This window comes from Bactrocera oleae, chromosome 5, assembly GCF_042242935.1.
Source record: "Bactrocera oleae isolate idBacOlea1 chromosome 5, idBacOlea1, whole genome shotgun sequence".
Lineage (NCBI taxonomy): Eukaryota > Metazoa > Arthropoda > Insecta > Diptera > Tephritidae > Bactrocera > Bactrocera oleae.
Window position 1 is genome coordinate 49,527,113 of NC_091539.1, and position 144,179 is coordinate 49,671,291.

Consider the following 144,179-nt stretch of genomic DNA (forward strand, 5'->3'; position numbering starts at 1 on the left):
ATAATGTTCGGCTACATCCGAACTCAGCCCTTCCTTACTTGTTATTGTTAGATTTAATACTAATGTAACTGAAGGGGTTACATGGATTTCACGGTTTGAAAAAATCAACTTTTTTATTGTCTTATTTAATTCTACAACATCTCTAGAATATTGTTCTTTTGTTGTCCAAGTTGATTCGGGCAATAGTTTTAAAGATACAGCCGTAAAAAGTTGTCAAGATTTCTCGCGAACTACTCGACCGATCTTAATGCAGTTATACACAATTTCTCAAGATAAAATTTACAAAGTTTTTGGTTTTGTTCAATTACAACTATTAACACAAAAAACACATATAAAAAAAACGTCTAGAAGTTTTCACCAAAATTTGCATTTTTTTGTAAAAACGTCTGCTAAATATACAACTTTCGATTTTTTGTTTTTCCTTCGTCCAATACCTCTTAAATAACCTTTGATGATCCTGTAATAAGTTCTGCTGTCAACGCGGGGCACCTTTCCAAGGGGCAGCCAGAAATGTAGTCGTATATACAGAGTTTTGAATATTTTCCTATGAAAATTTCTCAAAACTTTGTCAAATATGTATCTTTCAAAGAATAAAAAGTTTGATTAAAATATTTCATTTTTATATAAAAAAAACTGATTGAAAATATATTTATATATGCTCGAGGGAAAATCAAAAATGTTAGCAGCTTGTCATATATCGCTGTTTAAATATTTAAGTGTTAGAAGAAAAATGCCGATGACATTATCACTTCAATGAAATGTTTTGTTGAGCTCTTAATTTGTTTCAATGTCTTATTCCTTCTTGGCTGTTGCTACCATATATTTAATTGAAATAATTAACTACTGTAAATGCCATTTATACTCATTTACGCTTATTCATATGCTTGTATGGACCTATAATGTCTGCTCTAAAAGGATTCATACCAACATGCGAGTATATTGATTGCCCTCAACTACTGAAAAGCATATTTTCATTAGTTTGTTGCTCTCATGAATAGAAAAGTGAATTTCCACTTATCTTGACATCACCGCCATTTATCTCACTTCTCTGCAGACACATTTAGACTTCCCAACAACAACACACATGCACACACAACGTCCATTCGTAAGCATACGTTTTACAAAGAACAGCAAAGCAAAGACACGCTGCCTCTCCTAGAGCCAACGCCTGTAGCATTTCCACTTAAAAGCACAAACACAAATGTATTACTTATATATAATAGGAATTGCAAGTGTTGGTGTGTCTGCATATTGGTAATGTGTATCTTTTACACCTGGCTGCTTTCTTGTTTGCCAACTAACGGTTACCGTCCACATGCCGCCAAGCTGTGCGCCATTTCGCCATGTCGTTGCACACCACAAAAATTAATGTTCACTTTATAGCTGCGCTCTATCTTGGCGGCACACAGCAAATATACTCTAATGTATGTGTGTGGGTGTGTGTGTGTTTCTTCACATCAATTTTAAGTACATTGCGATACGCCTCTGTACTTTGGCATGCCTTGAATGGGCGGTTGTGTGAGGCAAAGTAGCCGAGTGTGTCTCATGCAGGAGCAAAAGTGATTTCCAGCTTCAATTCCTGAGCTTTTACATACACATACACATACAAATACATATAAATGTAGAGGTTGTCACATATCAGAGTGCAGCTTTCATCGCCTTTTGACTTGTTGAGTTGCGCGCTGATTGATTTTAATCAGAAGTTGAAATGGCAGCTTACAGTTATTGCTGTTGTTGTTGGCGTAGGACACGCTTGTCAAGTTATGACAGCGAATAGACTACGTACAAAAAATCATTATTTTATTTTATTTTCAAAACATGCCTTCATGGAATTTATTTATAGAATTCATTACGTAAATGTCTAGAGCGTTAAATTATCAATAGGTCTACGCCCATTCTTATAAAAACCCTCGTCCTACTTGGTAAAAAAATTGGGACAGTCGATAATCACAAGCCTGCTAACGAGCTTCTTCTCAAACGAGCTCCCGCTAGTTACTATGTCCAAAGCCAATAATTCCTTACAAATCCTACGAAACACACAACAAAACCTCCCTGAACGTCAAACTTGCCTTGGCCGCCGTTTGTGCAAGCTCACCGCTATTCGACCGTAAGTGTTTTCACTTGATCATCACCAGTAACCATCCGCTTCAGAACTGGATCGATTTTGTTGTGTTTCTGCGGTGATTCGCAGATGGAAATTCGGTCTATGTGGCTAAGTTTGCGCGATATTAAATGTTACAGTATCAGGACCATGAATACTATTCACATAGTTCTGCCGCCCAGCGTGCGTTTTCGCTATTATTGAAGAAAATCTGTATGATTTAGTGTATTTTCTCTTTGCTGGTGTCCATCATTGACATTTGCTCAACCAAATGATTGTCTCTCGTGCGGATGCTTTAATATAAGACAAAGTACCTAGGGGCCACACACAAAGACTCCTCGCGGCTTGTGAAAGATCTTTGGCCGCGTCCGCGTGAGCGATGAGTATTGAAGAAGATGGAACCACCCACCAAGTTCATGGTTGAGCGCATAATCCAACGAGTGCCAAGTACGACGCATCGATGACGATACTCCAGCGAAAATTTTCTTCGATTCGAGACTCATGGGTGGACAACGAAAGCAATGGCGACCAGTTTATATAAGAGCTTATACTCCCCGGTCCTATCCAGATGCCTTCATGAAACACTGGAAGAAAACTTGTTTCTTGGGCCTGTAAGATTCGCTAAACATGCCGACAGTAGACACTAAGAAGATGAAAATTCGTCATATTAAAATAGCGAGCTCCTGTGATGACGGTCTAACTTAGTCACCTCTCAACTTAGCTTAATATAAAATTGAAATCGCTTTAATACAGTCGCTGCACTTTCAACAATTGCATCAACGATTTCACTCAGCACGCAGACAAAATAATAAAACACGGAGAAAGAGAAAATAAAGTCAGATGAAAATCTGAATGCGGGAAAAGTAAGCAAATGCAACGACTAAGTAAAATAATTGCATCACTTAAAAGTAAATCAACAAGATATGAGAGTTGTTAGCCACGCTAGCAAATAGCAGGTGAGAGAAGACAAATGCGAGACGACAGACGGCAGTCCGCAGACATGCTGGGGCTGTAGCAAGCGACTGAAGGCCTTTGAAATATCGCAAGTGCCACAAGGAATCTCCTCGGATGAGTGTAAGACGTTGCCTACAAAGCCACCGCAAACCAAAGTCACTTAAAACGAAGCAGAAATTGCTTTTTACCCACACTTATGCACACACACACACAAATATGTACTTTGGCAAATGCACAGAAACGCCGCGACATTTTATTCACCTGCCACATAGCTTTCAACGCGTTCGTGCGCTGATAAACACCAACAACTATTTGCATAGAAATACGCCGAGAAAACACCGGCGGAAAAGTGAAACCAAATTCTTGGCAAATAACTACAAGTGCCTGAGCACGGGTATCTACATAACGGTTTCCACATACACATACATTTAGCAGTTGTTCGTTTGTATGCGAAAACGTAAACATGCAACAGCATTGCTGAATATTGTGACTGGCGCTTTGGCAGTACTTTCAATATCATACCCGCTATGAAGCAAGCAGTTGGCAGTGTCAAAGTGTTATGCGGCATGCTACCTATCCATGTGCAGGCGCCTCGCTAAGAAGGTGCCAAGAAGCAGCCATTTACTGTTACATGCAACAAATAGCTAAACATGTAAAGTGTTCGTGTGGCACATTCCTCTCATGACGCATATTATATAGAATGCAACAAATACGTGTTAACATACCAACGTACATGTGTACATTCTGATATGCTTGCAAATATTCACACCATTATGTATATGTGGTAGTTTCGCAGACATAAAGGATGTTTCGTGGAAGACGGTACTAACATAAAATTAATTAATATATTTTTTTCGATTTCGTTGGCTAAATAACTAAAAATCCGGTAAAAGCTTCTAGCTGATCCACTTCCCAATGACTCTGTTCTACGGACCCATAAAACATATCTGGTATATGCTCTTTCTTGCAATAGAACTGTGACTTCAAAAAATGCCTCTCCCGTTTCAAGTCTCTGTTGGTAAGATCTTCAAGAAAAAACATCGTTACACATCAATTATAATCATTTGGACTTGGTTTGCTACTTTAGAATCATGCTCTCCGCGGCTTGTAAGGATTGAGGTGAAAAACTTGACTTGAAGGCTATAATACACTACCAATGTCATTGTAAATAGAACTTTATGTAGGAATATCATCTGATAAAGTGTTATCCGGACTGACAAAAAACTTTTTATTATCGTTTTCAAAATAGGCTCCTTTGATCCAATACAAGCATGCTAACGCTATATAAAATTATCCATACACTTGTTATAAGCCTCCCCTGGAACGGCCTTCAGTGCCTTTAGCGAATAACTTTTAATGGGTGCATGACACGTTTCCCAAGTGGATTTCGTCCTCATCTTCGAAAACCGATAAATGTCAAAACGATGACTCTCGTTTGTTGTTTGGCCAAAAAGTTAGTTACAATCTTACTATATACCAATATCTATGACTGTTTTCCAGTTTGATTTTCATTACATCGAAATCATTCTCTACCATTAGAACTCCAATTTTCCAATAAGTCTGCTATTATGTTCAGTACACTCTCGTAGCATTTTTTCTGGGTCGAAGTGCAAAATTTCCTTGACCAAACCGCAAGTATTTGGATAGCAATTTCAGTATCATGTTTTACTACTAAAAGTCGTAGTCACTATATTAGTTAGCTAACATCGATTTATGCCATTTGGGTAAACCCTTTAACGACTGCCTGAATGCCAACAAACAGTTATCCTTGGCGTAATGCAGTGACGCGATAAAAAGTATTTTGTAATGTGTTACAAGTTGGTTACATGTGTTTCGACTGCTTGTCTGCACTTGCAGCTAAGCATATGTTTGCTTTACGGTGTCTTGTAATTTGTCCGCATATTTGCTAGCAAATTGTCACTTTCAAATGGCAAAGCCACGAGGTAGAAATGAAGGAAACACGAGCAGTAAGCTTAGCGTGCTGTGCAAATTGTGTGTTGTTTTTTGCTTTAGTATTATTTTGGTCGCTTATGTACGAGCGTACATCAAACGTGAAGTATTTCTAAGATCCTGATTCATAATAAAGCGAAAAAGACTGACTCCGGAATCTTGATCTACTCGAAATTCAGCTGCATCTATCTAACAGTCCCAAATACAGGCACAAGGTATGTTTACAGATCGCATTTCTCTCTCTTCTTAGTCTTCTGCAGTTCGCCTTGGTCTGAACTAACAATGGCCGGGCAATCTAGTATGATTTTGTGTTATTGTTTTTGTTATTCACCTCTTGGAAAAGCAAACCAGAGGCGTTGCGGGTTCTCACTAATAGAAATGAAACAAGAAAAAACTTCGACTACACCGAAGCTATCATACCCTTCACAAATACCAAAAATTTCTGGCAAAAACTTTGATCAATCAGTTTGTATTGCAGCTAACATATATGCATAACTACCTTAGCCAATAACCAATTTGTCATGGGTTATTTAAATTGTTCAGATCGAGTCACTGTAACATATAGCTGCCATACAAACTGATTGAGCAAAGTTCTTGTAAAGAATTTTTATATATGTAAAGAGTATTTTAGCTTCGGTGCAGTCGAAGTTAACGTTTTTTCTTGATTTCGTTATCACACCTTTGTTTTTTAGCAACACCATTGTTTTGTTCAATGCTTGAAATGATTTTTAAGGTTTAATTTTTTTATGGACATTTGGCATTTTACTCTTTTTATTTTTTGAACTTTGAATACATCTTAATGTTTAGAAATATATAAAAAAATTGTAACTTTTAATATAATTGAGATAAACTGTTCTATCTTTTAAGTTAGCCACAGTGTGCTAAATTTGATTAAAATCGGTTCAGTAGCTTAGAAGTTAACTACGGACAAAACGTGATACGTAAACTTTTATATACAATATATTGGTAAGAGCTTCAAATAATCGATAAAAGTATTGAAGTTCAATCCAATAAATTATACAGAATTAATCGAAAAACTTGACTTGGCCTTGTACCAAACCAGCACATTCATCTTATGACAACCACAGCAAATCCCGTTTAGTTGATAAATCGCTGCCACCTACACGTTTCGCATTAAAAGCTTTCAAGATTTAAAAGTTTATTTTAAATTATTTTTCATTGTTTAGGTAAAATACTTTCAAGCGCTTTATACTTTCCACAGATGTTTTTAGCTTTATTTAAATTTTAATGAACATAGTATTAATAGACACTGTTTGTTTACATATGTAACTACTTAAATATTTAGGTAAACATTTAATTTAACTTGCAACTTAGTGGGATTATAAATACTCAGTTTAATTGCGAAAGTTTTGCCTTTTAATGAATAAATAAGATATGAAACGTAATCCTCGATTATTAAATTAGAACACAAATCAGCAATCACACATACTGATATACATAATGCATGTATTTAAGCTCTGCTATTCATTGCATTTATCTAAAGTTCATCAGATATTTATTTGATTGGCACTTTGTGTTTGTTGGAAATTTATTATTAAAAGTAAGTGTAAATAAATTTGAAATATAATATATGCAGACACCGACATATTCATATACTTGTATATTAAGGATATTCACATTTGTATATTTTAATGTATTTGTATGTCGAAAACTTCGAAGTATTGAATAAGTGATTTTGATTGCAATTCTATAAGGAAAAGCTAAGTCGTGAGTGATATGGATTGTTATATCTTTCATCATTTGAGGCTTAATTTCACTTATAACAGAAATACCTAGTGTGACAGTCGATTTCGAGAATTAAAAAAAAAACTACTGTAACAATTGTTTTAAAATTTTGAGGTTATATGTATGTATTTGTATATGTTTTAAGAATATCACGTAAAATTTTTTAAGAAAGAATTTAAATATTCGACTTACACGGGATCTCCACGGCGCTAAACAATAATCGTCCACTGCTGCAGCGATTCCGGCTTTGTCCGTAGGTAAAACATAAGAAACAAAATTATTTGTATAACATTGACTTACGGTCGAAAAAATCCAAAATTTTGACAAAATGGCGGCATTTAAAAAAAGTTGAATTTTACCCAAAATTTGTTTCGCTTTGTTCAGAGCAAAAACTGGTAAATTATTGCATGGAGAGCTATATACAGAATATGCCCAATAGATATGATAGTGATCTGTTAATTTCTATCCGAGTAATCACTCAAGTAAATTCGAAAAATTTTGAGAAAAACTCGTTTAAATAAAAACTGATGGGGCTGATTAAACAGAGCGTATACATATTAGAAGGCTATAAAAATATTTTGAATTTTAATTTGCAATTTAAAATTTATCGATATATGGAAAAATTAAAAAGTAATATATTTACACAAAATTGCATGGCTTAACGCACTGAGTGGTACTGGTCGTTATCAGTTGGAGAGATGAAGGTTCGAATCTAGATCATGATATAAAAATTAAAGAACTTATTTTTTCTTATTGTAGAATATGTTTTACTAAAGCTATGCCGAACCTCCTAAAGGATGGGGAAGCAGAAAAACATATTCTTTGACATAATTTGATTTTACTGACAAAATTGGTGCCATCGAGGACATAGGCATATAAAGATAAGATATAGAATGATACGATCTTCCAACCTTCCCATAACAAGATTAATTTTCGATTAACAATAAACTTCAGTCTCTGCGATTTCTTTTTTAGCGATCATTCTCTTATCTTCTGAGTATAGGAAAAAGTCACTGAGGTCCAGATTCGGACAATATAATACTTGCGGACGTAATTTAGTTCAGTTCCGCATACTCAGTTTGTTCTTTCGTATACCAAAATTTTAAATAATATTATATAATTATTTAATATCTTTATAGTAGCACTTATCTCAATTAGCTTCATTTTTCAGTCGTTTAAAATCATATTGTGAACTTATTTGATGTATTCATATGTAAGTTCCTCTTTCGGAATGTGTGCTTGGCCTGGCGCAAAACCCCTATAATACTCGGGAAGCCATTAGCAAGAGTGTTGCAGCAAAATTGTTCTCATTGGAAAATTTTTGAGTTTTTCTTGCGTAGTGTCTATTGAATGAAGTGAATGCATTACTTACTTGGCATTTATTAATAATTCTGCCAAGATTTTCCACAATTTCGCAGTACTATTACTGCAAGCAATTTAAAACATTGTCTCTCCACTGTAAAAAATCGTGAATATAATAATAACAACAAAACGTACAAGAATTTGAATAAGCTTTCCACTCGATAACGCGCAAATCCGCAACGCTTAACCCGCACAAAATTTTGTTTACTTTAGCTGCGAGAAATTCCCAAAATGCATTTTGGCAGCCCAGTAGCTGGCTTAACGTTGCTCTAAGCGGGTTGTTGACGTTTGCTGACGGTCTTGACGATTATTGCTCCTTTTCGCAAGATTCGCTATAAGTTTTACTTTTTTCCACCCATTTCCGCTGGTGGCTGCAACTCAGCATGCAACCATGTCGCTCTGTAATGGAAAATTCGTTGGAGAAAATTGGAAAGGGTGGCTACAGCTAAAAGAATGTTTGCGAAGGGTAAATGCAGTTAAATAAAATGGAGAAGCACTGAGAGTTATCCAAAAAATAGGAATTGGTATTTTCTCCAAAAATGTTTCAAAGTATTTATTTCTTTGAGATTCAGTTTATGATAAAACTGATCCAAAAACATATTGTAATACAATTAAAAAGAAATTCATATTTTGCCTTTAGTAATCTTTTGCGTTGTATAGTTGCGATCGGGTACGTTATATAGCTTTAGAAAGATAAGATTTCGCATCAATATAACTTCTTACACAGTTTTATCATTCCTGGACACAAGATTGTTTGAGAGTGTGGAATATAAAATAAAGCTGAACTATTCCTGTAGTTATGTAGTCGATAATATATTGAATAACAACCAGCGTCGGACAACATTATTTACAGTTGACGATTTTCTTTAATAAGTTAAGTGTAAGCCTACAAGTTTTATTAATTTATATGTTCAAAAACAGAAAATTTGACAGTACGAGAGTTATTTCCATTTGACTGAGTTATTTTCAATTCCATAACTGAGTGTTTTTTTTTCGTATTGTGACACTTACAAAAATCAAAAAATCAATCATATATGGTACATACAAGTATTTTGAAAACATCACATTTTTTCTTAGAATTTTTGTAAGATCGATTGATTTAATTTCCGCTTATTCATTGTGAAAGTCAAAACACAATGTCGCGCAAAACCGTATGAAATACGTACGAATCTACAAAACATATTTTCATATTTTCTACTTTTAGTTCGGCGAAAAGAAAAAAAGCCACATATCGCGAGTCACTTATAACTTCGCGCTGAGCAAAGAAATCGAAAATGCAATGCTTTGGCGCCAATCGTTAGAACTTAGGGATAATGTACGTGGTAGAATTATAGATGTCACACCCAAGCTCATTGATACGGATACGAGATCAACGCTCCGTTTTCGCAGCATAGCGACCTATGCCGAAGATCTTATAAAACAAATGACGAAAAGTTCCAGCGTACAAAGTTTCAATAGTCGAAGAATAAGCATGAGTTCAGTGAAAGCGAAGTCCAGTACACGTCTGGGTCTGAAGCTTTCACTGGATGAAATCATACAAGCAATTGGGTCGAGCGGTTCGCTTCACGAAAATCATCATTATTACCATGATTATCATGAAATTACTTTTGCCAAGAGAGAACTGTTACCTTTTATAAAAGTGGTTTTGCGTAAATCGCCAGAATTCGTGTTATACAATCAAAACAGTTTTACAGCACCGAAAGGCAGTGAAGAAGCCGAAGCTGTCGAATATGACAATCGCATTTATGATTACCTAACAATAGGTAAGGGCAAAGTACGTCGGCGTTCCGATGCCGAAACGCAGACAGTTGGTGTGCTGTTGAAACCGCGCACTGTCAGTACAATTGCTAAGAAGTTCAGTGAAAAAGCGGCCTATGTATCATTTTTCGAAATGTTCGATACCTATCAACAATTACTCCAAACGACGACCGTACTCGGCGAACGCCACTCACTTAGTCCGGGCGTTTTAGATTTAATTGCAAAAAATCCAAAATTTTCCTATGCGGCCATGGTACTGGAACGTATATTGGCTAGCAATTGTTATCATCAGGGACAACGCCGTTATCGCAACATGAATATACCCACTAAAATGGACGCATATGCTGATTATAAATATTCGCTGAATCTTCTCTATCGCTTGATACAGCCTAAATTTCAAGGTGGTTTGGATAAGCGGCGTAAAGCTATTGCTGCTCTAAGTTTTTGTCATGGTAATGGTGATCTAATAGCCGTCGCATATGGTTTCTATTCCGACGCCTCAAAAGTAACCGTACCGAATGGTAACGTGTGCGTTTGGAGTATGAAGAATCCACAAAACCCGGAACGCATCTACAACTATCCAGTGCCGGTGTCAACAGTTGAGTTTTCACCATTTTTACCTTTTCTCATTGCCATTGGCCTATACGATGGCACAGTGCAAGTGCGGAACATAACAAAACCAGACTATCCGCCGGTTGCGATTTCGCAGCGTAGCGTTCTATTGAGCTGTGAACCTGTTACAGCTATTCAATGGATCCGTCAAACACAAGAGAACGCTGCCGAAGCAGATCCATTTTTAGCACTTACTCGTGATGGCAAAGTAGCGAAATTTCGCATTATACCGAGCCCGTATCTGTTGGGTATGCGTCAGATGGAGCTACTTCGTATCGAAGGCACTCCTGAGGGTTTACAAACCAAAAATATTATTATGAATGAAGAAAAGTCGCTCAATTCGGGTCGTAGCGCTAGTGGTTTGCATCTAGTTATGCACCCCGTGCAAAGCGATATCTATTACATACTCACCGACGAAGGTTGCATACAGAAGTGCTCGTTGAATCACACACATAATTATTTGGAAATGTTGAAGGTACATGAGGGATCAGTTAACCATATGGATTTCTCGCCTTGGTCACCAAAACTGTTTTTAACCTGTGGTAATGATTGGTGAGTGTAGAGGAAGTTTGAAATAGATTAGGTGTGGTTTTCGAACAAACGAGTATATTTTGCAAATATTTAACTTTACTTCATCGCTTGTTATTGAATTCAGCTCTTGAGGGGTTAGGGGTAGTCAGAGGCACGAAAGAATGAGAATTTTCAGTAATTTTTTTTTGCTATTAAATCATGTTATTTTACAAAAGTAGTAATACAGCATAATGATACAATGTTTTGACTTGAAATCAAGAGAATTTAAAAAACAGAAAAATTAAACTTCCAAAGTTATAGCTGTCTGTGTTGACCCAGTTCCGAAAAAAGGTCCTTGCGGTGAGAATCATAAGTCCTTGGGGATTCATCTAAAATCAATCGGATGAAAAACATTTTATAAATACATAATCAAAAATTAACAAAAGGCGGCCTTAGGAAATTTTTTTCTAGATTTTTGGGGAAAAATCAACAGTTAATTGGTCTTAAAAAATCGAAATTGTTGAAAAAAAAAATCTTTCGATCAGGCACGAGTTTGTTATGTATTCTAAAAGCTGTATAAATTTCATTAAATGTGCTGAGCAGTTTTCGAGTTACAGTTGTCACTAGTTCGAAAAGTCTAGTTTAGAGAAAAATGCATTTAAAGTTTCTTGCAGCTGCCGCTAGCTACATGCTCCCGAGCGCTTTGAAGTGCCCAAACGCTCTTTGTTATTTGTCGAATAACTCAAAAAGTAATTATCGGATCAAATTGAAATTTTTAGATAATATTTTCAAGATATTACACTTTCAGGCCGTGTTCAAAGCAAAGACATTGAGATATATAATCATGTTCATCTACTTCGCCCTTATAAACAGTCTTTCTTCATGAATTCTTTCAGGTATATTTCTCTTTGAATTTTTGGGCGATTTTATAACTCTGATTCGGAATTTTTTGTAAATTAAATCAGGGCCTAGGGGACTAGGAACCTAGGGGACTTAATTTTCAGTTCATAGACTATATACGAAAGCACTAAAGATAAAGCGAAAATTGAGTATTTTTATGCTTTTTGTAAACATAGCTAACTAAAAAGGGATGCTTATAGTTTTTATAATTTTTTATTTATTTTTTTTTTTTTATAAATTTTTATATTCTTTTTATAGTTTTGAATTTTTTGTTTATTTCCAGGACCATTCGCATTTGGCTTGAGGGTATTTTTCAGCCTCTAATAACACTTTGCGACCGATATATGCCAGTTCATTGTGCCATGTGGAGTCGCACTCATTCAACGGTTGTAATTGCTGTCAATCGCGAAACTATTGACATATGGGACTTACGACGAAATTTATTGAGCCCCATATCAACCACAAATATTGACTCTTCATTTCATACATTAGCAAAGTGAGTAATATTTTAATTAACAAAAGAATATAGATATATTACAATACCTTCAACACCCGATGGTTACACTATTCTAAGATAGTATAGCCACGAAGTTTGTAACTTCCAGAAGGAATCGTCGGAGACCCTATAATATGTATAAATATATATGTGTATATATAAATGATCAGCGAGCTGAGTACAGTCTGTACATACGCCAACTAGTCCCTTAGTTTTTAGGATATCAATCAGAAGTTATGCACACGTCATTTTCTTCCCAAGAAGTTACTTATACGTCGGAACCATCGATATAGGACCACTAGAGCTGTCATACAAACATCGACCCTAAATCCAGTTCTTGTATCGAAAACTTTGATTAGATACATATTTCGAACATATAGTTCAGATCGGACCAATATAGGATATATCTGCCATATAAACTGATCGATCTAAATAAAGATAAAGATCTTCATATAATATCGATTTTTTATTAAGTAGCCTTTATTCGACTTGAAGGGTGCTAATAACAAACAACATGGCTAAGAAGAACTTACAAAACGTTTTCCGTTGGATGCAAGCCGTTAAACGGTTAGGTTTTCAGATTAAGTTATACGAGTATTACATATTATTAGAGCTGTAGCAAATGCGCCGAAGATAAGGTTTTTTTCTTATTAAATCTCATCTTCAATTGTGGGTGTGTCTCACATGTTCTAACCCTCCTGTTGGCTAATATATTCTGTGACTAACACTAAGTTTACCATTGATAGCCAATTATCACTAACTAGTATAAAAATATATTTGTCTAATCTTTGCTGGGATCAAACCCACTTAGAGCTCAGTTATTTTTAATATAGCCTTTTTCGATGAAATTTCGGTCGCTTATGCTTCAATTTACGAGCTTCCTAATAAGTTCATACCATAGATTTTCCTTTTGTTTATATAAAGTTCAATAAAATTAGAGAGGGTTTGAGTTTTGTTATAAGCTCTTTATGTACAAATACATACATACATATATAAATGGCAATTCAAAACAATTTCTTTTGTCAGAAATCGCTCTTAGAAACACAAATAGAATTTAATTTGTCAAATCGAGAATAATAGCTCTATTGATTTAAATACTACATTTTCTTAAAACATTCTTATCAAGTTTAAAAATTTAGTTTTTGCTTACATCTGTAGTTCATACCTAAAACATCTTCTAAACGTAGATTGAGCTTATGCGGCCGATCGCTTGCTCTCGGCAATGAACGTGGCAACGTGCTGATGTGCAGCTTTGAACATATGCCCTTCGAATCCCATAATCAATACGCTGAGTTGGAGAAAGCGATCTACAACGCCATCAAATTATCACCGATTCTAATGCAAGATCTGAAGAACATTGGCTACTTTGGCTACAAAGCGGAGGATCCTCATTCCAAATCTACTTACTGCAAATATAAATGATTTCAACTCAAGCTCATATTTTGAATACTATTATTATCACATAATAATTTATCTTCTTGTATTTTTGTACGTACCTACTTGTAACGCGATGTTGAAAACACGAAATATAATATTAATATTTTGTGTGGAGCAAAAGTGTTTAATGTGATCTTGAGTCGGTTGAATTTGGTTGACTTCGATGGTAGTAGAAAAGAACGAATATCGGCTATCTCCGTAGTAAATATAAATAGCCTCAATTGAGGTAATATTCTGAGAGCTTTTACTTCACCAAAAACGGAACTGTCTCACAGTCAAATCAAAATCGTAAAACTTATATTCAGCATAGCACAACAGATGCCAAGTAGAACGAAAAGCAGAAACAGTTTATTCGAGTAAAGTCGTAATACGTAAATAATAAAGTATAGCGAGTGAAATTTATCTATTGGGTCCATAACTATATTCGCGCGTTACGCCAAGAGATGGTGTACCTTAAATATTATTCCACTGTTACAATATTTCAAAAGTGATTATTTTGACTTGGAAGACGGTAAACGTTAATTTCAAAACATTTCAATGCTGCCGGATACATTCAAAAATGAGAAAATTGGGTCAGATATATATTGAAGCCAAGATAAGCTGAAAGACGATTTTGCACGCCAAAAATATTGCTTGAACGTTACAAATAAAAGTTGTTTTTGCATCGGATTGTGACTAGTTATGAAAAATAGATCCAATACGATAACCTAAAATGAAAAAAATCATATGCGAAATCTGACCAACCAGCCAAATCTGTATTTGGTATGATCCGAAAAGCGCGTTATATTTTGGGCTTCTATGAAGACATTAATGGAGAATGCGACTGACAACAGCAACCGAAAAACTACCGGATCAATCAGAAGCTTTGCCTCACGCGCATGTAATACGTTTCACATCCGAACAGTACATCAAAAATTTCTTCTGCTCGAGAAAGCCGACTACGCATCTTGATATTCTCTTGAGCTAAATCTTCTCCGAGCTGTACTAAAAATAAGCGCCTTTGTACAGTTTATTTTTCTGCCATTCAGAATTTGCTTCAGTACATATTATAAAAGCATTGGTAGCAGCAATATTTAGTAAATCAGAGAACAGGGCAACTGACCACCGATTGGTTTTTCGTTTACACGAATATGTACGCGCTATTTGGTCCATTGTGTGGACTCCGCCTTTTGTCGAGTTGTAGTATTCAATTATTTTCGGGAATTTTGTTTTGATGATCTTGCAAAATATTACTGTCATGGTGAAAAGTGCTAAGCAAATAAACCATTCTGTATTTTTTTGACACATACATTACAGCCGTTTCTTTTTCGTGAAAAAAAATTTACTTGGGTAAAAAGAAAGCATCCGCAATTGGTTTGTTATAGCATGAATCGGTAAAAAACGTTTATAGTAAAGAAATAAGTTGTATGTCAATTGTTATATTAGCATTTGGAACGTAAAGTAGTTGCATGTTTTGAATCCATTGCTCATAAAATTTGCGAATAGGATCAATTTTATTTCCCCTCTCTTCTGATCTTCTGCTTTGCCTATCATCAAATGCTAAATCACTCCGAAGACGTGATTGCTCTCAAAAAACGACGTCCATGAAATTTGTCCCATAGAGCATTTGGACTTTGACCGTAACGTATGTGGTAAACTCCTAAAAGCACAATATGTTCATTATACCATATGTAATTATAACAGATAATAGAACACAATAATAATAATGTAAATAATTGCCAATAAGTATAAGAAGCCCCAGGGAGGCATCGAACTCCATTTCAACTATTGCTTGAAAACATTCGAAGACGCGTTTCCTTGCAAATTGCTTGCAAATTATATGTCTTTTCATGGCTTCGGCAAGGCATAAATCAAAAGTATCATGAATTTGCGATATACGATGAATAGCATAAGAAGTAACTCGAGTTTTTGTTCGAATTAAATTTTTTTCTTCCTGCACGACTATGAGATTGTAGAGGTGCTGTTGTTATCCTCCTTATCAGACGGTCTTTATCAAGAAATGCCGTGACGTTAGTTAAAGTCATTGCACTTACGTCCTCTACGCCACTGGAAATTAATTGTTCTGAGGATATACCTTCGTCGTCCTCCAGTTCAAAGTTACCATCACGATTTCGTTTCATTGTTACTGAACACAATCGTTATTACGGTAAACGCTTGCCAAGGCATTGGCAACAAAATCAAAATTATGACGTACACTTTGTTAACTTTTTCAATCATAACAGTATAATAATTACGAGTCATATGTTGCAAAAAACACTGACACTTGATTCTCACTTGTAGTTTATAATATCTTACCTCATACGTAGATGAATAATTTCAAAAAAATATACATATAATTATATACTTATTATCAGTTTTGCAAAAATGATAAAGCGTCATAATATGACCCCAACAGAATATGTGTACACTTGTAATAAAAAATTACCCTTTCAAATTACTTGAATTCAATTTATATCAACAATTTATGCACTGAGTAGTAAGAACTTTCGAATACTTTCCAACACAAAAAGAAATTAGATAATGTTAAACACATGTCATCAAATGACCCCTACATAGTAGCAGGGTTAAAAATATTTATATAAAAATTTTCAGAGGCAGCAATTGGTTGTCAATGACTAATTTTACAGAATTCTGTTACCTCGTATTTTACCTCTCAACTTTTCATAAGCCTTTAAACTCACAAAAATCAGATTCAATCTGGAAATATTTAATAAAAATTGGATATTTTCATCACATGTCTAACAGCAATTGTATCGCCTAGTCATCTCTTTGCTTGACGTTTGTCACTTCTTAATGTTGCCTTGTCATGTCATGTCATGTCGTTCGATGTCTGGCACGCCTACGCAGTCAAATGCTTCAATTCGATGAAAGCTGGAGTTGCTTGTCAGCTCGCCCGGCTTAACTGTCTCACGAGAATTACTACATACGAGTGAACACTAACATACACATAGCGTCTACATATACATATACATAAACATATATATATATCTACACATAGGCATTTAAATACCAGCAAAATCAGTTAGTGCTAACCCTGGGAACCATTACGCGAAACTGACAATGACTTTGATTTTCTTAAAAACCCCAAAAAGCGGTAAGAGTACAGCGCAGCGAAGAGTTCAAATAAGCAAATCAAATGCACGCAATCACATAAGGGAAACCCTCCCACACCACACCACACGGTTGATGTTTAATCCGGCCCTATCGCTCTTTTTTCATGTCGTCTAGTTTTTCCCCACAGTTTGCGGGTGTCAAGTGACATTGCTGACACCAACAATCAGCAGGAGAATGCAATAAAACTGTTGCCAACATGGGCAGCAGAATAAAGCTAGCAAGGAAGCTTGCTGTGGAAGACGTAATAAAAACAAAACCACTGTACAATAACAAGAAATTCCATTGACACTTGCCGGAGTGTTGCTTTTTGTTATTCATTCGCTTTTTTTTCTCCACTTTTTCTTTGTACAAGTATCTTTGATTTTCCACTTCTTCCACTGGTAATGCAATGCTAGCTGTCAAATGTGTCAAAGATATGTTGCTTGGCAACGGATGTGGTGACGATTTCTTGCTTGGATAAACACACAAGGCTATAAAAGTCAATCACTGGAATTGAACTTTATTCGTGTTGGTTTTAAGTTAATTGAATGTTTCAATCTTGAACCTTTAAAGCGGTTAAGTGATTAAAGGAAGCTGTTTGTATATATATGAACGAACTTTTTAATTCTAAAATACAAGTTTCGTATCAAAATATATAGAAATTAAATATGAAGTAGATAGATATTAAATGATAACATACACTTGATTTCTTTATGGGAATAATTTTAATCTTTTCCGAACGAAAATGCGTTAAAAAACCTCGTGCCACGAAATTTTTTTACTTCAGAGCAATAGATAATTATTTTCTAATTTTAAGGACTTATAGTTACCATTTATTTTTTTAGTGACCTAAGCCGATTGATTTCTAGTTGAACATGCTGTATGTTTAAGTTAGATAGGTATAGTAAGTCTCCAAATCCTTTACTTTCTATGAGAACTGGGTATTCCTTTCACATATCAACAAGTATTTGTTATTTTATTGAGTGCATTCATTAGGATCCTTTCAACACATTTATTATTCTGGGTTACCTCAAAATTTCGATTTTACCTATATGAACATATCTGATAAACAAATTCATCAGTTGTTTTAAATTTGACTTGTAAGTTTGCAAGAGAAGCTTATCAATACAAAACAAACCCTCCAAGACTATGCTACTTTAACTTTTTCATTACAGTTTTTTCATACGATCTAAACATTTTTTTTTGTATTTTATACATCCATACATACAATGTACACTTTTTTGTGGTATTCGCCTGGTGTAGTTCAAATGTATTTTCCGCTATAAATTTCAAATTGCTTAAACTTATTACAGCGAATATTTGTTTTTGTACCGGAAATGTTGGTGATTCCCAAAACGGAAGTCGAAATTTCCGATTACGTTACTGGAACACGCGAACTTCTGTATCTCACTCGCTATTTAAAATTCGCTTTATACAAATGAATACTGAAATTAAGGGGTAATGAATTAAAGTGCTTGTTGTGGAAATTTTTCTGCAGAATTCGAGGTAGTATTGAAGCGGCGAATAGGTAAGTACTTACAAACATGACATTAATTCTACCTATGTAGTATATTGATCTTGTATACAAGGTTAGTGATTAAAGACTAACCGTTGAAATTATATATATATACAATATATATGTGAGAGGTTTCGTCTCTCTTCATTATCTATTTAGCGAATATTGAACGCTTTGCTTGACGACAGGTTGTTGTGGTACTTCTGGATAGCACGTAATCTCGGTCTCCTTGCTTGCGAATATTTCCTGTTTTCAAACTTGACGAGTTAGCAAGCGGAAAGAGATTAATATGGGATGAAAACCGAAGATATACATATGTATAACTATTACTTGCAAGTCCAATTCTGTCCAAATTTTTCGGTAAGCGCCCTACCATTTCAACTTTCATAACTAAAAACACCAATACCAAAAAATGGCGGTAAATATAATATTTTACAGCAGTAGCCGTCAGCCAAGCCAAACAACATTTTCATACTCCAATAACTTTTTCTAGCGACTCAACGCCTGTCAGTTGACTGTGAAACGTTCATGGAGTGTGACATTTGTGATATTCATGCTAAAATTTTCCAAATCACTTTGAGGGCAAGAACGATAGAGACGATGCGCGAATGTGGACAGAATCCGAAAATGAAGAAAAACAAAGCAATAGGCACAGCAAACGCGGCAATAGTGAGGTAGTACTGATGTGGCTTAGAGGTGTGCCATATATTTGTAGGCAACGCTGTTGTGCCTATGCATAGGAGGCACAGCACGCTGTTTTGATTTGCGAGTAAAAATGGAAATAGAAGTTTGAGTTAAATAATATTTGTGTGTCGTTGGATAGAAATATCATTCCTCACAGCTTTTGCAATCAATGTTGTTATTGTCTTTGCAATTGCAATTCCGGTTGGTTCTATTGTTTTCAACTCAACAGCGTAGGTTTGATTGTTGTTGACAATCTTTTATTGTCAACTTTTTGTTTTAGCTTTGTTAGTGTTACTCGCTTTTGTTTTTTCTTTTATTTATTCTTTTATGTTTTCTCTTTTGCCTGTCAACGGGCATTCATCTGTCAACCCAAAATATGAGTTCATATAACGGTTTCTGGTTGATGCCCACAAGCCTTTCCAGGTTAAATAAGAAAAAGCTGAACAGTTGAGAGTTATTTCTACAAAGTAAATATTACTACAGCTAAAAGAGAGTATTTTAATTATAGTGGAATAGTTTTTGGAGTTGTGTAGAAATGTTTGTACTAATTTGTTAAAAAAATTATTAAAAATGAAAGTAATTTTCGTTTAAAATATCCAATTATATTAAATTTTGTGCTAAACTTTTCAATCCTAAGGCGAGATATACGTTTCTTACCATTAGAAAAGAACACCCCTTTAAGTGGATTTTTTAACCAACTTCTGCAACAAATTTTAGAGCGTTGTCATTTGAATCACTGTAGTTGAAAGATGACAACTTGCATGTGTCATGTAATGAGGGCACAATAGACCCTAGGTCACAGTACAAACCTCATCTTATTTCAGTTGATGTAACGAAGTGGCTCTTGATACCATTTCACGGTCCCAAAGATGAGTTTCTTTGCGAAAATCATGAAAATATTAGCTATAAGCATTTAGTCCTTCCATATTGAGAACTTTTGAAGCGACTAGAACCCACAATGTCATTCCTAAGACTAAGTTAAATGTATGTGAAAAAAATTGTGACGCTGGGATTTTATATCAAAATATATAATTTATTTTGATTCGAAATACCGTAAAGCAAGTGACAAGTGAGTTATATATTTTGTTCAAAGTTAATAATCTTTTGTCTATTTTAAAGTCTACTTTTTTGTACTTCACCAGCTAACTTGTTGGTTCATCAGTTCTTAGGGCTAATCAGATTTCTAAAGTTCTATGAATATTATATAGGGAGTTTTTTAGAGCTGTGTTTGCAAGAAGAAATGAAACTCATATAGTTTAATGTAATAGACACGAATTAACCTTTATTCTATACATAAGGATTTGCCGTTATACTTTAAAAAGGGTTTCAGGCAATTGACCGTCATGGCTGCTTCAAATAAATTACAGCTGAGAAGCCCAATTTTCGACCTCGTTTAGCAGCAATTGATGACGTATGTCAGCGCCGAATATTCTCTTCCAAGGCGTCATTTTTAGCGGTTAATGCGCTCACCAAAAGTTTTTTCAATAAATTGATTGTTTCGTTGACTGTATGGCATGTAGCGCCGTCTTGTTGGAACCAAACCATGGCTCTATAGCCTTCATCATTGACGGTAACAGTATGGTCTGCTTAATTTTTGAAGAAATATAAACCAATGATTTCCTCAATCCACAAAGCATATCAAACAATGATTGGCTTGTGGATTATAATCAGACCAAATTCGACCATTTTGTTTATTAACATACTCATTCAAGTATAGGGTGAGAAAAAAAAATAATATGACAGCTTGAGACTACTCACCTGTGATCTGTCAAAACGAGGCTATTAAGTTAAGTACCTCTACTTGGATCACCCTTTATAATTGATTTGTTTGTTTCCTAACCATTAATCCACTAACTGTCACTATTCAATGGAAATAATGTTAACAATTTATATTTTTTTACTACATATGTAACCAACCAATTACGAAACGTGCAATAAAAATACTTTTTTAATTCATACCACATTAAGTGATAATGTCAATATTTTATGTTTATATAAACACAATGCATGACAATCTGTTTATTGTTTGTCAAAGAATGACAAGCATTAAAGCGGTTCATTAACAAAGCAAAATGTTCAGAGAGCTTCTTTTATTCTGAATTTCCAACAATATGTGTATAAAAAATCTATTATGGACTTATGAAATTTGATTATGTGTGTTTACTGAGGTCATCAGAAAACCATTAACCTTGAATCAAAAAACAATATAAAAGCAAAAAATATTCTAACTGCGAAAAGACACACACATATGCATTAATGTATGTCGCATGTGTCAATAGTATATTATATCCGATAAATATTTGATTTAATTATAATATTCCTATGGACTTAAGCAAAAAAAAATAATGTCAATATTATATAATTAATTTGTAATAATATGTTAGGTGTAAAAAATTATATTTGTAGTCAATTTTTAAAAAAATAAAAAATGAAATAAGCCGCTAAATATTTTATTTTTTATTTTTTAAAGAAACGTTTTTATTTTCATAATAGCAATTTTCGGTTCGCTAAGGGTAAAAGAGTAGAGAATCAAACAAACTATACCAGCAATAGACTGCTAGTGGTGCTAACATGTTCGCTGATGCATATACGAAACTTTTCTGTATGTCTGTCGGTTTTAATTAAAATTTTTCATTCAACAATTCAATGACAAACTTGTATTGTCTTATCGGTGAATATGTGATTCAGCCGAAACATCTATACATGCACTGGTTGGTCACACCAAATGCTAGATTGACTGTAATGTAACCTATTTTAAATAAATAATAACTTTCACAGTGCGATTAAATTGTTAAACTGTCGATACGAAAGCATTTTTATGTTCTCGCAATGACTAGAACAATTAATATCAGAATTATTTAAAGGTTTTCTCAATAGGGAGATACGATTAAGATCAAATTAAAGTAGGTGTGGTCTCTTCATCTTATAACTTTTCTAGCCTCCATATGCCGAATATGGACATGTTATATGTAAATAGTCAAAGCATCAGGTAGATTTCTTTAGCTATAGTCGAAATTTAAACTTTATTGCAAATCTAAAGATAATTTTCTTTCTCTATATTCTTGTTGCTTTCAATTGTCAGCCACTCGTTCCGTAAGCAAATTTAAACAGTCGCCTAATTTATGATTACCAATAGCTGAGCCTTATATAGTGGATTACGGTATAAATATTTGTGCTCATACATCCTTTATACTCTTCTAGGCACATGCCACTCAAAATGGCCCATTTAAACGCCGTTTTAGTAAACGTTTTCTAACAAGCCACTGCTAAATAATTTAAACGCACACATGTGAATGGAAATAATGAGCTACAACAACAAAAAAACTAAATTAGTGGTGCGTTTCGGCACAAGAGCTGTATGTAAGCGGAATCGATGTAGAGTTGCCAGCGCAGGATGATTGAAATAATATGAAAGGTAGGCTCAAAATTAAGTCAAATTTTTTTCCAAATTAAAAATTTTTTACAAAATATATCTCAGATTATATTGATATTGAAAGTTTTTAGTTTACTAATAATTCTATCCAGTTTTTTTTTTTTAATATTTCGAATCCATTTTTGAACTTAAAATTTAGCATTTTAAAATTAAAAACATATTTGTCTGAATAGGATGTACCATATATCTCGTTATTAGTTCTAAATTCAACAGTTTTGTAATTTTTATTGTTGTGGTTGAAAGATTACCTCCAACTTAGCTATGAAGCCAGTCCCAAAGATGAGTTTCTCTACGAAAAATGCGCAAACAACAGCCAGGGACCATATTAATATGTTTTTGTTCTCAAGACAGACTTTTAAGATAAGAGTGATTATGTAAACTCGTAGGGTCCGAGCTCTTATCCTTAAAATAAATCAAATCATTATTGGAAAATTTTTTTAAACGCCTTTTGTTGCACCAGTGCTAGAACACTAGGTTTATATTAACTAGTATTTGATTAAACTAAATTAAAATACAATTTACACCAACAATAACAGAGTCCAAAAAAGGTTTTTAGCATGGATCAAGTCTTTGAAAAAATAAAAACATAAACATATAAAGCGTTGCCTAGATTGGCGCGATATTTTCTCTGTTTCTGTTCTCTGTTTGTAAAATAAATATACACTTTGGATATGGCTTTAATTTAAAAAACCTGAAAATATGCAAGAAACGAAATGTGCCTCCATAAAATAGAAACTGTAGCCTACATTGTGGCGCAAGCAGTTGAAAATTTGGTAATCCGGCTGTCATGCAACGCTCTTCATTGAAATTAACTATTGTTTTCATTCGAGCAGTTAACTATATTTTGAAATGCCTCTTTTCAAATTAAATCTTCACTTGATATTCTGCAACATACAAGAAGAAGGCAAATAAGAACCCTTTCTATTTATATTTGTGCATACGAAAGATTTCATTTGCTCAATACTTTTAACTGTCGATCCTTATGTTTTTCCGACTCTTTTTTCTAAAATATTTATTAAATAATTCTCAACGAATTGGCAACCCCTTCTTGCAGCGCGCATTGTTCTGCAGCGAAAAGCGATTATCAAACACTTTGTAAACACACAAGCACCAACGCATAAAATATCCGGCCTAAGAGCCGCCAACAGACACAATGTCAGCAGCGCACTTATACACATGTATATCTATTTTTTTGTTGTATGTATGTAGGTGTGCATGCTCATTTATTACGATATTGAAATGACAATGTCGCCGTAACTTGTTCCGCGTGTTTTTAGTCTGCTTTCCGGCGCATAAACACATGCACGTGAAAATGTGTAGAGAAAAACGAAAAAGCGAACAACAGCGCACCAACGGAAGGAAAGCGGATGTTGGCGATAAGATTGCGCGCGTACACTCATTCATTCGAAATTCACATGCATACACACACACACTCATACATGCTGAATTTTTTTTTTGCATATAAATGAGCAGTCAACAGCTTTGCAAGTTTTCCATATATTTGAAGTAATTTTTCAATGAAAATTGTGTCTGGCTGCAAGTTATCTGCGCAAATATACATTGTGTGCACACACAAACGACATACATTTTCATGTATGTGTGTGTGCGTATTCATGTATGTGTAAGTATGCGCGGTATGTGTGCCAATAAACTTTACAATACCCACACCAACACACCTTTATTACCACATTCACATGCGTTTACTTTCTTTCGCACAGTTCCGCTCGCCTTAGCATTCTCCCCCTCGCCAGTTTCCGTTCAACTTTCACGCATTCAAGATTACGCTATAAACTGAGGTAAATTTATTCTCTAAATTGTCGCTTGCCATATAAGTTACACACATATGTGTGTGTTTGTCGGTAATGTGTGTGAAATTGAAAGCGAAGCGCTTAAACATTGTCCTTATTTGTGGCTTGTTTGCCCTTTTGACTGCCGTGAGCGTCACGTTGACTGCCTGCCGAAGTTTGTCAATTAATCGAGTGAATGAGCTGCGTTTAATTGAAATTTTATGGTTCCGGCGTAAGTGCAGCTGCGGCATTTTCTTTTGAATTCCCTACAAAATTGAAAAAGGTGCTATGACGCAGACATACATATATATATTCATACGAATATTTAAATCTTTATTATAAACATACCTACATGTGTCCCCGCATGCCAGTGGGGTTTGCAAAGTTAAAAGAATTTGGAAACGGAAAGGAAAATTTGACATGAAGTCGTATTCATTAGTTTTTTTATACCCTGAAAAAGGGACATTAAGTTTGCGTCGAAGTTTGTAACACCCAGAAGGAAACGTCGGAAACCCTATAAAATATATACATAAATGAGCATGATGATCTGAGTTGATTTAGCCATGTCCATCTGTCTGTGTATACGCGAACTAGTCCCTCAGTTTTCAAGATTGATCTTAAATTTTACACATGCTTGTATGTATAACTCTTTCATTTGTATCTTCGTGAAATTAGGTAGGAATCAAGTTATGGTAAGGAACATTGGTGTTTGTGAGGGGTATTATAGCGTCGGTTTTAACGTTGATTAAAAAAAAAACATGTACAATCGTATTATTTAGAGAATCGTTCATCTGAGGCTACACTGTTTTTCCATCATTTTCTGATATTTTTGGACCAATTTTTGAGAACCTCTTCTGATGTGAACCATATTCCATTGCGGAGGTTCTGTATCGACTGGAACAAATATCAGTTAGAAGAGGCAAGGTCTGGGCTATATTGTGGCTGAGAAAAAACTTCCCAACCGCCGTTTTTTAAATAATTTTTAACCGATCCGGCAGCATATGGTCGAGCGTTGTTGTAATTGAAAATTATTGCCTAGTGTCTAGTCGCAAATTTCGGGTGTTTTTCTGTAATCGCTCGTTTCAGTTTGATGAGTTGTTGTCCGTGGCGTTCCTCGTAAATGGCCAGTTTCATAAGCTCATCATACGGCACACGTTGGCGTTATGAATATTCGGCTTTGCCTTTGATTTGGCGGGTTGACCAGGTTTCATATAAATTTTTTTGTATTTTAGGTTATCATATGGATCCTTCACCAGTCACAATTCGATGCAAAAGCGTCTTCTTTTTTTAGCGTTTCAGCAACATTTCTTGCAAAATCGTCTTATAACGTCTTTTGGTTTCAATTCATGAGACCAAATTTCCTTGCTTTTGAATGTATCCTGCTGCGGCTGCTTTTAAATGTTTTGAAATGGCTGTTGAGTGACTTCCAAATATTCTGCGAGCTTTTCTTATATTTGGAAACAATCCTCATAGAGTAATGCGTTCAATTTCTCATTTTCAAACCTCCCAGAACGTTCTTTGTTTTCCAATTAAAAATTAGCTTTTTTTAAACGTGCAAACCATTTTTGTCACATTCGCTCCGCTAATTCATGTTCCAAATAAGCTTCCACCAAGACGACGACTTTCGGATGAGGTTTTCTTCGTATTAAAGTAAAGTGCAAAAACACTTTTTCAGGCACAAAGCTGGACATATTTGAGTGAAAAAAAAATATTATTGTTTGTGCTTCAAATGAGTGGCGTATACTGAAAAAGACGCATAATAACAGTAGCTCTCTAACGCATCATCAGAATATGATCGAAATCAATGGAAGTTTTATCATCTCTAGACAAATCACACGAATATATTTCTGTAATGATCCTTGAACTCTGATATTGAAATATTTTTAGTTATTATTATTTTTAATTTAAAGGTGATTTGTTGAAAGTTTTTATTTATTAAGATGATGATTGTAAATCTTAACCTCGTTAATGAAACAAATAGCTAAGTAGTTATGTAATTCTCTTGGGAATATGATCTGAGATCGGCTAATATCAGGTGGATAATAACCTTATCCTTAAGTACTGCGATCGTTTGCTTTATCCGCCATTTTTGTGAAAGATATACATATTTCCATTTGTCAACTTAATATTGCCCTTTTACATCAATTAATAACCACAATTAAGATACCAATGTAGTATATTGTTATATCCGCTTACCACTTCCATTAGTTTGGTGAAAAATTAATAGCTCGAAAAAACTCGCAAGAGTGTCAAGTCTAGATGAAGTTGAACTAATGAATTATCAACGGAGGTGTATTAAAAGGTGTATTTTTCAGACATGTGGTTTTTAGGTAACCATTTAACTACCAAATGTGGCTTCATCGCTGAACGTAATTTGTCTTTCGAACCGAACCATTATTTTGGTAATAATTTTGCACGATTTGCAAACGTTATTCCGAAGCAAGTCTGTTCATAAGAACTAACTCCTTCGCCTTATTGAAAACCACACGTATAATCGAATAATTTTTCTAAAAAGTCTGGTTTTTAAACCAATATCACCTAATCCGTTGAGGATATACATAATCTATAAAGTGATTGCTATGTTAATTTCTTTTAAAAACGGAACGCTGCTTTGGCGTAGCTGAGCCATAGTGAACCAATATTAAAGTCCTTTCAATTTCTTTCGTATCGATCTTCTAAGTCACAGAAAATCATTATCCTCCCATGCTGCTAAACCTAAAACTACCTTTTTGAACGCTTTCTGAAAATGTGCCCACATATACGCTGGCTTTTAATTTACTAATCGAAATTCATATTGACTCTCCTCGATAAGCCAAGCGTTAGAGAGTGGGGAATCGAACAAACTTAACCAGCTGTTTAAACTTACAACATGTTTTCAGACATATGCGTTTCGTTTCTTTCTTTACTGCGGAAATTTCTCTTGTCGCGTCAATTGGCATTTTACAAACCCCTATTTTTTACATTTTTAAAATCAATATTTTAAAGTTAAATAGACAAAATGTTTTGACAATTATTTTAAATTGGAGCCATTCACAATACTAAACCTAATATAAATTGTGTAAAACTAAACTAGGTAGCATTGAAGAAAGATTTTTTATCACCTTAACATGCTATACATTTTTGACAAGAGACATAACATCAGTGTAAGATGCAATAGGCGCCCTTACCGAATGCTATGTTTAGCATTTAATCACATTTATTTGCAAGCCGCTTACTTTAAGACAAACAATTGCAGTAGTCACACACATTGCTGGCTGTGGCTCTACTATACTCTACCTCTCACTTTTTCTTTGTCCAAATTGCATCAATTCTTAAAAATTTTGAAGTCAGCTGAGACCAAGCTTACAACCATGTGCAGCTAAATAAGAACAGATTTTTTACTTTCACTTAGCATTGTACAAAAATAAAAATTTTAGAAGAAAATTAACTATAATTAATTATTTTATATAATTCTTTTTAACTTTTTCAAAACTACTAATAAAATTGATGGTCCTTTCTTACCACAACTATATGGAAGCGAATGCTAGTATGCGTCTGTGTGTATTTGGTGTACAGATATAATTGTTACATGCTCGCATGAGTTCTGCTTTAATGTGTGGTTAGTTGTGGTTATTTTGCTGCAACACCAGCACGACCATGACTGCTGCCGCAAACAACAACAACACAACAGCAATTCCAAGCGAGCAATAAAAGTCATTTTACCTACATATGCATCATACATACCTACATGCCATACATACAAACCACATAATTTCCAGCTCGGTAAGCAACAATACAATTTCCAAGCAAGAATTCTCTTTTAGCGAGGAGATAGTTGTCGTTTTGTATTTGCGTATATGTGTGTCTGTCTGTGTAATAGTGGTTCAAGTATTCTGCGGAAACTAAAGAAATTTGTTGAAAATTTTGGAAAATTGGCTACCGAAAACTATGCTACTCATCACAAAAGGAAATGTGCTTGCCTTCCTTTACACATACATACATACATGGCTATGTACTCTGGTATGTTTTTTTGTAAGTGTGTGGATATATGTGTACGCCTTGACCGCTTGCGAAATTTTGCTCTCCAGACCACAGACATTTTAATAAGCAGAAATATCCCTAGAGAATTTGAACAACATATTAATATAGCTTCTTAGAATAATGCCACAGGGTATTTTGCCATTTTTAGGCAAAATTTTTTGGATATACCCCGCAGTGATATGAACTAGTTACTAGTCACTTATGAACCACTAGTGCAACTAGTCAGCCAACGAATTTTATTCCATACAATCAGCTGATATTCTTTTAAGTATCGAAGCCCAGGCGGTCTGATGTCATATCTATGTATTATTCCAGTTTCATACTAGGCAAAATAGCCAAAATTATATTTAGCCCAATTACAAAGCAATATCACTGATCAAATGAAATAGTCCATCCGAAAATCGTTATAGAACTTTTATAAGATTGATATCTTTGTGACAAATTGTATCTCAAATAGAAATTTTTTGTTCAAAATTGGTATATTCCACTGTAGAGTATTCAAATTGCGATATAAAAGTAAGCTATCAATTTTAATTGATAATTTCAAGCTACAAAGTTAATGATTATCACAGAGCTGTTACAAAATGTGTGCAGAGTGAGTTGAGACTCGATTGTGTGACAGGGCTTCTGCGATCTATTTTGGTAGTTCTAATGAGAATTAATAAATTTATATGAAAAATTACTACCTCCACAACTAAAAAAGAGTTATTGTGTAGAGTTAGACCAGTTTCACTCTTTAAAGAGCTACCCCTGCGCTAGTTTTAAACCAACTATATTTCCTGCTAGGTAGCAACTATCAACTGGTTTTCTTGTGTGCTTAATTCTTATTCTAATATGCTCCTTTTTGCGTCCACAATTTGAGATTAGCACTTTGTTGTTTTTAAATAGTTGTTGTAAGCAATGAGCACTGGCTATTTTACTTTAATTTGATTTTATGCTTCGCTAGCTTAAGCCACAAATGTGGTTACTCACAAGCAAATATGAAACTATTGGTTGAAATTGAGTACATACGAGTATTATTTCGAGGATTTATTCTTTTATTGTGATTTATTTGCAAGCAAGGTGGTAGCAGAAATGTTAAATTATAACACTTTGTTTATATTTTATTTATTTGTTTTTGATATTTTTATGGTAACTTGTTGTATATACAAATATATATAACACAAAATTCCGTTTATTTAAAACCTATAAAGTGTTATAACTTACTCTCCAATTAAGACACAAAACTGTAATTTAATATAGTATATAAAAGTATGGTTAAAAAAAAGGTATTTTTTATTTTTTTGTTTTCTAATATATATAATTATATATGGTGTAGTAAAAAGAAATTCATTAATTTTGTATGAAATAGAATGCCTTAATTATTACTTTTCGTATCCAACCTCATTCAAATAGTTTCAAGCGGTTTTTATGCAATGTTTAGGTTCTGGACAATCGTTATCGAGGAAAAACTGTAAAATATAGCTATTTTCTTTTGCTAGTGTCCATCTTTGAAGCGCGCTCAAACAAAACTGAATCAACCAATAACAAATACTGTCAAAAAAGCTTTTTTAGTACGAAATGTCATCTTTTTAACGCTATTTAGCCGAACCCGACTGGACATATACAACGCAAGGTACAGATTAATAACGCCACCTATTAAAAAAATAATGGATTTCTTTTTACTACACCTAATATTTTATGTAAACTATTCAGCATATCAAAGATATATATTCAAACAGTATTTTGTAAAATTTTTAATCAGAAAAAAAACTCAGCCGTTAGTCATCATCTTCATCTTTCTTGCCGTCTCATAAAAAAAATTTGCTCTTGTTGGGGACATCATAACTCACTATTGGTTCATCTTAATTCAAAAATCCAAAAATATTTCGTTAACACTTGGACAAATCGCGTTATTAGACGAAGGAAAAAATTTAAGTATACATTTTTGACAAGCTTTGCACAAAAATCACTTTTTTTCGCCATGTATTGGCTCAAAGCAATTAGTTGTAATAAAAGGAAACCGTTTCATTTATTGACCAGATGATGGGCGAAACTTCCGAAGAGGCTATCTCGCATCGAGGTTTATCTCGGATAAAACAAAAAAAAAACGATATTTTGAAATTTTCAAACCCGCCGACCCCTATAAATGTTAGTAAAATGTGGGCGTGGCCCCACCCTTTAAAAGTTTAAAGTACATATCTCTCAAACCACTAAAGCTGAATCGACATACCATAACTTGCTGAGAATAATTCTTGTAAACTACCCATGTAACGGTTATGTTAAAAACTACTAAAACTTCGATAAGTCACTAAATACAATAAATACGTCAAAACCATATCACACACAGAAAGGATAAATAAGACTCATTCTAAAAGTTAAACAATAGGCGTGGCATTGCCCCTTTCTACGTGAAATCTCATATCTCACAGGCTCCTTGACATATAATATACTTGTATTAACATTATTTTCTCCTTTATATTAAGGTGTGAAAAAGTACTAAATTCGACTACTTCTCATATAACACAATTTTAAGTTTCATTGTGGTATGCAATATCTTACGGTAACTGATTGATATTAAGCTATATATTGGGTTTTCAAATAGGGATGATATCATTTTTAAGTGTCGTTTCGGCAGTTTTTAATATGTCATGCTCTGTATTTTTTCTTTTTCATTGTATTCAGTAATGTTTACAATTTCATCATGACAAGATATACGCATCAACAACGTTTAGAAATTATTAAATTTTATTATCAAAATAATCGTTCTCCAATTGCTACTTTTCGTGCGCTTTTGCCATTTTTTGGTCGTTATGGTTATGGTGAGTGGTGCGGTAAATAAACAAACCTGTCGATTCTGAGGCAAAGAAAATCCACAAATTATTCGTGAACAACCATTACGTTCACCTAAATTGACATTTGGTGTGGTTTTTGGTCTGGTGGAATCACCGGTCGGTGTTTCTTTCGAAATGAAACTTTGAAAATGTCTGAAGGTACTATCCCGACTTTGGTTCTTAAAAATTCCGAAAGTATAGAATGTTTGATTACAGCCGAAATTAGCCATTCTTTTCGTATTTAATTTAATAGTTTTTATAATAAAAAGTGGCTTAAAATTTATAATCTGTTTTAGAGTATTTAATTAATTTCTGCTTATAGGAATCCTTTGTTTTTTTTTTTTTGTTTTTGTTTAAATATTTGTGAGAGTTTTTTTAATTATTTATTTCACTTTATAAAGCTACTCAATTTTTATGTAAATTTTTTGTTTATCCTTTATTTTTGCCAAAATTTTAAATATTATACTAAATTAAAATATAAATTCTTTAATGGCATTTTATTATTATTTTTATATTTAATATATTATTTATTTTAGTTTATTTTTTTAAATCTCTTATCCAGTTTTATCCATCCAACATTGAATATACACTTCTACATACACGCTTTATGGCCCTCATCCCACTCTTTATATCCGTTTTTCTCCGCCGGATAATTGGCGATACTGCGCATGTGTGAAATCAAATACCCACACACATGAAAACGGCCTACATTGCACAGTGCGATTTCCCCTGCGATATTGTAGATGAGCTTCTAAGGATGAGCGTACATTTCTACATAAATATGTAGGTAGTTGTAGATGGGTATGTGGTCCTGTAGAACTGTAAAAAAGGAATATAAATTTACAATTTTGTTTTTGTCATTTTTACACCAATAGTAATGCGTCATAGCAAAGCTTTTGTTGATATTTTTTTTTATAAGAGAGCTGCTTGCAAGCACTTATGGGCACTGTGAGGGTGGCGCTTAAATATTTATTTATTTCGGTCAAATGGGCTGCAGGATGGAAGGTAAATGTAAAATGTTGCACGTGTGTGTAGGTGGCGCATGCATCTAATATAACAAACGAGTCACCTGTTGCTAAAAATAATCATACAATGTGTAAGTAATTTAATAAATTGAATGACATACACTTTTTCTTATTAAATGGGCATTGGTGGTAGTGGGCATAAGTTTTGAAGTTCCCCAGTTGATCTAGTTCATTTTTATAACCTACACAGGATATATAAAGTTTGCCACAAAGTTTGTAACACCCAAAAGGAAACGTCGGAGACCTTATAAAGCATAAACATATAATATAATATATAAATAATCAGTCTGTCTGTTTGTTCATCTGTATATACGCAAAATCCTCGTGAGATATCGGTCTGAAAAATTTTAGACACGCTTTTCTCGCCAAGAAGCTGCTCATTGTCGGATCCATCGATTTCGGGACACTACCATCTGACCGAACAAACTAAAGTCCTTTTATAGGAAACTTTATTTTGAGGAGATAGCTTTACGAAATTTGTTTGTATCTTCACCTATGAAATATATTATTGCACGTGTTCAAAGAATGACTTTTATCTTGCTACTTTTACTTATTTCCAAAAAGTCTGCTTACACAGCATCCAAGCTCTCTTTGATTTTAACGCTATATGGCTTCCAAAAATAAGAATCTAATCTCCGACCGATATCGCTTTATTTCCATATTTCTAAAATCCGCAAATACACCCACTTCCAACCGCAGTTAAAACAATATTATAAGTCCTGATCATCGGGCGGCGATGCAAAATACTTACATGTAATACTGGCGCAACTTATTAACAGCCAGCTTTAATTTTCCCCCCTTACTTCTTTAGCTTTCTGTTCTTAGAACAATTACAACCCAGCATGTTCACTTTTCGTTCTTCTCACTTTTCGTGAATTGATGATTTTCTCCGTCTCTAGGGAAATATATTCAATTATATTATATATGTATAAGGAGTGTTTTTTAGACGTATGGTTTGCAATGCGGCCATACTTTTTTCGGAGTAGGTCGTTCTAACAGCTGTTACTTGATTTATACTCCGTTTGATTTGCCATTTTATAATGATTTAATGGATAATGATAAATCTATTCCTGCTGTTCGGCACCGAAGAAGACCCGAATGAGTCCTTCCATTGTACGCGGCCATAATGTTACAGTCAATGGGGAACGCTATAGAGCCATGTGGATGACCTTTGGTTCTAACAAGACGGCGCTACTTGCCATACAGCCAACGAAACAATCAATTTATTAAAGGAAACTTCTGGTGTTTCTGGATTTAACACCGTTGTATTATTTTTTGTGGGATTATGTGAAATCGCTTGTCTACGCAGATAAACTCCAAACCCAAACGCTGCAAAAAATGGTCGAAATTCGTCTGTTCGGCTGAAATTTATTCGAGCCAATTATGGCAGTCATTTTTAAAACAAAATCATTTGAATAAAGTTAAATTCTCAGGAAGGTTTTGCTTTGTATTAAGTAGAACTGGCGGTAAATCTCTATCATGATCCCCCCGTACACTTGGACCGTCTGACGGAAGCAATCGCCTAGAAGTGGCCAGATTTGATCAATAGGGAGAAATTGTGTTTAATCAGGGCAACGCCAGGAAAAACAAATCGACAATGGCCTGACAGAAAATCCGGAAATCCAGACTCAGCATCAAGGGATTACTACCTGATCATTTGTATGGCAAATAATTTGTTGGTTTCTATGAGAGTGGCCTTCGTGGCCTTCGAGTGGTCGAACAAAACGGTGCATACTTGACCTACTTTGAATCATTTTGCCTATGCTAAATAAAACTTTCAATTTATTGCAAAAAAAATGAAATTCTTTCACTTGGTCTCATATATTTCCGCTCTCCATTTCTTTCGGATGACTAACATCTCTCTATCTCCCACTTACCTTTGTAGTACATTGATTTTACTCTCACTTGTCTAAAATTACTTCTACTTAGTTTCTCTATAGATATCTAACAAGTTTTCTCTATTAAATGTTTTAACTTCAACATTTAGTTTTTTTTACCCTTCTGCCTTTCATTTCATAAAATTGTGAAAAATCTCCAGCGATTAATAAATTAGCAAGCCGTGTTATAGATAATGTTCATTTATTACTTTTTATTTTACAGACAGCAACAGAACAACGCAATGAATCAACTTTTTACCGATATTCAACGACCGACCATGTGACCCGACGCACAGAGATTGCTTTGCGCTTTAAAACAATACCGAACGTCCCAACGCAATCAAGCAACGAGCGGAGCGGTAACACCAACAGCAGGCAAATCTAAGGCAAAAGCTTTAACCACAAACGACAGGAGGAGAAAATAACAGTGAGTCCAAAAACCAATACATATCAAACTACTGTATATGAAAAACTGGTGCGATAATTATTTGTATTAATTTTTTTTTAATATTGTTTTATTCTACATATCTATGTATGTGTGTAAAAATGTTTGTGGTCTGCTTAGTTTTAAAGATTTCATTACTCGTTTGTGATGACACTTGTGCCGTACCAGCCTCGGTGCTCGACTTATTACACTCCACAAACAAACACACATACTCTTGTTCACTAATGTATGCTTGGTTGTGTGTCAAATTTTTTAAATGCCTTTGTTCTCCTGTTATTGGTTGTGATTTCTTTCGTTTTGTGTTTGTTGCCACACCTTATCCCATCGGGCGCTTCATATGAAGACGAAAACTTTTACAAGCACGTAATCGAAAAAGTTTTCACATTTATTGGAAAGCAACTCTGCGACAGCGCGTTCACTTTGCCCTAAAAGTGTGCTCTGAGGTACTTTGCTTTGGCATACATACATATATACTGGCATGTTTGTGATTCAGTTTTTACATACGAACACGCATTTTTTTTTTGAGTCTCTGTATCTAGCACTTGCTTGAATTCTGAAATGGTTATGACTGCTTAAGATTTATTCAAGTAAACGTTAAGTGAAGTTGCCTTTCAATTTTGACTACGATTTATTAATTATACGTTTTATTTCACTGGCGTTGACTCTTCATTTCACATTAAGTTAATAATTATAAAATCTAATGTGAGATACCTTCTCTTTAACTTGTGATTATTTTAATTTTTGATAACCAATTTGCAGGTAAACGTAACTACATTTCACCCTAAAAATTCGTTATTATATTGCTAAGATAAAAGTTCAGATATCATATTAAAGCTCCTCTTTAACTAATCTGCCTACATACTGGTTCTATAACCTAATTATGTACTCGCATAATATTTGCCTATCCAACTGCCTTTTGCTGTTTACAGAATTATTCCGTTTTTTGGGAATAACCCATATACTAATTTTTTGAGTACACCTTACTCTTAAAAAATATTCTGAAAATGCGTGAGCTCTTCTTAAAAAAAAAACATTATCTCGTGCATATTTTGTATAATTTTCAAATTATTAAATTATATGGCTGATCAGAGACGTTGACTTACACACACAAAGTCGAAATTTTTACTTATTAATAGAAGCAGACGTTCCTAAGACAGCTGACTGCCAGACATTGCACTTAAGTCAACAGTATCTCATAAAATCCAAGCTGAACAATCCACTCGCATCAAAAATGCATAATCAAACTCATACCCCCTCGATTTTTACATAGCCACGATTTAGATGTACATCTTGAGGGTATATACCCTGTGGTAGCTCCTAGCCGCATATGTTTTATAAAAATACTAACATTATATATATATTCGTATTGCTATTTATAAAACTTTACAGTGTAGTACTTATGATTAAGATCCTTAAGTTAAGTTAAGTTAGTTTCATAGGTTTTCTCACGACTCGTTGACGCTCAAATCCAAATAAAGCGGTCTTGAATATAAGAAACTAAGTTTCATATAGTAGTGACTTCGGTCGTATTAACGGGTAATATTTCTGGAACAAAAACAGTTGGCACAAGAAACTTAGAAATAGACTTTAGGCCAGCACCGACTACGCTTAGCAAAAATATGAGAATAATATAAAAGTTATATAAAATTACTTACAATAAAATAAAATCAAAGTTTTATTCACAACTAGTATTTGGAAAGTGTTACCACAGTTTTGGGAGGAAATATATATTGTTTATAGTTAATAAAATTTATTTTAAACATTTCAAAAGCAAAAATAACTTAATACAAATTCAAGTATTATCAGCAGACAACTTTTAAAGGAATTGTCAAGCACTTCAATTGAAAATGAAATAGAATCATAGAATCATGAAACCCAAACTCGTAAATAGTGGATTTTTTAAAATAAAAAATGCATATAAGTTAGAATTTTGTTTCAAAACATTTATTTGCGAGTACGGCAGCGCACCTTTTCGACATAGATTCCACTAGAGCTTGTAAAGCTGTATTCGGTTTTGAATACCACGCCTCTTGGACTATTTCCCGAAATTACCCTTTATTTCGTGGTTTAATGGGTTCCAACTTTTTTTTTTTACAATATTCTACAGATTTTCTATAGGATTTGAATTCGGAGATTGCACTGTCGAAATCATAACATCGATTCTTTGATCTTGTAGCCAAATTTTGACCACACCCGAGGTATGGTTCGGGTTATTGTCGTACTGAAACTGCCAAACTAAAGGCATGTTCCCTTTAGCACAAGGAAGCATTACATCTTCTAAGATACCGCGGTCCAACTCCGTACCACGAAAAACATCGCCATGTTATGATATTACCACCTCCGTGTTTGAAAGTTTTTGTTGTGTATTGGGAATTCATTTCAGCATTCTTCGGACGTCGAAATCAATCTTTTGCATCTCTATCCACCATTTTTATTCTAGATTCATCGTACCAAAGGATCTAAAACCACTTTTTTATATTTTCTTCACCGGTCCAATTGATATGCGTTTAAGCAAAAGAAATCCGATTGTTGCGCTATCTTTTTGTCAACACCTAATTATCTTTGGATAGCTAGAGAGGACTTGAAAGGGTCGGTTTTTGATAAAATCTCTATGTAATTGTCATTCTGAGTCGTCGTTTTTCGAGACCTTTATTAACATTTTTTTTGGAGGTTTCAAAGCAGTAGACACAAATCTTTGGGATCTTTTTTTTATAATTCTTGAAATTTCCCGTTGGGGATAGCAGTTGTTTTGCACATTTTTTATAAGCTTAAACTCTGCCACTGTGTAGTGCTTTCCTCGGCCCATTTCTTCTACAAATAATAGTTAATTGTAACAAAATGTCAAGTATAACAAATATTGTAAAGATTATATAGTTTTTTACTAAAAAAAGCCTATAATTGATATTTTTATATTCCTTGATTCTATTTTTTTTGTCATGACAACACACTTATGTTTAATTTGAACACAAAGATATCAGAAAACAGAGCTAAAACTACAGCCGAGTCGTATTCGAAATTTGTCGGACAAATAATACAGATTGTTAATTATTTCGAAACCATCGATGCTATTCTATTTTATTGTCAGTAAATGTATATACATATATATGTTATATATATATATCGAAGACAACTATACAATATAGGTATAGGTATACATGCTGAGCGGTGTATAATGCCTGAGTTCTTAACTACTACCAAAAGATGATGGAAAATTTTAGACAACTTTTTCAGAACTTAACAATATGGAATGTCAAAAACTATATTTTGTTATCTTAGGTATATATGTATATGTTGAGAAATAGTGAAAGTGATATTACCACAATTTCTGAGTAAATTGACAGTCTACTCCTACTTCAACACTTATTTTCAACAAAAGTTAAACGTCAAAGTTCATTAATGAGTTAAGCCACAATTTAATTGCTCTCACTTAGTCACGAGTTTATTGATATTAATGACATTTACCATATATATATACATATATTTAATATTTTCGCTACAAACCTTTTATATCAATGAACATACAATAATAAATATAAAGTATAAATCCATTTAAGCACCTAGGCCACAGCCCCCACAAAAGTGAGCAATTGCAATATTGATGGTGCAATTATAAATTTATTGTCGTATTAATTAAATTTATCATGCTGTGGTTTTAAGCCATTCACTGTTAGTGCAAACTGTAAAATCACACCGAGTGCCAGCAGAAATATGAAAAAGTGAAAAAGCTATTAAGTACACACATATAGATAGAGTATATGCATTCATATAGTTATGTATGTGAAATTCTAAAATATAGTGCAATACACAATACTTTGTTTAGAAAATACACCCACGTTGCCACCTTGCTCTTCCGAACTTGATTGGCTTTTTGGTTTTGGTTGTTTTAGTTCCCACTATTGAAAAAAGAACAGTGATTTTAATGAAGTTGCGGCGGAACTCCATCATTACACTAATAAAAGGCGCCTACAGTCCATATTTGATCCTTTTGATCGAAACAAATTAAATTACGGGCACTATTAGTTAGTTGTAATTAAAAATTATAGAGCAGAGCTTACGATTGTTCAGAAATGTTGTATGAACATGCTGTACGATAAGGGGTTGGTTATGAAATTTTCCATTATGGAAGTTCTGAAGGATGTGAAATAATAAATTATGAAATGTCAATTTTTTTTTTGTCTTAGCTTTTGCATTTCCTTTGTTACTGTCTTATTTCTGATTTATTATTTGCGAATGTTTCAAGCTATACACCATATTAATTCTAAGCTCCAGGTATATAGAGAGATGAAATAATTTATTATTGTAGAGTAATCTCTTCAATACTGCTCGTTTTATATATATACCGTTTCACTACTGTACCATAACACGTAAAAAAGCATAAAACAGCGAGCTGATTAGTATTGCATCTGACAATCCACAGCTATAATTGATCGGCCTTTCGAAAATTTTATCCAACTCTAAGCCAAGATAATATCTTGGATATTAGTGACAATTTTGCTTTAAAAGATTTTAATTTTTGAAAATTTTTTAAATACTATTTTTTTTTTATACACATAGTAAATTGTAAATGTGGATTTCTCGTATATTACTATTGCTCCCTTTTTGATTCTTAATAAATTTAAGATTTAATGTTGAATTTGAATATTTTGCGCGTATATCTAACGATATGTTAAAGAATTAATTTTTTGAGTTTTCCCACATCAGCCAGAACCAAATTAATCAAATATTATATTTAAGCTGAAATATGAACATTTATCAGTGATTTATAATTCGCATCTGTTCATTCGAGCGGCTGAGAAATTAATGAACTATTGTACATGTTAACAATATTTCAGTAACCCGTGCTCGACAAAACTCAACTCCAAACAACGAATAGTATTGTCAGAAGCTGGCTGCTGGGCACGATATTTTCGAAGGCATAAGCGTTAGTGCTTTGATTAAATTGAATTGAAATTACTGCATTAAGACTGTTTTCAAAATGAAGTATCGGTTCATACTTTCTCTAAGTTCTTACCTTCACTAACTTACTAATCATGCATATTTTCTAATTTAAAGTTAAAGTTAAAGTTAAGTTAAACCATCGTTCCTATTGGCAATAAACTGGAACAGTCGACTTTAACAAACTTATCTTGACTCGAATTTTGCACAACTAAACTCATTCATCATAGATAGCACAGGTAATAATCAGCAGTTTCTGGCGGTGTCAATATCGATTTGTGTGGCTTGGCGTTGTCCTGATAGAACAAAATTTTTCTCCGCTTCTGCGCAATTGCTACCTTAGGACCGTCCAAGGGTCCGTAGGGGAGTAACTCATATGAGATGATTCTCTGCCAACCCTACAAAACATGTAGCAAAACCTTCCTAACCTTCAACCTTGGATTGGTCACCGTTTTCGCCGGCTCAGTTCATTAGGTTTTATTTTGCTGTTAACTCGTGTGGCATCCACACATCAAGTAAATTTCTGTATTCAGCTTAATTAAAATACTACCAAACGATTTTTTGCATCAATTTTAACTCCGGGGTAAACGAAACAGTGCTTACATGTAGGTCAGACACGACGCTTTCCATTCTTTTATCGATATCTTCGATAATTGGTCTTATTGAGTTGTGCATCTTTGGCAACAAAATTACGGGAACGGAATCGACGAAACTAAAATTGCGTGTACTTGGCTTTTACAGTATCTGGACCGTAAATACTATTCACATTGTCAGCAGCCTCGCTTGCGTTTTTGCCTCTATCGAAGAAAAACTGTATAATGTGGTGTACCTTTTTCCTTTCTGCTGACCATCTTTGACGCGTACTCTAACAATACTGAGTCCTGGAATCACAAATCAGCTTAAAAAGTTTTTTAAAATGAAATCTTATCTTTCTAACGCTATATAGCGATCTAACTTATAAAACGCCAAATACTGGTTATTAATCTATAAAGATATATATTGGAAAAAAAAATGGAATTTATTTTACTATGCCTTATCTTAGTTAGTTTGATACTAAAAGTGATCGCAATCGATTCTCAATTTTGTTTCATAACAAATGTGGGATTAATACGTAAACATTTTTTATAATAAATTTACTTGCAATAATATTTGTCTTTTTGCTAGAATTGAACTTAGCTTGAACGGCTGGGTAAAAAATATTATAAGAAATTAAATAAATTTTGTTCAAAGGATTTTTTAGTGTCAAAAAATTATTTCATATTCATAACGTAGCAAAATTAATAAATATTTCTTGTTCTTGTTTTGTTATTATCTTTCCTATAAAGTGTGAAAAGTTAGTTTTAAATGCCTTCAATGTCATTATTAAAATTTATTGATTTCACGTCGCCAACTTTACGTTGAAAGGCTGCGCATCGAAGTGATTTCAATGCTAATTAAGTATGGACGTTGCAAATACACTTACACACTTATAACCAAGAGCTTATGTAACAGCATGGCAAAGTTACTTAAGTAAAAGTTGCCATGAAAGTGTTGTTGGAACTGTTGATTGCATAAGTGTCGCGTTACGATATTTATGAAGTGCACTGGGCTGTCATTTGCAATGACAACGAGCAGCGCGCGAGAAAAAAGAAAGAACGGCAGCAGACAACTTCAGCAGCAAGCGGAAGCAATGAAAATGAAAAGCAAGTGAAAACTTTCGGCAACGCCAAGAACTTTTATAAAATTCTATAATTTTTTATGCAGTTTTTTGCGCTGCTTTTTTTTATTCCACAACTTCTTTGTATTTGTTTTAGTAGAGAGTTAATAATTTGCATTGGAATGAGGAGATAAAAAAAAACCGTTAAATAAGTGCGTGTTGAGAGAGTCCTTGAAAGCGTTGTCGTTTTGTTTGTTGCTGCATCAGTAATAAGCTTGCTGGCGTCGGCTTCAAAGTTTTAAGTTATGAAAGTTAAAAATAATTACAATTAAAGTAATCGACAAGCGTGTTGCTGCCACCACTTACAATTATAACAGCAAGTGCATTTCTTGCGCAATTTGCAAATTCAATTTAAACAAATTTATTTTAATGAAATATTTACAAATCCGCTTTACACTTATTGCTCGGCAATTTATTGCGCATTTAAATGAGTGTTTTTGTACAAAATACGCCGCCGCCGCCATTTCATGTAATTGATTGTTGTGTTGGCGCCTGCAATTCGCGGTAAATTATTGTACTCGCTCGCACTGTTTTATAATGCGAAAGTTGACCCCCGTTCATCTTGACCCATTCCACTTGCGTGTTTTCCATGGTTCGGCTTATTGTTTGCCATTAAATGTAATTACATTTTAATGAAAATTGTAAACACGCTTGTTATCGCCCAGTAACCGAAAGGATTGTGTGGCAAATGAATATGTGAATGAGCATATGGGTATATGGCTATATAGAGGACATATAATGAATGGGTGTCGTTTTGTAAATCCATTTCCTCTGGAAATTTTAAATCATTTTTACTTAGCAGTATATTATTTGTATTATTCTTCTCATCTCTGTTGTAGGTATAGGTATAGCAGGCCTAGTAAAAGGAAATCCATTGTTTTTGCAATAGATTGATGGTTTTATTTAGCATAGTTTGAATGATCCGATTGAGGTCAAATCTCTTGTCCCCATTGGCGTTGATTTTCAAAGCCTTCACTGGAGGAGAATTTTTCGTCATCAAATTCATTCGTCATATACAGGAACAGATAGAATTATTTGGTGCCAGATCCCGACTATAATATATATTATTTCCTTTAACTTCAGTACTTGCTTGTAGTTTGAACAGATTTCGTAAAATACTAGAAGACTCCGGCCACGACTTGCTGGGCTAAGGAATAATTAAATTATATTTTATATGAATAATCTGTTTAATATAGTTAAGTTATTATTATCGAAATCAACTACGGTTATGATTTAAGTAATTATTTTGTGTGTCTGCGAAAATAGAACAATTAATTATTTTTTTCCGTGTACGATAGTGCTGAAATTGTCTGACAGTTTAGGACATTTCGTATTTGGTTACTGCTATATTTTACAGTTCCGAGCAACAATTAGCTTAATGCGGTTGTAAATAGTAGTTTGCTTCGCGATAATTTTAGTTAAATTACCATGGTCATATTGTTTATACTTCAATATGGTTCATTATACTTTAATAAATTTAATTAAATGACATAAATATACACGACACACGTGTCAACAAAAATTGTGTAATAAAAAAAATAGCATATCAGCAGTAAAAAAATTCTCATTGTTAATTAAAAACAAAAAGTAAAAAAAAAACACATTTTTTTAATGTCTCATCGCCCCCAAACTTTACAGGATCACTTGCTGAGCCATCCTGAAGATCGTCAGAAAAATTCAATGTAATCGGTCCAGCCGTTTCGGAGTTTATAAGGAACATACATACAAACTTTCTCTTTTATATATACGTTTAATTACCTTGAATTCTTAAAAATCCATAATTGTTTACTTTAATATACTTTATTATACTTCAACATACTCCATTGTACTTCAATATGTTTCATAATGGCATATATATCCACAACGCATGTGTCAAAAAGAAAAGTGCTCCGATCATCACCAAACTTTACATGATTACTCGTCAGGTCAATCGTATTTCTGAAAGTTTCATTGAAATCGGTTCAGCCGTTTCGGAGCCTACACGGAACTACAGACACACTTTCTTTTTTATATATATAGATTTTTTTAAGACTTCACGACTTTTCATTCTATTAGTTCAAATGTTTTCTCAACAAAAAGAAATTATAGAGCAGTGACTGAAATATTTTTTTGCATGACGAATTACAGTATGAACTTTATATCTTTGTTTTGTTTTGATGTCCAAGCCCACCTGTTATAGGTTTCTGCTAGGTTAGCAATTATTAACGTTTAATCAAGGATAGCAAAAAGTTAGTAGATTTTATTTAATTACGCTAACTAAAACACCATCTCTTCTCTGACTATAGCTATTTGCCACCTCAATGTAGCTTTCGTAAGCGCTCTCTTCTTATACTAACCCCGATTATTGTCAGTTCCATATGCTTAAGTAAGAGATTCGTCTCATTTTGTTAACACTTAATTTTTTAGTTTTATTTGAATTACACTGAAATCTAATTGAAAATGCTAAACATTATTCACTTCGGAATATGTAAAAAATATGTTCAAATTTTCACATAAAAATATGTGCACATTCGAATAAAGCAATATAGACCACAGTTAACAACAACAACAATACGAAAAGGTTAAAGAAGAGACGCAACTGCTAGTGATGACGACTCGCTTTATTTGAATCATCCGTAAAACCGACAACAAATGTACTCCCGCCCCAACAAACGCCAGAGATGCCGACACACAGCTGACAATGGACAGACAGCATGTGACGGTTATTTGCTTAGAATGTCGGTACAAGAATGTAAATCATTTATTATGTCAACACCTGTAAGGTATGCAACCAACTCTAACTCATAACAATGACATAGCCGAACACAAACACAAACGAATGGGCGAGGGAAAACAATCGGAAAAAATGCGCTTTTGCCGCAACAACATTGAGTGCAAAATAAATTAAATTTTGCCAGGAAATAGACAACAAACTAACTATGAAAATATTTCCGAAACCATGCTACTTCTTAAACCCATAGATATAACTAAAGAGTGTAACTAAGGCAACGACATGAACCGACGCATAATGCTCGCTCCACACACCCTGTGTATGTGTGTATAAACACAATGCACACCTTGCTTCAAGAGGCAGAAGAAGAAGAAGAAGAAGAGTCGGTACCGTGTCGGCGTGACCGACGTGTAAACAACATTGGACCTTTTACTAACAAAACAAAACTTAACATATACATAAAACATTGGGAGCACAAGATACTGGGAACTAGGTTTCCATATAAGTAAGTGCGACAATATACCTACGGGGCTTGAACGCTGGAACATCCGGCCGCCACCCATAAAACAAATGAAGCAAAAGTAAAGAATTTGTGCCACAAAAAGACTAAAACAAAGCAATAAAAGGTAGAAATGAAGTGTTGAAATTGTATAAGGTGAATAGAAAATGGAATGTGGTATGTGTTTCTTTGTGTGTGTGTGTGTGAGGGGAAAAAGGACATGGTCGTGTTGCCGGTATCCGAAAACCGCAAGCCACAATAGCGCAATGAGAATTGGAATGGTGGCATTTACAGCTTGTAAAGATAGAAATGCTGACACACAGTGGCATGACTAGTGAATATTTGTTCATAAAATTATTTCGAAATAATCACCGAATTAATAAGTTAGACTGGGTTTCATAAAATGTAGTTCACACTGAGATAATCTTGAATGCAGATTCTTGGGAAGGCTTAAATCCCTATATTTGTAAAAACCGGATTCTTGATACCTATATCTGACAAGCAGCGAAAACTCTTTCTCTCTCCCTGACTTCTGCTATAGGAAATTATAATAACAGAACCTTTAGCTATTATATAACCTTTGAAATGGAATTTATTAATCGCTATCAGAGGGAACTGATAATTGTTACATAGCAAATATTTATATCCGGGTCAGCGCCATGACCGAGTCGGTTACCGTACCAACTACCACTCGATAAGTAATGGTTTTAAAAATACTCGATTCGAAACACACAAAAACTTTATAAATGAATTAGTTACTAAAGCCACTGGAAATTCCAAATGACAGAGTCAAAAAATCCTCTATTTAATTGATTAATATCAATATCACCATAAAATCAGCACAAATATCAGCAAATCTGTCTAAAATACAATCGAATGAGATTTTCTTTAGAAATGATCCATGCCCAATTGGATTATTACATAGTAGAAGATTATTCGGTTTATTGTCATCGGCCTTACCATGAAATAACTCTACATGGTTGCTGCATGTATCTTCTTTCATATGGACTTAATTCTGTTTAATAACTGTTACTGATTTAAAATCTACTATATAAGATAAGACAAATGAAAGTTTAACTGTTCTTCTCTTATCTGGAGTTTCTAGAGTAGCAGGTTTCTTCTTAAAACCCGGTTTTGGCAATTTTTTTTGTTGTAGGCCTAGAAAATATTCCCTTAATAAATTGAAAAATGCAACCGAGTTGATAGTCATTTGCCTGATACAAATCCAGATCCTTTTCCGTTACGTATACCCAACTGCTGTGGAAACTACTTGGTCCTACTTGTTTAGAATGACCCAGTATTATTCAGTTCGATGAGAGCTTCTCGAGAAACTAAGAAACGTGCATGTGATAAGGCTGAAAAATTTGCCGCATGCAAATCAATATCTCGGGAGTCATATCTTTGACAAACCTGCCGAATCAGCCGGAATCGGTAACAATCGCCTAAACAAATTTTTGACAGGCTCAAAGGGTTTTTCTATTTTTGAGAGTCTTTTTGATCAATACTTAAAAGTATTTAGGTATCACCGGTGTTCTCGGCTGTCCAAGTGGGATCCATTTCGGGATCTATCATCTAAGATGACCGCTATTTTATTAGTTAATAAATAAAAGGAATATCCGGAAAAAATGTTGATTGGTGAATAAAAAAAGATAAAGATGAAAAAGTATTGTTGCTGAAATAGAAAAGTAAGGATGATTGATGATTATTTTCAACTCAAGACACACAAAATTGTCTCCAAAAGTAAGGTTTTCTAACTAAAAACTAACTAATTCTAAGACTCTATTTTCAAAATGCTATTTCTATTCTATTTTGATAAACTTAATTAAAATTAAGTACCAGAGTGAGTGACTTTGATATTTATGTGATTATTTTATTTAACAGATAAAGACACTGTTTCAAGTGAGTGTTTGAGGTAACCATTGACCCTTTCATACACTTCATTATACCTACAGACATACATATTTTGTCCTACTGCTTCTTGTGTTTTTTTTCATACTTTCAGATTCAGTTGTGTTGTGGTTACCCTCTGGAATCATTAAATAGCACTGCATTATTACACCCGATTGCGCACAGTGGTCAACATAAACATTTTTGAATAAACTACCTGCATTTCATTTTTATTTCTCTTACCTTTTTTGCCACCGGCTGTCTCATCCACCGCCTACTAATGGCTACAACAGCTCTTCCTTTTCCTTTTGCATTCTCTGACACAGCCGTGACAGTGAAATCCCACAGACGCTGACCAAATTATATTAAAGTTAGCATAAGAGAATGATATTTGCTGGATAATAAAAGGAAAACGGCATTGTGAGACACCAAGGCAAATGAAATGAAGTAGAAGATGTGCCCCCAGCCGGTGCCGGTGCAACTGGTTGGCGGTGAGGAATGACAATATGACTTGACGTCACCGTGAGACAGCAAGGGGCATTGACAATGACCACCGAGTACGAGAGATAAAAAAGAAGTTCTTACAAGTATAAATGTTTGCTCTCTGTTGTTATATTTCGCTTGCTTTCAGATATTTGCATAGGGCCTCCTGCACATATTTTCCAAATATATTTTTTTTGTTGAAAATGTCACTGACCTGCATAATAAAATATGTTATATACAGTGTTGCTTATTTTGGAATGCTAGTGTAGACTAATTATACATATTTAATGTTTAAGAACTAATGTTTTCTTTTCAGTATAAAATTCCAACTTTATTCGAGCTTTGAAGAGGTTCTTTGTTGAAACTTGAAACATGTCAGACGCACTACTATACGTAGCAGCAATACTTTTGGCATCTTCTTCTCCTCCCTACTTTGTAGCCGTAGCCACACTTTGGCTACTAGGTTTGGTTCCGGCTGCCGTTAGTACTGTTGCTTTCCTGGAGCTAGGCTTAAGAGTTAGTGCAGGCCCTAGCCCCTAGACCCAGCTTACTTCCTCTCTTTGTGCTGGCTGTTTCCGAGCTCGTTACAAATGCTGCCCTTTTCTCGGAACAACTTGTTCCCTCCAACTTTTTACCAAGAGAGCCGGACTCCTTTAATCCATTGATATTGTATTTATTGTGTCAATGCATATTCTGGACCCACGAGTGTAGGGGAAGGTATGTCCGCTTGCGCAAAGCCTCCGCTACGCTAGTAAGGCTACAAGTATCTTAATATGGAGGGCGCCAGGTATCCATAAGCTCCTTTCGAGACTGGGTTAAGGGCCTCCGCCAGGTTTATCCTCGGCAACCAAAGTAGGGCTTCTCATTTAAATGCTATGCTATTGATGAGCAACGAACACCCAATTGAAAAGTCAGACTTTAGCTAGATACCTTCCAACTGCATGATGGGCGAACTGTTACCAGCCCACCTCTGTCATTGTCGTGATAATGTGGTGTATATTACCAGTCGATACACGAGGATGGTTCAGCGGTGTATGTTTTTCAACCTAATTAAAATATATTAAAGTATACCCTACAAAATTTTAAACAATTGATGCAGTAGTTTTTTTTCATTTCCCCAATATCGTCTTTTTTTTTTGCTATCACACTAGGTTTGCGCCTTAATAGCTTTTAATAATAGTTGGTCTAGATTTGGTTTGCTCTTTATTCCCGAATAAGATATCACTTTTGTAGTAATTTCTATGCAAATGTTCAAACTCTGGTAAAGGGGGTTCTTTCATACAAGCTTTTCTGATTTATCATTATCTTTATCAAGAAATAGGTTGATGCAATCGAGTGAGATGAGCCCAGAGGGCTTGTGAGCTCAGGCATAGTTTTTTTCTTGCCTTGGTATTTCGTAAAGAACTTACAAATAGTAAATATAATCTCTGACATCTACTTAAAAACGCCAAAATGGAAGCTTGAAACAATAGTTGTTGCGAGATTCTAACGTTTCGAAGCATCCGTGAAGAAGTCCGCTCATCCACATATCAATCGTATATACTCGTATGAAAAAAAGAGAAAAAAGTACCAGGATTTTATCCAGGTAACAGGCAGTGACAGGCAGTGATCTGAATAACCAGAAATGTACCCGATATTCGCAGCCAAACTTTTTAGCGAGGATGACCTTTGCACGCATCTTTCACCATATAAAGAAAACGTGAGACTAAATTTGGTATCGTAATTTCTCCTTGTCAGTATATACTACTCTAAAATTCGATGAGCTTTACGTATAACACATATTGGCCAAAAAAATGTTGTCAGGATTTGAGTATCCTATGAATTGCCTAAAGATCCTTTCACCAAATTTACGTTTTACTTCCCAAACCGAATCAGTATACCGACCTTTGTAGTACCTACAGTATTAACTTCAAAGTAACGTCATGATAAAGTGACACAAATTTAGTTGAGCGGTGATTGATGTGTTTTTTTTCGGCAAACAAATGAGCAATGTACGCCTGTCAGTGCTGCAATAAAATGAGAGAGAAAACTACTTTAAATAAGTACTTACTTACATTTCCACGGGGTAGTTAATATATATTTAACAAACATACATACATAAGTACGGAGTGGGAGGAGAAAACAAAAATGACAGCACAGAAACCAATAAACAAAAGAAGTGGTAAGAATTTTTCAATTTTACGCCAAAATAAGTTTTGACACGTCAATAAATTCAATTCACCAACAAACATGCGACCATACTACTACTTACCATATATATAGCGAGGGACAGACAGAGCCTGTTTGTATGTTTCAGAGATTAATGAGGAAAACGTTTACTACTTGTATATGCAGTTTCGAACACAAGGATAGCATAACAAGTATGCCAACATAACAGTAACTGCCAATATTGACGGAATATTTTCGAAGAGTAAACTCAAAATGAAGCCTTTGGGCGACCATATATGATATATTCAATAGTTTATTATGGATGTTGCCTGAATAAATCTAACTAATTCATTAGTTCTTTTTGATTTTTTTAACTAATGGGGTTTTGCTAAATTTTGAGTCTGGAAAAGAGAAACTAGTCGCTGGTACCCGAAACTGACAAATAGGAGGTGTGGGAAGTAGTTCAAAGCACGATTCCTACTATTTATCAGTCTTAAAATGAACGGAATGAACGAAGAGGTTCAAAAACCCCGGTATATATTGTTCTAAAAGTAAATTAAGTTGTTAAAATTCGGTGACCTAGTCACTCAAATTCAATTTACGGTTACTCAACAAACTTTCAAGATTTTGGGATATGTTGTGCCCTTCCTAAACATTTGTGCTGGTACTGGTAGGGTCCTCAGCCACGTTGTCAAGCATCCCGTTTTGCGACCTCTACGCGACATCGTGTTTACAAGCGATTCAGATCTTTTGGTACGAGTCAATGCTAGACATGCTTTATATCCAAAAACGTTAACCAAAATGTGTTGAGACGATCTATAAGAGAGTTGAGATTCTCTGCTAATTTTCCGTTGCCAACACGATATTTAAAAACACTGCTTCTTTAACTTTTTCGATGTCAGTAACAGAGGTGAATGGACGACTCACATAAGTCAAGTTTTCGAAGACTTTACGACCTTCACTGAAGGCTTTCTGTCACTCAAATACTTGTGTTCGTGACACAGTAGACTCCCGAAAACACTTCTGCAACAGTTTTAATGATTCCGTAGCCGTGATTCCATTAGTAATACAAATTTAAGGCAAATTTGTTGCTACATTTTCCATAGTAAAAATCGCCGGACAAACTTTTCGCGTCGTAAAACAGCTTCTAAACTGACACAATTAACATGTTCTTCTTCACATGAACATAAAAAATATTGTACCAATCTAGGAAAAAATCGGTTTGCGCGCGAGTTTAAATGGATCAGTCCAGGTCCAATTTGTTTAGATGGTAACTTGAGAAAGATTGTATGAAATGGTTTGAAAATTTAACAGTATTTTACTTGTAGTTAAGGTTAGTGATCCAACACGAGGATATATCTTTGTTTCAATCTCTGGATCAAGCTACAGAATTTTCGAACCATGTACTATAGTGAAGATTTTGTTTTTTAGTTATGGTCCTAATTAATGGTAAGTATGGTTATGAGGTCCTTCTCAATCGGTCAAGGGGGAAAGTACCCGAAGAAGTTCCAAAAATAGATTCTATCGAGGTTAAAAAACCCATTCGAGTGAAATAAGTTTTGAATTTATGATTTAACGTAAAAATTTCCGTCAGAATCTTTTACGTCAATTCCGCAGTCAGCGGTGACATGACTTTTAGGAACCATCAGGAGTCAATTTTTTTTTTCATGGTGCAGACAATTTTTTTTATTCTTAAATCATAACCCTAAGTATGCCTTTGTAACATCAATTTTATGTGAACCATTTTAATCTTTTCTTTAAAGTAAAGCTACTTTAACCGGCCAAAGGTGGCTAGTTATTATTATAGCAATAAGAGAAAGGGATCGAGTTTTGCTCTTACAGGCTCCATTTGTTTTTGAGTGTATAAAATGATAATAATATCATGATACAAATTGGCGGTTACTATGTCAATTTTCACGTTATCTAAAACCAAATAAAAAATGGGATCTTACACCCGTCTTAAGGATGGCTACTCGGTTATAGTTGCCGGTATATTTGCGTGGAATACCATAACATCGAAAAAAAAAAACTAAGAAACAGTCCTCAAAAATCGTCGTGTTGCCATCAGAGTTAAAGCTACCCATAATTTTGGATTCGAAACAGCCGCATGATAATGACATTTTGTTGTTGTTATTGTTTGACTCTTCCTATACGTCGAAATTAACTGATGAAGGGTTTGATTAATAATTATTTGTATACTTGTGGTATACAAGTATATTTTAACTCCAATCGGATGGTCTACTAATAGTAGTATAGATAATCTTTTGAATCGCTATTCAAGCATCAGCTTTAATTGTAAGCTCTTATTATCTCTGCATCAGTTATTGATCGACTTAACACATTTTGGCTAAAGCCTTAGGCGTGGAGCATGCCAACGCTAGACTCATACCTGACCTGAAGCTTTTGCAAAAACATCGTTTAGTAGAGGTCGAAAAAGAGATAATTGGCAACGTAACAACTAAGGATCAATGTAGCATTAAACTCATAATTACTGGTGAAATGACGTGGGTTTATGAATATGACGTCGAAACTGTCGAAAAATCTAGTGAATGGCGCTCCAAAAACGAGTTGTAACACAAAAAAACCAAAATTCACTGAAGGCCATCCTAATCGAGATTTATATTGAAATTAATGAAAATTAATATTTTTCTGTCAGTCCGGGTCAGATTTGATCAAATGGTATCAATCTGTCAAAAAATGTCGGACTTGTGAAAACAAAGTTTAAATTTTGGATTATAAAATAATGTTACTGTGAAGCTACGGTTAGAATTTTAAACGAATACAGAAGATGACAGGATGAATGACAAAGGGAAAGCATTTTTTGGAATACGATTTTTAGGACACAAAAGTGTATTTCAACTAAAAAATAATAGTTTATTCGAATATTATAGACTTGCCTAACCCTTTGATTAGTAGAAAAATTTTGATAGACAGGACAAGGAGAATTCTGACATTTACTAACCGCTATTGAAACATTAATTTGTGCTGAGATATTTGCTCCCAAATTTTACCCTCTTTAACACATATTGTACACTGTGTAACAATTTACATTTAACTTTTTCATATATACTCTTTTTATCAGCAAAAGAGAACAAACACAACTACTCATTCCATCACACATCAACGACGCAGTCAATCAGTCAAATGAGGCATATGCATAACAACATTTGCCTAATGAATTTATGTGTTGCTCCGCTCTCAATCGTCAACACGAGAAACAAAACACACACACATCCTCCCATTTGCATTTGCTCAACGAGCAATGAGTCTTAATGTTTGCCACATCATCTCTAAAGTTGCATTGGCATTTGTGTATTCGTGTACGTAAATTAAGGCAAACAACACAAGCCGAAAACGTGCGAGTGCAACTGAACTCAATCGGCAAGCGGCGTGTGTGGCATGTGGCATGTGTGGCATGCGGCAAACGGTAGCAGGCATTAGCATATTGCAATACCGGCGAGTAAACAATGGCGCAAAAATGCATTCAATGCGATTACGTGAATCAATTTTGCATCATCACCGACCGAGCAATCGGCCAACAACAATACACTCACCAACACCCCAGCATTACTCAGCAGGCAATCAGCGACAATAAAAGCCAACAACAAATAACATAGCAACAAAACGCACCAGTGACAATAATCAAAAACAATTGGAATGCATTTGTTGTGGGCGGGACACGTGGTGGGAGCGGTGTGGAGCACACACAGTAATTCTTCTCACACTACGGCTGGGACTGTGCCCAGTTGGGCTTGCAGCAGGTCGAAACGCTAGCTAATAGAACTCGTATCGTAGGTCTGTATGCCACACTCTGCACACACACACACTTATACCCACTGTACTCGCAGCTCCACTCGTGTGCTGCTGTCAATAGTGTTCTCATGCATGTTCAATTTCAAATTCGCTTGCTACGCATTGCCCACTCGTTCTACTCTATCCACGCCTCCACCTGCCACATTCCCGCTGCTCTGCAGCACTTCGTTTCCATCTGTAATGCCGAGAGAAATACAAATTTATTTACATTAAACATTGACACAATGCCAACTCGAATGAGTAAACTTTGAAAACTCACATACACGCACGCACACTCACACTCACACACAAGCGTATTTACTAAATTTGTAAATTTCAGAAAATTCGTAAATTCGTAAAATTCGTGAACTGTGACTGAAGTGACAAAAATACGCCATCCGCTCTCATTCCATTCCATTCCATCGGCCACTGCAATGCTGCTGCAGCTGCGATTATTTGTAAATGCAATGCGGAAAAAATTTGCATGCCAATGTTTTGCAAGCATTTGTTGTGTATCTATCTGCTGCGTACAAACGGCAAAAGTGTGCTTATTCCCGTAAACGAGGGCAATCGGATTAGTTAGGCGTTTTTGGACTATCAAATTTTTTTTAGGCCAATTCTGGATCACGAAGTGATGATTAACTTACTTGGAAAGGTAGATCTAGGAATTTCAAAAAGTCGTGTACAATTGTTTTTCGGCTTAAGGCACACTTTAGGGCTCTGAAAGCATTTGGCGCAATCTGCTTAGACATTTTAAACTTTAAGTATATTTTCTAAGAAACTGCATTTTTTCCAAATCGACCGACTATGGTCCTTCAATACTATCGTAACTATCCACTTGAAATTGTAACTGCGGTTCACAGCAACATTTTCTAATAAAGTGAGTGCGATCTTTCTATTACTTTTTTTGTGAATAATTTACTACTATTTTTTTACAAGTCCGCGATTTTGCGAAAAATTTAAGGAAAGCCTAAATCATTCATTTTTTACTAGCAAGTTTAATGCAAATTATGGTTTTCATTGTAGCCTGAATAGGATATATTAAGTTTGCCACGAAGTTTGTAACACCCAGAATGAAAAGGCAGGTATATTTATTAGGGTGGGTCAAAAAAAAGTAGTTTATGTTCGCTTCGTACTCTGCTTTGCAATTTAAATTGCTGTTTTTAATTGTTTAGTTATTCAATTCAAAAGAAAAAAACAAATTCGTTAAGCGGAGAACCTTCCCGTTTGAATTAAGAGCTCATACTTGGAGAGCCCTTTTTGGAGGTGACTCTGAACCAATTTTTCAGAGTACGAAGCCAAAAAAAAGCAATTATTTTTTTGACCCACCCTAATATGCATACATAAATGATCAGTGTGACGAGCTGAGTCGATTTAGCCATCTCTATCTATCTATTCGCTTGTATATGGGAACCGGCGATATTGGGCCACTATAGCATATAAATGTCAAATTCATGTCCCTGTAGGGAAAACTTTTTCATTTGACAAGATATTTTCTTCTGAAAGAAACATTTTATTTCGAGTCACTACAAACAGTCAATATAAATTCTTTTATACTTAAATATATGTTTAATAAAGTTTGGGAGAATGAATTTGGATTGCTTTTTCCTTACTCACATAATTAGTTAGCCAAAGTTAGGCCATTTAGGTTTTAGGGCTCTAGACTGGTCTAACTTCGCAAGGTGGCCGACTGGCATGTGAGTGTAACAGTTACAAATTGAACTATTAAAAAACCACACTTATATTTGTAATAGCCTCATCAGACAATATCTAGCATATCATAAAATACATGTACAAACTTTTCGAAAAACTAATCAGCTCTTTGGTGACCGTTAACAATGAAAGTAGGAAACACCAAATATATATACTTATATATGAATATTAAGATCTCAAGTTGATATAGATATACTTGTATGTATATTTCAGTTCTTGCAATATTACCTTCTATTTTTGGAAGAGTATTTTCCTTTGACACTTTTATAGCCTATTTAGTACTCAGCATTCCTCTTTAGAATCGTTGTTTCTTAGAAAGCAATTATTTCGACCTTTCTTTTCTTTTGATACGCTGTATGCACCAGTAAGTCTTCATCTACGGTTGCAAAATAGCAATATTACCTGAATTGCAGTCTCTCCTAGCGAAGTACGGAACTAATTACGGGACTCAGTTCAAATGTAAGGAATCTTTTGAACGACTCGAACTGACTAGATTGCTTGTGCTAATGCGATCATAGCAAAGTGTAGTTTACTTTTATTTCGACTTCAAAGCTCGACAGTTTTCACTTTTTCATAAAAAAAAATGTATAAATATGTTAAGAAATCATATTTTATAAAATATTGCAAAATTCACGATAATGGGCGGCGCAGTATTATTATTATCATTTCTTAAACTGCATGGTACTTTACACGTTCCTTCCATCAGTTTTTCTACTATAATCGCCCCTTTTTCGCCAATAACACGCCGAATATATGTTAGCAACTGGTCAGTCGTATCTTATTTAACATCATAGACCATTGATTTGACTAAAGTTATTAAATGGTCAACATTTTATTGTGACACAAAAAGTTTGTTAGAAAAAAACGAAAGTTTCACCTTTTATATAGAGCAACACAACGTCGTCGAATTATTTGCCTCCAGCGTTCACCATACACGGAAATGTTAGCTTCGCCTACTCCTCCAATAATTCTTCCAATGTCTAACCGTATGAACCGTTACTTTCCAACCGAATTTAGTTTTATCATAATTATTGTATACAGAGTTTCTGCTATTATCGCGGTATTCTAATCTAAAGAAATGTTAAATCTGACTTCTCCAACTGCCCTCGTCTGTTTGTGTAAGAGTGAATGGTGTTTGCCCGCCTTGTACCCATGTGGTTGTTATCAATTTGCAAAGTGCTGCTAGAATAAAAAAGGGAAACACAATAACAAACAAATATTCGAAAAACATACACAGCAATTTAGTAAATGCAGCTATGCATTGTTTTACGACCCATTGCAATTTCCAAACAATGCATAATTAAATTTGCAATTTTTTCCGTACAACTTGGTTTCGGGAAAATAAAGTGAGTTTTTCAGTTCACAAATATGCATATTAGAAATTTTACAGACTATGCTCAATGTACTGGGCTCGTATGTAATTCAAAAAGTCATGAAGTCATTTTTTAAAACGTAGTAGTTTTTGTTCCTTCGTAATAAGTAATAAATGTTTGCCTGGGCGTCCCTTTAACCAAGCTTTTGTTTTAATTGTGTCGTAATTCTATGTCATCCTAAATGTAGGCAAAGTTATTTAAGCCATATAACCCACAGTGTGGCTTACGTTGGTCAAAGCATATAATTGAAGAACGCTCTCTGACTGTTAAGATGGGACCCGTCTTTGTAGAAGTCGCGTGAGATTAACCAACGAAAGCATTCTCTAATCACATTCCTTCGTATTTTGATTTGTCGGTACATTTTTTACAAGTTTTAAATATCGTAGAATCATTAATATTTCAATATTTCGGTTGTAGTTTATTTGACATTATTTAATGGCGTCAATATTTATTGAGAATTATGATGGTTAATTTGTTCGTTTTTTATTTTGTAAACCTTTATAAATTGTTTCTGAAGAGAACAATCGTAAACTAACGAAAAACATCTCGAAAGTTTACTTAGGAAGAAGTTGTTCATTCTTGTGGATATACATAGAATATTACTGATTTCCTAAAATAAAATAAAAAATTAGGCATAAAACCTTGACTGATTTCTACAGGTAATGTAATACATAAGTGAGAAGCCAACTCAACAGAAAGAAATGAATGGCATAGCTACCATTTATACCCATAATTCATATCTATAATTTCTATAATTCCACATTTAATTACAACTTTTAAATGAAAACTTTTGCAAAAATTAAGTTTCAGATATTCAACTTTCTGCAAAGAAATCTCTTGCATACATTTAATTTTCTTCGCAGCTTCAAATGAAATCACAATCAATACAACTTATTCTGACTTATTTTCTACTTAGCTTAACAAGTTGGCAAGTTTTTAATAAAGTTGAAAGGACTCGTGTAAAAGATTTTTTTTGCTACCGTGTTTCTTCGAAAGCATCAACCAGTATTTTTCTTAGGATTTAAGCGTGTGCTTTCATCATATTTGCTAACAACAAACGCAACAAATCACATTAAATTTTCACGCTTTTGTAGGCTTTCGAAGGTTATCAGCGCCAGGAAAAAAAGCTAAAAAGAAGTTAAATAAATAAAATAACTTAATCTCAAAGTTCCCTCGGCACTGGAGTTAAACCCCTGCTACTATTTGAAACTACCACCCCATTACTCCCCTATTATTTTGCCCGTTACCCGCATTTCCTTGCAAGGATAAGTACATACCCGAAAGCATATGTATATCCACAATGCTCATATGTTTGCTTTTATTTGTACACATACATATTTACTGATGTGGCTGAAATAAAAATCATATGTTGGTATTTGTGAAAACTTTTTGATCTCTTAAAAACTCGACTTGCGGAAATAAAAAGAAAATGGGTTGTATATTTTTATTTTTGCCTTTTTAACCCTTTCATGGGCTGGTTGTTTACTTGAAGACACGCGAAAGTTGCGAAATGAAATTAGCTTTTACGTGCTCTCCGCCACCATCACAACCTTCCCGATTGCCTCAACTGTTCATATCTCTGTTCATTCTTATGCTTGAGAAAAAGTTTAAGCAAGATTTTCCACTTGCATTGTAGACGCTGCCTCTACGAGTATTTTTACCTTCCAACGCTCCACTTTGCTCTTAATGTTTTAATCAGCTTTGAAATTTTCGAATTCTGAATTTACAAAGCTTAGTTTGCTTTGTACAGCAATGTCTGAATCGTTGGTGTCACATTTGAGAGGTACAATATTCATTTGAGTTCCATTAAACTTTATTGTCTAAACAATATGTGACGGTTTACACTAAAATCATCGATGACTGCCTGCAAATACTATATGCGAAAAAGGTTTTACGGTTATTTAAAAGTGTTGATGGAGCCAGATATCTATATTTGACTCTGTCATACTTGCTTTTATTAAACTAGGTTATATGCTAAAGTAGCGCTGTGGAGCCACTACGTTATTGTAGCACTATGTACAATATTATTATGTATAAGTATATGTATATATTTGTAATAATTTTTTAACTCAGTGAAATCGGCGTCCAAAACTTTGAACATGTTTTCCTCGAGATGCTGCTTTCGAAGTCGATGAGGAAAATTTCTCTGAAACGGCTGGAAAGATCGACTTAAACATTCAGACGACCTTCTCAGATATATTTATCAAGTAAAAAGCAATTTTTGATAATAATTTCGATTTTTTAAGCTACTCTGAAGTGTAAATTGTAAAAAACGACTTTTTTTAATATAATTTTAAGCAGACCAATCTTTCTCACCGCTAGACGCCTTTTTTCAGAAGTCTTCGGCTAGATAGGCCTAATGCAATTACTCTGACTATGATGATCACGGGAAGACGTTTTTGTTATGTTTCGGATATGAATGAGAATGGTCTCTTTTACCCTTAATATTTTCAACATCCTTATGCTTAACTCTTCACACAAGTCTCTAATATTTAATTTACTATATCTATTCAAGAATGTTAGTTTAAAAATTTATATATTTGTATTTTATGTTGAGTTTGGTGGTGATTGGCAAAAATTTCTTTTCGAATTTTATTTTCCAAATCCAGCAGACAGATTTCAAGCCAAGCAAGTCACATTCCCCTTTAATATATTTACTATAAAAAAAAATATGTTTATGTATTTATATAATTTGTGCATACAATTTAAAAATTTCTTAAGTCATTTAACTGCAAATTGTACAAATATTTGCACACTTCAGAAACGCAAGTGCAATACACTTCAACGAATCTTACACTTAAATGCTGCCACAACAGCAACAACACTTACCATTACAAAAATCAAATTTTCCGCACTAACAGTAAATTTATGAAAGCAAAGATTTTATGAAAATCTGCCACAGAACTTGCAATGCATCAGCAGCCGACTGCAGTCAGCGCCAGCAAAGCAAATGCGTTGAGCGTTGAAGCGTGTTGTTGATTCAAGAAATTATGCCACTCCATCAATAGCCAGGCAGCTAAAACTAAAAGTGTAAGTGCATCAACGAACGGGGCTGGGAATGAGTATAGAAAATGAATAACTTAGTTGTGATTTAGTGTTTCTGACTATTTGAATGAGCTTTGCTGAGTGTGCAGTGAAGTGTTGAAAGTTTGCCCTGAACTTTATGACTGCAAGGCAATTGCAACAGATTAAGCCATTTGAATACCATATTTTCTTAACACATACTACTCTTACTTAGTTATGAACAAGTCAAATGAAGTCTAAATGCTATTTTGTACTGTTAAAATTTTATAGATGGATTTCATTTTGTATTTGGAAAAGCTAAATCTTTTAGAATATACAAACAAAAAAAATTAAAAGAAACCATCTAATATATATAAATGTTATTTTTATTTAAGATATTTCGAAAGTGATTCTAGTTTCTCACCTTTCAAAACTCGCATTTTATTCAAAGTAGGATGTTTTTTTAGACATGTGGGTTACAAGTAGAAATAAAACGCATATTAATTAATACAAGTAATATGGCCAAGAATTTAGCTTTATTATAAAGCGGTGTTAAATCGCACAATCTTGGAGTCAACTATACAAAAAAATGCACCAATCAAAAGTGTCCTTCAATAAATTGATTTTTTCATTAGCTGTGTTGTTGGAATCAAAGTTCTTCCACATCAACATCCTCCAACTTAGATCCAAAAAAGTCATTAATCATGACTCTATAGCTTTACCTATTGACTGTTATATTAGGTCAAGTAAAAGGTTCGTTCGGTTTTTTATTGATTTTTCAAAAGATGATAACTTTGTGTACATTTGTCCAATTTAAGTCAAATACGCGCCGTTTTGTTCGTAAACCGTAACCCCCCGCTGAACTAATTTTCTTTGTCTGGTATAATTTTTCGATGAAATTAAGCGCTTACGCCATTTTTGAGAGCAGTAAATTTCCTACAAAACTATGAGTTTTCCGATTTATAATGAGATTTATACTGCATTATACTTGCAACATGTTGCTACAGAGTATAATAGTGTTGTTCACCTAAGCGTTGTTTGTAACACGTAAAAATAATAGAGTTAGATATAGGGTTATATAAATATAAATAATTAGGTTGTCGAACCGAATAGAATTCCGGGTGGCAGTTTGTCCGTCCGTCTGTCTATCTGTAAATTGAGTAAAAATTAAAATAATGAAACTTGGTGCATGTGTTCCTTGGCAAAAAAGTGAGGACGAGTTCGTAGATGGGCGTAATTGGGCCACAGCCACGCCCACAAAATGTAATTAATCGAAAACATATAAAATGGCATAACTAAGCACTAAATTAAGATATAAAAATATGAGCACCTATGAACTAAAGGGGCGCTCTCTAATAAGTTTAATATACATATCTTCTAAACCTCTACCAAATTCACTTAGAACAAATTGTTTAAGAACCCCTACTGACAGTATGAAAATGGATGAAATCGGATTATAACCCTGCTTTCTCACCATATAACGGTTTTGTTAAAAACTACTTAAAGCGCGATAAATCAATAAGTAAATGCTCCAGACACATAAAATTTCACACCCAAGATGATACAAAAGAGCTTTATGGAAGCCGGGGTCAAAAGTGGACGATAGGTGTGGCACCGCCCACATTTAGGTGAAAACCCATATCACGGAACCTGCTCGACCGATTTCAACCAAACTCGGTAGGTTGCATTATTATGATTTATGATCTATTTCAGTGCTAACATGTGCGAAATCGGACTAAAACCACGCCCACTTCCCATATAACACAATTTAAAATTCTATCTGATTCTTTCACTTTCCAGTACACAAATCAAGTATAAAATGTTCGGTTATACCCGAACTTAACCTTGCCTTACTTGTTTTCCATAAAGTTATAAAATTCATAAGAAAAAAATAATGCCTTAAAAAAATCAAACTTCAACCGTTAATATCATTTAAACGGTTGGGTTTACGAAAAAATCGTATAAGTAAATATGAACTTATTTTTTAGAGTACCAAGCAAAAAAAAATTCGTTTTTGAACCCGCCCTATAAAAAATGTTCCCCAGGTCTATCAATAGCTATTCTGTGATGTTGGGGGGTCTGTGCTGAGTACGACACGTCATAACCTCCAGTAAACCGTTCGATATATTAATTGGTTTACCACAACATTACTTAGTCCAACTTTCTCATAAATACTATCGGAACTATGTTTTCTTTTATATGACTAAGATAGGTCGTCAGAAATCATTTGGATTGAACATGCAATAGTTTATTTTATTTTGTTTAATGCTTTGTCCTGTTTTAGAATATATATAATTTTTATACCCTGAACACGGTATATTACTTTTGGTAGATCCCATTAAGTATACAGTGACTAAGCTATTGTATATGTAAAATTCGATTTTTCTTCCAATTGTGATCAGTGAAATATTTTCATAATGGCGCCTTACGAATCTATTTGTAATATACTTGTATTTATCTTCTCAAGTGGCTTTTTACTATATTAATGCAATTGGATACTGTGTCTACTCTACTGTGATTGGAAGTCATGCATGAAATTGGATTTAGTCTCTTAAATACTCAAAAACCTTTTTCCGAAATCAACATAAATAGTAATTTTTTCTACAATACTTACGAGGATCCTGTTCTTGTTCTTTATAATGACCAAGTTTTTGACAAAAACGGTTTTTTGTAGCTGCTGTTATTCCTAGTTGTGCTGCTTTCATATTTAATGTGTACGATATGCCCTCTATAATACTTAAACCATTACATCTATACACTTTTGTTGATTATGTTTTGCAAATGCGCTTAATGCTAATTTTATTTTCCTGCCATTCGTAACTCTTCTGTGTACATATGTATGTATAAAACTCATTATAGGTTTTAGACTTGCATGTGTTACATTTGAGCGCAAAGGAAGAGTAACATATGCAAAGTGGCTTTACAGGAAGCGGAAATGTGCCTACAAGTTTCAACTGACAGACAACTTTATACATATGAATATTGCACTGTCAAAAATTTCATACATACATACGTAGCCAAACATTCCTTGCAGGAATATAGTAGCTCACACCTATTTACTTTTTATTATAATAATTAAAACAAAAACATATATGTTCCATCATCCTCACAGCAACTAGAAATCGTTTCTGGCTTTCGAAGGTTCAATGGGTTATTTCCATTGGCAAGTCAGAAAAAACCACATTTTTGGGCTGTTTTTAAGAAGGTTCTTTTTTAATAAAAAAAATAAACAGGAACAAGTAAGGAAGGGCTAAGTTCGGGTGTACCGGACATTTTATAATCTTCCAACGCGCAAGTATACCTCAAAGGCACTATTTGTGTAAAGTTTTATCCGAATATATTCATTGGTGCTTGATTTATATACTGGGAAGTGAAAGAAATAGAAGGAATTTCAAATTGTGCTATATGGGAAGTAGGCGTGGTTGTAGTCCGATTCCGCACATTTTCACAATGTGACATAAAGTCGTCAGGATTATGTTATACACAAAATTTGGTTGAACTTGGTCGAGTAGGTGTCACGCTCATCGTCGAATTTTGAAACCGGCTCCTATAAAGCTCTCTAGTATCATCCTGGGTGTAAACTTTAATATCTCTGGAGCATTTGGTTATTGCTTTGTCGCGCGAATTTGGTTATTTTAGCTCGATTGGTTTAGGAGATATGTAGGTATATTAAACCAATTAGAAAGCGGTTCCACGCCAATTTTTTTTTTAATTTTTAGTTTATTATTGGAATTGGTGTGGCAGTGGTCCTATTACGCCCATTTATGAACATGTCCTTTTGTTTGTTTGTCAAGGAGCACGTGTTCCAAATTTTATTATATCTTTTTTTAGTCAAGTTATGACCTGCACAAACGGACGGACGGACAGACAGTCACTCACTCGGGTTTCAACTCGTCTCGTCATCCTGATTATTTATATATACACATATAACTTTATATCTAACTCGATTATATTTATGTGGTACAAACAACTGTTAGGTGAACATTATACTATGTATCAGCTGTTGCAAGAGTATAGAAAAAATCGAAGAATTTAGTTTATTTAAGTAAGTGCAATTTCCAACAAGGACTACACAAACTCACTCTTATATAAGTATACGGACATGTGTAAATGGCTCGTATGAACCCATCACAAATTGTTCTTGCATTTATTGCAGCTAATTAGTTACTTCCTCTCTATTTGTCTCTTTGTTTATTTACTCAACATATTTGTTAGTTTGTTTATTTGTACTTTAGACAAAGCTAAGGAAGTTTGCTATTGTGCGTTAAAAATAAATTAAAACTGCTTTTGTTGTTGTCAAAAAAGTGTTAAAGCAGTTTTGTCCATAAATTAGACAATTTACCCTCTGACCCTTGTCCAAAGTTGTGAAATTTTGCAACGTCCCACAATGGAATTTGACTTTCAAGTTCAAAGCAGGAGGAAATGTAGGAAGACACTTCGAATTCACCAGCAGGAATTTCGAGATATTTTTTGAACGAGTTGTTCAACAAGTCATCCACGACGACATTCGTTACAATTCACTGTCACGTCGTTTAAACGTATTTCTTTAATCAAATCTTTAAATTGAACAACAAACTTCAATACAAGATCACAAGTGATCGTAAAGCTCCATTTTGATCTCAGAACAGACTTGTCATATATGGAAGATTACTTGTTAGCTTGTTAAGATTCCCAGACACCATAATAAGGGGTTTGAGTGTTTACTTATACTTAATTGTTTTTCAATATAAAAATGTACACCAAAGAAATGAGGAGTGATTTTGTTTGAATCTCCAACACGTTCCCCATATAACACAAACCAAAATTTCGCTGTTAATTATAATTATGTAATTATCAGGTTCTAAATATTATGCCTTTCTGAAGAAAGCTGTCGAGTTGATTATGTAGACCCGACAACGTGGAAACGTGGCGATTTAGTCGTGTGTGGCTATCTGTCGGTACGTCTGCCTCCATATTCTTGTACACGATCTAGTCTCTCACTCTTTTAGATATCGATCTGGGATAAGGGAAGGGTATTACAGCTTCGGTGCAACTGAAGTTAACGCTTTTCTTTTTGTTTTCATTCAAGTTTTGAGAAAATTTAATAATTTAAAATTTTTATCACTTACATAATTCAACTTTCTATCTTTATCGATCCCAACATTTTTGTAATGATTGTCTTTGAGAATTGTTGAAGCCTTCCAATAGCACATTAAGAATCTTAATCCTTCGATCGATGTGAAAATATTGTTTACAGTTAAACAAAATCAACATTATATAATCAAAAAAGTATATTATTTTGAGAGATTCATAGTTCATTTGTAAGCACCAAGAATCCAACTCAAATAAAAATATGGTAGTGACAAGTAATTTAAAGTCACGCGATGATGACTAGCCACATGACCACTACATCGAAATTAGCATAAATAATAAAAACGTACTGCTCGACCACAAACCCCGCCTACATACCGTAATCGCAAAACTCACGCGAAGCTGATGGCCGATAATAAGCAAAACACTTTCGAACTCTCACTACCAGTGACTACGTGCCGCCAGGTAATTATAGCTTATTATGGCGGAAGGAGAAACGCCAATCAGTTGAAATTGATGGGAAAATTTTATGACAGCAGTTAACAAAATATCAGGAATTATCTCTCTTCCGTTGGAATTTTAAGTGAAAGTGTATGAATAAATAACTAAGCAAGGGAGGAGTTGCTACAAGGCCTGTGGTGAGATATTAAATAATTGACTAGAATAAATGTGCGGTAATTTAGTAGGTTTGAAAGTTCCACATACATTCAAAATAGTGAAGCAAGTCTTTTTATTGACTGTCATGTAAGCAGGTTAGGGCGCACAAATTACTTTATTAGTAAGCATGCCTATTTGTACACCATACTTTTGAAGTGGCTATCTACCTTCTCATTCTCGTTGTCCGCATTCAATATAGGACAGGAATATTTACAGTATTGTGTAATACAACTGCAACTGAAAATTAATCTGCTGGTTTTTGTTCACATCTGTCAAAATCCAAATGTATTGAATTCATAATTTTTTAATGTATAACAATGTAACGAAAAAATTGAATATTGTAAGAACCAAAAAGATTGACTTGTCCATTCATTGGTCATAATGATCTTCCAACTTTTCGTTACAGATTTGTCATTTTCCTTAAGGCAGATGTTAATCTTGGCTATTACTTCTTCATTCTCTCGAAATTTCTTTCTAGCGAACAATAACTTAAGGTTTTAGAACAGAACAAAAAAATCGTGGGGGTTAACTACGGTGAATACAGTGGATTCGAAAACAATTTAAAATGGTGTATTTGCAATTCTTATTGAAAAAGCTTTTTCTTCTTTCTGAATGGAGCCCGTTTTACCGGATATTTCAAATTTTCAACAACGTGATATAAATATAATAATCTCGCTGTTGGTGGTATTTTTCTTTTCGATGATATTCGATGAATATTGGATGACTGTTCTGCCTTTTCATGTTTTAGATTCGGTTCAGTCTATTCGTATGACTGTCTCGATAGCTTCAATTCGTTGTTCTTTTTGGTCGATTCTAAGATCGCTCCACATTCATAAATATATATAATATTATATAATATATATGAAATATGTCATGCATAAAGAGTATCCAATTTTTCATTCAACCAAACTTCAGGGTCATATAAAATCATTCAGCACCTTTTGGTAGTCCACAGTCTTCATTTGTTTGGAAATAATATGATTTGCATATAATGTTGCCATTTTTTAAGGCGCTAACATGACTGCTCACATAAAAAAGTCTTTCACGTCTGATTAAGGAGAATCCACACAATTCCAATAAAAATTTTTGTCGTTGAAAGATTGTTTCACATACTTCCAAATCGTGTTTGTAGTCAATATCGTGTTGACACGGCAAAGCATTTCTTTTCTGAGCTTTTTGGTATCCAACATATTGTTTAAAATTTTTACTATAAAGAACTCCAAAGTATAATGGAACTTGCACGACAAGAATTAGACTTAATGTATTGTACACGATCAGTGGCGAAAAGGTTAAATCTGGTCAAATTACTGAACTATCCCATTTTCCACTTAAGAATACTTTTGTCGAGTAAACAATTTGAAGATTAGTCAAAAACAGAAATTAATCCATCCGCATACTTTTCTAAAGTTTTTCATCGGTACTTCGAGGATAATAGGAGCTGAGGCCTGTGAAATTTCAAATTGCATTCAGTCACTTTTTTCAATGCCGTTAAATAAACCGGAATGGTATTTTATATTTTATAAATTTTGAAAAACTCTTATAGACAAGAAACTTTTTCCAATTAATACATTAAACAATATACATTCCGTTTTTTTTTTTTTGCAATGTTAACAATAAAGAATTCATTTGCTTATATTTTGCACATGACTGTATATAAATGCAGACATACGTACATACAGACATATATGCATGAGAACAGCCCAGTTGTGGTCATTGCACAATTATTCAATAAATGTTCGTTGATTACCAGTATCAACACCTGGAAAATCAATTTCGTTTGTCGGAAATTGAATGTTCAGAAATATTTTTGTCCCTTTTATATTTGAATCGAACAGGTGACAGCCTGTTTATATTGAACCAGTTGAGTGAAACACAATCGTTGACAGTTGTAAAAATATTTAATTAAATTATTTGTGTTTGGTAATTAAATTATTTTTATAAATATTTTCTATATGAAAAACATATATGAGTTGACATTTTTTTTTTTATAATCAAAAATTTATTAATGATAGAAATGGATGACTTAACTATACAAACATTTTTATACATTTTTTAATTAATTCACTATGTTGAATATGTCGGATTTTTAAAAGTTGACGTCGCTTGTTTGTACAGCGGGTTACCATCCTAAAATTAAAAATTACAATAATTTTAATAATTATATTAAAAGAATATTAACAAAAAGAAGTTTAATAGAGTCAGTCAAATAACAGTTTTTTCAATATCAATATCAAAATCAATTTCAATATCAATATCAATATCAATATTAAAATCAATTTCAATATCAATATCAATACTAATGTCAATATCAATATCAATGGCAGCCTTGACTGATATCAATCAATATAACCGTCAATATCTTTCTCAAGGTAAAAAATCACAAGACTTTTCTCTATTACATCTTACCGAATTCCATTGCGCCCGCATTTGTTCCTTCTCAAATCGTTGAAATTCACGATTATCCTGTATGGTCGTAATAAGTTTCCATAAAAGCAGCGTGGCTAGGCCAATGAACAAAATAGAACCTGCCACACTGATTAAAATCTTAAACATGGCAACCTTTGCCCTACATTCGCGTTCCTTTTGTGCTTGTACTTCGTAAATACCGTTATTTTCTTTGAACGTAAATGCAAATTTACAATTATCATCATCATAAATTTCACAATTCTTTTCGCCAAGAACTAATTCGGATTTCTCCAAAACTTTATCCACTGGAGTCGTTTTCACTTTCGTACAGTTGGCAGCACAAACATTAGCTTCTTTGAATTTACCCATCTTATACATTTGACATTGTACGCAATCTTTCAACTTCGAACAGAGGCTTGAGCATGTCGGACATGTCTCACAGTATTGACCCGAGTAGCGTCCTTGTGCAGTAGTTTGACATCTACAAATATTGTAAATACAAATAGTGATAGCTCTACAACTAAATTATAATTACGCTTACTTGCAAGCGCCACATTCGCATTTCCCTTTACCGGAGCATAGTTTATCATCGCCCTTTTTCCGACACTTATCAGTTGATACCTCACATTCGCAGGCTTTGCCTTGCCAGCCTTCATTACAAACACATTGCCCGCATTCGCATTTTCCATGGCCGGGACCAGAGCAAAGTCGCTGTTCATGCCGCTCACAGGAGAAATTGTCACACTGACAGTATTTACCCGATATGACCTCTTCTTCATTGCTACGCTTGTCACATTGGCATTGACCACACGAGCACATACCACGTCCGCTACAATCGATCATTGTTGTGTTGTCATGACAGTTGTGACTGCTGTCATTACTCTCTTGCATATCGGTATTCGAACACTGGCACTGAGCACCCACAAATTTATCTTCGCACTGACAAACTCCACATACCAGACTGCCTTGTGAGGAGCAATATTGGCTTTTGGTTATCACTTCGGCATCACACTCGCAACCGCAAAGCATTTTCAGATCAATGATCAAACTCTCATTTATACCGACCGGATAGATTTGTATAATTTGCCGCCAATCGCGTGGGTTTTTTGGACAGGAAGTCAAACGGATAAATATTTTAAATTCCACTGCATCGCCGACGTGTAAGCCATCACATTTTGAAGTAGGTACTTTGGGGCCACCACTGCGACAAGCGGAATAATAAGTGATCTTCACATCTCCGGTGGCATTGTCACGCATTTCGATGGAGGATGAGATTTGCTTAGAAAAAGAACATTAAAACTAACAAATGAAACACTTTATACACTTTTTGATAATAATCGTGATTCATAGTAAATATAAAACCAATTTCAAAGTTAACACTAACCAAATCTGGTTGGAAATATCTTCAGAATAATGTTAATGTCCGATCAATATTCACGTCGCACTTTCTGATCATTTCAGTCAAAATTTTCATCCCTACAATTCATTTAGCTCACCTGATATTGTTCGCCTATAAGTTTTACCACATTCGAAGATTTTCCCGCCAAGTTTGCATATGAAGAACCCTCAATATGTTCCGAAAGATTTTTATATGTGTTTAGTACTTTATCCGTGACAGCAAATATGACATTAATCGAATTCTCTTTGACGGTATGTATTACTTGTCCAATACTTGGATAATCTAATTGTTCCGCATGCGTATAGTTGCCTTCTTTGTCCAAGTGACATTTTCCATCATTGGGTTGAATCAAACCGGCAAGCTGAAAAAGAATATAAGCAAATTAAAGCATTGATATCTGTATTATGTAAGACAACTGGCATAATCACTACTTAGTACTCACCTTACCATCGCCCGCTGTGTGAAAATTTGCATCAGTTGAGAAAACTAATAGACGTCTCGCTTTTTCACGCCAACCGATCTCCTTGCGACACACGATCGCCTGCATCATGGCTTCTAGGCCACCTTCGGGCGAATCATAGTTACCAGTAATTTTTGAGTTTTTCACTTTAGACTAAGATATAGAAAATTTTAAATTCAAATTAATTCATAATGTACAGTTTTTTTTCCAACCACAGCACTCACTGAAAATTGAAAGGTGTCCGTGCTCAGTGGCATAATATTTCGATAACTGAGACAGTCGTTATTTTGGCACATGCTTTTTTTTCGGTTAGTAGATAAATACGAATTCCTATATAATTAATTACATTAATTACTGATTCACTTGAAATGTTATGCGTACTCACTGATTACTAATATTGTCGGTAAAAGGCATTATAACTTTGTCGGTAAACGAACCAAAGCCCAAGCGAAAATCGCTGGTTAAATTTCGCATAGTCTCTGCTAGAGTATCACCCAATGCGGATAGAGTATCTCTATCATCTTTCATTGATTCGGACAAGTCCATAAGATAGTACAGATCGACAGGATAATCGAGTGCGCGCGCATATTTCATTTTTATTATTTCCACATCATCTGAAAAACCTGTCAATTATTGAGAATATATTACGTATATATGTGTATGTATTGTACATAAACGATATTCCTTTATCTGATAAATATTGTATTTATTTTAAAATCATATTGTGTAACGAAAAAATATATAAGCTTTAGAATTTGGTCGAAATTCTCGTATACACTTTTCATTCTTTACCATTTGACCAAATTTGAACCGTAGTGACCAAAACAAAAATGTTCATGTAATTTTATACAAATCTTTATTATCGCTTTCAAAATACGCCAATTATTAATCCAATTTTCATCGGCTGGGTTGGCCTTCACTGACTTCAGCGAATTTTGGTTTTTTTCACTAGATTGTTGGATAGTTTCGATAACATACTTATAAACCCACGTCTCGTAACCGTCTCTGCTAATACGGTTGTACGTACGCACTGTTTCTTTAACTTCTTCGATGATATCGTCATTAACAGAGGTGAATGGACGACTCACATGAGGCATTTATTTATTTTGTAATAAACACTTATCTTGTGATAAGGTAGACTTGTTAAAATACTTTTGCGACATTTTCAACAATTCTCTAGTCGTGAATTCTCTAGTGAATTCTCTAGTCGTGAATTCACTTCACAAAATTTCAAGCAAGCTCGTAGTTAATTTGGTTTTATAATAAAAATCGTCAGCCAATCCTTTCCGTCCTAAAGAAACTGCCAAACACCCACGAATTGACTTATGAATCTCAAACTTCACACGAACATAAAAAAGTCGTTGCAATAACGTTTGCAAGTAGAGGAAGTTTCCTGCCGATGTTCTTTTCCAAAACAGCACCAACCATTAAAGACTACGCTTCTTGATATATAAAAGGTTTATGTTACGATTTGAAGTATTAAATCGAAGCACGAATGAGGCTGCATTTTAGCGAGCTTAGTATAATGAGGACTACCGTCGTTCCTACAATAATCAGGTGTACGTAACTGGTACGGAACACAAAAACTCTGAAAACTGTTTCAGAAATGTTTTATGGCGATATAATGAAGGAATATTGTGAAAAGCAGCTTTACAGCAGGAAATAAAGATTCAGAATGAGCAGAAATCGGGATGAAAAATGAGGAGAAGAGCTTGAGATGATGGATGACATGAAGAATATTCTCAAATTATACGATATGATTTTTATATTCACCAAGGATTGTGCGACTTATACTAATTGCATTAAGGATGAAAAAGGTTCTGTGGAAACTTACTTTCGCTATTGATTTCTTCAATCTGATCAATAGAGACAGCCTATATACTTAGAAATCAATGATGCCAAATACCACATCAAAAACTGAGGATTATGCTACATTAACTGATCTAGAAAAAACTCGACAAAACTGCGGTATTAATGGATTATCCGCGGAAGTAACCAAATACGGCAGTAACGAGCTGATAAAGTTTTTGAAATAACTGAAACAACCCTGACGGTTGGCTTTTACTTTCTGATCTATCTAATAACCAAGTATACTTGCTGACGAACGGGGAACTGTGAACAAATTATTAAACACTTTTCATATACCTTAAGCAAACAAGTTCTGGCTTACGCTTATTACATCATCGAACTAAATGATAAAAACCGAACCGAATTTGAGATTCTTTGCTCAAAATATGTTTCTTCGAACTATGGAGATAACGAATTAAATTTATATTCTTTGTGTATATGCTGTATATGAGGCAAAAGAGTGAGTGATGGCAATTTTCAAAGCAAAGATTTTAAAGTTATTAAAGCAACGTGTTAAACATATCGTGAATATTCTAAAAATTCATAAAAACCAGCAAGGAGTATATGATTCTGAGCAGTATAAGAAGATTCAGTAATGTTAGAAGATTGCTATAAATAGTACAATGCCTTCGATGGCAACTGTGTTGAATAATAATATTGAAAATTGCCACAAAAAAAATGATGGACGAGCTCCAGACCGCATGGAGGGCGCCGAAAGCTTAATTAGTAATTTTTTTACGGTTGGTGATGTCTTACTTTGATTCTCTGTTTGCAGATATCTGGTACTAACTTTATAACGATGTGAACATACCATAGTTAGTTTAGTATATTAAAAATAAGCGTGTCTATGCGGGCTTAGGACCTATCGTTAGGATGGATGGAGAACCATCCGCACTGATGTATTCAAGTCGATATCAGCTGCTGGTAGTTGAAAATGAATCTGGCTCACTTTTTTGAACTCTGCTGCATAGGAGTTTTTAACGACACTAATTTTAAAGTAATCGCTAACGGTAATCATTGTTTAGATAAATTATTATTAATAACACTTTCATGAATTTCGACTATCTTTCTTGGAATTAGCGCCAAGCATATAACAAAAATATTCCTCTAATCTATTTCTATATAAAATAGATGTATATTTTTAATTTTCACTCTCACTTCATTTAATAAAAAAAAATCTAGACTTACTGGGTCTTAATTCCAGTTTGACGTACTGTGGCGTCAGCTGTATAATTTCACGATCTTCAAGCAATTTTCTTCTCTTACCGCCACTCGTTAGAGGTCGCTTGATTACTTTGGTAATATTCCTGACTGGATGCTCAGTCAATGTACAAGTTGTATTCGAATCGCTTTGAAAGCATCGATCCTCCGCAAAGTTCGGCACCTTACACCAGATACATTTGGCCGTTTGTATGCACTCCTGACAGGTATCTTTGTTTTTACACGGATTCTTTTTATCCACTTCAGTGGCATTCTCCGCCGCAACCGCGCTTAACACAAGTATTACTAACAAAAATTGACTGTAGCGCCTATGGCTTGACATTGCGCTGTTGTATTATATGCCCCTCTTGGTTTTTTTTTTTACTGTAGTTTATAATTTATAATTAGAGAAATTTATTACAGTTTATTTCTTGATCGTTCTAAAGCCATAGCAGGCTGCAAAGCAACTGATTTGTAAAGAAAGTGGTTTCAGAAATTCTGATTTTGAATCTCCAAACCCACATGTATGTATATGATTCATTTGCAGTTTTTGCGGTTACAATATTTATTTCAATCATTAATTAAAATTCTAACTAAAATACTCTTGATATATTTATACAAGCATAAGCCTATACATTCACACAGTTATATGCACAGTTGAGCCACGCTGGAGACGAACTGCTGATAAGCTTCATGGAATTCTGAAAGCTATTTTTGCGTTATAATTTCAAGACTCATAATTGAGCTAAACGGTAATCATACAAAATATTTATCACAATCAACAAAAGACTTATTAAATACAAATTTTTTTGTTTACATTAGTTTTATGCTACTGTACATGCTCTGTATATATATACCTATATATACCGTTCTATAGGTGCAGGGGAAAAAACGTGATAATATGAAAAATGGATTAACGTCATCAAAAGATTTTTATAAGAAATTCATATGTATATATATATATAACGGTATATATATAATATATATATATATAACGGTATGTATATATATGTATAGAACGGTATATTATACAAAATATTATACATATTATTCTTAATATTTTTGGATTATAATTTTATTTATCTGACTCCCGTGTCTAACTTCGTCATAGCGCTGTAAACCTGGTTTTTAACTGGTGGTGGGTGTTGATACTATTACATTTCAGTTTATTTGTTGAACATTTATTTTGCGTTACCGGATTGCTATTCAATTGTTCGCTCCGAGTGATTCACTTAGATACCATCTAATCAAATTTGACACGGACTGACAAGAAAAATTTACAATTTGACGTATTTTAATATTATATATGATAATATATTAATAATGTGTATTATTGCCTGCAAAATAGGCTGTTAAGCCAACGTTTAATAAAATTTTCCCGGTTTTTTCGGTTTCGGCTCATTTTTGGATCGCCATTCGATAGATTGTAGGGTCCTCAGCTACGTAATCAAGCATATCTCTAGAAACCTCTACACGAATCTAGCATTGACACGCTTCATACCGAAAACAATAACCAAAATGTGTTGATTCGATAAATACAAAATGTTGAGATCCCCTGCTACGGCGCCTTTCATGCACTGATTCTTTATTTCTTTCAAACGGCGCTACATGCCATATCGTCAACCAAAGATATCAATTTTGGTGAGCGCATTATCTCGAGTTGTGGGTCTATGGCGTTGCCTCCAAGATCGTGCGTTTTAGCACCGCTGGAATATTTTTTGTGGGGTTATGTGAAGTCGTTTGGCTACGCAGATAAGACCGAGACGATTGACGAAAGAGAATATTCAGCGCGCAATTGCTGTGAAAAGTGGTCGAAAATTGCGGCTATCATAGATTTAAATTTTTTAATCCAAAATGTTTGGGATTTAAACTTGGAAATATTATTTATTGTTTTGAATGAACGCGAAAAAATATTAATTCTAAAACAACTTCTTTTTTTTTTGATTCTTAATTATATGCTTGAGCAAAAAAATTTTATTTTCTATTTAAAAATTTAAAATATATTTTTAATCCGGTTTTTGGGATGAAACCTTTGTTTTTAATCCGGTATGCGCGATTATTTTTTTCAATCCCTTTTTAGGGATTACAAAATATAAAAAAAAAATTATTTTCAAAGGTTAATTCAATCATTTTTTTAATGTATTATTTGCAACTTGGAAGGAACTACAAAAAAGCTTTTCCGTTGAATATAAACCCGTTACGTTTTTCGATTTAGTTGTACGTATATTTTCTATAAGAAATATACCTGTGAATTTATTTTTTTTTTGGGATTCATTTGAAAGGGTTTAAACACTTTTAAGTAGTTTGTAATTTATATATGGTATACTCTACGTAATGTCTTGACCAAGAGCCAGTATACCAATAAATTTCTTCCTAAAATAGTTTCGCAGCACTTTGATTACTAACCACTGACAGACGATGTAAAAACATTTGTATACTTGAGTTTATACTCACAACACATGTATGTATATGTATGTATGGTATGCATGTTTATTGCGCGAAATGCATTGCATAGTGTAAAATGCCCGTATAAATCGCTAGCTCGCTCGCTGTATTGTTGCTGATTAGACGCTTTCGTTGCCACGCTACATGCCACAAACGAATTCTTGTGCTAAATAAAAACTAAAAAAGTTTAAAATCGTTAAAGTGCTTCTCGATGCAGACAGACAAGAGGCGTGGCATCAAATGCATACCAACCGCTACGCGTTTGTACAAATTCTATTCTGCTTCTCACCTCCCTTCTTTTATCCTTCCCACGCCAACTGCTAGGGGCGGAAACGTTTTGTAATAAAACTGCCATGCAACATGCAAGCTTAAACACTTTTTTTCCTGCTCCGCTTCAAAGGCGACCTCATCTTTCTAAACTTCAATGAATTTTTTTCTTTTACACACAGTTATAATCTACATACATGCACCACTGTATGTTTGCTCGAAATTTAAGTAGCAGCAAGTAGCACATGCCAAGCTGTTGTGGCTGCTGCTATTGCACCATAGCCAACGTTCACGTGGCCCTTATCAACCTGCAGTCACTCGTGCCAATCCGCCAGTCACTGGCAGTCAGTTGAGGTTCAGCGCTTAACTGTAAGTACTTCCGACTTTAAAAGCACGTCACATCCGGTTTGACTCTTCAGCCGTGAAGCGTGTGATTCACTTTGAGAGTAGAACTGCGAGTGAAAGGCGCCTCAAAGAGTTTATGTAGTGTCTCTGAAGATCGGTTATTCCGTAGCGCCGCCGTCGATGTACTCGTATAACAGGTGGCGGCATAAGATACTGCTACATATTTGCTTATCATATACGAGTATGCTGTTGTGGCGTATGTTTATGCGGGAGAGGGTTAAAAGTGTTTGAGTGAACGGTTATGTTCGGGCTTTAGTTTTTAAAATAATATATTGTAAATTGCTTTGTGGAAACTGTATGTATTTAATTAATATTTTTTTATTCATAATTAGACAGTAATTCTTGTCTAATGTTACATTATTTCGCCCGATATGTTGCCTATTTGTTCAGTTGCGCTGGAAATGCGATTTTATTAGTTGAAAAGAATTTTCTTGAAATTAATATCGTACAAAATATACTTCTTTACCATATTTTTTTTAGTATTTATTGTCTTTTTTTGCGAAGATATCTACTGCTCCCAATTGTAATAAAAGGAAATTAGTACATGAATATATTATAAATAGATATGAATTCAGGCACGATATACTAGTATGATCAATGCATAGTTCAAATTGATAATATTATATGTTGTCTGTAGCGATTGATATTAACAGTTTTACCAGGTTTTAGAAGCTCATGACATACCACACCCTTCTGATCCCACCAAACACAGAGCATTGCCTTCTTACCGAAACGATCTGTTTTTGCAGACGATGTTGATGGTTGTGCCGGATTAACCTATAATTTTCTCCATTTAGGATTCTTAAAATAAATTCATTTTTTATCGCCAATGATAATTTGATGCAAAAATGATTTTCTTTCGTATTATTGAAGCAAACTTTCACAAGTGTTTTTTCGGTTTTCCATTTGTCTGTTATTCAATTCATGTATCACCCATTTTCCACACTTTTGGATCCTTCCCATAGCTTTCAAACGGTCTGAAATTGTTATTCTCCATGGTGCTCTGATATACGACATCGCAAGGTTATCATCTCATTAGTCCAACAAGGTGTGACAATAGGGCTTGCCCTCCTTGCTGCAAAAGTACTGGAAAGATGCTATCCGCCCCTGGTGACTTATATTTCGAGAAGGAAGCCAGTGCCCACCTAATTGAGTCTGCAGTGAATAAATTCCTTGTAGCTGTCCAATCCAAGCGATTGCCTTAGAAAGTAAGAGTGCCAATGCCCTTTCCTTTGCTCTGGACGTATATGTCCCATCAGATATTTTTATGGCTAATATTGTGTCAATCTTGCCTCTAGCCAGAACCTTGTGCAGTCTGGCTACCCCTGGAGCTGAGGAGACGTTTTAACAGAATTTCCTTAAGCTATTGCTTTTAGCAGACCTAATTTCTTTATTATAAGTTATTAGGTGCCGCTTGTATTCCTCCCAGTTACCAGTTTGGCTTTATTAAAAAGCCTACGAAATAATTTTCTGAGCACTGAGAGTTTACTGAACTACCATAGACAGCCGCAATGGTACGCGTCTATTATGAACTTGTCTTTCGCTTCCTAGTTTAAGCGACGTAACATCGCTCCCTACCTACCTCAGGGAGCTTATTTTTCCTGCAGTAATCTGTCAATTGGTGAATCGCTGTGTGGGGTGCTGTATAGTAAACACAATGGAATGAGCCGGTGTACCGGTCCTGCAGCGAAGTAAGTTCTTTAGACACTAAAACTCCGCCGGATAGTTGGGAGGCAGCCCCGCCATCCATATGCCTTTTAGGGCTACCATCGATGGGGATTTGTAGCGGATCGTTGTCCTATGATCGCCTATGGCTGATACCCTTTCTGTCTTTTCGAACTCGGAGGTTCTTGAGGCGTTATTTGACCGCTCTTTCGTTTCGCGGTCTGCCCTATTGCATCCAGTGGTGTAACCCTTTCGCTACCTCGGCTTTCTGACGGAGTTGCACGACTCTTCTGGATCAAGCTTTTGTGAATAGGCCCTGTGACGATTTTAGGTGTGGCCTTTGTGAATAGGCACTGCTACGTATGGCTTTTCTGAAGCGTCATACAGCCAACCGCCAATCCTAGCCCTAGAGGCGTCGAGCGCCCTAGTACTAAAAGCTATACCTAGAGCCGTCCCACTGCCTATTCACTATAGCTAGCCCCATAAGCGTCGCGCGCCCTAGTCCTAAAAACTATACCGAAATGCGTCGCGGGTCTATTCACAATCGCTAGACCTTCAGTCATCGCACAGCCTATTTACAAAAGTCGTACCTAGACCCGTCGCACTGCTTGTTCACAAAAGCCATACCTTAAACAGTCACGGGGCCTATTCACACAAGCTAGACCCAAAAGCGTCACACAGCCTATCCACGAAAGCTAGCTCTAGAGGCGTCGAGTCCTAAAATCTATACCTAAAACCATCACGGGGTCTATTCATAATAGCAATACCTAGAAGCTCTATATGTTATTGACGGTAATATAAAATGTGAAATATGTTTTTATAATATAATATTTGTGCAATTTATGTCTCAGTGTTTAGCAATTGAACACTGAATACACTTTCACAGACAAATAAGCTCTAGTAATATAAATACACACCTGAAAGTTGTCAGTTTAATCGAAACGCGACTAATTTCCCATAAAGATTAGAAAATGGCGAAGTCCTTGAGGTCATTTACAGCTTGAAAGAAGACTTCGAAGTTTATTTATTTCCGTCCAATGTTTGAGCAAAAGTTTGTACTCCATCAAAAACCAAAACAACAGTTGGAATTTGTTGGCTGTCCAAAGCATTTTACTTTGTTGGGGTGGCTTTTTGTTTGAACTGCTTTGTGGCAATGATGGAGTTGAGTTAGTGAGTATTTAGTTTAGCCTTGCGCAACTTGCGTGAAATATTTCTGTATCTGAAAAATATTGGGCAAAAATATTGGAAACTTGAATTCAAGACCTAAATAGTTAATGTCCCAACATAAGCCCCTAAATTGTCTGGTGTTATAACTTCCTAATATTATGGATGATTGTCATTCGCAGGGTGCTCAAAATATCCAAAACGGAAAAAATTTTCACTGTCGATTCCAAGTTTGACAATGTATAGTCCTCTACACACAGTCTACTGGTTTCAAATTACAACCGCAATATAATCAAGTGCTACCGGTCTAGTATCGTGGTAGCTAACAAAATTACCGCAAATGTGATTTCCGATTGTTTCCAGAATTAAAGTAAAAAATCTGTGCAATAGTGTGCATACTATTTTTCGCTCGCATAAAGTTCCGCCTTACTCTTGTTAATTCAACCACTATTTTAGTTAAGTCGCTTTCAGTTCACGTTGGAGTTTGCAACTCATTTCGTTTTCAAATTCCGCCGAGAGCGAAGACTGATGCCGCGATGCAATTAAAGTCTAAAAATAGTAATGGAAAAAGGAAAACGAAAAATTACACAACACTACAAGACACAAAACCATGGACTTGGCGCAAGTATTTGCAAAGGCATAATATATTTGGAAGATGGAAGATGGCAAGGATCGTTGAGCGACTTAAAGAGTTTGTAAGTTCAAAGGTGAAAATTAGACGCATTTTGTGCGGTACACCGTCGCGAAAATTACGCCCGACAGCGTTGATGAAAAACAACATTGTTGTTTAAACGATTTTAATTGGTTTCCTGGAAGTAAATGCTGTCTTCTTAACTTAGTGGAAATCGCAATCACTTTTGAAATATTGCCAAAAGCTTTGTGGAAGTCTTTGATATTTAGATCTTGAACAACCCTTTGATTCGATAAGCATATGAATCGTGGAATATTTCTAGTCAACTCTGATCAATTTTTGTTTTCTAGTACTGATTTGTTTCTCTGCAATCGAAAAAATTTGCACAACCCAAGACACTTCCACAAAATATTCAATAAAGTACTTAAATCATATTTCAGTATTGACTAAGCCCCTTCTGTAATTGTCGTAATTCTCCCAATACTTCATTTCCTTAAAGACTTTGACTTATCCAATTCCTGACTAAAAGCGACGCAATTTCAGAAGGTAAGACAATATTCCATCTATCCAAACAGTGTGAAAATTAATCTGCACTATAGGGGTGCTTTCTGAACGAGCGATATGGTATATCTCCCTTTTTTACTAAAAAATATACATATGTATGTGATGAATGGTAAAAGTTACTAAATTTTTAGATAGCAAAGCAGTTATTGCTAACAACTATTTGACGTAGGTTCAAATTAAACAAATTTACGGGATAGGAAATTTTCACTGGTTTCCTGGTCTGAGAAAAGGTTCATCTCTGTTACTGACGATAACATTAAACAAATTAAGGAAAGATTGCTTAAAAATCGTCGTGTTGGCATCAGAGAGATAACAAAGGATCTCAACATCTCTTATGGATTGACTCGACACACTCTCGGTTAATGTTTTTGTTATAAAGCGTGTTAATGCTAGACTCGTACCAAAAGACGTAAATTTTTTGCAATAATGACGTCGAGTAAACGTCGCAAAACAGATGCTTGACAGTGTAACTGAGAACCCTATATTCATCAAACACATCATTACTGGTGTCGAGACATCGGTTTATGAATATGACGTCAATACTGTCTAATAATCCAGCTCTAAAAATGAGCCGAAAGCGAGAAAACCAATTCAAAGTCGGTGAAAAATCAAGGGGTGCACATCGTTCTCTTTAATTACCGTGATGTGGTTCACCATGATTTCGTTCCACTGGGTCAAACGGTCAATGAGTAATACTAGTTGGCCATTTTGAGGCTTCTTGGAACGCACCATGAGTTTATTGAAACCATTAAACTTCATTTGCAGAAGGCACTAAGGGTCATCCCAGCTGAGACCTATAACAAGTGTATTGTATGAGAACCCATTTTAAAGGCAATAATAAAGATTTGTATAAAAATACTAGAAAAAAGGATCGATAAGTTCTTTAATGATTTGCGTTGTCAAGAAGGTAAACTCAAGTTTCCAGCAAAACATGATAATATTTAATTTGCTCCTTAATATTGTGCGGGTTTACACCAAAGAAATCTTTTACCTGCTAAATTAGTATTTCAAAAGCGTAAGTAAATTGAAAAAGAAACAACATTTCTCACCTGCTTTCACCTGTGCACCTAACATTCATAATAATGGCCGAAGCAAAGGCCAGAGCAGACGAATATTCAATAAATTTTGTCATAAAAGCGCCGGCAAAATAGACAGAAAGGAGCAAATTCGGGTTAAATTCAATTTAATTAATTAAGTAATGGTAAATGTGGCGGATGCTGTAGAAGCAACAGTAGCAGTTGCAACAACAACAACGGTAGCAGTGTATTACAACAAGCATAAGTAAGCAACAAAGCAATTTGAACAGCTTTTAAAGCTTCGGCCAAAGCACTAAAGTAATAACAGCGGCAGCCAAATGGGGTCAAATGTAAGGCACGAACAAATTCATCACGCATATACACTATGTATATTATATATGGTACATACATATGTACACAGACTAGTTTACTAATATAAGCGCGAAAGGATTTTACGCCGCTGTGCCGCTTTGGCGCAACGTGTGTGATAACCCGCTGTTGCTTGAATCTTATTGTTTGGTGTTGTTGTATTGAAGCAGTGTTTCTTAAACTACAGAAATTGGCTGTTAGGTAGTAATATGGACTTATGGTAGAGTTTCTAGTAGGTAAATCAGAAATTGCTTGTCAGCTACCACTTCTTCTACTTCTGCTTTTTGAAAGAGATTACAGTAGCTGTAGCACTTCAGCTGAGCAAAGTGGATGTTTTACATACAGTTTAATATATTGTCAACGATGGTTAGGTTACCTGAGTATAGCTTTTGATATACTATCATATTAAGATTGATAAGCAGAATTTGTCACTGGAAAGATATTTTAATGCCGAACGTCTACGAAAAATTTGAGAAGCGCCCCCCAGAGTCCCGTAGGTACAGCTTTTTAACAGAGCAAAATTTTATTGACATTTAAGCTGCTAGGCCAGGCTAGAGAGCTCAACAAATTTTTTCTTAAACAATTTCTGATAATCTAGTTTCTTTATGTCAAAACAGTTTGTATATTAATATTTAGTGATGGTTGATGGTAACCTACTAGACCAACCTACCAAATGATATTTTTCAAGAGCGTCTTGACGGACAACGGCAAATTTTTTTAACTTAGTGTAATCGGCTTCTAAAACTTTAAACCCGTTTTCCTCGAAACGTTGTGTTCAGAATGGGTTAGAAACGACTGGATCGGTCGACCAAAAAATTTTTACACGACCTTCTTAAATATATTTATCAAGTAATAATCGAAAAAATAAAATTTTTGATAATAATTGATTTTTGGATACTTTTAAGCAGACAAATTTTCTCACCAACAAACACCTTTTTCGCCAGGTCCTCCTGAAGATCGGCTACGGAATTGTGCGTGGATATAACCACTTAAAATATATATATATTTTTTTTTTAATATAATACTTTCTCAATAATTTTTATTTTCATTAAAGGAGAAGAAGAAGAAAAATAAATGAAAAAGTTTGAGAAACGCTGGTTTTGATCTGTTCGCGCGAGAAAAATTTTTAATTGATGCTGAAGGTCAACTTGAGATTTCAAAACGACTTTCTTAAATATATTTATCTAAGGTAACTTAAACTACTTTCTAATATAAGAGGCTCAATAATTTTTATTAAGTACAACTTCAAAAAAAAAGTTTGCGAACCACTGTTTTCGAGGAATGTTGGTCCGCGCGGCATACATATGAATTGATGCTGGAGAGCAATATTATTGCACGCGCTGCAACAGTTTTAGCGAAATGCTCCCGAGCAGTTGCCTCCAGTGCACATACAAACACACAAACAATTACATTTGCATAAAATCTATGCCGTACATTTGTCCATATGCATGTGTGTGAGCGCACTAGTGTTTGTTGGCATTTTCTGCGCTGGCATTTCATTTGTAATTTAAATACCACTGCATTGGTGTCACACAATGCTCGCGCGATAACAAACACACACGCGCCAATTCATGTATGTATGTGTGCCAGCGCTGGCAAATATTTGCAATGGCATTGTTTGCATCTGTAAACACACACACACTTGCACACTTATACATTTATAACATATACATTTAGTTGTTTGCTTTATATGAAGTAGTGCAATACACGAGTGGTGACCTCTGGTTCTGCACCAATTTCTATGAAGTCGGATTTGAATACTAATGTTGCCTGCTGATGTTGGTGAAGTTGTTTTTATGGCTTTTTCTGTAGCAATAGCTGTTGCGCGTTGTGCACATGTGTACTCAATTGGAAATTAATTTTGACATTCATTCGGTTATCAGAGAGTGTATAACAAGAGTTTTAAGGTGCGATTAAAAATCTTCTTCGTCCAAAGCCATTTTTTTATAATGATTTGAGCAAAACTCAACAAAGCCCTACCCACTCTTTCAAGAGCAACTCTAAGAAACAGCAAAATAATCGCGTCTTTCTTCAATCATTGTATTATGATGCAGTAAATGACCTATTGGGGAATATCATAAACTGATTAAAACTTCTTTCGGCCTAATTTAACTTATATGGCAAGATAAAATGGAAATCACAGATATTTTACTTAGGCAATCGAAACTCCAGTCCTTTGTGTTACCAAAAACATGTGGATATGGATCAAGTGACCCTCATATATAGAACTTTGAATCTATAACAACCCTATTAAGACGGCTCAACAGTCAAAAAGAAAGATAAATAATGTACTTCAATGGATCTCTTGTATTCTACTCTAGACCAAAAGTATATGTTTTGCAAACTTTTAACTTTCCAGTGACTTATCTATAGTTAAACATCCAAACCCTGTACGAGTTTTCAACCAGCTTTATAATGGGCATTGCCAAGCATGAGCTTTTATACCCTGAATAGGCTATATTAAGCTTGTAATACCCAAAAGGAAAGTGGGAGACCCTATAAAGTATATATATAAATGATCAAAGTGAGGAGAGAGTCGAATTAGGCATGTCCGTCTGTCTGTATATACGCGTACTAATTCATCAGTTTTCGTGATATCAATATGAAATTTTACGCATGTTCAGAAAGCTGCTCGTTTGTGAAAATAGTCGATATCGGACCACTATAGGATATAGCTGTCATACAAACTGACCGATCAAAATCAAGTTTTTGTATGGAAACTTATTGATTTGTGAAGGGTATTATAGCTTCGGGGCAACATTAGTTAACGTTTTTTCTTGTTATGTTTATTGTTAAAAAATAAAAGGGCTATTAATATATATCGCTTCTTTTTTACTTTAGGTGGAATTGATTTGATACAACTTGGAAATCGGAAGCTTTACTTTCGCTCAATTAGAAGATGCATCATGGCTACCGTAGTGTAGGGAATAGAGGCGTATGAAAGCGCGCACATGACCTCAATTCGTACCAAATATACGGCCAAGATCAAAAATTTCTAATAGCGATCGGCGCTTGGCAGGCAATAGTATAACTTCGATCATGTAAGCCATAAAAAGCCTTCAACCATCTGCAGTTCAGCGCGGACTTAAAAACTTATCGGAGGCAAAGTTAGACAACAAATCAACAAGCGATTAAGCGTTAATTACAAATATTTGTATTTAAAGTAAAATTATCGTTCACTTTTATGGTATAATTTTTAAATTCCTACCGGGACTATACATATGTGAATATGATTTCTATTTGCAGGTTATATATATGTACTTATATGCCCAACAACTTCCATTTGCTCCAATTCTTCGCTATGTTAGTAGTATAAACCTCTTTTGTTCACATTGTTAGGACTAAGCATTGCAGCTGGATTTTTGGTGGTTTGCAAAAATATTTTATTTTGTAGCGTAAATAAATTCTTAACCCAAAAACAAAAATTAAAAAATCAAATAAACAAGAAAAAACATTAACTACTGTTGCACCGAGGCTATAACACCCTTCACGAATACAAAAGGTTCCTTAAAGAACTTAATTTTGATTGTTCAGTTTGTATGACAGCTACATGCTATAGTTATCCGATCTGAACAATTTCTTCGGACATTGCACCGATGCCTTGGAAAATAGTCCATTCCGAGGTTCGTGAAGATATCTCGTCAAATACAAAAGTTTTCCATACAAGCACTTGATTCCGATCGTGCAGTTTGTATGGCAGCTATATGGTATAGTGATCCGATATCGACAGTTCTGACAAATGAGCCGTCTACTAGGGAGAAAATGACGTGCGCAAGATTTCAGATCGATATCTCAAAAACTGAGGGACTAGTTCGCATAAATGTATACAGACATTGTCGGACGGATAAACAGACAGACAACCCAGGCTTAAACGACTCTGTTCCTTATGTTGATCATTTATGTATATATAATATTTTAAAGGATCTCTGACGTTTCCTTCTGGGTATTACAAACTTGCTGACCAACATATTATACAGGGTATAAAAAGAAACATAGATACGGAGCTAAAAAAAAAAACATTGCGGAACATGCCAACCGCGCAGAAAAGCAACGGATTCATATGCAAATGAAAAATGCGCAGAAAAGAAATAAAGGACGAAGACAATGAAAGAAGGATATATTAAATTTTTTGCATTTCTTTTTAATTTGCTGCATAAAGTGTACTTAATTATTGCTGGAAACTAGTGAGAGGGCAGCAAGTAATCTCCGCTCACTTATGTTATTCTGCCACAAATTTTACTTAACTCACACACACACTCACATAAGGAACATAAGCTCCAATGCTGCTTAAGAAATAATCTGCGTGGACATAAATAAAATAATTTGTTGCTTGCAATACCGCCCCCATGTGGCAAATGTGGCAATGACCACAGGCAAGTGCACCAAAGCAGATAAGCTGCTCATAAAATCAGCTACATAAAACTGTAGATTGTTGTTGTTGTTCGTGAATTGCTTGCTTCAGCATTCGAAAAACGAGGACAGACAGACAGACAGACAGACGGACGGACGGACAAGAGTGCGAATGGCAGCAGTTTTATGATGTCGCCAAAGTTCATGTCTCCAGCAAACGAGCACTTTTACGCATGTATTGCATTGGCATGTGTTGCAAGCACAATACTTACGCACACACATATACATATATGTGCTGGTGTATATCTCTCTCTCTCTATATATATATATATATATATATATACCTATATATGTATGTATATATATATGGTATGTCAAACACTCGCTTTCGGACAAAGTGTTGAAAATAGTTGGCAATTTGTCGCATTGGATTTGGTGTGTGGCAAGTTAAACACAAAAACCATTGTATTTCTTGCTTCAAGTTTCGGCAAAACTTCTGCCACAAACATTGCGATACAGTTACTTGGATGTGGCAGATACATATGTCTTTTTAAAGCAGTGGGTTCCACAGTATATCTTAAGCACAGGGTGTAAATGTGTCGAATCCCAAGTGAGTAATTTGTTGTATATCAGCAGAATTGTGAAAAAGACAGTCTTGTTTTATTGCCTTTTTATGGCGTTTGACGTGCTACAAGCAATATTTCCCCCTCAGCGTTAGTTGATCTTCTTTTTGGAACGTTTTCGACACTTACATATGTATACTTATATTTGTAAGCATGTGTGCGAGACGTTTTAAGTGAAAAGAATTTAAAGTATTAAATTATTTTGAGGATAAAAAATGTTGTTGCTCGTTATTATAATTACTAAGAGTTAATTTTCAAAGAAAAGTATTGTTTATGTATATGAAAATGTGTCGAAAAAATTTATTGTATAAACTGAACAAATTGAAATATAGTTGGTATGAAACAGCCTAATTTACTGCTGATGGGGGTATTCTAGTCTAGAAATAAATTTTTTTGTTTTTTATAATTCGATCGTTTGGATATTGAAAAATAACTACCTAAAAGGATTTTTCAAATTTCGAATTACTTTACAGCCGTTTAAGTGTCGTGGCAACGGACCGGACCCGTCCGCTAAGACGACTGCAACAATAGGCGACGTTAAGGTAAAAAATTAAACGCCGTTTTCCCGAAACTACTTTTTTCGATGCAGTTGTCACAATATCTCATGTTCTAAACAGCCGCTTTACTTGAAATATGACATGTATATTCTTTAAATATCTCTTTATCATATAAAGCAACAGAAAATTAAAAATTGAAATTTGTAATATTTTTTAAAAATTAGACACATTTAAAAAATCAGTGAAAAAAGTCGAGCTTAATTTTTGAGTAGCCGCATTTCATTAAAAAAAATTTAATTTTTTTTTCATTTTGTAGCCTCTTGTGATAGTGACATTCTTACTAAACAAGAATTCATTATTGTTTCATTTTTCAGATGATCACAATAGATAGAAATCATGGCGACGAGGCCACGGCCTTTTTTGCCCTCAACTTCAAGGACGCATAACTCAATGAAATTTTGTTTTTTAAATTAATTTTGTGTACTATTCAAATATAAATACACATATGAATAAAATGGATGGTAAAAATATCAAATAGTTTTTTTTTTAAAGCCGCCGTTGGAGTGGTTCTTAAAGCTACCTTTGTGTACAGCGCAGCGAGTCTCTGAACTCTTTCCGTTGTCTTGCGGTAGGTGATTTCATACTACCGTACCGTAGAGCAGAATTGCTCCTAAAATAGCTATGTAGCACCAGTACATGAGAGAGGTAGAAAGCCCCCAGGTTGTGCTGACAATCTGTCTATGGGCATATGGGGATTGCTAGCCTTAATTACTGCTTCTTCCACTTTGTGCTTCCACAGCATTTTGCTGTCCAGGACTACCCCAAGCTACTTGGTGTGGTCCTTGAGAGAGAGAGAGAGTTGTGTCCTAATTATCGAACGATGCCTTAATGGAGGGATTTTGTATTTTCTTATGAACGCAAGCAGATCCGTTTTTCCATTATTAAGATGACAATGCCGTTCGCATATACCATTATCTTAGGGGTTGCCGTCTAAATTCCTTAGCCGTTTATTCACCATTAATGTCCATAGGAGCGGGGATAGCACTCTACCTTGCGGAGTGCCTCTACAGACTTACTTGGTCAATTGAGCGTCGTTCCATTCTGCTATTATCCTTCTAGAGATCAAGAGGATTGTGATCCAACATTTTATAGCAGGATTTTTATTAAATCTACCATTTAATCAAATATTCTTACAACGCAAACATATACTTATACTTGTAACTATGGCATTCTTATGTACGTACATACATAGAAACCACCAACAATTCCACAATAACTTGAAAATAATTTGATATACTACTTCCATAAATAATAAAGTGCAAAACTCAGTTTGAATGCAAGCAAACATTTCGATTTGAAAGTCACTTTAAATATCAAGTTACACTTCAACATATCCTTTAGAAACACTTCAAGGATAAGTGAGCAACACTTGACGAAATAATACTATCAAGGGGGCGAAATGAGCATTGAAAGGAATCTCTCTTAAATCTCGTCTTAAATAAACCCTTGTATGCTACATATCTACAGTGTTGCGGCACATTGTGGTATGTTGCATTAAACCCAGTAAGAACTTGTGACTAGCATAGCGTCATATACTTACATTTTCATGATTTAGCTAATGTTGCAAGCAATTTTTAGGCAATCAATAACGGAAATTTGCCTTAAAATTTAAATATAAGAAATATTGCTGTAAAAAGCAAAATTTCTTTAACGGAACATAACAGAATGAAAAAAAGATAGCTCGTCTTATCAAAACAGCAGAAGGTTAGTAACAGTATATAATCGAAGACATTTTTATTGCTTGACATCAACCGCCCGCTAATGGTCATATCGATAAGTAGGTAATAGCAGATCAACAAAACTATTAATGGCTCTTGTAGCAAGTATTTATGACATAACGTCGCTCGTTGATTTGCATGATGGCATGAGAACACAAGGCATATTACATAGAACAGAATCACAGCTTAAATGGAACTTATTTGAGTTGTGTCGTTTTAATTTTGTTAATATTAAATTTTGAGTATTTGTTCGCGAGATACGTCTTCTCTTGATATGAAAAAATATTAGCTTAACAGTCATAATTTAAAATAAACTTTTACTCAAATAGAATATAGAATATTCAGTGGGACAAGGAAATAACAAAATTTTTTTTTAATGAAAATCTTTTATATACTACAAAGTTGGAAGCTATAAACTAAAATTTTCTAAATATATTTTTGGTTCATACTCTAATTAAATTATCTTACTTAACTAAAAGCTGTTAATAAAAAACCATTTCTTATAGGCTTAACTTTAAATATATTTAGATAGCTCACGCATCATTGAAGACATCTCAACATACCATACAAGTATATTATTATACGTAAAATCAGTTCAGGTCCGTATCTGGCGCCCATGTGCCGAATAACAAGAACTCAGTCCTTTCCCCTAATTCTATATGAGAAGATATGAGGATTTTGTTATCTGATATAATTCATCCAATAAGTAGAGCTTTCTCTGCGATTATTAACTGGCTTAAGTATACAAGAGATCAGTCAAGCTTCAATGATACAGAAAGTTACTCTTTGATATAGTGTAGTTGAATTTGAACATGATATTTCGGATGATAAATGAGAAACCCATAAAGCTGAATATTCATAGTTTTAACGATGACTGACGATTCGAACTTCGAAAGCGTTGGCAGTGTCTCCGCGATCGAAAAGGAAGCTTTGTTACGCTCTCCGCGGGATACCACGGGTGTTGGTTCGATGTTAAAGATTATTGAAAAATTCAGCAACGAGGAGTTGAAGGCGAATGCTTTTTACAAAGCGGCGGTCAAAGTCCAAGAAAGATTTAGCTGCACGTTTAAGCTTGATCGATAGAAACCCTTGACGGCCAGGATGGTAACAACGACCAGCGAGATAGTCAAGAGGCACTTAATTTTGGCGCTCATTGATCGGAGCAACCCTTGGGTAGATTACTCAGGAACAGTAGAAAGCAGTGGAAGTGAAGCTGCTAGATGCGCTCTTGGCAAAAGTGGATGAAAACCCGCGCAAGCCTATGCTAACTCTTAATTGTGCGGGCTGGAGTCGAAATTCTAAAATGTAAGGACGACCCTTGCTGCTATGGATAATTGAAGTGGTGTTGAACTTCAAATAGTGTGGGAGAGACCGTCCTGAAGACAGTGGACTGGAGCTCCATCACGACTATTCCAAAAGCACATATGGTTATATCTCGTATGGAAAAGCTGGGAATGCAATACCACTCCTTAAAAGGTAAAACCCCGAAGAGCCGACGGAAAACTGGATTAGTAAAAGAAAAGATACTTTTTCGATCTTCTGGTTATATGCTATTGAAACCCATTGGTTGTAGAACCACAAAGCAACTAAAGCCCAAATTAATGGCTGCGAAACTCCTGAGATAATAGTCTAACCGAATTAATGCTCAGAAAATTTTAAAAGCCTTACGCATATGAAAAGAATTAGGAATTACACACCTAATCCAGTTAAAACATGTTTACGGCTCAATCACATAATTACATAAAATAATTTACAAAGGCGCTTAAAGCGATTAAACAAAAACGGTAGTAATAAGGAAAAATCACAACCCTAACACCACTCGTTCTACATTCCCATTATCGTTTTAATTCCGCTGTCACTGACAGCTCGTAATTGATTGCAAATTTCACTGTGATTTCGTTGAAAAGTATGTATGTAAACTGCATATAACGGCGCATCAAGCGAGAGCGAATAAAAAATAGCGTTCCCCATTCATTCATTTCACTTTTTTTCCCAACTTTTTGTGTGAAATTTCTTTTAGCGAAATTAGTTGAAATTGGCAATTTGCATGTCAAGCATGTCGTTGCATTGACACACTCGCAGTGACAGGATAAAGAACGCCGAGTTGTTTAGCGCAAGTGCTTCGCCGAGTAGAAGAGAGAACCAGAGCGAGCAGGAATGAGAGGGAGTATGATAATACAGAATTAGTGCAAGCGAACGATTGAAAGTTTGAAGGCCACTTAATTATTTGAAATCTATTGGAGTATGCGGTGGTAACGGAGGTCGGTAAAAGTTAACGGTTTTATGCTTAAATCCCTTCATGGTAAACTTCGCCTATAGAAATTTTATTTCTATAGCGCGACATTCAAGCCACATAGCCTTAACTTGCATATATCAGTGCTCATGGTACCTAAACTCTACTTTTATAGCGCACTTTTGGGCGCATTTTTGCTACGAATAATAATCCCTTATCGCTTTATCTATGCTAATTTTCAATTTCATTTCAATTCACAAACTGTCGCTGACAACACTTCGTTAACCTTCTTTGATTTCCATACTGACACACACGCGTGTATGTATATGTACATAGGTGTGTGTGTATGGGTGGATTAGTGTCTAGAAAAGCGTGTCATAGAAGCATGAGCGCTGGAGCATAGCGCAGGTAGTGTAAGCTCTGATATCAATGTGTCTCCAGCTTTTTCCTAATAATATTTATACCCTGATCCTGTATAGTCATATTCATTTTTTCATGAAGTTTTTAACACCCAGAAGAAACGTTGGAGACCCTATAAAGAATATATAGTATATAAATTATCAGCGTGTCGAGCTGAATCCACCGATAGGCATTTCTATCTAACTGTACTCGTATATACGCGAACTAGTTCCTCAGTTTTTGAGATACTGATACCAAGAGTCTGCTCATTTGTCGGAACCGCCAATATCGGACCACTATAGCATATAGCTGTCATACAAACTGCATGATCGGAATTTAATCCTTATATGGAAAATTTTTTTATATTAAAAGATATCTTCTCGAAAGACAACGCTATTATCTGCAGATATATTGTTCAGACCGGGCTCCTATAGCGCATAGCTTCCCTACAAACTGAACGAACAAAATCAATTTTAATCTACAAGAAATGCACCTGTGAAGGGTCTTTAGCTTCGGTCAAGTTTTCTTGTATGGTATACATCTACGTCTGTATGTAAGTGTATGTGTGTGTATTTGTGTCTTAATACACTGTTATCGGCAATGGCACCACCTCCATATCATAATCATCACTATCATCATAACTAACGAACGAACGTCTGCATAACCATCAAACTACTAGTCAGCATGCCAGTCAATAGCAATAACAACAATAGACCAGTCATCAACTGTGTCATTGAAGGTGTAGTTTTGTTGTTGTGCCTTAAAATTCGCCTACATGCGCGCGTTGACTACCAATCTGAAGTCTTTTACCACTCTGCCCACGTCCCTTGGTCTCGTGGCCGCTTTGAGTGCGTGGCGGAAACGGTTTGCGTACGTGATTTCATGCCACATTGTCATTTTTAGTTGACAATTTGATTGCACCCAACTGAATGGGTGTTGCCACTCACTGCACTCCTTCACCTGCCACCGCTGGTTGAGCGCTTTTATCGTCGTTTTGGGGGACACTAGCGTTCACGGGGGGGTGACGTGTGTGCAGCGCCATATAGCAGCTTATCAAAGGATTTCCAGCTTAGACAGCGTGTCTGGCATACGTAATCGTCAATTGTTTGAGTTTGCCGCGTTGGTGTAGAGTTGACGGTGCGTCGTAAAATCATAACCTGCCATTAAGCCTATTTGCAAGGGCAGTCAAGTGAAGTGTATCCAGTAGCAGTGCTTTAAGTAGGATAAAGGTAGTTTGGGCTTCTTGTGGATTTCGGGATTTTTTTAAAGTCACTTCAATTTTTTTCACATATGGAAAGAAAACGTAAAGTAGTATATCCGAAATGTTTGGCGCTGAGTAGACTTATTAAGCCCAAGGTTCGTTTGGCAACTTTTTTCTATTCCTTATACGATGAGGAAAGAAAGAGTGGCATTACATACATTGCGATGAAATTTTCCTCTGATTTTCGTTGGTTGAAAGGAGCAAACAGTCGAATTTTATCATTTTTCCCCATTCTTCTCTAAACCCACCTGGCTTCATCAAATAAGCGGAAAAGCTACTTTTACGTATAAAGTTATAGACGATGAGCCTGATACTTCCTTCGGCATGAGAATGGGCCATTATCAAAGGTGCTAGAGATTGTCCTACATTAACCAAAACATATCTAATTTTAAAAAACCTTTCTTTTGAAATTTCAATAGGTAATGTTTTCATTTCCTGTACTCCATGATATATGGTACTCGGTATAGCTTTAAAAAGCCGGGCTATTATTGAAACCTCATACTTTTATTCACTAGGGTAAAAAAAACTAGTGTATGTAGATTGGTGGATATAAATATTGAAGTAAATGAGTAACGGCATTACAAAGAGATATGTGAAGTCGGACCAGAACGACCAAGAAGTGTTTCAACTACATTCGGGTCTACTTAACCAGAACATAACTGGCGTTATACTGGACTAAGAAATCATCCAATGAATCTGGCATATAATTTATTGACCACATGGTCTCTGATTTAATGACGAATGTCTACATATAATCATTTACCTTGATTTGCGAAAATTAGAGTGTGATTACCTGGCCAACTTACTGTTTTGCTTGTTTTAACTTTTTTAGTTATTTAATGACAGATGTGACTTAGGTTCACTTCTTTCATCAGTTCTACATGAGAATACTACCATATCAGACTGAATAATTTCTTTGCAAAATAGATTCACTTTTATGTATTTGATACTATACTCGGGCCACAGCTATAAAGGTCGAAAAAGAAAAGATGCTAGACAACGTAGCTGACCCTACATTCATCAAACGCATCAGTATGTATAATGACGAAACGTAATATGACATTGAAATTGTCCAATAATACTGCGAATAGCACTCCAAAAATTAGCCGAAACCGAAATAACCACAACCAAGTCGGTCAAAAATTAAGGAGAGCTCAATAAATTTGGCCAACAGAGTTTTTGAGAGTCATCGCTCAGTCACCGAATTTGACTCTCTGTGACTTTCGAAACTGAAAACTCCGATTTTGTGAACCTGTGAACCCCCAGTCCATTGAAGTCATTTAATTTCATCGAAAATTGGATTAGGCGTAATTTTGAAAGTAATAATAATGATTTGTCATTTGATGCCTTATTAATCTCTTTTGCTTTTATGACACTGATATCAAAACATCTTAGTTTAATGATACCATTGTCGGTTGGTATATATACATTCATATACATATATGTATGTAACGGTGTCATTAGTGTCTTACAATCAATTGCCAATCGTCATAAAGCTCATTTAATTATGTAATCTATGTAAAGTTATGCGATTAAAGCACATCAAATTATAGAAGTTGGCATTAAATTGAACACTCGTACACAAACACATGCACATGGATACAAAATGACGGCAGCATTATGCAACTCAGCACCTTGTATAATACAAATTGCCATCACACACACACACTCATACATATGCGTATGGTATTAGAATGCATATTCTGCATTAACTTGTATGGTATATATGTATTTGTATAAGCCTTTACAATACAAATTAAAATATGTAATTGCGTTTGTAAATATATGTACGTACATATGTAAGTATATTCATGCGAACATAGATAGAACATTAACTCTAATGTGCGCTAGTGGTTTTACTGTAATTATGCGAACAATTGCCAAACTCATTTCCTCGGTCAAACCGTTATTTATTTATGTGCATATGTTTGTGCGAAAATTTTGGCAAAATGTTGCGGATACAGGAAATGTTGCATGCAACATATTCGAAATGTTACAAAGTGTCGCTAACTATATTTAGGATGGGAATGTATAACTCGAATTTACTTTTCAAACAAATATGTACCGATTTGTGAGAACCCTGTAGAAAATGTTGAGCTTAGAAGTATTATATTTGTACAATATATATACAACAAAACTGTTTAAGATTGAATATAATTCATTTAAATAGACAGATAGATACTCTTCACAGGTGCATATCTTACAGCAACTGTATGTTTCAGGTGGTATTTTAGTCTAGAAATACAAATAATCGAGTTTTTCCGAACGATACCCACGATTTCTTAAGTTCTACTGGAACGATTTACCTGAAATTTTAGAGAGTAATTACCAGAGCGTTGCGTATGTCTGAAATTAGCCATATCCCAAAATTTCAGTTTACTAAGTATTTTTTAAAAAAGTGATACAAAAATTCATCTTTTTTTTTTGGTACTCGCTATTTCGTGAAAAAATTCGAATTCCTTTAAAACTTTTCCGTAGTTTCAGACGTTGCGACATTATTCTAGATTAATAATTGTTTTTTTTCTTTATTAGTTTCAGATAGCTAGGAGGGTTGAAATCGTGGGTATGATCACTTGCCAATTTTTTGCGACCCCCCACTGCTCCAGACTCAGCTGCTAATTTTTGAAATTTTTAACTTTTTTATTTTTAATTTTTTTCCTGTAATGTTAATAAATAACTAATAGAAAAATGGATTGGAAATCTGAATTGCCTTTTGGTACCACACTTCAAAAATTACCTAAAATACATGCCGCTAGACTAGAAAACTCCCTTAACTAAATCTTAAAACGTAATAGGCTGAAATCCAGAAAAAGTATTTTCTTAATTTTTGCTAGTTTTTTCTCGCCACTTGAAAAAAACTGTATTATGATCGATAAGTTTGTATGGCTGCTATAGAGACCTGATTCGGCGATTCCAACAAACGTACAGCACCCTAGAGAGAGCAGAGCGTATGCAAAACTTCAGATCGATATTATGAAAACTGATAGATTAGTTCCCATATATACAGACAGACTCCATCTTCAACGTTTCTCCCTAGGTGATGGAAGATACTGTTCAGGGTATAATAATATTACTTTTAGTGGAACTCAAATTTATCATTCATATTATTATATTAACGCCAAAACCTAGCCCCCATCCGTCCCCATTTATAAGAGATATTAAGCTATATCTTTTATATTTCCTTTTAACTTCGTCTACTCTCAAATTTCTAAAAACTTCCAGCGAATTAAGAATTCAAATTTGAGTATGAGCTGGTAATGGTATATTATAAGTGCTGCGAGTCCAACCGGGTGGGAAATAAATTTTCCTACAATCAATATATGGTACACATCTAGTATCTAGTATTTCAAAATTTCATTAGTCGAACTTGATAATATAAATACGAAGTGTCAAGTTATATGTAACTACTTTAAGCAATTAAAAATTTAATCTGTCGATTACTAAACTTCGTAGTCGATCTAATAGTAGCTGTCTTTCATTGTAGAGAAGCGAATCGAAAAAACTATATTTATTGTTCAAACCAACATTAGCACTGAAGATAGCGGTTATACCACTTTAATGAGATATTTGCATACTCTCTCGTACGAATTCAACTCGATAATTTTGTTGTTGCTTTTAGATATAATATTTTAACAAAGATATCGAGCAGAAAAATTACAGCTAGTATAACACTCAGAAAAAGAGAAAGCACTATTTTAAAATATTTTAAGAATCTTGTCTACATTTTCAGCTCAATAGTACAATATTTCCATTCTGCAAGGTTATAAGTCAGAAAATGCATAAATAAAAACAATGCAAGGCCTCTTCAATTACGTTTGTTTAATGATTTCTTGAATGGTCAATATTAAAACAATACCACAATTTTTGGAATAATTAACATATAGCATTCTTTCATCACGCTTAAGGGTGCAAGCGTTTGTGATTCATTAATCTTTAACTATTGTGATAATCTATTGAAACTGGTAAAAATTGCAAAAATATCAGACCAGCAATAAAGATATTTTCTAGAATGCCTAAGGTGGAAGTCACTTGAGGATTCCTATTGTCAAATAGACATTAATTGTTAAGTAAGTACACATTCTCGAGCAAGCCGGAGTATTGCATTCCCAACTCTGCATATTCTCAAATGTCAGGTATGAAGTATCTCTAATCACGGCAATAAAGGTTGTTTTCTATATTCATATTGTCTGCAGTCCAAATTTACATTGAATCAGTTAGTGTTAATTTTTCTTTATTTCAGGACATCTAATGCCCACGAGATTCCAATTGACTGAATTACTACTATATTAAAAGTAATGGGTCCAAATCCTGGTCGAGCACAAACTAAAATACAGATCACGTTTTTACTACGTCAATCAAAACTTCAAGAGTACACCTGTTGCGAAAAAGGCGATCTTATAAATTATTTTTAATGTGGCAGATAATATCAAGGCTTCAATGTCCAGCCTCTACTTGTACAAGTATATTGGAGTTCCACTAACAGAGATACCATTATCAGCCTGAAAACGTTCTTGTATTACAAGCTCTTCAGAAATAAAATTAATACTGAAACCTACAACAACCTCGATATAACAATCGAAATGTGCGATGAGAGGAAACACGGAAAAGAAAATTATAACGGTTTTGATGAAATTGGCATCAGAAGAATCTGAAATCAAGAGCAAGTTGGAATACTCAGACGGTATATTCCCGGCTCAATTACAGTAGTCCCAGAGCTACATAAAAGTCTGGTTAGTAACCATTCTTAAAAAGGCGCTACTCGCCGACTATGTGGCGCTGGAATTAAGTGCTCAAAAACACTTAAATTGTTGACAGTGGCATACTGTGAGTGTATTCTGAGCCAAAAATTAATTTTTCATGTGGTACAAGCTTTTCAACGAAGGTCAAGAAGATGTGAATGGCGACACTTGTTGAGAAAGTGAAAAAAATTATTATGGGGAATCGTCGTATAAATATTGGTGAAGTTGCTGCAGATGTCGGCATATCGGTCGGCTCATACCATACAATTTTTTCGGAAATTTTGGACATTAAGCGTGTGGCAACGAAGTTCGCTCCAAAATTGCTGAGTATTGACTAAGAACACAGTCGCAAAAGCATCGTCCTAACTGGTGAAGAGTCATGGGTCCAATCGTCCTAAAGAAAGCATTCAGAGGACCAAGGCCAAAATAAACTCCCTGAGAGAACTCAAGAGCTTGTCAAAAAGCGCATATCAGAACTGCTTCGGGGATTGAAAAAGACGCTGGAACAAGTGTATTATAGCTGAGGGGTGCGACTTTAAAGGAGTTCAAATAGAAATTGATGCATAAATAAACATTTTTTGAGAAAAATTAAAATTCACTTTATTTTCTGAACAGACCTCGTATATACCAAAGGGGAGTAAAAGCTCTTATACAAGTCCAAAGGATTTCAAATCAACAAGTCTTTGGAAAGTTTAATAAAGATACACAATGAAACAAATTAACTCCACACTCGTATTCTAAAGGAAAATCCACAGAAATAGCACTAAACTCGGTGGTAGCAGAGATTAAAAAATCTCTGGATTTAAAAGAATACGCCCTGGTAAACTTTCTTGACATAGAAGGCACTTTCAGTAACAAAAGCCTAAGGCCATATTGAGCGCGCTTAAAGATATGGATATATCTGAACCTCTCTTGAAATTGACTGAACAAATGTTCATGGACAGGTTTATAATGTCAACGCTGGGAATTTTAACGATGTGCAGATCTGTCCAAAGAGGTACACCTCTAAAAGGCGTGTTATCTTCACTTCTCTGGATTTTAATAATGAAAAAAATGTTGTTGGTTCTAGAAATTTAGAGGTACATTTCCAAATTCCCCTTGCTAACCTAATGTCAACAATATTAAACGCCATAAATTGGGACTAAACTTAAACTCTAGTAAAACAGAGATAATATTGTTCGCTAAGAAACTAAACATTCCAGAAGTTATCCCGCAATTAATAAATGGCACCAGGCTAACAATAAAAAAAGCCTTTTTGTACATAAGAACTCTAGTAGGAGTGCTAACAGATCACTGCCTAATTGGCAGACATGGCAGCAGACTGCGAACACCACACAATGACTATTGGAACCGAAGAGCTATTAAAATATAGAAGAAGAAGAAATTATAGAACATCTTCTGTGCGAATGCAAAGCTTTGTATAGGAAAAGAATTGCAACTATCGGTCGAGGGTTTCTTGTTTGTGTCTCAGAGGTTGCACATATACAATTTCTTGTATTAATGAACTTTATCAGGAGCACAGGATGGTTCAAAGAGGACATAATAGAATGAGAGGATTTTAGTCCCGGTGATTTCACAATAGGCCTCTTAAAGGATTTATCTTTTAGAAAAATTAGCCACTCGAGATTATTACAACTACCACCGATATTTTGAAAATAACTAGCATATAAGCAAAATTTGGTGGTTAGAGAAGCTTTAAGAACTATATATATATATTATTACAAATTGGGATGGGCAAACTTGAGACGAAATAAGGTAAATACCATAAAAAGATGCGAAAGACACAATCATTTCGATGATTAGAAAAGTCAGAGAAATTAAAACAAAAATTACCTGTAAAATTAACAAAATGTAGGCTTTTTCTTAAATGATATATTATATTTGGAATCGAAAAGTAGCTCATTGCATAAAGAAGCGCTTAATCAGTCCATCTACTTTCAAATCAATCAATTTGAGAAACTACCACTTATGTGTAAGTAATAAACATTTACCCTTTTGGACAACTCCGAATGAAAATCGCCGATTATACGAAAAAGTTGCTGCATTGACTCAGAGACAATACGATAAATTGTCCATCAAAAGCGAGCATATATTGCACGTCAGGAAAGTTAAATATATACATTTGTTACTTCAAATAAATTCAATTTCAATTTCAATTCAATCACAGTTACCTTTGAAGCGCAACCGAGATTTAGAAAAAGAAAAACTAAAGTTGAATAACAGTACCGTACAATACTACAGTTACATACTATCTAGATACACATACATATGTACTTGTATGTAGGATCAGCTGGAAGTTGTAGGAAATAAATTTGTAAACATAACAAATCACTTCTAGACAACTTACTGCCTGAATATTTTTGTATGTGTGTACGAGATATGAACATCTTTCTCTTGACAGAAATGCATTTGTATTAGAAAGTGACGGATTTATTTGAGCTGCAGTTATTCAAGTAGTACTACATATGAAGTCGTTTGTAAACACTCGATTATACTTTTATCCAACCACTTGCTGCATTGCAATCGAATGTTAAGGATATAAGAAGATGAGAATAAATGTTTGTATTTCGTTGTGAATCTAAAGAAATTATTAGGTGGGTAACGTGGAAGGACATGTTGTGTCAAAGAATAAGGCAGAGCTGAAGTGTGCGTTATAATAAAAGAAATTGAGTGTTATGAATTTCCGAACTAATAAATAAAATATGGTATATTATAATATTCAGAGAAAAGCAATTGTCTTAGTTGTGCCGGTCGCGGATATAGGGAAATCAGTGTTTGCTACGCTGTAGGCAACCGAACGGGTCGCAATAAGCATTCACGCTCACAATCTATGCTTTAGTGCATAACCAACTCTCACATGAGTCTGTAGGCTCATATTGTAAGCACGACAGCGGAGGATCTCACAATGATCCAATGGATCCTCCACAGACTTTAAGGTCGTTACCAAAGGACGCTAGTTTGTACTAAGCTCCCACTTTGTGCTTATAACTATCGCGAGGAAATCTACCACCTTGAATAAGAGTTAATTTCAACATGCATCAATACGTCAAGATTAGAAAGCCTTCAAAAGTGAACCGTGTATCTAGAAATCCCCTGCTCCGGTAGCCTGCACAACAGATGTTGAGATGCAAAATTCATCTAACATTAACACGATCTTCTATAGCAGAAACCACAATAAATATGCTTGTCTGATAATTTTAACCTACATTTTAGTTAGAGCACATAACGTCTATCTAAATTAAACCCTGGAAAATATAAGATTTTTCAGCAAATCTCTTTGCATAATTATCAAGTTACTATTACTTAAGTTTCCACAGACACAGGCACAGTAAGCGATATTATTTGATGCACTAGTTGTTATCAGTTTTGTAGTCACTCAAATACAAATTGATGAATATGTAACTATTTTGTCTACTGCTTCCCGTCTTTGTTGTATACGTACCCAATTCAAAACTTTCTCTGCTCAACTTGCATTAGAAAAATTGAAGATCAAATCAACTATTCTTTATCAACAGGCATAAAGTAACAATGTTTGAATAATGATGCAATTTTCATGCCACTGCTGTGTCAAGTAATGCGAAACGAAAATGTTTCCACTTTCTTTGAGGCAAAAAAGATTCAGTAGGTAATAGGCGATTTATAGTTGAACTACAATACATTACGACAAAACTAACTCCGGAAAGTTAACTACAAGTATGGTACAAAGGTACATATTAACTACAAGCAATAAACGGGTAGTTCAGAATTCTGAGGATAACAAGAGGGTTTGGAAATTCTTTAGAATGTACAAAAACACCTAGGAATATAGCTTTGAACGAATTTCGAAATAATGGAAAAATGATCTTAAAAAGTCCTAAAATGGCCTTTCAACTCTAACTCTAGACCGAAACATTAAATTCCATGGATAACACTACCATATTCCGATAAAATTAAAGAATTTCGCATGTTGTCGGAACCACCGATTTCGGACCCCTATAGGATATAGCTACCATACAAACTGATCGATCAAAATCACGTTTTTGTAGGGAAAACTTTTCAATTTGACAAGATATCTTCACGAAATTTGGTTCAGCTTATTGTCCAAGCCAACGCTACAATCTCAGAACAAATTATACGGCACGTAGCAGCTTTCCCAACTAGCCAAATAAAGTCAAAATAAAGAACTTCATAAAAAATCTTTTTTTGTCATTTAGTAATCTTAACCACTCAACCACTTAACCACTCAACCACAGGTTGTTTATATCAAAATAAATAGTATTCTCCAATAATTCCAGTAACTAAAACTAACCACAAAATTTACTGTAGCGCCATTGAACAAAAGAAAATATGGGCAAATGTATTGGAACCGAAGTATCACTCCATCAAAGCGTGTTTGCAATTCCACAAAGCAGATGAAGAAGGAATCGAAAGCAGCAATAGCAACAGGGATAATATTTTAAATGGAAAAATTGAAAATAAATCAGTAGCATCCCAAGCCGTGTCAATCTCAAGCCACAATTTTACAACCATTGCTTTGGTCTGCTTGCCGCCGCGCTTCAGTGACCGCTGTTGCTTTCTGAAAAATCACTACCAATATTTTACTTCAGCATTGCACACTATTTGAGAACCATTGGTCACTCTGTTAGGACAGCTGCTCATGTCTGTTCTTGTAATAAACTCTGAATCAACTTGTTTGAATGTTTGACTTTGTGATACGATTCGAGTATGATACATTGAGTAGCAACAATGTACTCGTATTCGATTCTTTTTGAGCAAGTATTCTTTCATACGAGTATTTTATTGTTTTGTACAGTGGTAATGTTTTATTGTAATACCTTTTTCTCCGTTATTTGCACTTCTTGTGAAATTATTATCATTTGATTGACACATTGCTATCGCTTTGCTTTCATGAATATGTTTCATATTAGGCAAATACGAGAGAAAACACAAAGAATCTAAGAAGTATGCACTTGTCTAAAAGATCTGGTCAGAGACTCTATTAGATTTGTTTAAAGTTTGAGAATTTCTCATAAAAATCATTATAGGTCTTAGTAAATACTACTTTTAAAATATGTTTTTATAGGCTTTAATAGTGAGCATTGAGGCAGTGACTGCCTCAAGAAGCTGTCACTCTCCTTGCGCAGTGCGGTCTTAGACATTTTCAGATGCTTTCTCCTAGTCTTCGACTGTCATCTCTGGTCGTGATATAAAGAGATATTTAGAATAACGCAAGGTTGAGCTTTTTATAGAGAAGAAACAAGAGGAAAGGTCAGAAAAGTTGCAATTTTAAAATAAAAAGAAAAATATTACACTTCTCAGTTGGTTGGGAAAATTTCGAACTATAGTCCAACTAGCCCAACTTGACATAGATACAAAGAAAACAAACTCTTACCAAACACTTTGTATCCTATTTCTGGTTTTGGTATTGTGACATAGCAGCTAACATATTGAATGACTAATTTTTGTACCACCAAGGAAATCAGTACGAGTCGTCGACTTTTTAATTAGGACTCAAAGTCCTTTGCTTCTACTACAACAAGGACACTGTGGGTGCCTCTTAAATTAAAACCGAAATTAAATTTACTGCGATTGCAGATGGATAGTTTCATAATAAACGTTTTTCCTATTATTGATCACTATTTTTACATACCTACTTAAAAGCCCAGCGTGCTACTCAGGGAATTTAAAATTTCTTTAGCGAGAAAAAAAATGTCTAAACATAACGGTATACTTATGTATGTAGTTAACAGAGTGTTAAGGAAATTAATTATTCAGATTAGCTTAGCCAGAATGACTTGAATCGAAAAAGGATATCGCGATTAAGCTCGATACACATTTTTCTTTTCTAATTCAAACGTGAATTACGTAAATACGGTACTTTTCGCAGCTACCAAAAAATTTTAAATTTCTTATAGTAGATAACCAATCTAAGTCCAATAAAAATTGGACATGACATTAACAGAGAATCTGTGCTCTTTATTTTATTTATCTTACATTAAAAGTATTGCTTGGCTATAACCCTATTCTAGATGAGATGTTTAAGTGAGAAGAGGTAAGACTGGTCTGGTTTTGCATCGAAAACTTTTGCGAACGTCTCAGCGTAACCATTGGATACATTCGCTCGATTTTAGTTATTAAAAATTAAAATTTTTCAGTGCATATCTCTACATCCGAAAATAATTAACAAAAAACATAGGTTGCATAAATTTAAAAAACGTACGTTTGAATCTTCCATGTCTTCGCTATTGCTGTGCTTTCTCTACTTCATTAAAAATAAATGATCTGAAATTAAAATATACGTCAACGTACGTCTAATTTGTTGTTGCATTTTAATGCAAGCACAAGAATTTTCAAGCAACAGCTTAATCTTTCCAGAGCGCTAAAGTCATCTTTTTAATTAAATGTAGATGTTAAGCAACACTTTTCTTATTCATAGCTAATTTTCTCACTTACTTTGTGGATGAATTTTAAATTTTCTCAGAAACTTAAGTTTGAAATGCAGCATTTGAGATGCTAAGACATTTATGCAAAGCAATTTGGTAGATAATTGAAAAAATGCAAAGAGAAATTTGTGGGTCAAGAAGGTGTTGGAAAAGATGAAGAAATATGCTGTTTAAGGTGAGGTATGTTATAACAACGTTTACCCTTCACAAATCCTTTTCTTATAGCAACAATAAGTTCAACGAAATCTGAAAACGTAACCGGCCAACAGTTTGCATCAAAAAGAAACCGTTTTTTCTGGTTTTCTCTAGATATAAACAACTTTCAGAACGGATTAAAGTTATATAATAAGGCAAATTATATTTTTTGAAGACTTTTATCTTGATTTTGATCCATTGGTACCTATGGTTTTATGCTATGGTGGTCCGACTTTTAAAATTTGTTCGGAGATTGTAACAAAGTTGAAAATCGTGAAAATATATTGTCAAAGAAAAAAGTCGTCAGACAGAAGACTCAGCTTGTCACGTATCATTTATACATATACCGAGATGTTATTGGGTCTTCTTCTAGGTGTTACAAACTAGGTGGCAAACTTAATATACCCTGATCAAGCCATAATTACCTCAGAAATGTTCTTGAAAGTAATCTTCCACCAACTGAAACTGAAACTGAAAGAAGTGATCGACAGAAATTCTCGAAAAAAATTTAAAGCATTAGAGGAACCACAACTTTATTTATTTGAAGATCACAATATATTTAGTCTTTGATGCATTCATCTTTGCCATTAAACAAACTAACCATAACGTAAAGTGAAAACGATTTTCAACTAAGAATATAAATGGGGTAGGTGACTACTAATTGAGACTATCGGAAAACATACAGTCCATATTCAGACATCCGTTAGAGAAGTTTTGAGTATAACTAGCTTAAATAAATTTCATAAGATTGACTGACTTCCAAAGCTCACTATATTATACTCAAAACCGATTAAAGAATTCCTCTAATAAACTAAAGAGTTTTCTTCATTTTTTCTCGAGGCATTACACATTCCACGTGTATGCATCAAAGCACAGTCTGGAAAATACCCTTCAGTTTCTATATAAAAGTTATGCATAATGATAAAATTTCTTTTTTGAAAAGTATTTGAAAGATTTGCGGATCGCAATAGTTTAATTTTGTCAATTTCGAACATTTTTATGTCAGAAAACTATTGTAATCATGCATAATCCAAATACTATATAAAAATTTACAATGTTTTTTTTTCTACCCACGTACATCACCAGTAATTTCACTGAGCAAAAATTTTAATCAATTTGAACACTTTTCGCACCGTCTCTAGCCACCAGGTGCTTTTCTTTCAAACATACACCCGCCAACAAATAGGCCAATTTATAAAGGGAAGAAATTAAACCACGAAACTTATTTTACTTTAAGAAAGTATGTGTTAACTTGATTGACAGCTGGTCGTGGCCTCGATGTGGGTTACGTCTCACGCCCGGTGATTGGCATATTGACAGGTAATCACACGCATTAACCTGTCAGTCGCCTGAAGACTAAAATGGAATAAAAGTCAATTTTTGCTATACACAAAGCGGTGGGTAAAGATCGATGGGCATACAATAGTAGAAGAGTGTCATGAAACAACAAGTGATTGCAAGAGTGTGAAAACTTACTTTCATATATGGATGTAAGAGTTTATTTCCTTAAACTATATTCGACAGCAGTCATTGGGTCAAATTGTGAGTTTGTATATATAATATATACATACATAGGTATGGTTGATTATGTTTGTGGCGCAAACAAGTTAAAAATATGTTTAAACATTTATATTCTTATAACAATTAATTTGGCGATGTCAGTAATATTAGGTTTTATATAAAAAAAATTTAATATTTACAAAATTTAAATCAGAATATCAAAAGAGAGTTTTCTCAAAGAAATTCTTCTTTCTATTGCTTTGCTTTTCATGGTGTCATTGTTGCATTAAATCCCTCAAAATTAGCATATAAGTAGAGCAGAAAATTTATTTTTTCGCAATTCTTTTACGAGCTATTTACATACAAAAAAATAAAAAAGAGAAAGCGGATAATTTTTAACCGGAAGAGAAATCAATATTAATATTAAATTTATACATTATCTTTGTTTTTTAGTCGATTCTACATATCGGAACGGACCACGATTTTAATCCAGCCAAGGACAGCGAACGGCAGCATTCTCGTAAAAATTATCAATGGAATATTCTAGGTCACAACAACAATAAGAACATTATCTTTTAATCGGAGGTACATTTTTTTTATGCTGATACAACTTTTTAGATCCACTTTTTAATATGGAAAAAAATAACAAAGAGTTTCAAAAAGTACCTAATGCAGTTTATTCTATTGAGTAATCAACTTTCTTTCCGACATAAAGCATTCAATGAGGATAGAAGTTCAAAAAATTGCTGAGTCAAGTTGCCAATTTGATAAAGATGAAAATATCAAAAAGAATGTAAATAATTAAGATCGGCAGGCGTCGTCTTTAAATAATGGTAATAATAAAAGTCTTGCAAATGGACTGAATTAGGCTCATATTTCTTATTCTTTGCAATCTAAATAAAAAGTTCCAAAAGCGAGCAGACTAATATCATATAAATATAAACGCATATGCAAACAAACAGAACTTGGAATTGACATAACAAAAACATTTCAAAGAAATTCAAAAGCATCAGTACTAATCTTGTGTGCATTTATTTATTCATTGATGTAAGTGTTAAAGTAAAGTAGTTAAAGAACAAACAGAATCAAGCACAGGACTATGTACACATACATGTATTTAATTATATAAGTCAAAATCCAATTGCTGTGAGTGTAATTGTAAACTAATTTTTTTTATATCGAATAAGAGGGTCATACCGATATTTACTCTGACGTATTAAAACCGTCATAAAAGTATAAAAAAACTTCACAATAGCAGAGGTCGGCCAGGCACCCAGTGAGACCTTTGTAACCTTATGTTTTGAAATTTTCTTTTCATTCTTCCTTAAAGCAAGAATTTAAGTGCTTCTTTATTCATTTCACATATTTTACGATTGAAAGAAACCATGAAAACCTTGCCAAAGATAATATAATATATTATAAATATAATAAATAATACCAAGAAACGTTTATTATATTATATAAATAATTTCGCGCAGGGCACATTTTCCTGTGCAGCACAATTATGCACGATGTTGTTTCGTTGCTGTTTGCACTGTTTTTCGGAACGTTTGTCACTGCCCTAAGCTGCTTGATAGTACAAGTCCAATTTTGGCATGCAGAAACAATACTCCATCTATTGTTTAAACACCGCGGTGTCGAAACGAAAATATGCACAGATTTAGAAGCAAGATTGCTGAACGGATTAATTAGTGTTTTTCAATTATTATTTTACTAGTTAGGACAGCCTCCTTTCAAGCAACGCAGACATGAGACTACTCGCTGAATATCCAAACAACAACAATTTGGTAATATTTATCTGTTGAAGACGTTATGGTTTCAACCAACCATCATTTATTTTATACTTTCAAGTATATTAAATCAAAACTTTCGGACCTTTCCAATTTTTTTTTTTATCGTTTTAAACTCGACAACTTCTCCCCACAACCAGTAACAAACACACCAATTTAATTACAAAATAACTCGTTCCATTACATAAGTATAGTAATTGTTTGCGAATTATGAAAAATGGATATAAAAAGTGTAAGATTCGCAACAAGAAACTCAACAAGCAACAAATTGCCCGAGGATATAAAATTTCATTACATTGTTCGCCAAAGTTTAGTGAAGACAGTGAAAGACGATGCAAGCTGTGCCAAAACCACATGGCAACAAACTAAAATAATTATCGATAACAAATTACACAAACAACAAGAGCAAAAATTAGTGGCAAAAGTTTGTATTTTTAATTTGGAAAAATTGGAAGAAAATGCTGACTTTCATGGAAGTCGAACGAACGGATTTTATTTATTAGTTTTGAAAATTAAGTCAATAAGAAATAAATGAAATTTGGAGTATACATAAAAGATGACGAATTATTCGTTTAAATTTGTGTTAAATTTATTTTAAATTAAAATTTCTCAAATACGTTAGTCAAGTTTCACCAATCGAAAACAAAGAAAAGACTCCTTCAGCACAACGAGGTAAATATTTGAAATCCTCTTGGGTACCACATAAAATCATTTCGGCAGTTCTACTACGAGTCATAACGAAATTTCAAAAAACCCATATTATGATTAAGCATAAGTTTAACGTTTCAATAATATGATTACTATTAAACATGGATTCGTAATTTACGAGCTAAAACACTTTTTGTATGGCATAAATCTATATTTTTTTTTAAGTAAGTTTCCGAGTAAATATTTATTTAATATTTACCAAAAATAGCATTTTTCCCCAATACACTACATTGTATCCTTTTTAAGTGAAATTCCAATCTTAAAGTAGATACGAGCGTATTCGACTCGCCACATTCCTATTTGTAACGTTTGAGCTCGAAAGGAAATTTTAATTTGACAGCAACAACAAACTTTGCTAGTTGAATTCAATTACATGGTTAATAGAAAATGTGTTTTAGTCAATTTGATTTTGCAAATTTATGCCATTTTTGTGTTCGAGCCGTCTTCGGGAGACCTAGTATTCCAGAACAATTGTAGATTTACTGGGTCTGTAACTATGGTATATGGTATACTACGTGCGGTTTGCCATAATATGGCTTCATTTGATTATTATTCCATTTGTTTCAATATTCGAAGCATTCGTTGGAAATTCATAGAAGCATTAACGACATTAATTTTTTCACTCAAATATATTCAACATTGTGCTTCAAGAAGTGCTCTTGTGGTAAGTTCGTTTTCATGACTTTAAAATGTAGATCTCAGCCGAAAGTCATAGTATTTTGGTGGAAGTTTCTGATGAACTCTAGTAGAATCAAACGTGTCAAAAGTGTCAAAAGTGATTTGCATAATTTCAATGTGGTGATTTCGGCTTGGAACACGAATAATGTCCTGGGCGAACAAAAAAGACGAGGAACTGAAAGCATTTCTCGATGAAGACTATTGCCAAACACAAGGAGTCACTCAAGCAGACATTTCAAAACGTTTAAAACCAGTCGTATACATTCAAAAGCAAGAAAATTCAAAAGCAACAAATGGCAAAGCCAAATATCCATTACACCAAGTTATTTGTTGAGATTGACATGCTGTATTAAAGGCTTCTAAAACAGGGTAAAACCTTCAATAGGGAACACTACTGACAACAAATCGTGGTTTGACACGAAGCAAAATTTGTTCATATCATGACAACGCTCGGCCTCGTGTTAAAGACCAGTGAAAAAACAGTGCACGAATATAGGTCTGAACCCAATAGTTTAATATAGTTCATCAAAATGTTTTATGGAGCTGATTTTGATATTACAGCTCTATCTCTCTTTCGAACGGTCGGTGCGTGTACTCTGTGACGTCTGCTCATAATTTAGAACCTGTTGGAATCGAGCATAAGTAAAAAAAAATACTGTCACAGAATCGAACGAAATATTTCTATAAAAATAAAAATATAAATTAAAAGATTTTATGGTTAGAATTACATACGTGAACATCTAGATGGCGCCACTGTTTGCGCAGGAGTATGGTAAGTATAAGGAATTATTAAATTAATCATTTAATGGACATCAAATTATTGAGAGCTAAATAATTTGAAAAGGGAGTAAAAGCAGTGTACCATATATTAAACGAGCTTGGAGGTTATATGATGTAGGTTATGAGATGGGTTCAAAATGTTGAGTAAACTTAACATCATAATTTACAAATCTATTTACAAATTTTAATTTTCATCATACCATCCAAAGTCGATTAAGTTTTGTATCCTAAATTTAGTACGTAACGCAAGAGGCGCACAATTTAATAATTTTTCATTGTCAGCTTTTGTAGTCAAGTGTCGTTTGAAAGCAGCTAATCTAATTGCAGTAAAGAAAGCAAGTTCAAAGGAAGAAAAAAACACGCCAAATCAAATCAAAATGTTTGTGACCTTAACTGATTACGACATTAGCAACAGTTGCTTAATTTCCTTCAAACACCCTTAAGCCCGAAAAGAAAAAGAAAAACGAAAAGCGAAGGAGTTCAAATGAAGTGAAAGTTTGCTGAAAGGATACGTGCATTGAGAACAACAAAGGGCCAAGTAACAGTAAAGTGGCGAGTCAACACGCAACAGTGCCCACAGCGAAAATACTTTTTTCGCCCGCAACGAAGCGTGTTGGAATTTTTATGGCTATAGCTGCTCGTTGTTTTTGTTTTTGCTACTTTTTTGCACGCTTTGTTGAACTTACATAACGGATTTACCGTTGGCAGTGTTATGGCTTGTTGCTTTTGTAATCGCTGTGCTTGTAAACACATGTTTATTTTGCCGTACCTATGTATGTGTATGTGTGTCTGTTGTTTGCTCTTTACAGGATTTTAACTTCATCATTATTACATTTATATTTTATTTTTCATAGTTAATCATTAATGACATTTGTTGTCAGGTTGTCAGAAGTGTCAGGACACGATTTTAGCACTATCATTGCATGCATCAAAGCCTTGGAGCGATAATTTTTTTCCACTTTTTGATTTAAATAGCATTAGGGTGAAGACGAGTAGCACCGAATTTTTTATGAATTATTTAAAAAAAATTTAATTTCTAAATGCGAATAATATAAAAAGCAAAAGGGTGAGTTTATATTTTCGGAGGAGATAACAACTTTTGCCCCTTGACCACTTTATAAGTGGCTACATGTCACACTTTACAAGCAACACTCCACATCTACATATTGTATATGTATATATGTAGATGTGCGTGTATTTGTGTATGTGTAACACACAGCAACAGCTGTAAATGGCAAAGTGTCAAAGCTAATAAACGCCAACGAATAATTATGGCAATGCGAAGCATAAACACAGGCGCTTCTGTGTTGAGTAGCTGTATGTGTGCGCATATCCGTACACATTTACTTATATTCATATAATATACACGCTCACGCTTTCGCAGGGAAGCGTATAATTGTTGAGACATGTGAGCATAATAATAACGCGGCACGTCATAAAGCTGAGCTAAGTTAATGACGCCGAGAGCGCTGTGTCTAAGCAGTAACGCATAGATTGTTCGCTTGCCATATGTAGGCACCAAACATGTACCTGCCTAATATACAGGTTGGTTCAAAAACAAGTTGCATTCGGATAATCAATTCAGGTTTCAAACCTTGTGTATCAGTATCAAAATTAAACTTTTGCATGAAAATCTTTTTTATTTGAAAATATATATTCATGAAATTTAGAACACAGATTACTTCCAAAAGTAACGTTATTTAAAGAAATTTTTTCAGATTGGAACATTATAGCTGCCAAAAACAAACTGAACGATTAAAATCAAGTTCTTGTACGGAAATTTTTTTTATTTGACGAGATATCTTCACGAAAGTTAGCAAGGACTATTATCCAAGGCAACGCTACAAACTTGTTCAGATCAGACCACAATAATTTATAGCCGTCCTAAAAACTGGACGTTCAAAATCAAATTTTTGTTTAGGAACTTCTTTATTTGTATTCTTACTTCGTTTTTTCTTAGAATTCAGATAATTTGAACTGGAGATATCTCACCTTTTTACGAAGGACTTCGGTGTTTTTATATAATATAATGCCTAACCACAAAAAACTAGAAAATCCACATTTAGAAGACTAATAACTAAGCGTAACCCCCCCTCTTCATTTGAAAACACCGTAAGAATTCTTTGTCAAATCCAAAGATGATGAAGAGTAAAAAATATTTGAAATTCCATAAATTATTTCACTGAAAACTGCATTTTTAAATAATTTTCTGTTAAAAGCTATGAAAATTGTTAATAGCCATCCTTAGAGAAAGTGAATGGCCATTTTGGCAGCAAGGGTTCTAAAGCAGCTAATGCTAAGGATAGATTGATCACTACAACTTTTTGTAAAACTGATCTTCTGACGTGGTGACGTTCGTGACGTGATTGAGAATAATACGCTAAAGGGTTCCAACATATGTCTCAATTCGTTCTGTTGTGGCGCTGACGCAGCTTAATATTCCAAAGAAGTATAATTACGGAATTTTATACAAGCATAGACACGACACATCCTGATTTATCGCTGCTGGTATTAATAGTTCATGAACCTAACTACAGCATGAATAATTTTAATTACATCTCAGTGAGTGAAAACCAGGGGGTTTATCATTATAATCGAAAAGATATTGAAATCTAAGTACCAAGAGCTTAGTACAAAACCCATATTCTCATATCATTGAAAATGTTAAGGGGCACACGTAGTGGAACAGTTAAAGTTTTCTACTGTATCAATTGTTTAGAAATTTTTAGAGTATATACTATATTTATACATGTTTTAAGAATAAACAGTGAAATTTTTGAAAAAAATTTTAAAATTAAATATTTTTTGAGTTATACGCGATCTCCGACAGCGCTAAAAAAAACAGCTTTTCCACTGCCGTGGTGATTCCGGCTTTCTCCGTGGATGAAACCTAAAAAAAAGTTCTAGTTAAACTAGTAGATATTCGCGGTACAATGACCTACGATAAAAAAAGATCAAAATTTGATAAAATGGCGGAGTTCTTAAACAAAGTTGAGTTTTGCCCAAAATTTTGTCGTTTTTGACCTGCCAAAATTCACACTAGGTGTGCCCTTTAACAAGCAAAGCTACCACTTTTAAAGATCACAAAGCTTGAATGTCAATATGGAAAGCCGATTATACTATTGAAATGAAACAAATCTTTGCTTAGAAATGCTATTTCGTTTTACTGTCATCCATTACATTTATTCAGGTCTTTATTCTAGTCTAGAGACATGAATTTCTAGTAATTTTTAAATGTCGTTAAAACAAGGTAATTATTATTTTTACTAGCCATTTGTTGATTAGTGATTTATTGAAGTTACAAAAATACAGGAAAAAATCAAAAAATAGAAAAGGTTAAAAATTTCAAAAAATAGCAGCTGATAAAGTTGGGAGTCTCAAAAAATTGTCACGTCGGGCTTAACTACTGAGAATGCGTTTTGCATCTTTAAAACTATACCAAGGGAAGGAAAATTTATTTACTTTCGAAAGTGTAAGCATATGTGCAAGTAGTACGAATTTAATGGTATTTTCGTTAAATATAAAGAGGTTAAGTTGCAGCAGAAAGTATCATTTATTATACAAAACACATTTAATTATTCACAAACTCCTTCCTTTACTATGCTTTAAAAAAAAACTTCAAATGCGAACCACCCTTCATCGGCGAGTTTTGGCTGTGTGCTACGCATGCTGATAATGAGGCAAACGCGGAAACGAAAGCTTAATTTTTTTTGTCTAAGTCGACACAGTGGAAAACAACAGTAACAACTTAGCAGTCTGAACAACAGTACAAAGCCATGTATACGTAACATTCACACATTTACGAGTGGCACTAGGCGTATACGTAACATTCATATGCATACTTGTGACTTAGTATGCATTGTTTGAGTGTGTTGGTGTATACGTGTAATCATATATTTATCAACAGCGTATTCTCATGTATAAATGTCACTTTCCATTTTCTGAGTGTGTGTGCACAGGTAATGCGTAGTAAGTATGTTAATTACGCACTATTACAATTATGAATCTCATACACAATTAATTAGTGTGTTTTGCCTTACAATGTTCTGTTTATTGTTTTCATACGCGCTTGTTGTTGTTGGAAAATCATTTAACTGCTCGTACTGCTGCCTGTTAGCGTTGAATACTAAATAGCTGTGCGCCAGAGGACTTTGCACTTACTTGAGTAGGAGTGCGGGTGCAAAGCGAGCGGCGTGAAAGTGACTCATTAAAAGAGCAAGGAATAATATTATGCATAGTACATAATCGAATAGTATTTATGATATATAAAACAAATGACTTTATTTTTATTTTGAACTTTGCTTATTGGCACTGATATAAGCCAATACGCAGGAAATGCATAATTTGTGCCTTAATTTCAATTTTGTCAACTTTAAAAAAAAAAACAACATTTCTAAAACTGTGCTTCTAATGTTCAAAAATTTCAGTAAAACCGCAACAAAACTTAACTAAGACAATACGAATGTATTCTCTCAATTTTTTGCATGACTACTTGGTTTATTTGTATCAAATTGTACAAAAACAAGTAAGAGAGGACTAAGTTGGGTGTTGCATTTTTAAAAGTTTTTAACATAACTATTGTAAGAGGAGTGGAGATATCATCCAATTTCTACTGTTTTCACATTATCGTAAGAGATGTCCAAAGGATTTGTCCTGTGCAAATTTGGGTATTATAGCTAGAATAATTTGGGAGATACCATATATAGTACATTAAACCTATTATGTTCCTCGAAAAACTTACTAAAAGACAACCACCTACCGAAGGTCTTGGTCATTATTGAACCTACTAACGGAAGTAGTTAGTCATTAAGAAGCAGAATGGACAGAAATACCCACATAAACACTAAAAAAACATGTCGAAGAAATGTCGAATAATGATAACTTTAGTTGCTTTAAAAATATTACTTTACTAGAACATATTATAATTAATTTACTAGTGAAAATTTGCACAGTATAACTGTTCAGTACATTTCCTTCAGAGATGTTTTGCTTTGACAAAATCAATACATTTAAACATTAACCAACTTTTTGTGTTTTAAATTATACATGTGTACATATGTATTTTATTTAAAGCAGAAAATGTTTCAATTAAATTATAAGCTAGAATTGAATTTGGACTTACCAGTCAGTTCCTTAAAACTCCGTCAGTTGATTTCAAAATAAATCCAAATCATCTGGCATCTAAAAATAGAGAATGGTTTACATGTGAGAAGCGAACATAATATCACTGGGAATAGATATGTGTTCAAAAGGAAAACCTAGTTGTTTTTAACCCTACCGCAAAAATTCAGAACTACCCTGGGTTGTGCTTAAAAAATACCTAATGATAATGATGAGTTAACTAGCTTCACGTTTGAGAATATTTAAGAACTTATTCCTGTTTATGTATCCATGCATTAAATTATTGGATTTGGAATTAATAAGTGTCACATGTATTTTGTTATACCCTGATTATGATATATTAAGTTTGTCACGAAGTTTGTAACAGCCAGCAGGTAACGTCGGAGACCCCAAAAAGTATAAATATAAATGATCAGTGCGACGAGCTAAGTCGAACTAGCCCCTCAATTTTTGAGATATCTATCTGAAATTTCGCACAAGTCCTGTTCTCCCCAAGAAGCTGCTCATTTGTCAGAACCGCCAATATCGAACTACTATAGCGTATAGCTGACATACAAACTGAACAATAATCAAGTTCTTGTAAGGCAAACCTAAGTTTGTGAAGGTGCAGCCGCAGTTAAGGTTTTTTCTTGTTTTTAGTGTCTATGGACTACAAGTGGTCAGAGGATTTTAGTGCACTAATCATTTCCATTTTATAAAAACCAAAAAATTTTATCGGAAAAGGATCTGACAAAATGTCTATGTTTATTTAAGTCAATTTAGCTGAATATACATAAGTATGTGTATGTATGGCGTATCGTAGGTTAGGTTAGGTTACACTGGCTGACTGCCACGACATACATAAACCCGCAGGTCCTTTGTAATCTCAGATGGAGGTTCAATATTAATACGAGCTGAAGTTAACGTCGTGCAGGACGTCAATGCTGTTTGCGAAGTTTAGTAGAGATTTAAAATCTAACTGATGCTTTCTCTAGTCTCTTGAATTGTGACGCTCTTAGATAGCAAAGCCGAGTTCTAGATAAAGCCCGACAGAAGCTGAGGAGGTGTTATAGCGTCTCTCACTCATGGCTGCTTCCCAGCACTTTCTACAATTTGTCATCGTTATTAATAATCCATACGGCTCGCATGTAATGCCAATAAATGGACCTGTGACTAGGCCAACAACCGGCCTACAGGCTTCTAATAAAGTGTGAGTATAAAGCTGGCGTGATTTCCTGCCGCTCGCTTTCATGATATTGGAGATCCTGCATGCCCCTATGGCATTCCATCTCACCCTAATCCGTCCGTCAGCCCTTTCGGAAATTTCGTTATGTATCGGTTTTAACGACTTGCGTATTTCCTGAGCTGGTTCGATAGACAAGCGTATAACACTCTTGGAAATATCAGCTATTTCCTTTCCTGGCACCCTCTTATGGCTTGGAATCAAAGTATATATACAGCCGCTTTTCGACAGTTATTATATCCACTACCTCCTTGCTTCTAAGCACATTATCTGACGCAATGCGTGCTAAGATTATTGCTTTTATTGCCAGTTTAAATACTATAGATATTTCTGCTAGGAAAGAAGTTTTTGCATCAAATTACTTGAAATTCAATAGTTAACCTTTTCATTTGATTGTGCTTCAAGAAGTTTCAGTTTCCTTATCTTATATTTTTAATATACTTGTACTCTTGAGATCATTTAAATACCGTGAACATTGCTGCCAAACTGATTTATGGTATAAGTGCCCATAAATTTAAATGCCAAGCAAATAATTAAAATTCAATTAAAATTAAAAATAAATTCATAAATTTTATGATTGAGTATTTGTGCTAAAACTATAATTCACATTGTAGCGAACGAATAATTGACAAATGCGTTTCTTAGCAACGACGAGCACACACAACAGGACATGCCTTACGCACACAAATGTGATTTCGTATGCAGACGGCGTAAAACGCACTGGAAGAGTGGCGCACAATACCCAGAAGTAACGAATGAAGCGGGTACTAGTGAAGGAGTATTGTTTCAGAATTACAAAAAGACGAATGTGCTCGAGTATATACACATGCATACAAACATACGCTAGAAATCTGCTTACGCAAAACGAGCGAAGTGAAAATGAGTTCTGCGTGCTGCGAGAGTATGAAAGGCTACACGCTTTGAATTATGGGAAGCCATTTGTCATTTGGACACTTGACAACACAAACGCGGGTCGCCAAACCCAACAAATGAAAAGTGCATAAGTAACTAGTTCAGTATTTAAGGGTCCAAGTAAATATTAAGTAAGTGAATAAATACTTTCATTTTGTTTGTAAGTGCAAACGTTTTGTCCTGCTTATGAGCTTTTCAGAAGAATTGCCGTTATAATGTATGGTAGTAAAATGTTTATTAGTACAGTTGTAGTATTATTTGCTTAACAAATATTGACTGAAATAAGCGATTACATAATAAATGATTATTTAAAATTTTGAGTTTATTATTATGTTGAGAAAAGTTATACAAGTAGCGCTAAGTTCATTTCCCTGGTTCTTGTGCAATTTTTGCTAAAAAACTACTACCTGAAATGTTTTAAAAATTTATATACATACATAACACTAGTTTGCGACTGTGATATTAGAGGCTGTTGCTTGCTAATTTTGTGTTGCTAAAACCGAAAATTATAGTAAAAATTGTATAACACGTAGGTCTTTTTGGGTAGTAGTCAAGGGTTGTGGTGGTCAAACCACCACCATTTACTAAAATGACACAAATAGCTGTACGTGCTGTAAAATTTTTGAACTTAAATTCTTAATCAGGTCGCCCCAAAAACCTCCTCAGACTCCTTAGCGAATGAGTCGCACATTTTTCCTTCAGATTTGTTGAGTAGTGTAATTAATGAAAACACACAAAACAAAAATTTTAATTTGCGAATTATTCGCTATTTTCTCAAGTTACTAATAGCAGTCCTTCATTGCTGCAGTGATTGCTGCCTTCAACGTTTGGGAAAGCAAACAAAAAAAAAAACAAGTAAAGAAGGAATATTTTATGCTATCGCTGTTTGAAAAAATCAAGACAGGGGGAATACTTTCAAGTGTTACTTTACAAACTTTATATTAAAAAATGTTGCGAAACAATTCAACCTGATTAACTCAAATGAGATATATGTCTGAAAACAACAACCAAAGGATGGGAAATCCCAATTTTAATAAATAAAAATACAATATATCCAATATTATACGCTTAGTGAATCTTGCTAAGATATTTTACATATTGACCAATATATACATTATAAAACCAACCGGAAGATTGAAATTCTTGTACCTTTTTTTATATAGGGGTTAGGGAATGTTTCGACCAGATTTTATCCAATTTTGGTGTTACGACATATCATTACCAGAAAAATATTCATTTTAAAATATGATTTTCATTAAGAAATCTCACAGGTTGACCAATACATGAGATATAAAGTGAAAGCGGTTGTTTAAAAATATTTATATCAGGTATATAGGGACTAGAGGATGTATTTCCCTGATTTTATCCATTTCAGGAAAGATGATACGCTGTTATGAGAAATAAATTATTTCTGAATTTTATTAAGATATCTTGCATATTGACGGATAGATGCGGTATAAAGTCAACTGGAAGTACGAAAATATTTATATCTGGTATATGGGGAATAAGAGAAGTTTTGACACGATTTTACTTATTTTTGGCACAAGAGCATGCTGTCATCAAAAAAGTATTCTCTCTAAATTTCACTACTAAAACTCACAGATTAACCCATATATTCGGTAAAAAAATATTCAGATGCAATGGGGTTCACATAAATGGTGTCTCGGTCCCTAAAATGTGAAAACGAATTAACTTGAGGGCTCTATTTGTGTAAAGTTTTGTTCTGAAAACTTTATTGATGTTTGATTGGGATACTGTAAAGTGAAAGAATTAGATGGAAATTAAAAGATTGTTAAATGGAAAGTAAGTGTGGTTGTTATCCGAAATCGTCCCTTTTTACAGTGTATAAAAGGAGTTTTTGGTTTAACTCACGCACCAAATTTCGTTGATATTGGTAAAGTTGTTCTAGAGATATGGGATTTTAGTTAAAGTGGGCGGTGTCACGCCTATTGTCCAATTTCTACATCTGCTTTTATAAAGTCTTTCCCTGTCATCGTGGTTGTGAAATTTAATGCATGTGGCTCATTTATTTAGTGAATTAACGCACATTTGGTAGTTTTCATCACAACCGTTATATGGAGAGTGGGCGTGGTTATTATATGATTTAACCGATTTTAAAAGACTTCTGCTCAGCAATTTGGTTGATTTAGCTTAAGCGGTTTGGAAGATATGTATACACATACATTAAAACAATTAGGGGCGGGGTCACGCCCACTTTAAACATTTTTTTAGCCCAATGGTGTCTCGCTACTACAATCTTCTGTTTGATTGTCAAAGAGCATACATATGTCGCAAGTTTAATCAAGATATCTATATTTTTACGTAAGTTATCGCATGCACGAGCAGACAAATGAACAGATAGTCACCCGGATTTCAACTCTTGTCACCCTGATTATTTAAATAAATACAACTCTATATCTATCTCGATTAGTTTTAGGTGATGCCAACAACAGTTAGGTCAACAAACTGTACTCTGTGCAACATGTCGCGAGTGTATAAAAATTTAGAAAGTCAATATTTCTTGCAAAATTCATAAATATTCAGCTAGTTACAGATCAGTAAATAAATAAAAAATTAACCAATTTTCTCCAAAGATTTACAGTGGATTCAAAACCCAAAATTTGCAAAAAGTGACATATCTATAAACTACAATCGAGTTGTAGTAATGGATATTATACAGACTATGCCGAACGTTAATTTAATTGCCTGCAGTAGATAGTCGATATCCACTCGCAATGTATATTTTAGTATACAGTTACTGAACAGCAGCTATACTCACTATAACAATATATAAGCAATAAAAGTATGGAGAAGAGTATACTTCCTCTTAGTCAAGAAATTAGTTATTACCGCTCTTTAATATAAAATATGATTTTAAATCCTTTGCCTACCAAAAATATTGCCAAAACCTTAAATTTGTTAGAAAGTTAAAAAAAAGCAGCTACAAATTTTATATAGAAAAAATCGATTTTATTCAACTTTCACGCAAAACAATAGCAATGCCACCAAAAATCATTCGACAGCATCCACATACGACAATCAATTGTCCTTGAAGTGAAGCGTTTTACCGGAAGTCACATGTGCACGGTTTCATCTGTCGCTTGCATCCATACATCGCTGCGCACATTTTTTGTTCTATCCACTTTTTCCACTTTAACTTTCTATATTATTGAGATTGACACGCGTCTGTCGCCCACCAACGGGTTTCCGTGTGCCGATGCCTTTGTGGCTCAGCTAATTTCGTTGCTGCCAAAAACAAGCACACACGCATTTCAGCCAACTCAGCCAATACATCGACACCTGCCAGCACCACTACCACCACTAGAAGGCACCACTTGATTACATACGCGTAAAGACAAATGTCATCGACACTTTGACACACGCTTTGACGTGCACAACGACACTCACGGTTACTCACGAGCATACCAAATAAAATTTCACCAGCGCTCCTTTTTATTTCACATCGTGCATGGCATTTGTCAGCAGCGTCGTCTCCAGGATTATCGTCGTCAGTGCTTGTTTGTCAGCGTGTGCAGAGAATACGAAATTAGCGGATAAGCGTTGCTCTACTACACACATACTGTCACAAACGTCGATATATTTATACATATATAATACTATAACTAAATGCAATCATCGGTGAAAGAACCCACATACCAGCGGGGTTATCCACATAGATAAATATATTCTTTTTAGAGCATTTTCCCCCCGACACATTTAGTTGCACTATGAGAACTGTTCATTTCTGGTTGGGGTGAAGTTGTGCAAAGTTAGTTCGCAAATCGATAAGTTGGCAATTTCGATTTTACTTACTTCCTTCCTTCCACCTGCCTTGCAGTCGATATTTTGGCTTTGCAAAAATTGTTCCTTTATCAATTGTTTGCATGCGGAAGCGTGAAGATGAAAAAACTTCGCTAGATTCATACATATGTATATGTATGTATATAACGGGAGTTTGAAACGTAGTGCTAAATTGAAATGCGCTCAAGTACGTGCGAGACGAGATTACGATGTAACGCGGTTAGGCGCACAGTGTGTATTCGGTGACAAAAACGTCTACTAGCAATAATATTTTTCAAAATAGAAAATATGTCTATACCAATTTTCAGAATACACAGAAAATTTTTGAGGAAAAATATTAAATATTTTCCGCCGCAAAATATCTCCAACGGTGCTAAAATAAAAACGTCATCCACTGCTTTAGTGATTCCGGCCTTCTCCATAGATAAAAAAAAAAGCCCGTTCGATTTTTGATCAATTCAAAAAGCTGATACATCAAATTGAATAGTGATCGGATAATTTATCATCGAGTAATCACTCAATAAAATATGAAAAATGTAAGGGAAGTTTTGCGAAAATCGCGCTTAAAGATAAACTGATGGAGATGATTGAACTGAGCGACTACATACAGTTTAGCATACTAAAACTCAAAAACTATTTGAAATATCGATTTAAAACTATAGTATGTCTAGTGCAATTCTCTTGCATGAGTCCCACTCTTCTAAATTAGCTAGACCTGAAGCATTATTTCAACCATCCATCACTCTCAGAAAACTTAATTGGCACTTTTAGAAAAACACCAAGTCAAGAAACTCAGCTGATATTTTTGAAATGAGCTTCGTACTATATGGACACCATAGTTTTCAAGTTAAATAAATTCAACAAATAGGGATGTATATCATATGTGGGTATTTTTATTGTCATAAATTTATTGTCAACGATAGGTTCTGACATTGAACATTATTTTTGGGCAACAGCCTAAGTCAAACAATTTTAGACCTAATTTACTCTGTGCGACTAGAACTTCTTAGGTGTACTGACTTTCACTCAAAAATCTATCCTCTAGTAGGAATGTCTTTACTATGTTGGCAGGTAAAAATCACGTGAATTTTAAAAGCTAATGATACCGTACGACTGAAATATAGTTTCTTGACTTTGAAACAAAACAAAACCTTTGAATCTAAAGTCGGGCTGAATAATATAACCATGCTAACGAACTTTTTTGCTCCAGCATTTCAGTATAATTAATAAACGATTGTGGTTTTGTGGGATATGTCATAGTTTCACACTTCCAAAGAAATACTAAGCGTAGTACTCAAATTTAAAACTGTAATTTTTCGCCCACACCTTCAAAATTTTCTTCATTTGATCACAAATAAGTTTCAAATTTTGATAGTTCCAATAAGTAAATGTCTTCAAGCATGCGCCGAATTGTCCACTGTGCGACAAACCATATCATTGTCAGTTGAGGGTTAACTTTGCAGTTTAGTGATTACGTATTGGGATTGAAAGTTTTACGTTTTGTAAAATCAACAGTTTGTTTTCGCGCAGCTTAAGTAGTTTTTGTAAGTTTCAAGTTTATTAGGTTGACATGAAACTTTCATTGTAGCTGTCTATTAAGGAAGAATTAAGCGGAAATTTATACACTTTAAAAATCATTTTCAAATACCTAGTTTCTTGACAATTATAAAATAGTACATATGTAGTTGCTGAAAGTGGATATAATAGAGCCCTTCCCGAATGCGTTTAATGAGTTCAAATTTCAGATTTGCTATGTAGTCTATATTTGAAACTGTGGGCCTTTTGCAAGGGGAACGAATTGCATTGGTCATCACGTTTACAGCCAAGACTTCGTCTTCCTCGAGCATGTTCACGAGTATAACTGTCTCAACTTTTGCTTGATCTTTAGAGTGTGTACGAGTGCATCAATCTTTCATGGTCGGTCACGAAAGGAAGCAGAAACGCGCACCCAATGTGCCTATAGCTTTATGCCAAATATTTCATTCAGAATTTAAGAAACACCGCATTTTGGGATACATACTCTCTCAGTTACCGCGTGCAATTTTATTCCACACTCTAGCAATATGATATTGGGGTGTTTTGTCTCGTTATCCTCCATGGTAGTCATATGTGAAGTACCTGGACGAAGCCTATCGAAAGTCGATGAACGATCACGTTTAAAGTTATAAAACCAGTTATTGAAAGTTGCCATTAAAGGAATATATGCTCTGTGTACAGCACACAAAACTTTTTTAACGCCTCAGCGCGTTTTCCTTTCCCAAAACAGGAATCGAATCGAGAGATATCACTTTTTTTTAATTTTTATAAAATCCAAGGGTACGTCCGCTACCATATACAGTAAAAACAAAACAACGCGTTCACTTCGGCTGAAATTTTGACAGTAGCCATCTACGGGAATGCATCATTTTTGACAAAAGGGAAGAAAATATTTTTCTTACTCGTTATAACTAAATTCTCATTGGAAAAAATTCACAAAGTGCTAAGAGTACAACTCGAAACTAGGCTTGTCATGTTACTAAGCTTGTAGTGCTAATTTATGTTATAAGCTTAATAAAGTCTTGAGGCAACTTTCGTTGAAATTCACGTGAGTATCTGCCGTCGACGGCCGTACCTCACCGTGCTCAAAAGCACAGCTTATCAATACAATGCGTTGATCAGCGCCAAATTAATATATGAGCTATTTGCAAGTATTTGGATACCAGTGGCCAGTGTATATGGGCACACTGAACATCTTGGTAGGATTCGAAGTCGACCTAAAACCTCTTCCGTTTTTGGATACGAAACCCAGTTGCTTGTGCAACTTCTTTTTTTGAACAGCATTTAGGTTTAAACCACAATCACCACGAATCTCGACAAAGTGCCAACCTAATAAGCAGATTGGACCGAAGTCCAATTGCATTCTGCTCCCCGTGGTACCAGAGTTGAGTCTCCTGTAAGACTGTGTAGCCGAAGCTACTGCCAGTTGAGCTACCCATCAACTCAATGAGTGGTGACACTTGCCGCTTGAGCTTCAAATGTCTTTTTATTTGGAATCTCATTTAAAGTCTAAAATATCAGTTCAAGCTGAGTATTATAGCACTATTTCTGACATCATTTACTATGCTGATAATTCTGGCATAAATAATAAATTAACAGTCATAGTGCATTTGGCTTTTAGTCGCCTCTTACGACAGGCATACCTTACCGCGGCAAATTCTTACCCCTGCCCGCTGGGGAAAGTCTTGAAGTAAATATAATACTATGAAACATTACGTTGACTTACATGAAAAGAATAAGTACATATGTACTTTATATTTCTTAATCTCAAAAAAAAAACCGCCAATGTTAAAGGCTGCCAGCTTAGCTTTTTTCTCAGACTGAAGAAAAATATAATTCATTGTAAAACAACGACCATTATAATAATAATATCTTTCACTTGGTATACGCGCACACCGTGGCCAAGCCCGGACCATCAGAAAGATTTTGCTCATCTTCTATAAGCGGCTCCCCTATGGCCAAACTCTTCACTCGGAGCTGTACTGTCAACAATTTGATCGTCTGCAGGAAGCCAGGAGCAGCCAGCTTTGATCAATAAGAGAAGAATTGCGCACCATCAGCACAATGCCAGGCAACACACATCGATAAGGACTGTTTCTGTGTATTGCAAATGATTTTGCTGATGAAAAATTCGTCTAAATAGAAGCTTGCAAAAATCGACTCTCCCAGTTTTTTGCCAATAGGGACGGGCGTTTCTACGAAAATAGCATTATGAAAAGACATTAAAAATGCAACAAATTATCAAGCAAAGTAGTAGTTTTTGACCTTAATCAGATGATTTAAACTGTGGAAATAAAACCTTCAATTCTATGTTAAAATAATAGACTACTTTTTACTAGACTTTATATAATGTACGTATTATTTAGCTCGCAAACTGTGAGTTCAAAGTTAGTCAAGGAGTGTCTGTCCTTGAAATAGCGTCAAGGTTCTTCATCATCAGACTCGTTTTGGAGGCTAGTCATAACGGAATCGCTGGAAACTAAAATGAAGGAAATGGCAGAATCGCTATCCCCTAGAGCCCTATTAAAATCGAACTTTTAACCTAACCTAACCGGTTCTTACAATTGGAAAGAAATTCAACGAAGATAACTTCACTTGCGATTTATAAAAGTATTGTAGAAAATAAATTTAATTAATTAATAAGTGATCTTATGCAATAGAAAACTAGGCTTCGGTTTTAAATAAAAAATAAATAAAAAATAAATTTAAAAAAAATAAATTTAAATAAAATTTCATACTTCATAAATAAATATAATACAATATATGTTAAATATTTTCACAGTTTCAAATAATTAACATATCTTTGTTTTTTTTTCAGAAAAAAATCATTGACATCCTAACCCTCCCTGCCCATTATATAAAATATTTTATTATTATAGTACGAGTACACAAATTTTTTTTAATTTGATACAAAACAATAGTAGCTTTAAATTTAAGCAAAAGAAATAGTTGTGCAAGCATTTAATTCTACCGCTTAAATAACCATAATAGTAAAACGCATGAAAATTTCATGAATGGCTTTTATACAAAACTTTTTTGCGCTTCGCACAAACTTTGACTGAAATATTTTCGCTGCAATAAAGACAACCATAAAAATGCTAAGCACCATTCAACGCCTCTTCATTTAGAAACATAAGCAACAACAACAACTACGACGCAGTGAAAGCAGCAAGAGCGAGCGGAAAATATGCAAAATAAAATACAAAAACTAACGGAATGTAAAAAGTAAGTAATTACGGAAAGAAAAAACAGATTGCAGAATACAACAAAAACAAAAAAAAAACAGAAGCTAGATGGAAAAAACCTGAATTTATGCAGCATAAAAATGCTGAGTACAAAAAGGTACAAAACAAAAGCCAGCAACTGGAAGAGGAGTTGGGTAGAAAGAATTAGACACGCATCCCCCCAGCACTCAACATGCAGCGAAAATCATCATTAAGGACACAAAAATGTTTTACAAATTGAAAGTCACGCAACCGACCGGTGCGAACTCGCCGCGTGGCTAATTGAATAAAAAGTAGGCGACAGCGACTGAAGGTGTACAAAGCGACCGGTGAGTCACCCTCACCGATGTAGCGTCCCACCAGTACTTTATTTTGCGATTTTAACGTCGCTTAAATGGTGACATGCCGCACTATAAGTAGTGAGCGTACAGGTGGGAGGAGGACAGCGCTCGGTTGCCGCCTAAAAAAAGAAATTGTATAGCCGCTTTGTTTTACAACAAAGTAGTAGCCGCGAACCGCATTGTAGCGGTTTCACCTGCTGAAATTTTTGCTGTTGTTGTTACTGGTTTTAGCGATAACACGCCACCGCGGCAGGGCAATTTTTTCCCGCAAGCAATGGCAGGTGTCGATGCTTATAAATGTGATGACCCAACGCGAAGTAAAATAGGGGCGACATCTAGGCGGCGGTTGGGGAAAACTTACTTCGATTAAAACATTTAGATAACACCGAAGCGATTTTTTTGTGAATTTTCATTTATTATTTCTACTTTTTTTGTTTCCTGCAATTTCACTTTTCTGTTAATCTAATGACCAAGGAGGTCTGCTGTCGATTGCCTCAAGTCGATAATGGGCTGATGGGTAGGTGTAAATGCGCGTGTATGTGTGTTAAGCTGGTGCTGACAACAAATTTGAATAATGTTTGGCGGAAATGAAGTAATGAGCATGAAGGTTGGCGCCTGTAAGAGAGAAGATAAGCGCAGCGGAAGGAAGTATTGACGAGGGCTCTTCAGTGTTGCGTGCTGTAGTGAATTTTAAGAAATAAGTATACGTATACTAGAGTGGAAATGCATGTTATCGGTTTTTTATTACCTTTTAAGGTTGGTAAAACTCTGGTTAAATATATATTAGCCAGGTTATGGTTACCTGATATTTAAAGCAACACAACAATTTAATAAAGTAGTGCAAATATTATAATTATTAAGTTTGGGAAATATAAAAACTTGAAAAGCATATTTTTAGCTTATTTTGGACTTTTAATGTTATTGACCCAATTTACTTTAAAAACCCACTATAATCATCATTATATATGTACATATGTAGAAGTAAATAACATAAAAACATATATCCATATACAGGGTATGGTATATTTTTGTTTTGGTAGCCTCAGTTCTAAACCTTAATAGTTTCACACCGATATACAGCTCAAAAATACTAGAGACGTTGATCGTAGAAAATTTCTTTTCTAACTGTCACCATCTAGCAACCCTATTCTTTTTTTCTTAAATTTTATTGAGCGCAAAACCATTTGATAAAATTTGACTCAGACTGGTCCATTTGAATTGCGCAAACCAAATCGGTATTTTTTTTTTTTTTTTGTACAACCTCAACAAATTTAGTTTAATGTCTTGGGCATGAAACGTATTGATAAATGCTGGACAATGTAGCTGAGGATTCTACATTTATCAAATGGATCATTAGTGGTGACGAGATGTCGCCTAGAACATGTGATGTCAAAAAGAGGTAAAATTGACTGCGTACTCAGTCTCCAGATTTGTCTCTTTTTTGGACTTATTTGGAAAGTGAAGTTTTTAGAACATTAGTGAGCTCAAGACAAAAAAAACCAAAAGAAAAAGTAATGAAAAATTATCACTTCAAAACTATTGCTTCCCAAAAATATTCTAAAGAAATTGGAAAGGATAAAATTAAATAAAAATATTTCTAATATAATAAGCAGCTCATAGTGGATGATTCCCTTCCAATCCCACTAAACACACAGCAAAACCTTCCTGGCCGTCAATCCCGGCTTGGCCACTGTTTGGGACGATTCACCGGCCTTCGACCACGACCGTTTTCACTCGATATTGTCGTATGTGATCCATTTTTCGTCGCCAGCCACCATCCGCTTCAAGAATAGGACGAGTTCGTTCAGTTTCAGCAGCATATCGCAGGCGTTGATTCGGTCCAGAAGGTTTTTTGCGTCAAATTATGCGGCACCCAAACATCAAACTTTTTTTTGTATCCAGCCTTCTGCAGATGGTTCAAAATGGTTTGGTGACTAACTCCCATCTCCTGGGCGATGTCACGAGATGCCATATGCCGGTCTAACTCGATGTATTCCATGATTTGATCGGTATTTGTCGTCACAGGCCTTCCGCCGGCTGGCTTATCCATGGTGTCGTTTTCACCGGCTCTGAATCGTCGAAACCATTCCTCCGCGGTTCGAAGTGATAGGGTACCATCCCCCAAAACACCATTAATCTCACGGAACGTTTCTCTAGCGGATTTGCCTTTAACGAAGGAAAACTTTAAAATAGCGCGAATTTCGGCGTTAGTGAACTCCATGTTTACACGTCTATAACTGTTGAACGCAATATCCAAACTAATCATGCATAGCGTTGTTTTGTAGGTTATATCAAGACCTTTCAAATTATGTATAGTGTTGCAAGATACGAGCTCTGTAGCGCTTTGCACTAGCCGCGAAATTCAAAAGACAAAAAAGCGGAAGGGAGATATTTGACAACCTTATATATAGTGTGCATCTTCTAGTTATCCAACAACTGGAATGACCAAACACATTGCAGTCTATGAATTTTATGAAAACGTTATGTTACCCGGTGTTATGTGGATATATTAATCCAATAATAATCCTGCTCCTTGAAACAAATATTCATCTACACATTCTTGAGATTGAGGCTCTAACAACCCTTATCAAGGAAATTTGAAAAGCTACATATATTATAAGTTGCCAATGATTATTCTTGAATGTCAATTTTCCAATTTAATAGAACTATTTTCTGAACATAAATACATAAAAATCTCTTTCATCTAACTCGATTATTAGATCTTTAAAAACCCCGTTCAGCTACATGATTTTTATGCACACACTAGTAGCAACTTTGCTATAAACAAATTTATTGTTCAGCAACATTGTCTACATACTTTTAAACATTTCTTAACAGTGTGCTGTAAAGTAAACTGTTAAATGTGGTCTGCAAGTGATATATAACAGCAACACTCAACAGTTTCAAAGACTTCGCATTTCGACCAGTTTCTGTTTGTACTGAGGCAATCGTAGCCAGATTTCCTGGCATTTGTCGGCTAGAAAATATTCAGTGTTCGTGCAACCGCTCATTGTAACGGCGGTATCGCAGTGCGCAGTGAAAGCGATGAAAATTTACGAATGTTGTAATTATGTTTTTTTTTTTTTGTTAATTTTTTAGCAACTTTTTGTTTGATATCAACATTAAATATATTTGAAACTACATGCAAAATATTACGAACACTATAAGAATACTATTTTTTCCATTAAAGCTATAGATTGTTGAAATGTATATTTTTTTAAATAATATCTGTGGTGTTAGATTTATAAATTAATTTTCTATTTTTTTGTTTTTAGTTTACCGAATTACCCAACTTTAGAGTGAAAACAGTGGAGTAATACTTCGGTGTTTGTTAGAGTAAAAATACGGACAAAACAATATAAAATGTAGCATAGAAAATATGAAAATATAGTGGTTTTAAAAATATGTTACAGTTATAAATATAGTACTTATGCCAAATATAGTCGAATGGAATTTTAATTTTTTATATATGTAATATACACAAAAAAAGTTTAAATAAATAGACCTTTTTAGACAAAACGTCACTTTACACACAGGTATTAACATTTTTTCTTTAAATAATTTGGAAAACACTTTCTTAGTAATGAAGAGGTTACAAGGGTTTCCTCGACCAAATAACGGCCTATTTTCAGAAATTTTCTTTTTTTATATAAAAAATTCAATATTTTTTTGAAACTTTCATTATTCCAAAGATACATATTTACAAAGATTTTTTAAAATTTTCATAACTTGGACATTGCGACGACACTTCCGGTAGTCCCTCGAAAAAAGGTTGCCTCTACGTTGATAGCAGAACTTCTTACAGGATCACCAAAAATACACAAAAAAAATATAATAATTGTTTTAACCAAGACAATGAACTAGCTATTTGACGAAGGAAAAGCAAAAACAGTGAAAATTGTATTTTGGCATTTTTCACAAAAAAAATCAAATTTTGGTGAAAATTTCTTCACGTTTTTTCCCATTTTTTTATAGTTATAATTGGACAAAAAAAATTATTTCATTATTTCTCAAAGACCTGTGTAAAATTTCGTTAAGATTAGTTGAGTCGTACTCAAGAAATCTTGCCAACCAATTTGGAAAGCACAGTTTCGAAAAAAACGCGTTTAAAGTGACTATGACTGTATCTCCAAAACTATTACTCGGATCAACTTGAGAGTTTAGGACAATATTTTAGACATGGTGTAGAATTAAATAAGACAATAAAAAAAATTTTTTTGGAAGCCGTGAAACCCATGTAATTTATGTATGTATTTATGTATCATTATGTATAGAAAAAGTTCGAAAAAACTCGCACATGCATATATGAATTCTGTGAAGATGTGATATTTAAAGCATTTCGTTCGAGATATTCATTTTTAATGTTTTAATGAACACCCGCTAGGTGGCGCTCTGATACAATTTGGGTATTTTTTTAAACATTTGCTTGAAGTACAATGATTTTTAGTACTTTACTTAGTACAAAAAAAAAAACAAGAAAAAACGTTAACTTCGATTGCACCGAAGCTATAATATCCTTCACAAATACAAAGGTTCGTTACAAGAGCATGATTCCGATCTAATTTCGTGACGATACCTCGTCAGATAAAAAACTTTTCCATGCAAGCACTTTACTCCGACCGTTCAGTTTGTAAGGCACCCATATGCAATAGTGGTCCGATATCGGCGGTGCCGACAAATTAGCACCTTCCTGGAAAGGAAAAGTCGTGTGCAAAATTTCAGATCGCTATTTAAAAAACTGAGGGACTAGTTCGCGTATATACAGGCAGATAAACGGTTATGGCTAAATCAACTAAGCTCGTCACGATAATCATTTATGTGCATACAATGCGAAAGATCCTGAAGAAAAACTTGGGAATTACAGCTAACTTGTCTTTATTTTGAAATGTTTCTCATGTAGAATCAAAGCAAAGTATCATCAGGACATTAGCATGTTCTATTAATCTATATGTGATACCCTCCTTACATGAATTTAATCGCGAATGCCAATTATGCAACACAAAAGTACCATTTTCCACCTGTAAATATATATGTGCAAATTGAAATGCAATAGTAAAAGTGAAACGTGCGCCACACGTTAATGCAGATTGTAATTACAGCACTGCAATATGCACGTATGTATTTATATAAATGCTACTGTTGTTGTATTTGTAATTGTCGCTTTGTAACTCCTCCAATGAAATGTAAACAGTATAATAAATGAAATGTCATAACAACCGGAAATATAAATAAACTATGGATAATTAAAATTGCATCAGCAGGTTAAGCGCCACTCGGGCAATAAACGAGTGTGGCCAACAGGGCGTATGCGTAATATTAATTGCAAAATGGCAACTTGTTGATGAGCGTGAACACACGAACAGCCACACATATACTATATCAAGCACTAAGGATAACGAACAGACGTTTATACACTTGTTGGTGTCCACGTGCACCGATTTAAATCGCACACACCCACACACACAAATGTACGGAAATATATAAAAGCATACAGTAGGCTTATACATATACCGATGGCCGGAAATCCATGCGCTAGTGGCAGCTTTAGGTTGTCAATAAATTAATGCACATACTTATGTCGTTGTGTCCATTTGTGTGCATGTATGTGACTCAAAGCAAACGAGCAAACAATCGTAATTTATGTAAAACTGCCACGTTCGTTTCGTGCATGTCCAAATGCAATTAGCGTCGGTCTGCTGCGAAGCTCAAAGCAAAAATTGTAGGCGCACTTTAAAGGTTTTAAGGTACTCGTATATGTAGGTATGTATTATATATTACATGGGCATTGAAAATCTAATGTGTCGTTATTTTTTATTTTAGCTTCCAGCATAGACATAAACTTAAATTTCTGCCTAAATAAAATTTTTTGATATATTTAGTTCAAATTTGACATTTACAGAAAATTTATGAAATACGTTGAGGTCTCACTGGTAATATATACGTTATGATATGAAAATGCCGTTAAAATTTCCATATATTTCCCTGAATCCGTTAAATTCAATATTATATACTAGGAATGCTGGACTTTTATGAAAAAAATTAAATTTTTACACGCTGTACGGTCATTGCAACCAGTTAACAACGATTAGATGAGAGATTCGGCAGGAAATATAATACTTTTCGGACAGGTTTTATCAAATTATAGTTTTTGTACGAATAAGAAATCTTTCCCAAGATTTAAATATTTTTTTTGAGGCGACTATACTGAGGGTATAATATTTGCCTTTTCAGACATTATTTCAACTAGCACCCAAATACACAATTTTTAAGGGAATTTTCTACCTCCACAGTTTAAAAAATGTATTTTAGGGATTTGAACGAAAGCATTTTGCTTTAGGAAATAACGAGCCCCAACCACGGCCTTGCGCTTACTATTCACGTCGCTCAGTCAGCTTGAAACACGATTTCCCAAACGTAGTGTTTTTTTTTTTGCTAAGTTCTAACACAATTCTGACAAAACTATCAAAATATGCGAAATCTGAAAATTAATACTGATAAACAAAATATCTAGCTATGCTTAGACACGAGCTTTAGAAGACAAATTTATATTTTTTAAAGTCTTTTTTGCATGAAAAACAATGTCAAAAATACACTTTTTTTTTTAATTTTGTCGGACTTTCGGAAATATTTAAAAAACCTTGTGTATAGACGGTTTTAAAGCTGAAATGTAATAACAAGATGTCCACTACGTCGCATCGGCAGTCGTGCATTCAAGGTCGCGTCAAGGGCAGAGTTTTAAAGAAAATTATTGACTTCTCTTCTCTATGCGAGCTTAAGAATAATTGAATGAAAAAAAAACAAAAATCTTCTACTCTTAAGCGCCTAAATCTTCTGACTTTAAATTTCGTTCAACACAATTTTTAATTAAATTTTTATTTACTCCAACAACTAAGTCTTTAAATTGCTTAATTTGCCAACAAAAAGATCCTCAGCAATTTCTACACAACTCCACAGCTTTTAAGCAATTAAACTATTATATTAAGCCAATTTACGCTTGAAATTAAATTTCATGTAATGTTGTTAAGTGTAAGCCACAGCAATTGTACTTACATATGTATGTATATTTAGTGCATTTATAACAGCAACTTTCACCTTCACCTTTAACAGTCGCATTTAACAAACGCCTGAATTACCGAGTATAAGCTTTGGATTTCAAATAAGTTTTGAGCTGCTGGCGTAAGTAAGTAAGAAGTCACAGCAGCCGGTGGGCAAGCAGTCCAACAAACACATAGACTATTTACAAGGAAGTAAGTAGAGGCACATAAACAGCAGCTAACTACTGCACTTTCTATATGTGTATGTGTGAAAGAATATTTATATATAATTCTACTTGAACTTTAACTTTGTTTATATACTAGATGGCATATATACATGCATATATGTATACATCTATATATCTGCATATAAGTATATACCGGACCTAACTCAGTAGGTGTATGCACTTTACCTTTGTTGTCATGTTCTCGCTTTAGTTGCAAGCAAGACACTTGTAAATATGTGTGTAAGTGTGGAGGTATTTGTCTCTACGCAACTGCTTCAAGTAAGAATTTAACAGTAAAACGCGCAGCGAAACTTTTACTATGAAGCAAAAAGATTTTGCCTTGCTTTTATACACAATGCTTTAAGCAGTTCAAAGTTTGGTCTAACACTTTTTATCCTCACTGTATATGTGTGTATTTGTATATGTTTATACATGTAGCGGTACATATACATATATATTTTTAAAGAATGAAGGTTAATGCGTTGCGGCTTTTGGAAAATAAATTCTATTCACACATAAACATGCCGGTACAAATAAAGGGTTTTTGTTCTAGAAACTTATAAATATTTTTCTAGGAAATAGTTTCAGAGATATAAGTGTAAATTTTTGAACTTAGAAAGTTTTGTTTAAACTTTTTTCACGGAGGAATCGAAGATAGCAGGGAAGATTGGCGGAGTATTCTATAAGGAGCTCTCCGTCACTAATCTAAGCTTTGGGCTACCGGCAGACTATAGTGTTTTTTAGGCAGAAGTGACTGCTATTAAGTTGGCAGTAGACGCACTGCTACGAAGTGCAGCCTCTTTCAGCAGCAGAGCGGCAATACTAGCGCTGGGCTCATTAACTGCGCGCTCAAAGCTAGTTAAAGAGTGTCTGTCCTTATTACGAATAGCTTCAAGCTATGTTACTTATTCATCAAAATTGGTTGGGTGCCTGGTCCTAGCCGATGAGCTAGCAAGAGAAAGCACCCTTGCTCCACTCACATCGGAATGGGAATGAGTTAGAACTCAATTAGTAAATCTTCCGTTATAACTACGGTATACTGGACCAATGGATCGTGCGCTTAGCAAGCGTTGGTCAACGACCCTCTCCTATGCGACTGTAAGATCCTTTTGACCTCGAGTAGTACGCAAGTGATCTACTGAACTACTTGCTCTTAGCAAAGTTCAACTTGCCGCAATCGTAGCGGTTCTTACTGGGCATTGTCCAATAGGCATACAAAGCATAAATGTCAAACATATTTATATAAAATATATAGTATACCTCTAAAAAGCTCACCCTTTAGATATATAAATTCGCACGTTTACAATGCATTCGCAGTTAAATACGCAACTGTTGTGTAATGTCGGCTTGTATCGCACCTGCATTCCAGTTGCAACTGCTCAACAAGGACATTCATACTGGCTTTACTACTGTCGCGTTCTTTGAATTTTAGAAGAACTTTTTTTTAACTCTTATTTGCTTCCGTTTTACAAAATTCTTGCACTTCTTCTGTACTTCTGCTTGTTGTTTTTTTTTTGACTTTTCTTCACCGCCGGCAAGCATTTTCCACTTCCTTTCCGCTGCGTGTCCTTGTGTCCTTCGCCGGATTATTTCCTGTGAACTTTTCGTGCACTTCGCACGCTCACTTTGAGTCACTTGAAAGTCTTTTTGTGGTTAACTACCGCTTTGCATTGCCTTGAGTAGCAAGTGTTTATCTTAAGCTGTGGTTTCTTCCCTGCCACTTTTTGCGCTCACTACTGCCGTATTTCTTTCAGCTGCCTGAAGAAGTTAAAAACTTAAGGTGACAGGAAATTTAGAAATTAACAAAATTGAGGAATTTCATAATTTTCTCGCTTTTTAAAGAACGTAGTGTTTTTTGTATAGCTTCAAATAATTAAATTGTAATTATGAAAGAACTGGAAGAAATAAAAAGAAAAGTTATTCAAATATTTAAAGAGAGGAAAATGCAGAAGCACAGCAGCTGTTCGGTTAAATTTTCGATTTAGTCGCTTAATGCAAATTGGAAGCAAATTTTACGTTTTTACGCTTAATTTAAGATTTAAATTCGTGTTCAAATGAATCAAGGGCTATCGACCAATAATATCAGCAAGTGGCTACTAAAATTCACAAGCCGGTTGAGAATTTAAGGAATGCTTCATTTGCAAATATTATATATATAACCTAGAATTTCATTGACTTTAGGTTAGGTTAGGTTCAGAGGTCAATCCCAACAGGGATCTCACTTGGACAGTTAAGAACGCCGGTTCGTTGTGGTACTAAGATGTTTCAGCCTCAGTCGTGCAAAGCCTGGACAATGGAAGAGAAAGTGGCTAGATGTTTCCACCTCACCCTCATCCATACAACTTTGGTAACTAGCGTCCGCCAAGATTTTTAGTCTTACCGCATGGATGCCTAATCTACAATGCCCAGTAAGAACCCCTACAATTGCGGCAACATGAACTTTGCTCAAGGCAAGTACTTCGGTAGATCTCCTTCATTCTGCTCTAGGCCAAAAGGATCTGGTGGTGAAGCAATGAATTTGCTGTTGAAAAATTCGAGTATTCCAGTTCTTTTACCAATAATAACGAGGCTTTATGTGAGAGTGGCATTATGAAATAACCTTCAAAATGGCAATAAATTATCGAAAAAAACAATACATATTTAAACTAAATCGGATCATACAAACTATGCTAAATAAAGCCTTCAATTTTATGCAAAAATTTGGATCTATTTTTACTAGAAATATTAGGTTTAGTTAAGAACAAAATTTTCGATTAATTAAGACTACCGAAAAAGTAAGTAGTTAACATTTGTAAACGCCGTATACAGCCAGACTTAATTTTAAACTATTATTTTGTCAAAAAACGATGCTTTATTTCAAAAATAGCACATCTTTAATTTTTTTATGAACAGTGTTTATTCAAAGCACACGGATCGGTTCAATGCTAATTACGATAATAAAGTGCCTTTGTAAGAAGTGTATAATAACTTATAAAAATTTAAAGTTATATTCGAAAAAGGGAAAGTTTATTTTTTAAATATAAAAAGTTGCAGCGAAGCGGGAGGTGTATAAGTATTAATATGTAAACAAATTTTATAAACTGTGTAACAAGAAAAATATTCTAACAATCCACTATTTATAAATTTACAATATAAATAACTCCAATTATAAGAAACCAGCTTAGGAATTTGCATATTCAAAGCATTCAAAAGAAAACATTAATAAAAATAGTTCTAAAACGCTATGACAACGCCTTTTTTTAATCCACAATACAACACCCACACACCTTCAGCATCGCTCACTTTCATTGTGCTGGCAACATCGAATTAAATTGCAGCGCCGTGCAGTGCAATGCCATTTCGCAGAATCTAATTAAAATTTAATTTCTTTTAGTGTTTCGCAATTTTGCAGACTATACACATTTTTGCAACAACAAAAAGTATCAAACAATTGTCTGTATGCCTAAATGATTATGTGTGTATATAAATAGATATGTAATTGCTGACAGTGTGGCAGCAGTGGCAACGAACGCATGGAATACAAAAAATGTAACTGAACATTTAGCAGCGATACAAACCGAAATACAAATACATATGATATATATACATATAATTGTATATGTGTAAGTATGTTTGAAGTACAGATATTAGCCGATTGGCATGGGTAACAGTTTGTATGGAAATGTGTATATAAATGTATAAGTGGATGGAGCGTTAACATGGCTGCCGTCTGACCTGGTCTGAATGCGAATTTCGGTAGCGCACAGTTGTATCGACCAGAGGCCTAAAGAGAGAGGGAGTGAGAGAGAGAAAGGTTCAGCGGAAAAGCGGAAGTGCGCCACATAAAGCGAAGCGACTGTAATCGCACAGGCACAGCAAAGCAGACACTTTTATGCATTCAACTATGTGCAATTCACAATTGTGCGCTGGCAAACACACACACACACACAGTGTGGCATAAGCTCGCAAAAAATCAACTACATTAAAAAGTACAGCTGTTCGGTGCGGAAGTTTCGCTATCTTTTTGCACTCGATTCGTGTCTGCTGATATGTTCAGCTGTGTTTTTATAGCCATCTACACATGTACAACAAAATGTATATAAGTATAAATGTGTGTGTGTGTGTATGTGCGCACTTGCTATGGCATGTTAACACAAGGCTAAATGTCATGGTTATGTTTACATGCGGTTAAATTAGGCTAAAATGGCCCAGAGTTGCACTCCAAACGGCTATCAGTTGGCGGCCAGCAGCAGCGTATGGTCTATAAATGACAGCACATTGCCATTGTTGAGCTGTGCGGACAGCGCTGCGCAGCAGTTGTGCAATTTACCAAATTGTTGCTGCTAGTTTAGAAGTTGCACTTTTTGTTGTTATTTAAGTTTTTTTTTTATTTGCTGAAATTATTTCGTCTAGTGTGAGCAATTATAGCACACCGTTATACTAATTTTCAGACATTCTTTTATGTATGTATGTATTTATGTGTGGAGCGACGTCCAGTAGTGGACCATCTCTGGGGGAAACTTTTGTCTGTGCGATTCGGTGTGTTAGAAATTAAGGCGCACACATTTCTAAGTTTATATCTAAATATGGAAGCTGAGTAATTCTTAAATTTCATTAAGTATTCAGTTTACAAGGCATCAAAATTCAACAAAAATTTTACACAAAGGTGCTGTGAAGAAGAATTTAATTTCTGGGTTCTCGCAACACTGAAGATATTTTTTAGCTAACTGCGATACATACACATTTTATTTATAAGTTCGCCTGAATTATTTTTTTATTTATAAAGGTGGCCAGAGTTGGAAATATTGCTTTAAAAAGCTAAATGATAAAGTAATTAATATTTAAATTATTTTTAGTTATTTTTTATTCCGGATAATTAAAAGTAGTTTTCAAATTTCTAACCCCTTATTAAAAAATTAAAAATAAATATTTAAATTAAAAATTTAAAATGAATATTTTATTTCTAAATACCGCATTATAAAAACACATTGATCCTAAGAATCTCAAACCGTCGAAGCGACTGAATATTCGAAAACTCACGATTGTGAATTTAGGTTGGAACGCTTTCCAGAAATTAAAAAAAAAAAAAAAGCGAAAAAAACGAAGGTTAAGTCCGGTCTAATCGAACATCTTATAACCTAGCAAGGTGCAGTAATATATGGATTTTTTGCACATGTTTTAGTTTAAAGTAGGAATTATTTATTACAATAATAAAAATAAAATAATAAACCCAAAAACTTGATTATTTGAATTTTTCACATAAATTTCAAGGTTATGTGCAAAAAGTCTTTATGCAAAAGTTAAATCTTTTCATTATCTACAACATTGTCATATAACAGTTTTCTATATGACTTGTAGTTTTGCCGGAAATCGAGATAAACCTGAAGACTGAGCCATTTTACATAAAACTGTCAATATAACTTTTTTTACCATATATACTCAACTATAATACTCATATATGAATAATAAAGCCTGAAAGTAAGAATTTCGATACAATTTTCTTTACTCCTAGAATAAATTGTCAAAGTTAGACAATTTTTAAGAGCTCTAGATAGTGTCAACACATTAATTCAAAATTAATTTTTATGTCGTAACTATTTCGGGAAAAAACTCAAATGAAGAGCCATTTAGGCAAATTTAAATAGCATGATTTTGAAACGGATTTAAATAATAAAGAAAAGTCGACATTAAAGCTAAAATTTTATATGAAATATGTAAAAAAATTCACGTACAAAACCACTGATCCACAAAATAGAATCGCATGGCTATAAATTTTCAAATAGCAAACAGCCTAAAAACTGCAAATGAAAAACGAGCAACCAAAGAAAAAAAAACAACAATGGCATGATGTTTTTAAAACCAAAAACACTTGTGCAACGATTCATATAATTTTTTTTTTTACCAAAAGGTAGCAAATATTAAAGCGAACAAGTTGTATAGCGGCATGCAAACAAATACGCATATCAACAGTTAACAGTTGGCTATTTTGTAGCCAACAATCGATTGTGAATTTTTTATTTACACTTCAAGCATGCACGACCACACACACACACACATATTATATGTATAACAACAACAACAAAAGCACACCTGTTCGCGCACGTGGGTGTGCACACCCTAAATGCCAATAAGTAAAAGATCAACGGTGTAATAAAATAAATTGCCCCTGAAAGCATTTAAAAGTAAATGAACATACAAATAATACTCATACGCCCCGGCGTACCGACGCATATAAATACATATGTATATGAATGTGGTATAAAAACAACTGCAGCAACAACAACAGTAACTGCGCTGCCAGCCAGCCTCCGCAATTGTCATCGATCATTCGAGCTGCTGCAGCTGCATGCCTACATACCCCCCCTTCTCCGCTGCCTGCGCGCCACCAAAGCGCAGCGCTTGCTACAACTGTCGATGCTCGTTTCGTTCCATTCTTGTTTTCGCTCCGCCGCAATTTTTTTGCTACATTTTTATTGCACAACTTCTGTCGACAATTTCTCTTCGATAAAAGCACAAAAAAGTTGCTATAAAATGTAAAAACAAAAAAATGCAGCGCAAAAATCGCACTCAAATATTCGTCGCTCTTCGAGCAGAGTTCATTTTATTTATGTGTTTACACAATTGTAACTGTCTGCAGCGCTGAGCGCTTGTCGTATTAGTGCGCGCAGTAAATAATCGCTTGCAAACTCTGTTTTGCAATTGCATTTAACATTTACCGTTGTTCGGTGTCATGTACTATTTTGTATTTTGCATTTTGAATTTTGCATATTCATTGTCAGCTTTGTCGGCTTAAGTTGATGCATTTTATTAAAAAACAAAATTAAATCAACACGTTTTTCAATACTTTTACAAAGTGGCGCGTTTGGATTGTAAATACCTGCATGCGCTGAAATGTCAAAATAATTGTGTCTTGTATTTTATAAAATATGCATGTGCGAGTATTTAGTCATAAACAAGATATTTCATTAATCATGCAAGCGCTTTTGATTAGTTTTTCTTACATTTCATAATTTATTATTCATGTTATAAAAACTATTTTTTTTCTTTATTACAAAAATTTTTAAAACGATAACAATGTTTGATAGCTCTACAACTAGTTTTATTAACCAACGAGCAGTTTATTGTTAATAGCTTACAAAGGTAACAAATAAATTCGTAGTTCCTTGGTATTATAACGAACAACTAAATAATGGTTTTTTGCGACATAAACGACTAGAGAGACATGTGTATAAAAAGAGATTTCTCGCTTCCTCATTCACATATTCATTAAGTCTTTTGTAGTAGACCTCTGCCTGAAATTTTATTTCCTTGGCGACTGTATTTACCTTTAGGTCACGATGAATATCAACATTTCTGATGTACTAGGGGGGCCCTAACAATACCTCTTGACACCTTAATTTGGAAACGTTGAATAATATTCATGCTTCTATCATTGACACAACCACATAGTTGCGTACCAAATGTTAATTAGTTTGTATTAAAAAAATTTCTTATATGGGGTATGAGCTTCGTCCAAGGTATTAGCTTCGTCCAATTAGCCACTCCATTTTTGACAATTTCAGGTAAAGTCAATGCTATTCATCTTATTGTGCCCTTTCCAGCATAATTTAGTAGTATTTGCTTATGCTAGGCAGACAGTAAAATTACTCATAGGTTGATAAGTGATTCTTTTGTTCGCGAAAATCACATGAACTGACTGGCTACCATTTCTTAGTCCATTTGACTACGGAGTTGATTGCATGCAGCAGATGTAGCGCAGTTATTTCTGCCCATAGTATTGCCGTGTCATCAGCAAAAGTGGCAGTCATACTGTTTGGTGCTAACGGTAAGTCTCTGTAATATACTTCCCTGCGGTACGCCTGCTTTAATCTCATTCGCTTGTTTTACACGTTTTATATGACAGCTTTCAGAAAACATTTCTTCATGTTACTTGGAACAGGGACTGAATTCCAGCCCATATTCAGTATAATTTGTGCCTTCAATCAACGTTAACAACAAATTAATAGAAGTGATTTCTGGAATTACAACTTTCTTAGCAGTGATTTCAAAGTAACCAAAAACAAAGCTCTAAAAATTTTATGCGACCTGACTTTAAAGAACATAAAAATGTATGCATACAATTTAATTCTGTTAAGCCGAAAATTATAGCGCACGAAAAACGAAGATAACCGAAAACCGCTACTTGAGTTCAATGAAATAAAAGCGAAATTTAATAAGCCAGCGAGACTGCATCTAGCAGCAATATGCTTTTAGTGGCAGCCACACGAATGAAATAAGCTGGCTGCCACGCTCACACCCTCGCTTAGCGTTACCACCAGCGTAGAGTGAAATTCATCAGCAGGTGCACAATGTCTAACGAAGAACAGATGCACAGCCGCGAGACTGAGCAGGAAAAAGCTGTGCGATACTCACATTATCGCACTCAATGCAGGCAGGCATCGTCACTACCAACGCATCGGACGGACATCAGTTCGCCAAGCCTTCGTCGTGCCATTGCCCACTGCTAATGACGCGATTATGCCAGACGTTTATGATGTGCGACCGCGGCTGGCTCGTGTGATTTATGACCACGACCGTTGGCGTTGTTGCAAAGGAAAGGCATTGTAAGAATTGTGTGTGAGCGGTTGGCTTGCTAAGAGAGGCTAGGGAGACGCAGCTTTAAGTTAAATAACGTTTTGATAGCGTAACTTTTTAAATTACAGCTGGCAATGACGACAAATTACTAAATAACGCAAAAACTCTCACGACTCTGTGAGTTACACAAAATTCATACCAAAAATTGAAAAACGATCAAAGCGATTCGGCTGATTAATAAAATTTTAACTTTTTTCTCACTCAAATCAAATTTTTAATGTACTGTGATTGAAAATAAAATTAACACGCCAGGTTTTCTTGTGACATCAAAACATATATATTTTCTTAAAAAGTACAAACATCAGCTACATTTAGACAAATTAATGCTTAATATAGAAAAAATACTTACGATTTTCGTGAATATTTAGCTTCTGGAAGGTCTGTTTTAAGTCTCCAACAATAATTTGCTAGCATTGCTGCGCTTCATTCCCTTGATAGGGAGTCCATCGTCACTCAGAGCACCCAAATTTGCCAGAAAGAAATGCAGATGAGTGTTCTGCTTATGTATTTTTAAGGACATACTACACCCCAAAGCTTTATATTACATTATAAGTTCATCTATTAAGTATTTGTGATTTTTCGATTTATAGTTTTTTAGAAAATTTTGAACAACGTTCACAAAACATTTCCAAGTGAGTTTTTCCTGATCATTCAGTTTTTCTTCAAAGCTCTTGTTCTTTGTCAGTGGCCTTATTTGTGGACCTAGTTTGAGGAATTTCTCTTTCAGGTATACAAATCGATTTGGAGGCTTTGACACAGGCATTTTGACACTATGTAGGATGGGTCTGTTAGCCGAAGATAAGTTTGGATACTGGGTAGTGTGTTTGAATTTGGATGTTATGCCTTTTGTTTGAGTCAAACATAAATAACAATCACTTACATGAACTTTTAGGTATATGAAACCCAGGATTAATTTGGATTCCTCACAGAAAATCGAAAACAGTCTATGTAAATAAATTAAAAAAAGAAAGTAATGAACAATTTTGGTAAATCAATCATTTAAAAACGTTCGTAAATAAATAAAAAGAAGCAAGTAATGAAAAGGCCTAAGATCGCGCGTAACCTAACATTTTATACTCTTGCAACAAAGATCAAAGTCGAGGAAATTTATTCAGGTGTTGGCAAAACTTTATATTAAAAAATGTTGCGAAAAATTCAACAATCATTGTTCGACGAAATCATAAATGGATTACAATTAAATTTGGAATCTATTAACTTAACATATATTGAAGATCATAGGCTCACTTAACTTTTTCTATTATATTTTACTTCCATTCAACAAAAATTATATAAAAATCTTCCATCAGAAATATGTAATATAAACATAACCGAAGAGGCTAAATTTAATATCATGAGTTGATGTGAAAATGGCATAAACCATATACCCTGTTCAGGGTATAATAAAAAAATGGTCGAAATAATTAATTGCTGACAACACAAAGAAAAGTAACTAATACGACGTGGTGTACATGCGCTTAACACTTTAACAACAAATTTTTCGTTATTTATATAAAGCATTGGCCAAAATTTTAACATTTCTGCTGCGTTTTGAAGTCAAAAAATATATGTATGTTATTTACACTGAGTTTTTTTCTGCAAGTATGAGTGAGTATGCGGCATATTTATCCAAATGCCAGCTGTATTTACCATACAAAATGTTGTTTACTTACAACTGTGTACTATGCGCTGGTACTATTGCTTTGTTGCTATTTTTTTTTGCTTCATTTGTGTGCCATTTATTGCACTTTTTTAATTTTTTTTTTACTTTGTTGCTGCTTTGCTTTTGGTTTCTGCATAAATAGTTAAAGCTTTTCATTGTTTGCAGATAAGTTAAAAATAGCCATTTCGCCGCTCTCACTCTATATTTATATGTGTGTATGTGTGTGTGAGTACCAGCTAATATAAACAAATAGCGGAAAATCCCATGCTTGTGTGTATGTACGTCTGTCGTACAGAGCCTGCAACAAGCAATTTGCAATATGTGTGTGTGTGTGTGTGTACATAGAGTACGAGTATATGCGGCATAGTTGAACATTGGTTGCATAGTTGCATTTATGCGCAGATATCTCAAAAATGCCATACAAATGATACAGTGGAGTGTTTAAAGTGTTAAGCACCGCAGAAGCTGCCATCTGTATTTATATAAGCCGTTCTGTGAAATTGTATACATGTGGTAGTGAGTGCATTGCTGGCATACTCATGCTCTTTGTCGGCCATTTCAAACGCCTCTTCGACCCAAAGCGGCATTTTCGGTATTTTTAGTTTTTGTATCATTCAATTGTGCATTTATTTTCATTGACCTACTGTTTGTTATTTAAGTAAATAAGTTTAAAAAAAAATGCTTTGTGTGCCATCCAGTTTCCATTCAATTTAATATAATAAGTCATATTTAAAAAAAAAGTTTATGTGAATAGTAATTTTTTTAACCTTATAAAGGTGTACTTTTGTTTTTTGTGTAATAGAAAGTAATTTTACTTTTGTAAGCGTATGAATAGCATAATTACACATACATATCTGGACGCAAAGCATTGTTATACTTTAAACAAGGTATACAAGTATTAAGATTGAGCTGAGTCGATTTTGCCATGTTCGTCTGTATTTACGCGAACTAGGCCCTTATTGTTTGAGCTATCGTCTTTTTCTCTCCAAAAAGCTACCGATTTGTCGAAACTGCCGATTTTGGACCAGTAAAAAATTTAGCACGGATTATTGTCTAAAGAAAAGCTAAATTATCCGAATAAAATTTTCAAACGATCTATTATTATTTTTTGTTTGTTAAAATTGCTAGTAATCATTATCGATAATTGTTTCTAGATTTAATATTCAAATGCTTGGATTTAGATTTAATACTGCGATACAATATAAACTCTCCATTGTTACCTACTTTTTCTAGCTCCAGATTCATACAGCAATAAAAAACAGTACTGCTACAAGATTACCATCAGTTTGAACCTAAATACAGCAAGTAACTCATTCTCCAAACTAATATGAAATAAAAGAGTCGAGGAAAAGAACCTGAAATGACACCTAATCAGAAAACCCTAAGCACTTGATACAAAAAATATACTTTTTTATATACTCGCAACATGTTGCGCTGAACATAATGGCTTTGTTTGCCTTACAGTGATTTATAATAAAAAAAGGTCCAAAAGTGCCTAACCCCTTAAGTAATAGAATTTAACTAAAACTTTTTCTTTTAGTATCAATATTTAATGTTTAACTCGCAAATTTTAAAAGTTGTCAGCAAAAAACTGTATTGATTTAGCCATCCGATACACTCACAGCTGTCTTAGAAATTAATACTTCTACACTAAACTTGAACAAAAATATTTTTAACTCCCGAATAACTTCCTGAACAGGAGTTGCTCGACTACTGCTGCTGACAGCAAATTAGCATGACAATAGCTTCATTTCGACTCCAATACTAGAACGAGTATATTTTATAAGCATATTTTTATTTAGCAGACAAATTATAAAATCACACAATATACCATATGTAAGTAGGTATGAGAATTTTTGCACAGGTGAGCAGATAAGAAATGTGCGCTGAATAAACTGTAAATTCTATTTTACGAATTTCCAAGTGCAGATGTCTGTGCCTGTGTATGTATGCAGATAAATGCGTGCATCAACGCTCGTTCGCCTCTTCTACAAATCAACTTATTCGAATTATTCTCGCAATCTTGTCTGGAATCTGTGCTGAAAACCTTTTCAAATTGCCTTACGGCTATAGCGCATAAAAATATCTGTTTTCTGCTTCTTTTTTTACTTTGCAAAATTTGCCTGTGAACATTTTTTACTGCCTTTTCAAAACAAAAAATCAAAGCAGTTCAATTCGACATTCAAATCGACTTATTGGCTTGTTGCCTGC

The 144,179-nt window shown here is 34.5% G+C and overlaps 2 protein-coding genes and 1 long non-coding RNA gene across 8 annotated transcripts; 2 read left to right on the forward strand and 1 right to left on the reverse strand.

Annotated features, from left to right (window-relative positions):
* The first annotated feature begins 9,152 nt into the window (after window positions 1–9,152).
* On the forward strand, window positions 9,153–104,904 carry LOC106618372 (dynein axonemal intermediate chain 4). 4 transcript variants are annotated; one of them, XR_004977111.2, is made up of 6 exons: window positions 9,153–9,264; window positions 9,318–11,035; window positions 12,177–12,389; window positions 34,298–34,501; window positions 83,166–83,511; window positions 83,571–83,782. XR_004977111.2 is itself a non-coding variant. In XM_014236099.3 (4 exons), the coding sequence occupies exons 1-4, from the start codon at window positions 9,250–9,252 to the stop codon at window positions 13,809–13,811; spliced, it is 2,181 nt and encodes a 726-aa protein (XP_014091574.2). In that variant the 5' UTR covers window positions 9,155–9,249; the 3' UTR covers window positions 13,812–13,946. The 4 variants fall into 4 exon arrangements, 1 of the variants encoding a protein (XP_014091574.2); XR_011396729.1 differs by lacking the exons at window positions 83,166–83,511; window positions 83,571–83,782 and adding an exon at window positions 104,775–104,904; XR_004977112.2 differs by lacking the exons at window positions 83,166–83,511; window positions 83,571–83,782 and adding an exon at window positions 86,169–86,244.
* LOC106618367 (integrin beta-PS) lies at window positions 66,414–113,443 on the reverse strand. Of its 3 annotated transcripts, none has more exons than XM_036365811.2 (8): window positions 71,787–72,279; window positions 69,136–69,364; window positions 68,975–69,080; window positions 68,733–68,903; window positions 68,388–68,651; window positions 67,433–68,169; window positions 66,892–67,372; window positions 66,414–66,612 (listed from the first exon to the last, which is right to left on the reverse strand). In XM_036365811.2, the coding sequence occupies exons 1-8, from the start codon at window positions 72,139–72,141 to the stop codon at window positions 66,550–66,552; spliced, it is 2,406 nt and encodes an 801-aa protein (XP_036221704.2). In that variant the 5' UTR covers window positions 72,142–72,279; the 3' UTR covers window positions 66,414–66,549. The 3 variants fall into 3 exon arrangements, with proteins under 3 accessions (XP_036221704.2, XP_069966730.1, XP_069966731.1); XM_070110629.1 differs by lacking the exon at window positions 71,787–72,279 and adding an exon at window positions 113,400–113,443 and having other exon boundaries at window positions 66,417–66,612; XM_070110630.1 differs by lacking the exon at window positions 71,787–72,279 and adding an exon at window positions 77,498–77,730 and having other exon boundaries at window positions 66,417–66,612.
* LOC138857554 (uncharacterized) lies at window positions 106,641–108,205 on the forward strand. Its single transcript, XR_011396673.1, has 3 exons — window positions 106,641–106,783; window positions 107,515–107,993; window positions 108,059–108,205. It is a non-coding gene; the product is annotated as an uncharacterized lncRNA (long non-coding RNA).
* Window positions 113,444–144,179: the final 30,736 nt, after the last annotated feature.

Bases quoted from the DNA above. Each gene is read 5' to 3' on its own strand.
- LOC106618372 (XM_014236099.3), top strand. The intron at 11,036-12,176 runs GTGAGTGTAGAG...GTTTATTTCCAG, and splicing joins TTAACCTGTGGTAATGATTG to GACCATTCGCATTTGGCTTG. The intron at 12,390-13,576 runs GTGAGTAATATT...TTCTAAACGTAG, and splicing joins TCATTTCATACATTAGCAAA to ATTGAGCTTATGCGGCCGAT.
- LOC106618367 (XM_036365811.2), bottom strand. From the start codon at position 72,141: ATGTCAAGCCATAGGCGCTACAGTCAATTTTTGTTAGTAATACTTGTG. The intron at 69,365-71,786 runs GTAAGTCTAGAT...CAGGTTTTTCAG, and splicing joins CAAACTGGAATTAAGACCCA to ATGATGTGGAAATAATAAAA. The intron at 66,613-66,891 runs GTAAGATGTAAT...TTTTAATTTTAG, and splicing joins TGCGGGCGCAATGGAATTCG to GATGGTAACCCGCTGTACAA.